Here is a 144179-nt window from a genome sequence, read left to right on the forward strand (position 1 = left end):
CTCGTGTTTTAACGCAGAAATCTGAAAAAAATCTGTTAAATGCTACTCGGTGGACTGAATTTTTATGCACAATTCCAATTTTCCAGGTGCAAAAGTAAGCCCGCCAAAAAAAAAAAATACCGAGAATGTCCCATATTCCCGTATACAGAGGGAAATTTTTAAACATTCCCTGAGACATCCTTAATTACCCTAGGGTCATGTTTCGCCCATCATTCTCTTCAGAATAGAACTGCCTTTCAGGCGGTACCATTCACTTGTCCCCATTATCTATCTAAGACGGGAAAATCCCGTGAAAGGGATTTTTTGGTAAAAATTTCCCTTTTTCATCGTTTAGTCTCCCTGTGCCCCCTGTTTTAACGCAGAAATCTCAAAAAAATCTGGTAAATACTACTCGGTGGACTGAATGTTTGTGCACAATCTCAATCTTCTAGGTGCAAAAATAAGCCAGCACAAAAATAGTACCGAAAATGTCCAAAATTCCCCTATACAGAAGTATATTTTGATAAAAACTCCCTGACACATCCACAATTACCCTAGGGCCATGTGTTGCACATCATTCTCTTCAGAATAGAACTGCCTTTCAGGCGGTACCATTCACTTGTCTCCATCATGTATCTAAGGTGGGAAAATGAGGGAAAACGGGATTTTTGGGTAAAAATATCCCTTTTTTCAACTTTTTGACCCTGTGGATCCCCCCTTGTTTTAACGCAGAAATCTGAAAAAAAATCTGGTAAATACTACTCGGTGGACTGCATGTTTGTGCAAAATTTCAATCTTCTACGTGCAAAAATAAGCCCGCCAAAAAACATTACATAAACCCGAAAAATCTATCATAGCTCGGGCAGATGTGAGGAAATTACATTCTAAGTGACACTCGGTATTTAGCTCAGATACAACCAAGACTTGTGTCAAACTTCAAATGCTGTATTTCCACACGAACATTTATTTCGCCCTTTACCTGCTTTTTTCGTTTACCTGAATAATCTACCAGGAAAATATGGGGTGGAGTTTTTAGTTGCGGATGGGAAATTAATGAAGAAATATATTTCCACTTCTCAAAACTAAGAAGAGACACAGAAGCACTTGTATCACACAACGCCCTTAATTGTGTATTCAATAGTTTACAATGAATTTCTTCAGTTCGAGTATCATTATAATTTTTCATACCTTCTGTTATTAGGGTTTCATTTTCAGAAATTTCTACATTCCCGTTAATGACGTTATTGATTTTTTACTTAATTTCACATATTCTATAGGAAAAGTTGGGGTGACTGCGTTTTCATTACGAAAATTTTGTACATTACCAACATTTTCGTTAGCTCTAACAGAAGCACTCTCTTGGCAGAGCATTTCTAGTTAACAGTGTATGTCTGTTAAGATTACTTGATGGTGATGAAGGACGAAAGGTATGAGGGTGATTAATGTTTGGGACAAATGCTAATTGGTTACTAAAATGAGGTATTCAATATTGTTGGGGCGTATGCCCGCTATCACCTACGCGTCCTTCGTTAGTATAGTTCATAGGCTACTTTCCTGACCTCCATATTGATTCTGAGAAACTTAATTTTCAGAATATTGTTGAGAATAAATATTTTTAGGTTTACTGTTATGTTTAGAATTTTGATTTTTACCTTTACCTTGAAAATGCTAATTATTTTTTTAGTCTGATCTTGCGGTTGGTTTACCTATTATTCATTGCATTGATTGTCACACTCATTAACTTGATTTACACGTATAGGATTCTTGTGAAATGAGTGATTTCTTTTAGAATTTTCATTATTCTTTGACAATGTTTCGAGGTTTTGAACAACATTGAACATAGTCTGTAAATCCAGAGATGGCAACAAAACTAACTGTTTGTGGAAATAATTCGGCAACAAGAGTTTTATTGTGTTCAATATAAATGCCTCACTAACGTTTTTATTCAATTCCGTAATTCTGTGGTAACGATCGGCTACAAATTGGTAAACTGTACCGTCAACTTTCGAATCATCCCTTTTTGATTGCAATACAGACATTTTCCCTGCTACGATGAGATTCAAACTTTTGTTTAAAGGCAAGTAAAAGATCCTTACATTACAAAATCTAAAATTTCTAAATACTGTGTTTCTGCGATTTGCATTAATTAGACATTTTTTAAAAAAATAATTCCAGAAATTTGATGCAGTAATTTCACTTTTATGACCTAAGAATTTTTCAAAAGACTCAATGTCACTGCGCTTGATGGGCCTAGCATTCTTAGTCTGCACCGATTCCCTATGATGGGGACGACTGCGACTTTTGCTTTTAGATTTTAGTTTAACACTAATTTTATAGCTACTGTTAGTGCTCTAACTACTACTATTACGACTAGTAGAAATACGAGTTTGAGGAATACTAGCTACACAATCATATAGTGAATTAGTAACGCTACTAGTGTTACTGACGCAACTAGGTCTGCATTCAACACGCATTTTAAAATTTGGTTCTTTGTTAATGAGAGCTTAGTTTGTAACATTTGTAATGCTTTTCTGAGGTTGCTAACTTCCTTTTTAACGTCTAAAACAGTACTCTGAATTTGAACATAGTGTTTTGATTGCTTTTCTCTGTCTCTAGTTAGTTGTACTATACCACTGCTATAACGATCTACTATGTTTTTGAGACAAATTAACGATTGATTAATGCAGTCAAGTCATGCTTTATTTGTGTTAGAGAACTTAGAGCCATGTGCATAGTCGACCACGTAGGGATCCCTTAGACGAACCGTACCTGTGGGCTTCCTCAACCTTCCCCTTGACTGTGCAATGCATGAAGCTTCCAAAGTGATCCCTCAGGTACAGTTAACACTGAGGGCTGATTGGTCTAGTCACACCTCGAGTGAGGCTAAAATTTTGTCATAAAAAGTTGAAGGTAGAACTCCGAAGCAGTAACTGTATGGATACAACGTATGCTATATACATACATACATATATATATATATATATATATATATATATATATATATATATATATATATATATATATATATATATATATATATATATATATATATAAATCTGAACTTTGTTCTTGCAAAGGCGGAAAATTAACGGTGTAGATTAGCAATACATTTCTTTTTTTAATGTTCAGGTGAAGCCAGTTAACTCGCAAAAAGAAATAAGGATATGTAGCTAGCAAACGTGTGAGGCTGTAGCTTTACAATAGAGATCCCACTAGAAATAAATTACATATACACTGTACTTTTATTTTTTATTTTTTTTAAATTTTTTTTTAGAAAATCAGCTCAGTATTTTTGAGAATGTATTTTCTAAACAATTTGCCAGTAAAAGTTAACCTTAGGAGGGCATAAAATTTTGTCTATAAATACAGTATTTTTGGGGGAGGGGAATTCCATGCAAATAGCGTAAAACTTCTTATCTACTTATTCCTCGAGTGTTATCATCTAATTGCGTACAATTGAATAAGACATACATACATATATTGAAAGCCAGACGTCACAAAACCACGCACCAAACTTTGCCAGCTGCTTATTACAAGCAATTTATGCATCTATTACGGTTTATGCCAAGGTGAAGCTGGAGGTCTATAGTCGAGGTACGTCCGTAGGGAACATGCGAGTTTCCGATGGTGGTTATACGTGTAAACGAATTGGGAGTTCACTCGAGCACTCACTTCTACGAAATAGACAATTTATAGGTAAAATACGATGTGATGCCCTACATTCGTGAAGGAATGAGAGAGTAAATATAAGTAATTAACATCAATGACAGCATATTGAAATGAATTTTAAGTGATAATGAAAGTACTGTATGTGTAAGTGTGCCTTCCACTATCCTCGTATATACGTATACCCCATCGCAGACGCGCCTGCTTCCTATGGACGCACCCGCTCACTATCACTCGGGGCCTCCTGATGCGCTCCTACCATAACTCAGTTAGGTAGGATTCGTGCATTTTGCCACATAGCACAAATTGATTCGTATCTTATGTAATGTAGTTTTTATGTTATACGCCGACACTATATTTATACTGAGCCCCCCTGAAGTTAATCTGCAAGTAATGGAGCTCTTCTTATAGGCATACTTTGCTAAAAGAAATACAAAGCTCTAACCTAACCTGAAAATGTAAGAAATGTGTTAAAATTTGGTAGAACTGTTTGCTCGAATAATGATCAAATTAGTATAAAAAATACGCATCAATCTGTAGTAGATGGTCGGGACGCAGACAAGGTTGGACGACGACAAGCCTGGACACTTAATTTTGATCGCTCCCGACAAGGTTGGACAACGACAAGCTTGGACACTTCTCAATTTATCCTCTTGCACCATACACGAACGAATTCCTGAGGTGTCCAAGCTTGTCGTGGTCGATCCCGACAAGCCTCGACACATCTCATTTTGAGTCGCTGACGACAAGGTTGGTCGACGACAAGCCTGGACACATCTAATTTTGGGTCGCTGACGACAAGGTTGGCCAACGACAAGCCTGGACACATTCCTGAGGTGTGCAGGCTTGTCGGGATCGATTTTGGACCGCTGACGACAAGGTTGGCCAACGACAAGCCTGGACACTTAATAAATAAATGGATATATAGTTGTGTTCGTCATATCCTTCAATATTGGACAACTAACCATCACTTGTGGTCACTTGGTGGGTGAATACGAAAGGTCTCGAAGAACCTTGGTATTAATTCACAAAGCAACCAGATGTTCGTTTTCTAAATTAAATGATCTGACAAATACAACTGTTTATTCACTTGTACGGGTGTACAAGGGCAGTTAGTGTTATCAATGTACAAGGGCAATTGTTCTTTCTGATTATACTGCAGTGTTATTTTTATACTCTGTGATATTCATAAAAATCGTAAGAAGTACCACAGACATGATTATTCAATTACAATATCATATATCAATACTGAAAAATAAAATCTCGGTTTAAAATTAAAAAAAAAAACGAGGATTAAATCCCAAAAATGCCTAGGGTTCAAATCTATTCAAGCCATCAGGCTTTGGGCCCGCTACGTTGGGACGACACCGTTTCAGCGCCAGCTCAGTTCGGCGAAAATTTTATGTACAAGGGCACACATCCCATTTGATTAACATAAACGCCGATCTGAAACGGTGGCGCCGAACTGAGCGGGTCCGTCAGGCTTTTACGCAGCACCTAGTCACAATTAACCACACATGCATTTAATACATAAGAGAACGCTAAAACTGCAACTGTTCGCCGTGAAAAGCAATCGCAGAAACTTTAAACGTGTTCACCTCTAGTGTTTGTGATTGTATTACGTGGTGACCTTTCTGGAGTCAGCGGTGCATGAAAACGTGGCTTTCACGGCAGAGTCGCATGGTCCGTACTTACCACGATTTTTTTGCGAAAATATTGCAACAATTCCTAAATAGTGATGGAATTTTTTAAGTAAAACGAAAATTTTGTAAATAATAATAATCTGTTTTAATAAAAGATAAATAAATTTAAAACAATTCGAAAATCCTCTAGTAGATGGCAGTAGCTAACTGGCGAGATTTAGCCAATAGCGATATAGATACGAGCCATGCAACTCTATATTGAAGGGCATGTATGTATGAACTGGAAACGCCTTAACTGGTAGAGTTTGTTGGAACAGACATTTCAAATTGGGTCGTTGACGACAAGCCTGGACACATTCCTGGGGTGTCCAAGCTTGTCGCGGTCGATCACGACAAGCCTGGACACATCTCATTTTGAGTCGTTGACGACAAGGTTGGACGTCGACAAGCCTGGACACATTCCTGGGGTGTCAAAGCTTGTTGTGGTCGATCCAGGGAAGCCTGGACACATCTCATTTTGGGTCGCTGACGACAAGGTTGGCCAACGACAAGCCTGGACACATTCCTGAAGGTGTCCAGGCTTGTCGGGATCGACCCCGAGATGCTTTGACATATCTCATTTTGGATCGCTGACGACAAGGTTGGCCAACGACAACCTTGGACACAAATGTGTCCAGGCTTGTCGTCGTCCAACCTAGGCACTGTCCCAGATGATCACTAGAACCTAGTTTCGCATTATAATTGCATAATTATGAGGCATACTTCTTACAACTGTTTCCATAATCACAGATACATGTGAACCGATTCATACTTTGAGCAACTACAGCGCTAAACAGGAGGTCGATGATTTCCACTTGTCTTTCCTTATACGCATACCACAATCGCTAATGTGCCTGCTTCCGCGGACAAAATCACGCGTGATCCCTCAAATTGTGCACAGCTTGGAATAGGAATAAATGCAAACTTAGCTTGTGTTGGGCATGGTTTTTCGCACTTATTTATTTATAAGTTTGCAAGCATATTATTAATGTGTACGCAGCTGGTGGTCAGGTAAGAAACCAAGAAAAATGAAATCTTTGAGTTTTACGTCCCACGGTTATGCCGGTTAGGCTAAAGGAGACGGTGATGATGAGTAATGAATGAAATGGTGGAATGAAGAAAGTGGGAGGAAACGGGAGAACCCCGAGAAAACCCACGCACACGGTGTTTGTCCACCACAAAGTTCACTTGACGGGGGCTGGGATCGAACCCAGGACCACAAGCACCAGAGGTGAACGCTCTATCACTGAGCCACCGCGGCCTGTAAGAAACCAAGAATGCAGAAGACGTTAGATCATAAGTGAAGAAAAGGGATGTTAGCGCTCCTCAACTTTACCTATGCTAATTGAGAAATGCAGGCAAACACTAACAGGGAGAAGGATGTAAAGCACATTAGAATAACGTTTTCACGATGAAATATGTATAACTTGAATGAATTTTTCCCATCAGTAATGATTACTTTTTTTTTTTTAAATTGTTGTTGTGGTGGCGGTTTCAATATACTGCGGATGAAATGTATTAGTAAAGAAAATACTGAGAATTCACATTGAGCACGATAGGTTATGTGGTCCTGAGGGAATGTCATGGTTCTCGGGGAGAAATTCCCTCCCCCCGGCCGATCTTTGAAATCACCACTGGTTCCCTAAAATCAACTCTTAAGCTAATCTAAAATCTACTTTGGTACTAATATTGTAACAACAAGTATCTCTCGCTTATTTTATTTCAGGTAGAAATTTTTAGTCCACTCTTTGATCTTGTATTCAATATTTGTACGAGCGGAAGCAAAATATCCTGCAATCTTCTTTCCGGAATTGGTATATATTTTTTAAAATGGTTGCCATCAAAGTATGCCACTTATTATCGCTTAAGCAGCTCAATGAATTCGGTAAACTCATTAACATACTCCAATATTTTGTCAGCACAGAGCATATGCATTTTATACAACAACAGAAACTGCTACGGGCTAGCAAAGGGTACGTTGAAGCATCCCCTTGATTTACGGGAAGGTTGCGGGCTCGTTTGACCGTGTGGGAGAACTCTGCAACGCAAATTATGACGTGTCCCGTACGTAGCCCCTAAGTAACCCGCGGAATAATTATGCATACGGCCCTTAGAGTTACTTGGTTTTCATCTTGTTGGATCGCTAGTGACAACTCATCCCGCGTTTCAATCCACGTATCGCAGGTTTGGGATTTAGTTACACTAAATCGATGGTCTACTTGTATTTTGAATTCCCTAAGTTCTGATCTCAAACTTTCAAATTCGGTTCTAACTTCCCAAATAGCACACTACGTCTCTGGGATGCCCCATTTTAATCCCAATCATCCCATTCGGTTCCCGGGATTATCGGGACAATAAGAAGACATCCCATGGACGTCCTGGATGGGACGTCCTAAAGGATCTCCATGCATGAAGTCCATGGGACGTCCCAGATGGGAGGTCCGAGGGAAATCCCACGCCGTACATTAGCAGGACCACACATACGACTTTTACAGCGACAAAATTTCCACAGCATTATGTGGCAATAGCGTTACAAAACTTGTCCCCCATATGTGTAACATTAAGAATAACGTTATTTTCATTAAGAATTGGGATTTGCAAAGTTCATTTTATTATTTATGTATCGGATGAAGAATTATCACATGTAACATCTACATATATATTTAAAATCGGCGTTAGCCGTTTCCTCAATTTTCCGTAACGCATTCACTAGGTGACGTGCATGGCAACTAGTTCGTGCATACGTCACATTTCAGGTGGCATTTGCTTCCGGATAGAACATAATGTGCTGTGGTTACTAGATTTTTGTGTGTCCCTATAGAATATGATAAGTCGTAAGAAACGTTTTTTAGTGTGAGCTAAGTGTTTTTGCTATCTTAACCTCTTCGGTCCCAGGAATTTTTTTAAAAAAAGTTAACTCATTTAGTCCCAATGTCTTCTCGAGGCGACATGAGATTTTGAAGTCCTTCAGTCCCAAGGAAAAAGAAATTGAAAAAACTACTTCCTCCATTAAAATTTACATAACTACATTTGTCTTAGTAAGAAAATTGGTCTTTTTACTTTTTAGATCACGTGGTTTGCGGAGAACTTAATGTATCCTGGAGGAGACATTGGGACTCTAAAGTACGAAAGTACACTTAAAATCAATACTAAAGTATTTTTCGATTTTTCATATAGAACTAATGCTGTTTCCTTGTACAACATTTTATTGGTGTTAAAAACAATTTGCTTTTAGTATAAACATGTTACAGTATATGTTATGCACCATTTGTGCTAGAATTTTGCAGTCTGTGTTTAGTGCACTAAGTAAACCCACAATTTTTTATACTTGTTTAGAGGAGATGATAGAGTTGGAAACAATTTCTTGATTCCTGCAAACAAAGAAATACTTTACAAGAAAATCGGAATAATACTGGTTCATGATTGAAGTCGTAAACTCCAAAACAATGTTCCGAACATTATTAGTAGTGAATGTAGATAAAATAAATAAGAAATATGAATTTATTGTTGCCTGAAGTTCCCTAAATGCAAGTGCAAGAATTGAAAGTATAATGTCCTCTTCATTTCCGTGTTTCAAGCTTGGGTTCCAATGTCGCCTATAGAAGACACGAAAACTTGCAACATGATTCTGGATACTTTTAGTAATATTTTTGATCTTTTGATTCTTTGTAAATATACTATGAACATTTAACTACAATGTCGTGAGAAGATCATGCAATTGCATAATTAATTAAATCTCGAAATAATAGCTTACCCATGTCTGCGTGAGGCAAAACTTCTGTCTTCACCAGGAGTCAACTTCTCACTATGTTTTCTGAGGTACAAACAAATGCGACGTTGCCAAATCTTTTTTCTACATAATTCCAACCATGATCTAAAAATAGAAACAGCCAACAACAATAAGTTTCGTTACAAATTTATAAACTAATTGTTGGAAAATGTAGTGTTTCATGTCGTCGTGAGGAGACGCTGGGACTAAAGGCTTCTTTTTTTTTATTTTATTTCTGGGACTGAAGGACTACTAAATTTCATGTCGCCTGGAGGCGACGCAGGGACCGAGGAGGATAAGGTTAACGAACTATGAAGAAGCTTGTGTTATTTTGCAACTTGGATGAAAAATTTGCCTCATAATCATGATCAAACTATGCACTTTACGTGGCAGATGTGAAAATGTTTGAAGGAAGCACTAGAGTACGTTAGCGCTGTGCATCATGAGTGCAGTAGGCCTAAGTGAATCTGTTATTTGTGTCCTTTTTTGTACTAGATCTGTATAAGTATTTTAAAAATAGACATTACTAGATCAGATGGTTCTACCAAATTTTGATATTCCTACATATTCAGGTCAGGTTAGAGCTTTGTATTTGTTTTAGCAGAAGAAGTACTAAATGAAGAGCTTTATAACTACTTGCAGATTGACCTTAGAAGGGCTAAGTATAAATATAGTGTAGACGTATGGCAATACAATATAGTGTATAAAACACAAACTAACTTGTACTAGATAGCTACTGAAAAGCACGAATGTTATCTAACCGAGTCCGTGCAGGAGCGCAGTATGGAGGCCCGAGCGGTCAATGAGGGAGTGCGTCCGTACAGATCAAGCGCGTAAACGAGCAAAGAGGAAGAGCACACTTACAAATATACTTTCACTATCACTCAAAACTCATTTCAATGTGGTGTGCACTAACAGTGATAACGTTTATTTACATTCTAATTCTTTACGGAAAGTATTTCACATCGTATGCTACCTGGATTAACTGCCGCAGGTGGCGGCCCCGAATTACAGGATGTACGGAAAAATGAACAGTCAGACTAATGTGATAATGAGAGTAACAAACATGAGAAAGGTCATCACTGTAGGATGATTAATAAGGGAGAAAACGTAAGTTGAATTGTTGATTGTATGTGTTCGTGCATTGATGTGCTATGAGGTGAGGTGGCAGTAGAGCATAATCTGACAGTGATTAAAACATACTGTGTTAAGTAACTTTGGATATGCATGCCGCTGTATTAGCATATGGGAATCAAGGTGGAACAAAAGCAGCTCCCTGTGAGGCAGCTTACCCTACTGCTCTCTCATCTACTTCGTAACGTAATTGTGGAATAACGGAATAGACTATATGAACTCAACTAAGTTCTTAGGAATTTGGATAGATATAAATCTGTCCTGATATGTACAAATAACTAAGCTTAGTGAAAAATTAATCAAATTTATTTCGCAATTAAAGTTCTTAAAAATGTTCTAAAAGAGTAACTTTAAAAACAATTGACTTTGGATTATTACAGTCAAATTTAACATATAGCGTTATATTTTGAAGAAATACACACAAAGCCAAGATAATTTTCACAATACAGAAACGAATAATAAGAATGATGGCGGCCGCTAAATCAAAAGATCACTGCAAGCCAATATTTAAAAAATTTCGTATACTCCCACTACCTTGTTTGTACATTTTAAATCTACTGATATTTGTAAAGAGACACCTAGAGGGTATCCTTACGCGGGTGGAAGAAAAACATGATCATGATACAAGAAACAAACAAAACTTTTATATTGTAGAACACAGAACCGTATTATATGGAAAAGGGTGTAAATACGCGGGTATAATGCTATGCAATAAACTTCCCAAAGACATAAAGAGTCAGAACTCTGTTGCTAAATTTAAAAAAAACTTCAGAAATATTTATTACAACACTGCTTTTTCACGATAGAGCAATACACGAAATGCTAACAGAAAAAAACAAACTAAATGATCTACAGTAACCAGTATAATTTCTTGTTTTTAGCATTTGATATATGTTCAAGGACTTCTACATACACTGCGAATAACAATTACTCTTACTTTCTTTTTAATAATATCATGGAAAATGTAATGTATAATAAGATGTAAGATGGAAGGCTTAATTATTAACCTGGTGTGTGTAATTTTCATTATTATTGTTCTTTTTACTTTTGTGTTTATATATAAATGACGTGTCAACTTCAAATGCATTGCAATAAAGTGCTAAATGTATGAAAAAGGACGAAATAAAAACAATAAAATACCTAGTTTTTTTCACGATAAAGCATACTTTCCAACGGTATAACTTGCTTGTCCGCATTATGTACCAGAAAGGGGAAATATTCCCCCAAAAAATTGGAATTTCTGAGCCCCTCTGGCCCGGGCAGGGGTTCACGTAGGCATCTGTTTTTTTTTTTAAATACAGTGTGACATAGAGAAGACCTCTTTTGGTGTGTGTAAATCACAAAAAAGAACCGCTATTACCGACGAGGCCATAATCTTTTTTGGTCGCCGAGATGAATAGCGGCAATTTTACTGCCGTCTTTCCACTTTTGTTCGGAGCCTTCAGAGATGGGATCCGTACACAATTTATATAGAATCGGCGGTGAATGCGACTCAAAACCTTAAATCATTGAATGTAATTTTTCTAGAGCCCCATGAACGTATTCGGAACATGCAATTGGCCGGTGGCTATTGTACTACTTATTGTATACATCTATAAAGACTGTAACTTGTTACCACTTTTATCACGTAAACAGTGATTGCCCTTCTTAACAAAAATGTATTTGTGATATAAATAAACAAGAAACAGAAAATTACAATTTCTGGTATGCTTTCACGCAGTATTTTTTATTTTTCGTATGAATCTTACCCAACGGAATCCAATAGATGGTATAGTACTATAAACTAACACACTCCATTCATAATTCTGTGGGTGGATGAGGGTTGAATTATGCGCGATATCGGAAGTGAAATACGGTAATTGGACTAAAGGCAATATAGGAAACGAGATGATGTGAAAGATTTGTTAGAACTGAATGAATGGATTTTTCAAAGCGAAATTTAACCTCCCCTTTACGTCAGTATGGGCTTTGCTGCAGACTATAGAACATCTTCTCACTTCTACAACGATCTTTTGTGCCCATTCTTGTAGATGATCCACCTTTTTTCACTTGTCAACATCAACTTCAGAAATCATTCGAGTTCGATGTTTCAGTAGATTCTCATAGATAGAAATTTGATCTACTAAATGTGTTTCAGGCAGAACTTGTGGTATCCAAACCTCGAGTTTCTGTCATGTACCTAGCTTTTCTAACCTTCGAATTTCCAAGGGGATACAAAGGTACCCCATGCATATACTTTTCTGTATGCTTTATGTCACAAACACCCGATGGTAACTAACGTTCTTTACATTGTGGACCGGGCTGTACGGGAACTTATTCCCTCAATAACAATTATATAGTAAGGTGATCTGCTTACGTATGTGGCTCAAACTGCCCTAGGGTACATTTGTACCCCCCTTGAGTACCTACTGATGGGTCAATTCCCGAGAAGATATTTTTCGGGAATATTCCCGGGAAAGTTTCCAAAATCGGATTTTTCCGGCAATAGATGTACAATCACAAAGAAAATTGCATTCTATTTCTATATTATGATTTGAAAGTTAATTTTTTTTTATCACAGTGTATTATTACAGTTGTTTCCAGAGGATTCTTTAAAATGTATATACTGAACGGCATTATGTTATGAATATTTTATTATATTTAGAGAATACGCATAAATGTATATTTACTTACAAAATGTTCTATAAATGTAAATATGTGGAAAAATGATACTTTAAGTCCACACATTTTTACACTGCTAAACAGTTTAAATTTATAAATAAGAGAATTTTGTAAAATTTACTCCACTAGTGATATTATAAACATACCGCCTTATGCTGAGTCGTTTCGACGTATGATTAGCGTCATACTAAAGGCCTGACTACTGCAGAAAACATGTTAATTGAACTCTATTGTGGGTAATCACGCGTCAGAGCGATTCCGCATAAGGCCCATTAAATTTTTAAAAGTTATAAACAAATTAGATTGGGTAGCTGCCAGAAGATACATGTCTTACCAATTTATCAACATTTGCGCATACATAATTATGTTTACAAAATTTGCAAGATACTGACCTATTTTTTATATTTTAACCGATAACATTGCCACACACGACCTTTCTTCCTACCTATTTCTCGAAATTTCATGCGTTAATTCACATATAAGAGATGTCCGAGCAGCTCTTCAGAAATTCGAGTCAGAGACAGACCGACGTCTATTACTAACAGTGATTCGGGGTGTATTAATTCTACTTTATCTCTATTTCCACATTACTTTATAAACTGGTTCCTTTTCATTTGTAAATTAGTATTTTCCTACTTTTTAGTGCAAATGCAAATGGAACTAATAAATCATATGATTAGTTATATAAAGTACAGTCAACGAATTTCATTTTTTTAACTTCCAATTTATTTAAAACCTAGAAGTAAATCATAATAAATGAAAATAAAGTAATTAGTCATGCGGGCCTGATAATTTGCAAGATAAAATAAAGAAATGGAAGTAAATTCCTTCCCGGCAATCTATATGCTAGGGAAAAAACCCAGGAATATTCGAATTTTTTATTTTCATTTCCAGCGGGAATATTCCCACTGCCCGTCACTATGGGCACCTATGTTACCATATTTGTTTTAAGTATTTTTTCTTTTATATTTGTTCAACGAAATATAGAATAAAGAACAGAATATATTAGAACCTATTCCAATATATCACTGCAATATCGCATTCATATTCCAATATTGCAACCTTTACTCCCGCAGAGATATTACGAAATTAACGTAATACTATAGCGTACAAAGAAATTTCTGTTTCGCTTACGTAACCTATCTAAAGTTATCCTACACTAACAAAACCAGAACCCAACATATACTAACATACCAATATAATCGATGCCACAAGTATGAATGTTTCTACTTTGAAAAATTTTTGTTCGGTACACTTGTATCCTTGTTGGGAATCCGAGTTGTAAAATAAAATGGGTTTACGAGGATGAAAATAGTTACCACATATTGACGATGGATATTTAAGTTATCGGCGATGTCATGATTTTCTACACACGCCTTGCTCATTATTTGTGAGTGTCACATACTTTTGTGAGATCTTTCCTGCTGCCAGTAGCATTCTAGACATTGAAATTTTCAGAATGAAAACTACAGAAATGTGTTTTCATTCTATTTTTCTGATAAACGATTTGCTTTCTGGTAAACAATCTTCCTCATAAACAGTATACATTTCTTAATGACTCTTCAGTTCCAAATTTAAAATCTCGGAAATGCATGAGGCCGTTTTCATATACAAATTATCATCTCCATTGGATTAGCACTGTTATAATGTTTCCCAGTTTAACAAATACTAATTGAATGTTGTAGTAGAAACGTGCCCAGTTGCATTTCAGAGAATTAAATCAGCGACATTATATCAGCGATTCCTCTTAAATTGGCGCATTACTTCTTCTTTTCGGTCATTTATTTTCCTGCTGAGCTCTCACTGCTGAAATATTCCAAAGTCCAATGCGAATTTTTGTGAAAATAGCAAGGAATGTCTAGCTCCAGAATTTGTAAACAGCGAAAGAAGGGCATCAAATTAAGCTAGCAATAAACTATTCGAACAATTTTTGTAGATGTTTAATTTCATATGTCTTTAATGTTAATTTTCAATTTCATGCAAAGCTTTGAATTTCCAATTTAAGATTGATTTGGGTGGCAGAACAATTGGAAGCCAATATATTTTGTGTAGCATTCATGGGAAACCATAGTACTCTTACAACACCAGTTCCATTTAATGTCATATCTCGTTCCCGTTTCTTTGTGAAAATGGTTTACTTTGCTCTGGTTACGAAAGCCCACTACTGTGTCATACATTGGCTAAATGGGCATAACCGTTCCATACTCCGAAATTTATGTAGGCAAAATATTCGTGTGGCACCTTTACTTCCGTAAATTGTCGAAAATATTGCCGCAGACTGAGTCTCACAGCCACAATGAAACGAATACGGAATCACAGAAAATTACCACGTGTTGCAGAATCTGAACTCGAGTTGCTCAATTGGTAGGGAAACGCTTTACTGACTACGCTATTGCACAGCTTTCCACAAAGCTAACCGTGTGTTATCTTAGACTTACACTATTGCTACTATTTGTTGGAATGACTACTGGAAAACCGTAAATCGACGCAAACATAAAATTGTAAATACCATTGTAGTTAATTGTTAATAAAACCACATTTATGAAGCGGTGTTTCATTCTCGATTTCCACCTGTCCTTATTCTAAATACGAAATAGCACTGGACATTGAGGAAAGATCCATGTATTCAGTATCTGTATTCAGTGGCGTAGCCAGAACCTCATTGTGAAAGTTTATCTATACGTACAGTGCTTGAAAAATGGAAACTGGAAATACGACTCTGGCGTCTAGATAAATTAAGCCGAAAATATGTACTACTATCCAACGAATTGGTCACAAATCAGAAGATTTCAATCGTCAGGTCACCGATGGATACCTAAAATTTTAGTATGAGGGAAAGCTTTTGCGTAAATTAAAATCAGTTAGCTAAAGTGAGGATGAAGGTCTCTGAGCTGGCAACTCCTACAATATATAGCAAAGCATTTTATAGACCTTTACATATATTGCCTGAAAAAAATCAGAAGCATGATGCTTGACGCCAAAAGCTGATTACATATACAATGAAATCAACATACTCTGGCGCGCAAAGCTATACTTTAGGACTCTCCTATCCCTAAGAAAATGTAAATTTCTAAAATCAATTGTGATCGACATTCCATTTATGCAATCGCAGCAACACAAAATCTCACTATCAACTGCACGTTTATAAGCACGATCAATAACAAAGAGAAAAGTGTTATTGGAATATTGAAAAGGCCATATGGAAATTTCGAGCACACGATATTAATTTATTCTGTAATATTCAAATAGCTTAATGAAATATGTGGCCATAGGTTGCAAGTCAGCAAGTAGCATCATTTCAGGTTTTGTAAGTCAGCAAGATTGCCAACCGACATGTTCCTCATTTTAGTTAGTATATGTGCACAAAATTTGATAGAAGCCCGTTTCAAAAATCTAGGAAGAAATTATTTCCTATTTCTCCCCAGACGTTCCAGTTCTTGTCTAATCAGAATGGAGAAATTTTCTAACAAAGAGAGGGCAGTACTAAATGCTCTCTCGCAGTTCATGCAGATCTATGATGTTCAGTTGGGTGATGTGTGGTCAGTCCATCATCAATATGTCTGGCTCTCTGGATTGTACCGCATTACATCTTAATTGAAATTGCTCCACAATTAACTCATGATGGAGAATCAGCACGAAATCAATGTTTGATTTCAACGGAGGTAAGGAACGCTACATGCGGAGGTTGTGCACATAAACAATTCTGTTAAAAAAGAATTAATATTGTATATTTAGGTATCCTTTTACGAACTTACGATATATTTGCAAATACAACTAGTAATTTTAGATAAAGTTAAAAGAAAGAAATCGAAAAAATTGAAGAACGCTGTGAATAGTTAAACGTAGAGTTTCAAGAGTTCTTCTTTTAGCATTACTATACATTTTCTTGTGCGTGAATGTAATAAATTATAACAGGAACACAGCCAGTAACTCGAACTCAAAAGCTTTCAGTGTAGAAAGCTGAGGTAAACAGCCTCTGTTTGCGAACGAAGCCTGACTATGGCTCGGCAACCAAATATACTGTTCTTTATTGCTTAGAAAGTGTGCTTCTTGGTTGTTGATTTTCGTTGGGATGCGGCCACTAGTTACCCAAAGATAAAGAAGCAGAGGTGAGCCACACGTTGCCAGACAACTAACAAATATACCGATCTTTATTTCCCACACAATGGGCTATAAGGCCACCAAATTTCATTCAAATCTAACAAGTAATTACCAAGAAATAGAATAGACATATAAATAGAGACGACCTAAGGTAAGTCTGTTTCTGTTCGAGTTCAGCCATCAAAACTAAAATTTATTTCCTAAACGATGTGATATTTGCTTATCAAAGTTAGTTCAGAACTGGCCGATAATTATCCTACTACACACACAGGCATACACATCTGTCTATTTTTCTACCTATCTATATTCAGGGGTGAATTCCTTATGGGCAGACAAGCAAAAAAGCTCATATGACCATATGCCAGGAAATGCATCGTTATAGAGTTACGGCCATTGACCCGTCTGATGCTGTGAAATAGTCAATTTCTGGTCGCCCCTTAATGTACCTCAATTTAAATCTTAATAGCTCACCCGTAATTAAGCTAGCAAAATAGTTTTGGTATCAATGTGTTCTGAAGGATGAAGCTTTCGACTGATGTATATGTGGAGGGTACCATGGCAGGAGAGAGTAAATACGTGATGCAAAAAAAAAAAAAAATATCAATAATAATAAATAAATAAATAAAAATAAAATAAAAGAGAGAGAGAGAGAAAAAAAACATTTTACTTGCCTCGTTCGCCGTTCTACCCCAAAATACATCAAACACATATCAGTGGAAACCTTCTTCCTTCACGAACACACTGATACAAAAAAATGTTCACCTAGCTTTATTAGGGGGTGAAGTATTGAAATATAAATTGAATCACATTTGGCGACGACCAGAAATTGACTATTTCACAGCATTAGGAGTTTCAATGCCGTAACTCTTTAAAGATGCAATTCCTGACACATGGTCATATGAGCTTTTTCGCTTGTCTACCCATAAGAAATAAAATGGTATTATATTTTTTAAAAAAAACTATGTTAGATTAATACATATTTCAGAACATGTGAAACGAAAATTTAAAATACACATTTATAAAGAAAACCAAGAAAATTCTGTCACATTTTGTGGAGTTTGTGTTCAATTTGCCCTCACACCGTCAGTTGAATGCGAATGGAGATAAATTGCTGGTAGTATACCCTACATATCTGATTGTGGCCGTTCATTTACACCGTGAACATAAGGACTGAGTCTACATGGGACTTTTAGAGAGCGTCATAAGTGTATGTACGTTGTACGAGTTCAAACTGTGACCAAACCCTGCTGCAGCATGACGGAAGATATGTTAGGCCTTTGGTGAGGCTGTCGTGACTATGTGGAAAATGGAGCGCAAGTTTATCAAGTTTAAGGACAGTGACGAAACTGTTGAAGACGCACCACGTGCGTGAAGACCAACGCATATACAACATGAAGGTTTTGGCACAGCAATTGAGGCGAACAGTGGGCAGGCATGTGAGGAACTGGGACTACAATTCAGGGCAAGTGGAAAAAGCATTCGGAGCACTTCCATGAACTTGGGAAACAAACATTTGGATAGATTTTTCCCACATGATTTGAATCGGAGCCAGGTCACATTTGCATACACCAATGTTTCTTCGCTTTTTTGTCTGAGGAAAGAGACATAACTGGACAGCGTTGACATGCTATGAGAAGTGAGTTCTGTTCGAAGCTCCGCGGTGCGATCATTGTTTAGCATAACAAGAACCAGCTAGAAAACAGCCGAAACCTGCACTGTATCAGTCCTTTGTGTTTACTGGACAGTTTACGGCATCGTGCATCAAGAACTGCTACAAGAAGGGTAGAGCATTAAGGCAATTTTGTGCTGTCAGCACTTGAGCTTAAGACATATTCAAAACTCTGGAGTCACCACATTTAAATCGCGAAAGTGTTCTTTTATTAAAGCACAACGCTAAATTCCACGCAGGTAGAATTAGCCTGAAGGCACTCTATGAATTGCATGGGAAACACTACTGCATATGCGTTACTTCCCGGACATTGCACCGTCCGATTATCACGTTTCATTCCTTGGACTATTACCTTCGACGACGGCAGTTGAAATCTCTAGTAGATTTGGAAAATGCGCTTGACACTTACTTTCCTTCACGGCCTACCAATTTCTACCACGATGAAATTCATGGCATTCCAGAATGTTGCCAGGAAGTCGTCAATGCTGATGGGGACTACCTTTCATCTTCTAGGAGCGTCCAAGGCGACATATCAAGGTCCGAAAGTGATGAGCGAAACAGCGGCAGAACTTTGTTGATAACCTTGCTAGTTCGTGCTGCTAAGAATGTTATAGTATAATAAACGTCAAGAATATTCCTTTTTCCGCCCTCTGGCAGAATATGTATTAAGAAGTGTTGCCAAACTTGATTTTCAACTAATTTCTGAGGTAACACTCTTGGCACATACGTTGGCTACTTTTATATAAATAAACATTTTGCTACTAAAAAATCTTTGCCTAAATGTTGTTGCATTTGTTCCATACCTGACATTGTACATCTGTATAGGTGAACAAGTGGTTTGTCAGAAGTTGAACTTCAAGCTGATGTTTTTCCACAGCTTTGGCACATACGAGGGTTCTACATGTGTGGTAGCGTGTTGTCAAATGTAAATTTTGAATGTCTTTCTTTATATTAAGCATATATTCATCCAAGTTTTAAGATGTTACCAAATCGATTTCCCAATAAATACCTTTTAAAAAATTTAGCACGTAGAATCCTTTCTTCTTCTTTGTATTAATATCTTGCCAAAACTCAATTTTGTTAAATCTTCTGACTATTGACACGTGTTGTTTTACCAGTTCACATTAGAGCTGTGTTGCAAAAACTGAAGTCTGCGTAAATCCATTCAGAAAGTTTTGATATTTATTTTTCCCATCTGTATGTGCTAACATGTTTCTTGCAAAAATTGAACAATGGTTAGATAGTCTTTCACACTTTCTTCACGTGTGCGGTTTCTAATTGCATGACTTCACAAACATGAACTTCAAACAAATAACTGTCCACTCTCGGCAAATCTCAACTTTTTCAAAAGTATGTACAAAGAAACGCATTCAGATTCAAACTTCATGTTCAACATTTAACAAGCTTTCGCATATGTAATGGTTTTCATGAGGCAATATAAAAATCTGACTTCCCGAAAGTAAACGTTGACAAATCTCTTCGCACATTTCTGGCAATCAGAATGTGTATTTACCTCTGTGACTTTACACTTCTATAGTATATTTGAAATTCGGCTAAATCTTTCACACCACTCTTGGTACATGCTTTCCACCTGTGTGCTCTAACATGTCTTCTCAAACATAATCTAGATTTTTTTACCACATTCCAGCACGTATAACGTTTTAACTTGTATGTATTAACATGTGTTGCCACATTTGAAATTCACTTAAGTCCCTGCCCATATCTATGGCACGTATCAGAGGGTCAGCTGAATGTATTAGGACATTCGTTGCCAAAGTTGGAAGGGGTGTAATATCAAATTTGAACATTGCCTGAATACTTTTCCATACCAGGCAAATATGAAGTTTTTTACCTGTATTTATTACCACGTGTTCTGCCAAATCCGACCTTCGAATAAATGCTTTCTTTTACTCTCTACACGTATGAGACTTTTCACCTTTATGTTTTAACATGTGTGTTTGCAATTGTGAACGGAGCCCAAATACTTTTCACACTCTAGACATGTATGACGTTTTCCACCTGTATGTGTTAACATGTGTTTTGCCAAATCTGACCTTCGACTAAATGCTTTACCACACTCTTCACATGTATGAGGCTTTTCACCTGTATGTATTAACTTGTGTTGTGCCAAATCCGACCTTCGACTAAACGCTTTACCACAATCTAGGCAAGTGTGACGTTTTTCACCGGTATGTATTAACATGTGTGTTTCCATACCCGACCTTCGACTAAATGCTTTACTACACTTTTTGCACGTATGAGCCTTTTCACCTGTATGTATTAACATGTGCCTTGCCAAATCTGAACGCAGCCTAAAACCTCTTCCACACTCTAGGCAAGTATGAGGTTTTTCACCTGTATGTATTAACATGTGTTTTGACAAATCCGACCTTAAACGAAATGCTTTACCACACTCTTCACATGTATGAGGCTTTTCACCTGTATGTATTAACATGTGGTGTGCCAAATTCGACTTTTGCAGAAATGCTTTTTGACAATGTTCACACGTGAGAGCCTTTTCACCTTTATGTGTTAACATGTGTCTTTGCAAAAGTGAACGTAACCTAAATACTTTTCCACACTCTAGGCAAGTACAGTGTTTCCCACCTGTATGTATTAACATGTGATATGCCACTTCCGACCGTCGACTAAATGCTTGACCACACTCTTTACACGCGTAAGCCTTTTCTCCTGTATGTATTAACATGTGTGTTGCAACTTCTGACTTTCGACTAAATGCCCGACCACAATCTAGGCAAATATGACTTTTTTCACCTCTATGTATTAACATGTGTGTTGTCATATACGACCTTCGACTAAATGCCCTTGCACACTCTTCGCAAGTATGAGCCTTTTCTCCTGTATGTATTAACGTGTGTTTTGCCAAATGTGAACGCAGCCTAAAAACTTTTCCACACTCTACGCAAGTATGAGCCTTTTCTCCTGTATGTATTAACATGTGTGTTGCAACATCTGACTTTCGACTAAATGCCCGACCACACACTAGGCAAGTATGAGGTTTTTCACCTGTATGTATTATCATGTGTTTAGACAAATCAGACCTTCCACTAAATGCTTTACCACACTGTTTACAGTTATGAGACTTTTCACCTGTATGTATTAACATGTGGTTTGCCAAATACGACTTTCGAAGAAATGCTTTTTGACAATGATCACACGTATGAGCCTTTTCACCTTTATGTATTAACATGTGCCTTGCCAAATCTGAACGCAGCCTAAAACCTCTTCCACACTCTAGGCAAGTATGAGGTTTTTCACCTGTATGTATTAACATGTGTTTTGACAAATCCGACCTTCGAAGAAATGCTTTACCACACTCTTCGCAAGTATGAGTCTTTTCACCAGTATGTATTAATATGTGTTTTGCCAAATCTGAACGTAGCCTAAATATTTTTCCACACTCTAGGCAAGTGTGATGTTTTCCACCTGTATGTATTAACTTGTGTTTTTCCAAATCCGACCGTCGACTAAATGCTTTACCACACTCTCCAGACGTATGAGGCCTTGCACTTGTATGTATTAACATGTGTGTTCCCAAACACGAATTTCGACTAAATCCCTGCCCACAGTCATGGCATGTACGAAGTTTTTCACCTGTAACTGTCAACATGTGCCTTGCCGAAGTGAAAACTTCCCTACATTCCTCCCCAGACTCTTCGCATGAATGAGATTTCGCACCTTTATAGGTTAAGGTGTGCGTTGAAAAATGTGATCGTGTATATTCTTTGTAGAACTCGTTCGAAGTGTGAGGTTTCTCAACTGAATGAAGAATTAAATCCTTTCGTACATTAAGCGTTTTCGTTTTTGTAGAAAGAGTATGTCTATGGAATCTGTAACAAATTTAATAAACAAGAAAATGGAGATAAATAATAGATAACGGCAAAACATGCCTAGAGCTTGCACGTAAAATAGAGTAGGAATGGAAAAATACTAGTTTTTTTTATTATACTTCTTATTAGATCTTAAATGTGAGGCTATTAGGCCGACATGTGTTATATTTCGTGATAAACTGAAGTTCAAAACTATTGTGCTGTTATAGAAATACGGTACCGAGGACAATCGAGGCATTGTCATATTTCTTTTCTTAAAACAGAACGTTGTTTGTTTCTTCTATGTCAAATCGTATATACATTTAAACGTATGATATCAGGCTTAAGTTTAGTACATACCGAGTTCCATCGTGTACACTCATGTCCAAAATGATTATGAACACTAGGGAAAGTAGAGTGTAAAATCTAACAGAAAAAGACAAGTCAGAGTCAGACAGTTGGAATGCAATGAAAATGAAATCTTTGAGTTTAACGTCCCACGGTAATGCCGGTTAGGCTAAAGGAGACGGTGATGATGAGGTATGAATGAAATGGTGGAATGAAGAAAGTGGGAGGAAACGGCAGAGCCCGAGAAAATCCATGTACATGGTGTTTGTCCACCACAAAGTTGACTTGGTGGGGGCTGAGATCGAACCCGGGACAAGCACCCGAGTTAAATGCTCTACCACTGAGCCTGGAAAGCAATGAGAAACGATAAATGAACATAGAAGAGATATGGCTAATGGCATTACTGACGTAGCTGCTAAGAAGGGAAAGAAATAAGCAGAGTGTAACTAGTGCTGCAAGCAAAGATGCTGCTGATGAGGGCAATAATAGCAATGAGAAAATATATTTACAGAATGTAACAAATGTTGTGCTCAAAGATAGTGCCGGTAAAGGTTTTTAAAAGGAACGCTAGAATGTCAAAAAGGGCCAAAACATAAGAGGATATTGGTACGAAATATTAGACAAAAAGTGATAAAGTTATTTCTTAGCGCACTCGGCAACCTCTTTCAGTCTGGTCTGTAGAGGTAATCTAACAGAAGGGCAGAAACAATCTCCGGTTTGAAGATAATACGCAAAAAACAATAGAATTTTGAACCATACTATAATCACAAGTAAAAGTCCACAAGAGATCAAATTCACAAACGCGATACATGTCCTGCATATTTTTTGTAACATTTCCTGAAGTCTAAGTGCAAATTTGGAAAGGTTGCTTTTCAACAGTATGTGGTATTGATGTAAAATATTAAAATAAAAATATTGAACATAAAAGACTATCATGCCACACAGGAACAGCAATGTGATAAAAGAGGTTTTAAAACGCCAAAATAAAATATAGCAAGGAATGAAGGTAAACAAGATAGTTGTGTCGCTTTTTTTAGCCACCAACTTCGAACACTGACGTCACCTAAGACATACCTGGAAGATCAAATGTAGTACTCGTCAGCATGGACGACCTTCTGCCAACGTTCTCGAAGACCATGGACCCCATCGGAGTAGAAATTAGTACCCAGTGAGGCGAAGAAAATAACAAGTGCATTTTGCACCTCTACTAGGATTCCACCTGGCGTTCTCTAAGGTGATTGTCCAAGGAATGGAAAAGGTGATAATGAGATCGGTTCAATAACCGTGAGGATGGAGAATGCAATAGCGTTTTCCATCCAACACGCAGAATGGTGTCCCGAGTCATCCTAGGCATGTGGGGCTTAGCGTTCTCCTGTAAGAACGGGACCCTTTTGCGACTCAGAATTGCTCCCTCCAGACTCTATTTTACTTGATCACGGCTAAACTACTGCATTAATCATCTGAACTCCTGGCACGATACAGCGAGTAGTAAACTAAACACACAAGAGGACCTTCTGTTTCATTGCTGTTTTCGGTTGGTTTGGAACCGGTTCATGGGATACTAACCAATGAAGCTCCAACTGCGCCGTGGAGCTTCGTACAAGACCCACTTCTCATCTGATGACATCATCCTGTAAAGAAATGACTTCTTATTCAGACGGAAAAGCAAAGAAACAAAAGTATCTGGCCCAGAGTTAAACCATGAGGGAGCCATCGACCCAACTTCTTGTACTTCCCAAGTTGATAGAGGTGCTGCGAATGATTTCTTCACTCACACTGGAATGTAGTTCCAATTCTTCACGTGTTTGGCCATTGCTCGCCTCAATTGCTGCCTGAAGAGCATCATTTTGTAAACGTTTTGCCCTCCCGGCACGTGGTGCGTCTTTGAGTGCTTCGTCACCGCCCTTATTTTTGTTAAATCACCACAGCATGTCTGCGTAGTCATAATACCCTCCGCAAAAGCCTGTAGCATCTTAAGCGCCGGTTCACTCCACTTAGAACTCCGACACCATATGGTCCGCATGACAATCTGAGAAGTTTTTACGTTCAGTCTGTCCTTACGCAAGCTCACGGTGTAACTGATTTGTCACAACCAGGTAGTATGTTAGATATACCCATAAAAGCAACCAACCTTCGCCCTATCTCCATTCGCATTCAAGTCACGTGATGAGGACCAATTGAACACAGACCTCCTAAAAAGCGACAAACCTTTCTTGGTTACTTTTATATCATTTTTACGTTCGAATTTCCAAAAAAATACCACATGCGAATCATAATACGGTGGACGCAACAGCAACAAGTTTTTGCCAACTTATCTAAACAAGCATACGTTGTATGAAACGTACAAACAAAACTATACATTAAATGGGGAAATAACAGTTAGTTATACTTATTACGGAGAGTTTATGAAGAATGAATTCGGGCGGAAAGGTATCAAACCTCGCAAAGTTGGGACACGCAATACATGTGATACATTTCACATGAAAAAGAAGTGTAGTGAAGAGGCTTTTCGTGTTCAAAGAAATATTAGAACATCAACTGAAAGCAGAAAGCACTTTTGATATTAAAACAAGAAATAAGGAAACGTGTACATCTGAAAATGCTGAAGGCTGGAAATTTGACTTTCAAAAGTGTCTGCCAACACCAAACCTTCTTACGAGTGTTGCATTCTACGAACAACTTCTGTGGACTTACAGCTTGACAGTACGTAAATTTATAATCATAATATATTGCACCCGTTCATCGTCATACAACGAAATTGGACATGTCATTTTTATATATATACCAGTATACATAAACATACATACTTTTATTACATATAGATTCATATGATTTCACTAATTTATTTATTATACATTTAATTTTACGTATACCAAATGTTTTCTACTTATTCTTCAACCGAGTAAAAGCAATGTTCTATCAAGTACCTTTTAAGTTTGGATCTAAAGCTTATGACAGAGACCTGATTATTTATACATGATGGAAGTAGATTGTATAATAGAGTACCTTTGTGCGTAATTGACTTATTGTATATATTTGTCCTATGTGCATGCAAGTGAATGTCGTCTTTACTTCTTGTGTTATATCTGTGAATGTCTTTGTTAACAAAAAATTCACTACTATGTTTTTTCAAAAACATTAATGTTTCGAACAAATACATTGAGGGAAGAGTCATCATTCCAAGTTCCTTAAAAAATATTTCAGCAAGAAGAGTTCCATTTTACACCTGCAAGTATTCTTAATACTTTCTTCTGTAGCCCAAAGATAGCAATACTTTTAGGTGCATTTTCCCAGACAACAAGCCATATTTTATTGTAGAATGAAAATTTGAGTAATATATACACTTAGCTGTTTTCACATTAATCTTATCTCTTACAACTCTAATTGCATAGCATAGTTTGCTTAGCTTACTTATTACATATTCTATATGTGGTTCCCAGTTGAAATTTTTACAACATATTTAACTGTTTTATTATTTATTTTTATTATTGGATTGGCTTGATTACTTTTACCATTGTTAAAATTTAAGGCACATGTTTTATTTACATTAATGATTAGGTCACTTTTATTCATCCAACTTGAAAGTTGGTTCATTGCCATTTGGCAGTTTGAAGCTAATTCGCATTCAACTTTCCCACTAACTATTATGTTTGTACCATCTGCATATAAAGTCACATATGAACTATAATACTTTCAGAAAGATCATTTGTATAAAGAAAGAGAAGTGGTCCTACAATTTAGCCTTGTGGTACTCCACGATTAATAATTTCCTCACTTGACGCACATTTTTAAATTTTATTTTTAACTATTCCTGTTATTTCAGTTACTTGTTTCCGATCTTCAAGGTATGATTCAAACCATTGAATAGCTAAGCCAACCATACCAACCAACTAAGTTTTTCTAGCAATATATGATGATTTACTAAATCGAAGGGTTTTGTTAGATCTAAAAATATTCCTATACATAATTTTTTCTCATCCAGTAACTTTCTGCAGTTTTCTAGAAAATGAAAAATTGCTGTCTCATTAGATTTACGATACCTTTCAAGAAACCATGTTGTGTTGGATATAATAGAATATTTATTAATGAAATCCATAACCCGATTCAACATTATTTTTTCCAGAATTTTACCTATAATGGGTAGCAATGATATCGGTCTATAGTTTCCTATTTCATTGAGTTTAACTTTTTTATGCAAAGGTTTAACTTTAGCAATCTTTAGTTTATCAGGAAAGCTTCCTTTGGCGACTGAAATATTTGAGCGATAACATAATGGTGTAACTAAGTATTTGTAACGCCTTTTTACTAAATTGTTACATAATTCGTCCGACCCAGCCGAATTCGAATTTTTCATTTGTTTCATTATGATGATTATTTCACTCTCTGTTACTGGTTTGAAGAATATATATTTATCACATTTTTTAATTTAAGTTCCGATAAGTTAGTTTTACTAGTTCCTTTGTTTTTAATAAGTTTGCCCTACATTTGTGAAATATTTATTAAAAGACGTTGCTATGTCCTTTGGATTTTTCATGTTGACGCCCTCATAAATTATGCTATGTATATGGACACTACGTGTTTACATGTTGAGCTCTTCTTTAATTATTTTCCACATTGCTTTTATTTTATTGTGAGACTGAAGAATTTTCCTACTGCTATAATTTTGTTTCGCTATTTTCAACAATTTTTTATAACTAGTTTTGTGTTGTTTGTAAATTAATTTATTCATCCCGGTAGGTTAACGCTTCCTGGTTTCATTTAGTTGTATGTTTACCAAGTTTGATTTTAAGATTTTAGGTGTAATCCATTTTATATTTTTCATCCTTATTTTACTAAAAATATTTTTAATGGAAATGCTACTTCAAAACTATGTTTTACAGTATCATATATTTCCTCACGTACGTCATTCACGTCGGTTAGTTCATAAATATCACCCCACGTCCCCAACCTAAGCATATTTGAACTAAAACATCTCGTTATTATAGGTGTTTCATTGGGTTTCTCTATAGTTACAGGTGTTTCTTTTAAAATGTTTACTTTTCCAATTTGTGCTTCATGATCTGAAAAACCTGTATTTATAACTTCTGAATCATAATTCATGACTAATAGATTTACTAAGATCTGGTCAGTGTTAGATACGGAGTTTTTTTCTCATTCTTGTAGGTAATTTAATTGTGGGATTTAAGTTGTATGTTTGAAGTGAAGATTCGAAGGTTTTATTGAGTTTTTCACTTAGAAAATTTACATTCAAATCATCTACAACAATTGGAAAGTATTTTTTAAGATGAAAATACGCCAAAATTTTATCCATCTTATTGATAAATATTTCAATGTTACTGTCGGGTGTTCTATACACACAAATAATACATATTTTTTTGTAAAGGTAACTTTATTATACAACATTCAAACTGTTTTTCTTCATTAAGTTTTTCAAACATAATACACTTTTTTACTTTCATTTCATTCTTAACAAAAATACATGATCCACCTTTTGATAAATTAGTTCTACAATATCTTGCTGCACAGGTAAAGTTTGGAATTGCAATATAGTCAATCTCATCATCTCTATGCCAATGTTCTGTTATACATACAATATCAACATCTGTGTGCAAATCATGTAACTGTACTGTTAATTGGAGTTTTTTTTTATCTGTATTAAAACCTTGTGTATTTTGACCGGGTTATGGCATATGCTGATGATGTAAATTTAATAGGAGATGATAGGAGAACAGTAGAAATAAATGCAGAGATCTTATTAAACGCTTGCAGGGACATGGGTTTAGAAGTAAATGCAGAGAAAACTAAATACATGGAAGTGTGTCGGGACTGTAATACGGCAAATTGTGGAGGCGTTAAAATATTAAATAACACTTTTGATAAAGTGGATACTTCCAAATATTTAGGATCAATATTAACAGACGAAAATCATATTCACGAAGAAATTAAATGTCGACTAAAAGCAGGGAATTCAGGTTACTATTCGGTTCAAAATCTCTTGTCGTCGCGAATTCTGTCGAGGAATTTGAAGCTTAAAATATATAAAACGATAATCATGCCTGTTGTTCTTTATGGTTGCGAAACATGGTCGCTTACTCTGAGGGAAGAACATAGACTGAAAGTATTTGAGAACAGGATCCTGAGAAGAATATTCGGACCCAAGAGGAACGAGAATGGGGAATGGCGGAAGCTCCATAACGAGGAACTACATAGTTTATACGGTTTACCCAATATTGTTAGGGTCGTCAAGTCTAGGAGGCTTAGGTGGGCAGGTCATGTAGCTAGAATGGAAGAAAGTAGAAATGCTTTCAAAGTCTTGACTGGTAGACCCATAGGAAAACGACCATTAGGAAGACCTAGGCGCAGATGGGAGGACAATATTAAGATGGATCTCGCAGAGATAGGAATACAAAGTAGAAACTGGATGCAATTAGCTAAGGATAGAAGTCAGTGGAGAGCTTTTGTGAACGCGGCACTGAACCTCCGGGTTCCATAGGCCATAGAGTTAGTTAGTATTTTGATGGAAGAGTGTAAGTGGGTTATTTTTATTAGTAGGAATTTTATTATCGTATTTCTTTGGAGGTTGATCCATATTTTCACATATTGACATGTTTTGTTGATTTTTAGTGTTCAAATTAAGTATTAATTTGTTCGAAATCGTACCTTGATTCTGATACTTACCATATATTTGTGCAATGTTACACATAAAAAATCATTATTACTGAGTTTAGAAGGAGGATTTCTAGTTCTGTTTGATTGTCGTATTGGACATGCTATTTTGCTACTATTTACAGTACGTTTCTTATATGTATCAACCTTCGTTTTTTCAGCTAGTTCTATTACCGGATAATACATATTACTAACATTACTGCTAATCTGCCCTTGCACTAAAACGTCATTATTAGAATCTTCACTTTTGTGATCTACCTTATGATCTGTCTTCTGCATTAAACAAATTCTGTCCACATAGTTGAGTCTTCCATCATAACGGTTTACATTACCTTCGGCACCTATGTACACTACATTGTCTACATTACTTTGCACATTGGTTAGATCATCTATTTTATATCAAAGCGGAATTGCATTGAAATTTATACTATAAGTTACATTTGCAGTTATTTCCTTTAACTTACTACACAAATACTCTTTCCCTGTACCATCTAAATGTAGCCCATGTTTTGTATGATAACTTCTAGGAATATTCTGAATATCCAAAACTTGTACGTTATGGAAATGTTTACATAAGATAAATATCTTACTATTAGTATCGCTTACTGCTAAATTTACACAAGACAGATTGTTCAGATCATGGCGAAAGGGTATTGTGACTACAATAACATTTGTATGTAATAACATCGGAAGATTTCACGCAATGTTCTAGTTACATCTTCCGCTTCATTTCTTGCCACATCATTAGTACCACCAATCACTACCATTGTATCCTTGTACGTCATTTTTTTGCTACTTTCAATACAGGAGGCTGCTACCTTATTCAGCTTGGCATTTGGCTTCACAAACCCTGTTACATTGGTTATCTCTTCTTTTAAATATGAAGCTACACCACGACCATGACTGTCAGCTACAATAATAGTTTTACCAGGCGTACAGGAATTTAACCTAAAGTTCTTTTTAGTTTCCTTGTACCTACCTAAACTGTTCCTCTGCACCTTGCATTGAGATTTGGTTAATATAGTATCTGAATACTTAACTGATGCATTCAACTCATCAGAATTCAATACACTAAATCTGTTTTGGGTATTTACTTGATACTGTTGATAAGCAATATTCTGTTCAGTTATTAAGAGGTTGTGTCCGTGCATTTTCTGACAACGTCACTCCAAGTAGTTTGATGTTGGTTTTCATACACTGTTGATTTCAGGCTCTTCTGATCTTTGTTCATTAGTGAACATATATATTCCCTTAATAGCATCACAATTTCACGGAATGTTTCAATTTCTTCATGTAGTTTAGAAATCACCAAACACATCGAATCAACAATTCCTGTGTTACGCCGATTTGTTTCATTTATACACAAAACGCAACTCCAAATTTCAATGCTCGTGTAGAAAAAAAGCGAAGAAAATTTCGAATATTGAAATACGGATTTCTCAAGATTAATACTAAATAAGATTGGCTCGTTGAAGACCATTTCATGTTGAAAAGAACAGAAAATTTTCGATTATTTCTCAAGTTAAAACATCACATGTTAAGCGTTATTATCACACTGTTGCACAGTGCGCCTAAATTAGGAATTCTGTTCGCATAATTAATGTAGGTATTGTCCAATGATTTTAATTCATTTTACATGGTCAAAAATGAAAAAAAAAATGAAAAAATATAGTGAATTAGATTGATTTATTGAAAATGTGGCACTTTAGTGTGCAGAAAATCGAACGAGATGGGGATGAAATATGTGATAATGACGATGTGTGAAATGATATATTTGAATCTGTACTACATGGCAAAAAGATCAGTGCATCATAGGGGTACAAAAAATTTATTACGAAAATATAAATTGAAAAATGTTTAAAATCTATGCTGTATGTACTCAGAAATCACACAATACCTTCACATAAACACAAGTGTTATGCAGGAGAAATGTGGATATGCAATTCTACACTATAATTGTACGTAATTAAACTGTACGTACCATATTGAATTATCAAAAGTTAATCATACGTATCAGCATGTTCTCACTATCAGTAGGTGTTATTTCAGTTAGTACTGTCTTCACTGTCACTGACAGAGCTGTTGCTGTCTTATGCTTCTTTTGCTGTAATGTGAGGTTTCCCCAGAAGAGCTCGCATTGCTATTGATTTTTTTCTATTGCTTTGCAGATGTTGATTAAGGAAATAACAGGGAAAAGCAGGTCTTCGTTGGTAGCATATCATGAGAATTTTTTGCAATGATGCTGCCTGAATCTACGCATGTCTTTATATCGTACTTCCTGAGCTTCTTCGCTCAATACTCCAATGGGAAGTAATGCGGCTAAAATTATAGGACCATGAAGCAAAAATCTATGCACAGACGCAGGTATATTGAATCACGGATACTTCTCGACGAACATCTTGGTAGTCTGAAGAGCATACTGATCGAGTGCAGGAACATTTATGTGAAATCCGCGTGAAATAGCACAGCACAACCTCTCAATAAGTACCTCGTCAATCCCAGTATTTGTTGCTGATAGACTTGGATCTTGGAAAAACATTCGTGCTACATTGCCATCATTAGATGTTTCACTTAGTCAGGTGTGGGTTGATCAACCAAAAGACCCATTTCAGTTTTGAATTTTGCAAGTATCATTTCCTTTCTTATTGTGTTTTTTTGTTTATCTGCTTCAATAACTTTCCATTATTTGATATCAAGCCGATACTACAAATGAAAAGATATTCAAAAAAGTGAATCCATGCGTGGAGAGTCGATAATCCAAACTTAAAAGTGTCAATAGTAATGGGTGTTCAGGAAATGTCATCGTTCTCTCTAGCCACTGTTGCTCACCCTGTTGCTCGCTTTCCATTTCTGAAACACCTTTTGCGAAAACAACCTTATAATAAGTAAACTACTGTCCTTAATTTCTTAATCTGCATCTCCTATGCCTAGTACTTCCATCACACGACTTTCAAGGTACTATGTCTCAGTACACTGAAAATGACTGCTTTCTCAGAGTATGTTGAACAGGGTTGCATATGTTGGCTTATGTTCCATACACTTGTAAAGATAAGAAACAAAATTAATTCCAAAGTTACAAGTCATATTATCTTTACACAATGCATTACCATCATGTTATTTATGTAAGACTGGTCTTTACTACTGTTGCTGATTTCTTGCAAAAACAGCCATTTTAGCATCCAACACCTCATGATACATTTTTCGTTGCCATTTGTATACGGGTACACATGGGCAGCTATATTTTACACATGTTATTCCTTACACATTGCAGACTTGAACAATTCTTGTATTTCAGGTGTACATCATAGTACATATATTGAAAGGCAAACATTGTAACTACTGATCTTGATTACAAGAACTTGCACAGGTTCATTTACATCACCTAGTTCTGCACATTTGCAAGGTACATGATTAATGTATGTAATAATAATTGCAACAATCAATAACAACCCATACTGATACTATATCCAAAGCTCGACTGAACCCCTTTTGTCATTTTTTTTGTTAGCTATTGAATACGACCTACGATTTCACTTATGTGAATTACATTCTTCATGTCATACAAACACTAAGAAAAGATTCACTTGAAATGCATATAGACAGGGCATCTGCAAACCTACTGGGAAAATTCATACTGCATTTTAAGCCTTTGGGTTTTGTCAAACTATGCCATTGTTACTTATTACAAAACATTCACTTTGAAAAATTACGTTATGCGAGACCTTTTAGGTTTTCTGACCCACTGTGTGTTGGACAGAAATAAAGTGGCAAGATATCCAATGGCTGAGGTATGAAAAATTCTTCGGTCTAATTCAGTATAAATTTCCCATAGATCGAAACGACGTCTTTCACACGCTGCACTTACGTCGCCGTCGAAATATTTTAGAACGAGGTATAGAAATACCGTCCATATACAGTGATCCGAATCAGACGAAGCATTAGAAATTCAGAGACCTGCTTCTATTGCTCCGTCCGATTGATCATATTTATCACGGAATTTTTATCAAAATTTGACCCCACTGCAAAACGCTCATTTTACAGAACTTCATATTTCGAGTCCAGTTCAACACGGTTGTAGAGTGTTGTAAAACTGTTCAATCAATGGTATTGGAACGTTTTTTGAATGTTCTAATGTTAAAATGAAGGCCTTAAGACGCAATTTTCTTTAAATTACAACTAAATTATTTATTCCTTTTGATATGAAATTTCTGATTATTAAAATGTTGCGTTGTTGGGTAAATGTCATACTTTCCACCTATGCTAGAAAATCAACGCATAGCATCAAAGTATCGATCTGACATCACTAATATGTCAATCACGTTACGTAGAATTTTTAACGTTACATTCGAATTACTTTAAGAATCATTAATCGCTAAAATTCTTTAGAAAATTGAAATCCTTATACAGTAAAGTAGGATTTTTGACTTATTTTCTCTGACGTTGCAATGCCAGAATTCTAATCTGTATTACGATCTTTACGTGTATTCAAATATATCTATATGGTTAGATTGATAAATATTCACGCACTTTTCAGAATTAGAGTCTTCTAGAAATGTCGAGCTTTCCATACCTTGTAGTTTTCTACTGTTTATAAGAGATACCTAATATTATGATTGTCGAAATCGACTTAGGATACTGATGATTGCATTGACACATTCGACCAACGCGTTATTACTATTAGAGGCTTGCAGAAATCCAAAGGTTCCAATGCTGTAACGTCCTTATGGAATTTTCAGAATTAAATAGAGTATTACACGCTTTTGCTTGTACAATTTAAATTCGTAACAACCTGATGGAATGGTATGCGAAGAAAAACAAAATCGTTAACTGGATTTCTAACACTATAATTATAAGGTAAGTCAAAGAATATCTCCCGGATATTATTTGCATCATGAAAACTTGTGCCTATTCTTAATTATTTTAAAAATAAAAAAGATGTGTGAAGGAAATGCTCCTCTGTATATGAAAAAATGAAACAAACCAACATTATATTATAAAAGTAAGACACGGGAACTGTTAGAAATACAGCTGATTCAAGAAAATGGGAAATTTTGAAAATAAAATAATTTCATGAAAACACTTATAATTATATCTCATACTCTAATTATATTATTTAATAGAAAATATATTGTCATTTTCGAATACACAAAGAGAAATCAGGGGAGCTAGGAGGTCATTAAATGTCACAATTTTTCGAAATTACACATTCCAGAACAATTAACGTATAGCAGTCAACGATATTCGTGCTGTGTGGGACGTTAGTCTATCTTGGTAAAACAAGGCAATGTCAATGTGTGAAATCTCTGTAGTTGTTGCATAACAAAGGTTTCAAGCATGGCGAGGTAACGTATCAATGTGACTATAATCGCATGACTATCCTTGTTCTCAAAAAATAAGAAATGGGTTTTTGTTCTAGACCCATCACACCGAAAACACGTTGAGGACCACTCCAATCATCCATGATAACTAAATAGCAGGGAGTCGTTGATAGGCTTGCGTACGTTATTCAATGTTACAAAACAACCACTGTTGCTAACAAACAAAAAATAATATTTCCCGTTTCTTGGAATTACCTGTATATTTTCTAAAATGTTCAGTGCATACCTTCAACTGGGTTTCTATCATATTACATGTACTAAGGAGAATAGGAGGTTTAAAAATGTACGACAAAATCTCCTTACGAATTTGTTTTATTACAGAGAAAAAAAATTATCACAGAAGAATATCATTTAAAATAAACTCTTGCATGCATCAATGTTTTGGGAAATACAGTATTTAAGAGGAAAAATTTGCCTACTATTTCTCCACACGTAAGCTTGTCATACAGCTTGTCTATCAGTAGCTCAGAAAAGGGTAAATCACTTCATATTAAATTTTGCACTGCATTTAGCACTCTCTCGCGCCTAAACTTTTTTCTACGTTATTTCGGTAGAATGAGGGTGCTATTAGTAAAAGAACGAGTTTAAATCGACGCTAAAAATGGAGTATCGGCGACTGAATTACGTAAGGGGGTGAAATTTGGTACATAAAATCTTTACTAAAACCATGGGCAAGTATCTACGCTTTAAGGGATGAGAAAAATTTGTGTACTTTTCTTACTAGATAAGTTTACCGTATAGTATAAAATAAATATATTATAGATTTATCATACATCATGTGATGCAGTTTAGTGATTACTGTTTTGCTAGCACAAATTAGATTTTCATGCAAATGTCATGAAATGTTATTCTGCAGTGAACATATGCATCTTAAACACAATATATAGACAAGTTTCGATATTCCAAAATGTGTAACGTCTAAAACCGGCAGGACTTGTCACATAAGACTTTAGAAATATTTTCAGGCAAATAAAGTACTTTCACAATTTTTCTTCTAATTAAAACCATTTTACGGTTCTTCAGGTGACCTTTACTTATGTGAAGTATTTCACTTCTTGGGAAAAATACGCCACGGAATCACACTTTCTTCGTTCGTAATTCATATTAATGTTAAATATTACGTTTCCGAGCTACAACACTACAAAATTCGCGAGACAAAACTTTGTGGATACTCTTCGTTAAGTATACCTACATTTCAAGGGCTTCAAGTAATTTCAAAAGCTTCATACATTACATATTATTCTTTCAAATGCATGCTTAAAGGAGTAAAAATTACAAGGTAATATATGCCTTAAATTGTGACGAACACTCATCATTTAAAAACTGTTATACCGAAGAAACTAGAAAAGGACTTCAGATTTAAAATAAAACTTTGGGAAACATATTTTTTCTCCACCTTTACGAACGCATTTTGAAAAAAGAAGACATTTCATTTATATTATCTCTGTTAACTTCGTCTTCCTGTGAAAAATACTTCCTGGAACGGGTGAACACTTGACTACAGTAATTAAAGATCAGGAACCTGCACAGATCCTGATCCGAAAACAATACTGATTAACTTACGCCGGTTGTATTTACTTTACGATCTATGAAATTTGAATTTTGAATATATGCATGGGTTTATTGGGCATTCTATTGCAGAGATCGCACTTCGGTTATCAGGTGTGTGTTTTGCTGGCTACAAGCAAATAAAGAATTTATTGTGCATATGTGCGCAAAGTATGAATGTGTACTGATAAGTGTTAAATTTTGCAACAGCCCTGATTTTATTTGAAGTTTTGATAGTAATTTACACAGTGTAAGTTTAGCAGCAAATGTTCAACACTGAAGAGAATAGAATATATCCTTCACCGTCAAACATTAGTATACATTAGGTAATATACATAATTCATTTTATCCTGCGATCAAAGGAACCCAAAGGCTTATAGACTTAGAAATAAAACTACCACTTGATGTCATTCTGGAATATAAAAGCCACTCTGGATTTCTATCACCCACTTTCATAGAATTCTGTTGTATAATATTCCCTTATCGTAATTACGTCTACCAAAACGCTATATAGCGTTATATTGAAGAAGAATTTTAGGATTCCCATGCGTATTGCTCACGCACGTGACGTGGCCCACCTTTTCCAGACATCTCGGTTACAGTATTTGTTTATTAATATTTGGTCTCTTCTCATTGTATATACCATCTATACTTACACCAACGTACATTTTCTTTCATTTCACTTCACGCTAAGCAAGTTATTCAAAACATTCTTTTCTCAATTCGTCGGTTCTTTCATGTGTTAATAACCAAGTGTACACTACGATAACCTGGACTTTTGAATATTCCATGTAATCCGTCTGAATTGAAGGTGAGATAAGTAGGAAAACAATCTTGTGAACCTGGTCAAGACACAGTATCTCCTTCCATCTCGATACCAAGTAGTGTTGACAGTTCATATGTTAAAAGATACAACAATAACTGCGTCATAGGCCTATACAAATATCTACATTAATGGGTATGATTACAGCTAGAAAACCTATCACTCATTTAAGTATTTATACGTTTTAGGTTAATTTCTCTTACAACGTGGCATCATTCGTAAAAAGATTCAGAATTTCAAGAACTAGTGAACTTTGGCAATAGGTATATAAATAAAAGTTTACTAAACGGGCTGCAAGGATCATTGGCATATGTGAAATTGTTTCCTGGTTTCCAGATGCCTTTCTCTGAAGGAGGAAAAATCTTCAACGCCACCATACTCAGCTATAAGGGAGAGTGTCCTACTCCGGAAAAAATCCACGAAACCTGTTTACTTACTTTATATTTTATTTATTTATTTATGTTCCAGATAAAGCGAAGTTTCAATAATCAACGGACAGTTAACAAAAAAATTAAGGGAAAAAGTTCCTTAATAATGGCAACGACCTCACGAAGGTCGGTAAATGAAACTGACCTCTCGGAAGAGTATAACGAACGAACATGCTTGCCGCTGTAAGACGTATATTTAATAGAAATCGGTAAGCATAAATTCCTCTGAGTCTAGGCACACCATATCAAAATTATCGAATGCCAAGACAATCTTTCAATTAAAACACAAATTATCAATTAAAAAAGAAAACCAAACTTCATTTAACTTCTGAAAATTTTTTTCTTCTATTATAAAATTGTGTCGACGATGCTGAAGCTGTCATATTTCAAACGGCAAGATTCTTTCTTCAGTCTATGTCAAAACTGTATTCTATTCTAAAAGAGAGTAGCGCCAATTATCAGTTTTCATACACTGAGTTCTTATATGAGATTGCCACTATTCATGTCACATTGTTCTTTCTGATCAGTTGTATCGTTTTAAAAACATAAATAAAATTGAATTGAGTTTTACTAACAAGGGAAGTAAGTGTGGTGATAAGCGGAGATCTGCATGTCTTACAAAAGTGTTTCGAAACAAAGCTGACAACATTTCGGAGATGATTCTTGACAGCAAGATAATACAGAAAGTATAGTTAAACCTTGGCGAACAAACGTTTTCTTTCTGAGTTAAAGGCTGCAGAAAACATGAAAAAATAAAATTTAAAAAACCTATTCCGTTTTCGGGCCAAGATTTTACTTAGGAACTAGTATGTGCCTTATCCAAATATCCATGTTTCATAATCCTGCGGTACTTCCGCAACAATTTTTATTGAGGTAGTTGGTGAGTCCTTTTCATTTTATGCCCGTAGCGAAAATCCCTCTACGAAAATTGTTTCGTGAGTACCTGAGGTTTTTGAAACATGAATTTTTGGATAGGGCGCATATTAGGTTTTAAGTGTCTTCTTGACCGGACTACGCTAGATCCTATAGTTTTAGAGCTATAGACTTTAAAAGTCACATTTTCATGTTTTCGGCAGCTTATAACTCAGAAAAGAATCATTTGTGCACCCCGGTTGGTCTGTTCCTTCTCTGTTATCTTCGTGTCAGAATTCACTGCCCAAATTTTGAAGGTGTTGTTTTGAAACAACCTGTACATATATTTATTTATTTATTTATTTCATTTTCCGCCGTAAGAACTTAGCGTTCATGGCTTCGTCAAGAGATACAGTTACTATTATAAGTTATAATAATAATAATTGCAAGAGATATGCTACAATTAGTAATACAATTATTAAAAAATAATATATAATAATACAATATATGAAGTAATAATACAAAATATATACGTAACAATAAAACAAACTAAGTGTACTTTTAGAGAAAATATAAATTTACCTTGTTTTATATATTTTAAAATTCAAATAAATCTAAATATTTACATTATAAAGAAAGATCACAGTGAAGATATTCATCTAAACCATAGAAAAGATGTTTGAGTAACAGTAACTTGAGGTGTCTTTTAAACTGCAAGTTTGGTATTCGTTTGACACGATCTGGTAATTTATTATAAAGTTTTATTCCTATGTGGTGTAACGAATTTTGAGTTCTTGTTAGACGGAAATTTTGGATATGAATATGATTGGTTGTTCTTGTGTTGTATTCGTGTAGGTCCGAGTTGAGTTGAAAGTTTCTTTTATTCATATGTATAAATGATGTTGTTTCTAGAATGTATATACACGACAATGGTAATATTTTAAGTTTCTGAAACAGTGGTCTACTTGGTGTATGAAACGGGACTGATAACATTATTCGTAACATTTTCTTCTGCATAGTAAACACTTTCTTTGCATAACAGGTATTACCCCAGAAAATGATTCCATTCGATAGAATTGACTGAATCAATCCGAAATAAATTGTTTTCAATGTTTCTGTAGTTAGAATCTTACTAACTTTACGTATAAGATATATTTTCGCGCTTACTTTCCTCAACAAATAATTCACGTGATCGTCCCATGTTAACTTAGAGTCTAATTTTATCCCTAAAAATTTACAAGTGTCAGATACCTGTATGAGTTCCCCGTCTATACGTATTTGATGTATATTTAGAGAGTTCAGTTTTCCTTCATTGAAACTCATTATAGTTGTTTTCGCTGCATTTAAGTTAAGTTGGTTTGCTTTTATCCATTCTGTAATTTTATCTGTCGTGTTCTTAAATATGATTTCCTCGGAGCAAATGTTATTTGGAATTTCAATTAAAATATTTGTATCATCCGCAAAAAGTACGCTTTTGTTTGGAACTATATAATCAGGAAGATCGTTAATGTATATAAGGAAAAGTATAGGACCTAATATTAATCCTTGTGGAACTCCGTGCCTAATGCGTCTTACCTCTGACTTGGTTGGACCTATTTCTACATATTGCATGCGGTTAGTCAAATAGGAGTGGAACCATAAATTAGCATGACCTCTAATACCATAACTACGCAATTTATTCAATAAAATTTTATGATTAACAAGGTCAAAGGCTTTTGTGAGATCCAGAAAAATTCCATATATTTTATTTCTTCTCTCTCTCGCTTTATATATATCACTTAGAAAAGCAACTACAGCATTGATAATTGATTTGCACTTCCTAAACCCAAATTGGCTCTTCGTGAAGATATTATTCTTTTCCAAAAAGGGCACCAATCTGTTATACATAACTTTTTCTAAAATTTTGGAGAAAACAGATAGAATAGAGATAGGACGATAATTTCCTGGGTCAGTAGTTGATCCTTTTTTGTGTATAGGTCTTATTTTTGCAAGTTTAAGATCTTCTGGAAATGTTCCCGTTTTAAGAGAGGAATTGCATATATCAGTCAACGGTATAAGAAAATATTCGGCACACATTTTAAGCAAGTAATAAGGAATATCGTCGGGCCCGGAAGATTTTTTCGTCTTCATTTTTTTAATAATCGATCTTATTTCTAACTCTGTGGTAGGTATTAAGTATATAGATACAGAATTACTAGATAATTTTATGTTGTTAGTCTTTTCAGACTCAGAATTTGAGTATGTTTTCGCAACGTTGGCAAAAAAATCATTAAGTAGGTTTGCAATATGTTGTTTATTTATTTCTCGGCCATGCTGTATTATTTTTTTAATTTCTATTTTTTGCGCTTTTGATGCGGTTGATTGTTCATTTACTACTTGCCATAGTGTTTTGTTCTTGTTATCAGATTTAGATATCCTATTTGATGTGTGCATTTTCTTTGCTTCTTTTATTACTCCTTTAAGAATACTTCCATATTTATTAAAATATTCTTTTAGTTTCCTATTATTCGTCCTTTTCACAATTGTATGTAGTTGTTTCTTTCTCATGCAGGAATTAATTATGCCTCGTGTTATCCAGTTGCATCTAGTTTTGTGAGAATATACCTTTATCTTTTTAAGTGGAAAGGCTATTTCGAAATAGTGCCTAACTGTATTAATGAACTGTCTGTATTTATTTTTACGTCGTTTTCTAGTAGTGTGTCCGTCCAGTCTTCCTTGCTAAGAAGATATTGAAAGTACTCCACGTTCGTTTCATGAAAGTTTCTTGCCCACTTACATTCTTTTCTATCAATTTTCCGATCTTGGGGTTGAAGTGTTATGTTTATTTGAACTGCATTATGGTCGGAGAGTGATGTGTTAAGATTATTTGCTTTAAAGGAAGTAGTTTCATTATCTATTATAATTTGATCTATACAAGATTCTGAGTTTTCTGTAATGCGGGTTGGAGTGTTTATAGTGTGTTGTAGGCCGAAGGATTGCAAAGTGTTTGATAATAATGTTAGGTGATTTGATGGTGTCAGGAAATCAATGTTTAGGTCGCTACATAATACGATTGGTTTACTTTCTTTCTTAAATAGAGTTAACAGTTGTTCTAATTTTTCAATAAAACGGGGAAAGGAGCTGTCAGGTGTTCTATACATGACTATTATAATGAACCTATGTCCTGATTTTTCGATTTCTATTACTGCATGCTCAAATGTCTGTTCCTCATTCAGATACATGCTGTTGTTTTTTACCTTATACTTTAATATTTTTCTCACAAACATTAAAGCACCACCGCACCTACTGAATGTCCGGCAAAATCCACCAACACATATATAATTTGGTAGGACTGTATACTCTATTTCATCTTCCCTCAACCTGTGTTCGGTAATACAAATTACATCTGGGTTCATCAGCTCAGTGTCGTTTCTGATTAGTATGTCTAGTTCATCTATTTTATTTCTAATGGATTGTATATTCTGATGTAGTACCTTTAGTTCAACTGTATTATATTGGTTTGATTGATAGCATACTGACCTAGAAGAGGTACCTATGTCGATGAGTGGAGCATTTGTTATCTCTTTGATGCTTAGATTTTCATCAAACTTAGATACATGTTCCCCATTAACTACTTTAGAAGTGATATTATTGTCTCGTCGCATAAAAAATCATTATTCCTGAGTTTTTCGGGTAATCGCCTTTGTCGATTGGTCACACGCGTACTACTACTTGGGGCGCCTATTGTTGAATGTGTATGTTTCTTTTGTGGTGTCATGCATTGAAAAATTGGGAGGATAACTTTTGCGTTTCTTTTGTTGTGTTCCGAAACGTTTTCATTGCCTTCTGCGTTACCATTAAAGAAAGCCATGGATTGCGAACTCTCAGTAGATGTATCTGTACTCCTTCTTTTTTAAAGTTACATGTTTGGTTATGTACTGTCTTTTCACTATTAAGATTTACTAGTGTCACTGATATACGCCCCAAATTGTGAAGCATCTCTTTTGCTACAAACAACATTTGGCTATCCTCACTGTGCATTTCAAGCAATCCATTCCCCATAGCTAAACTAAAACTTACGTTGGAGAACTGAAATGTGTTCAAAGCTCTAGAGGCATCTTTTACAACTGTATATTTAGACGTTACCTTTGTATTATTAGTAACCTGTTTGCAGGCTAAAGATTTTGTTTGCCCATTTCTGTACTGTACTATACTATATGATTTTGCACTGGACTTATTACTTATTAATTGATTTACCTTGTCTACAATGAAAAGCTTACCTCTGCGGTTTAAATGTAGACCATGCTGAGTATGGTGCGTTCGGTCGAGAGACGCAAGATCGACAATATGTACATTAGTATACTTGTTACATAATTTCATGATTTCCTGATTAGTTTTCCTCACATTTAAATTGACACAAGATTTATCAATTAAGTCGTACCGGTGAGGGACTGTACAAGCTAGAACATTGGTATTACCTAATTTACCTAATACACTTTCATAAGCAGCTATTACACTATTTGCTTCGTTTTTAGATACATCATTAGTTCCAGTGATTATTAACACATAATCCTCTTTTGTGAGTTTTTCTGTTTCTTGTACGCAGTCCTTCAACACTTGCTCAGATCGAGCTCCTGGCTTAACAAAGTTAACTGTTCTTACCTTGTTTAGTTTGTTGCTCATAAGTGTACCTAACCCACGACCTTGGCTATCTGATAATATAACTAGTTTCTTCAGGTCACTTTCCTGTCCATTACTCCCTTCAGCATTCCTATTTCTTCTGTTGTTTTGTCGAGTCACATTTACGTCTAATTTTGTTCTCAGCTTGATATGGGTTTCACCATCTTCAAAGAATTTCGGAACACTTTTCCTGTCCTGCGACGTACTACTTTTAAAATGTTCTTTGACCATTTCACCTTCAAGCACTACAAATATATTCTGAGTTCTAATGCCTTCTGGTGAACCTACCTGTTGATATTGTGTGGTTTTTACATTACGCATAGTTTGCGACTTCAGATTATATCGCGGTTTACTTTTATTTGTCTCGACCTTTTCTTTGTCCTCCAATAATTGCGTTTCGTATTTGCTGTTGTATATTACATTTACATTGTTTTTCTTCTGCCGAACATTTCCAACAAATTTCGATGAGTTTTGAGCTATTGGTTGGTTGACACTATTATACATTGAATGAGGGACATTGTTTCTTTTCACCTGTTCAAGGGTGTTGCTTTCTTGCGAGTTGGGGTGTACATTAATATTGCGTTTTACAATTTCACTCCAGGATGCACTTGTATTTTCGTTTTGAGAGATCTATCCATTATTTTGCAGAATGTCTTTAGATAATATGTCTATTATTAATTGTTTCGATAGAATTTCTTCTAGTTTTGCATTCAGTTCTCTTTGCAGTTTTTCACAATTAATACAAAATGAACCCTCCATTGTATAACATAAACAAAATTCTAACACAAAGAAGCTATAATTTTCAATATCAATGCGATTTTTCTGAAGCCATGATTTCAGCGTAAACCGTAAAGTTAAAACAGGGTAAGCTGGCAACGCTGACTTTCATAGAGATTGCAGCTTTGAGATTGCAAATGGCCGCCAATTTATTGTAATATATTTTTCAAAATTCTGAGAATCCACTACGAACTAATAAAATGAAATCTACACAGCTATCATTGTTTTGGCACAGCTTTACACTTTTATCCATTGGAGACTGGATTCAACATTTCTTTTACCAACAGAGGGCTAACTCGCATTTAAAATACTAAATTAATACTTCTAGTGGAAACACAAATACAAGTTTTGTTTACGTTTCACAAATTATTCATATCTCAGTTTCTATCACTACGAAAGTACATTTTCGATGTTCTTGTTACCACTGCTTAATTCACAGATAAAATAGTGTAGAGTAAGTTCTTCTTAGAATAATATTACCACTAAAATTCTCGCAATAAAGCGGGAGCATGTCTCGACGCGTTTACCTCCCAACTGGAGGTACCTCTGTAAGTAGGTATAGAAAGTAATAGCATGCCAGGCCGTAAGCGCAACTGAGTCAGCAAAATATTTGTGACGTATTATGTCAAAGATAAATGCCCTTGGCGCGACGTCAATGACCAAGGGGTACATATGACCACCGCTCAAAATTTCGCAGGGGTATCTTGGCATATCCCCTAAATTTTGGCAGCGGTACATAGCACAATCACCTTACATTTTAAAAATTGCTAAATCTGAAAATTTGGTATGGTAGCTTAGGAGCCTGGTATGTACCCTTATAAGTTAAAGGGGTTTATCTCTTTCTCTTTCGTGGCTACAAAATTGCGAAAAATTGAAATTTAGGGGGTATTTGACTTTATTGAATTTGATGAAGTCTTATTCTTTCATATGATTATATGGGCGTGTACAGGGTCTATGCTATTTTATAAGACATAGGTACATTTCTTCAAAATTTTGGGAGGGGTACATTGACCCACCCCATTCATTTCCATCTCGTTCCCATTTACGGTTAAAATTTTGCCAAAATTAGTACCGATACGTGTTCGGTTAATGACCCAATTTATTCTCTTTGATGAAAGTCTTCTTACCTTATATGGTAATATTGGCGTGTACAGGGTCCAATCTTTTTCATAAGACATAGGTACATTAATGCACCACTTTGAATATTTAGAAGGGGTACATTGAACCACTCCTTAAATTTTAGAAATTGCTTAATTTAAAAATTTGTTGTAATACTATAGGGCACGAGTAAATATCACTATAAATTATTGTGGTTTTACTTGTTCCTTTTCATAGGTAAAAAAAAAAACAATTAAAAATGGAAATTTCGGAAGTTTTTGATCCAATTTATTCTTTTGATAAGGATTTAGCGCAGTATATGCATATGTAGAGGGATTCATTTTCTTTTATTTACAAGTATATTTCGAAACTCCCTTTTCAAATGTTGTTGGGGTACATAGGACAATTTCTTAAATTTGGGAACTACCAAATAAAAAATTTCGGTAAACGTTCTCTAGGACCCGTTCTAAATTTTGGTGCCTACTTTGTTCCCCTTTCTGTATACAAAAGTAGGTAAATATTCAAATTTCGTTGGATATTGACCTATTTTATCTTCTTTGATACGGTTTTGTTATCTTATATCATTATATGAATGAGTACAAGGTTTATTACTTTTCGTACTCACAATCCTGTTCCAATTTACTTTGGAGTTTACTAGCTGTCTACAAGCACGTTGATTTCGCCCTCTATGTTTCGCTTCGCTCACGCCACAATAGTTTCTTTTCTTATTACGTAGTTTATGTTTCCTGTTTATTCGTTGATCACACTACTCCCGTTTATCTGTGGATGAATCGTTACTTCCTTCCAAAATGTGAACAGTATCTTATTCAAACTCATTTTGTTCCACAAGAAATTTATTTTCTCTGCACTGATATTCTTGGTCTATATTCGGTATCTCGATTTCTTTCGATTGACACAAATTTCCTAAGAGTTGACATTCCTGTGTTTCTTCCTTCACAGTACTGCATATCCTTTCATTTGATTTATCAATTTCGATTTTATTATATTTTTTGATGTCTATTTCTGGCTTTCCTGGACATTCTTTAGGAATTTCTTCCTCTAACCTCACAATTGATTGGTTGGTATTTTTTCTAAATTCTTTTAGAGTCTCAGCATGTTGTTCCCTCACATCTGGTGCAGATACTGTTAAATTCTTAATGTCACTTTTTAGTTAGAACAGTTCCCTCAAAATTAAATTCAATTTATCTTCTATTCTTAAATTCGATTTAACACCTCGTCATTTACGTTCCTCCTTCTTCCTCATTTAAATTTCTCGCATTTGGATTGTTTACCCATTCACATTGTTCATCACTATCATTGACAGAGTCCTTTCTCTTATTCACTATACGTGACATTCTTTTCATTCATTAAATAACCCATTTTGGTTCCCCCTAACATTAGGATCCGATGTCTACTAAATTTCAAATCGTATTTATTTCCTAAAAGATCACTAAATTTCTTTTCGCAACTTTAGACACATCATTTCCCTAGGTCCAAGACTGCGAATATTCCGCAGTCGAATCTATCTCACTTTCATTTGCTATAAATATGACATAAAGATGACTTACTACCTCCGATGATTCCCTTTGGAAGAGTTTATCTCTGGCGACTACTGGTAAATAACTGCCAAGTTCATCCTCCACAAATTAGTATAACGACCTTATGCAGAAGCAGGAGAGTCCCAACTTTATAGATCCTGATGCTGGATGTCGCCAAATTTGACCTGCCCTTCCTGGATGTTAACGCGAAACGGAAATAGATTTAATGCAGTAATGCATCCAAGTTCTGAATGTAGACAGCCCGTACCCCAGGTAATCGAACGTATGAAGTGAAATTACTATTAGATATAACAGAAAATCAAAAATATCAAAAGTGTGATTAAGATTTATTGTATTATTGAATTAATAGAAACTAGGTAACATAATACATGCATATACATATAGATATACAAACATAAATCAGTGAATATGAATCGATGACGTTGCTAAATCACCTTATCTGTACATGACATTAATAGCAATTGTAGTCCTTTAGATACCAGCAGAATTCCACAATTCGTCTAAAGATATTGGAGATTAGGACGTCGGTATCATATGTAAGTATCATTTATTTTATTTAACTATTAGTAGTTTTAGAGTAGTTGTAGGATGTTCAATAAATTTTAGATTCTTTTCTTTTACGAGTATATATACTTGGGATATGCTAGTATCACTTAAATTGCTGTTAGTAATATATGATTATTTTTATTACAGTCTGCTGTACTGGTCCTACATTTGTTTAAGATGAATATAACAGGTGACGTATGTTGTTTTGGTAAACAAGGATGTATGTATATATTATTATTATTATCTTCTAAATATTATTATTTATATTCATAAAATTATTCATTACGACATTCCACATTTTGTACCATTATCATTAATAAAATTAATAAATTATTTTTCTATAATCTTGTTGCTACTTTATATATATATATATATATATATATATATATATATATATATATATATATATATATAATTAAACATACCTAAACACCCTTGTACCAAACAATTAATAATCTCTGGCTCCAGTATGCGATAGTCTGAATGGAAGTTGTAATTATAATTAAAATACCTCTACAGCATATCCTAGTAAACTTCAGATACTTCCATCAACACCAATGATATTTCAGTAGGCATACTTCATTGGTTTTCATCGAAAATTATATGTGGAACTTCCAAAACCATTTGCTGATCCGTGTACAGATAATGGGTTATAATTACTAAAATTAAGATAAAGTCCCGAACAGAATTTAGATAATATGAAAAGACATCTGATTTTATTAATGAGAACCCGGAGTGGGTTCAGCTATTAGCACATCATTTCTTCAATTTGCATCTGGCTGAGATAATATTATAAATAAATTTTAGGTATAGTTAGATATAATTCTAAATTTCATCTTGCAGTTTTTCCCGTTCTACAATTTATAATTTGAAACAGTCAGTAATTAAACTTAATATTTTTTAAAACAAATTCTATCACTTTTTTAGTTTGTTTATTATTTAACAAAAGAATAATTTATTAGATCTTAGTTACTTTATTCTTTTTTTGTATCTTAGAATTTTATGGTGCAGTATTGTACAATTTTTGGCCAATACTTGGAATGATTGTAGCTTTGCCAACATTACGTTAAAACTTCAGAATAAAATTAAAAGCATAATTTAGTAATGGTTATTGTAAACAAATGAAAACATGTTCAATAATTATACTGCCATCTAGGAGTTTGTAATGCCATCACAAAATGTGGGGCATTACACTAAGTTGATAACAACACCTTTTGGATACACCCCAGATATTAAACTATTATCCCTGTTGCTTAGTCAGCTCATGTTGAAGATCCTTGATTTCATTCATGATAAAGGCCTATGAGGAGGAATACTAAGAATGTGAGTCTGACGAGGGATCATGATAGTGTACTGGCGGTGTTAATAGTGATTGTTATTGGTAAAAGAAGGGCAATTTCTACATCAAAGGTGAGGAAGATTACTGCAATGAGGAAGAATCGTAAAGAGAAGGGGATTCATGCAGATGATTTAGGGTCAAACCCAAACTCAAAGGGAGAACTCTTTTTTCTCGTTCATTAATAGTTCTTTTTGAAAGGAGGGTTGAAATAGCTATTATAACTAGAGAATGGTAGTAGTTAATAGAGCAGTTGTTAGAATTGTGTTGATTACAAATTTCATATAGATGATCATTTTGATTGGAAGTCAAATATACGTTATATATTAAATAGGCTAACCGCCTCAATAAATAGAAATATAAAGGAATAATCATACTACGTCTAAAAAGTGTCAATATTAGGCAGAGTTTTGAAATCCAAAGTGATGTGTAAGGGAGAAATGTGAAAGTAGATGACGTAAGATGCAACTGGCTAGGAATGTAGAGCCAATGATAATATGTAGGCCGTGAAAGCCTTTTGCTATAAAGAATGTTGACCCATTTACTGCATCTGCAATGGTTAATGGGGCTTCAAAGTATTTATATGCTTGTAGGGCCGTAAAATACAATCCCAGGAGGATTGTAAATAGTAGACATTGTGTGGCTTGAGTGTGATTAGCTTCTATTAATCTCTGATGAGCTCATGTTACAGCGACTCCTGAGGCTAGGAGAATTGCGGTATTAGGATTAAATGGAACAATTCTTGCAGGTGGCCAGAATGAACCAATTTCTACCGTTGGTGCCAGTCTACTATGAAAAAAGGCTCAGAAAAATGAAGAATACTTCAGAGACAATGATTAAGATTATGCCTCATCGAAGACCTAATGTTACTATAATAGTGTGTAGTCCTTGATATTTTCCTTCTCGGGTAACATCTCGTCATCATTCAATTATAGTTAGTATTGTGATTAGTATACCAAGGAAAATTAAAGAGGGGTCATATTAATGGAATCACTTAGTGAGGCCTGTAGTTGTAATTAAGCCACCTAAAGCTGCAGTAAGTGATCAGGGTCTTTAGTCAATTACGTGGTAAGGTTGATTTTGTGGTGCTGACATAAGTAAATTCTCTTAAATATAGTGTTACTAAAACTGAGAATACGTAGGATTAGATTACTGCGACGGAGGATTGTAGTATTAGTAAGGTAATTTGACCAATTATTAATCAGAGTATGGATAGTGATAAGGAAGGTCCAGTGTTACCTAGGAGTGTTAGAAGATGTCCTGCAATTATATTTGCTATTAGTCGTACGTCTAAGGTTAATGGCCAAATAAAGTTACTAATTATTTCGATACATACTATGAATGACATGAGAGGGGCCGGAGTTACGGAAGGAACGCGGTGAGCAAATATGTGTTGAGTGTGATTAATTCAACCATAAATTATAAAGCTTCATCATAAGGGGAGTGCTAGGTTAGTGTAAAGGTTAAGTGACTAGAAATAGTAAATACATAGGGGAATAGACCTATAAAGTTGTTAAATAAGATAAAAGAAAATAAAGAAATGAATAAGAAGGTTCTTCCTTTATGGCGGGTAGGGCCAAGAATGGTTTTAAATTACTTGTGAATGGTTAAGGTAACTTTATTTCATAAAATATTTGAGCGCCCTGGAAGGAACCAGAATGGTATGGGAGTAATTAATAAACCAATTACTGTTCTAAGTAAAAAAAATGAAATCTTTGAGTTTTACGTCCCACGGTTATGCCGATTAGGCTAAAGGAGACGGTGATGATGAATAATGAATGAAATGGTGGAATGAAGAAAGTGGGAGGAAACGGGAGAACCCCGAGAAAACCCACGCACGCGGTGTTTGTCCACCACAAACTTCACTTGGCCTGTTCTAAATCAATTGAATGATATATTTATAATTGAAGTAGAGGGATAGAAAGTTGAAAAAAGGTTTGCTATCATTTTCAGTTTATGGTTGTTGTTTTAATATTAGTTATGTCTAGTGTAGGACAGGGAGTACTTGAATTAAAATATATAATGGAAGCAAATATCAACTAACACAAGTAAAATAGAATGAATAATTTGAGTCATTTTATGGGTAAAATTTGAGGAACAGAAAACTGCTATTGCACAGTGGCTTAATCTTGACACGCTTATGTCATAGATTAACTGATTTTTCCCATTGGAAGTGATTGTTATTTTACTATCTTTTGGTTTAACAGACCATTGCTTTCTTTCAGCCATCCAATGAAATTTTTTGTATTATTTTTGCTATTCAGTTAATGAATACTGAATGAGGACAGGCTTCAACAACAATTGGTATAAAGCTGTGATTAGCTTCACAGATCTCTGAACATTGACCAAAGAATAAGCCTGTGCGTCTAATATTAGCTGCTACTTGGTTTAGGCATCCTGGTGTAGCGTCTGCTTTAATTCCAAACGCTGGCATACTTCATGAAGAACGTCGGCAGCGGTAATTAGGATACGAATATCAATGTTAATAGGTAACACAATGCGATTATCTACATCTAATAGACGAAATGAATTAGGATTTATTTCATTAACAAGGATCATATGAGTCAAATTCTGTTAAGGAGAAGTCGGAATATTCATAGCTTCAGTATCATTGGTGTCCAATTGTTTTAAGAGTAAAAGCTGGTTGATGGATTTGAACGAATAATTATAGTAAGCGCAGAGAGGGTAAAACAATATAAGATTAGTGTGATGGCGGGGAGGATTGTTGAAATAGTTACTTGGGTTTGTCCTTCTAGTAAGTTGCGGTTAATATATGTGTTTGGTAAGAGAGAGGCTAATAAATATCCTACAAGTACTGTAATTATAGTTACGATAAGCATTGTGTGGTTATAATAAAATACTATGTGTTCTATTACTGGGGATGCAGCGTCTTGAAGACCTAGTTGATTTCAAATGGCCATTTCTAAGAAAGATAGGTATTATCTTATATTTGGGGCTTAGGCCCAATGCACTTATGTGCCATCTTAGAAATTTGTTAGTAAAGGAAGCTCTGCATAACTATGTTTTGCGGAGGGTAAGTTTTGAAATCATTCTAGGGATGTTTGTTGATCTGAAAAAAGTACTGGTCGAGCACTAGCAAAGGCTTCTCATATAATAAATACAAGGACTAAAACAGCGACGAAGGAAAGGAACGAGCCGATACATGAAACTATATTTCATGTAGTATAAGCATCAGGATAGTCCGAGTATCGATGTGGTATTCCTATTAGACCTAAGAAATGTTGAGGAAACAATGTGATATTTACCCCTAAGAATATTACTAGAAATTGAATTTTCAATCATGTTGGGTTTATTGTTGTTCCTCTGAAAAGGGAAATCAGTAAATAATTCCTGCTATGATAGCAAATGCGGCCGCTATAGATAGTACATAATGAAAATGTGCTACTTCATAATAAGTATCGTGTAGAACAATATCTAATGATGAATTTGCTAAGACCACCCACTATGAATAAAAAGATGAATTCTAAAGTTCATAAAATTGAGGGGGAGTAAGTGATTTGAGCACCGTGGAGTGTGCCAATGCATCTAAATACTTTGATTTCTATTGGGACGCCAATAATTATTGAGGCTGCGGTAAAATAGGCACGAGTATTAACGTCTATACCAACAGTGAATATATGATGAGCTCATACGATAAACCCTGGGAATCCAATAGTCAGTATTGCATAAATAATTCCCAATACACCAAAAATTTTCTTTTTACCACTTTTTTGGGTTACAATATGTGAAATTATACCAAATCCTGGAAGAATTAAAATATATACCCCAGGGTGACCAAAGAATCAGAATAAGTGTTGATATAAAATGGGGTCACCTCCTCCGAAGGATCGAAGAAGGAAGTATTGAGATTTCGGTCACTTAGTAATATTGTAATACCTCCTGCTAATACAGGCGGAGATAACAGAAGTAACACGACAGTAATTACTACGGACCATACAAATAGAGGCATTCGTTCTAGAGTTATTCCAAGGGTTCGTATATTAATTACGAAATTAAAATAAATTAACCAATTTACCCGGTAAATTTCCAAAATTGGTCCGGCAATACAGCATTTAACCCTTAATTTGGAACACAAATATACAAGGAATAAAAAATCGGGATAACACCTATAACGTTTTTAGTAACGTACAAATACATTATTCAACATGTAAGGTAATTTGATGCCGTATATAGTGTTTGCACTATCATAGTTTATAATGATACCCACCTTCGCTGACGCACACCTTCTCTGCAGATCGGGTCACTCCTCTGCGCTCCTCTCGTAACTTGCGTAGCTAGCATTCATGCTTTTAGTGACCATCTAGCAAGAGTTGGTTAGTGTCTTTTGCGCAATAGTTCTTATCGTATGCATACACTGAAGTTCCCCTAAAATGAATCTGTCCTCAACCCAAGAATGATTATTTAACATACAAAAAGTCGATTTACTGAAAAAGAAGTATATATGCAAGGAATTTGTGCTGGATCTGTACGCAGATCTGCACCGCATCGCCAATTGGTAACATTATGCAAACCCGACAGTCAACTATTAAAATAAACTTTACTTAATTAACATGACCATATTTACGTACATCAGTGCTACCTTCTGGAATGAAGGATGACCAACTGGCGACGCAAATGTAAACTTAAACCATTGCTATTTTTCTCCAGCGGAACTGGGACGGCGATGTAAATGTAACTCTATGCCAAAATTTGGGTTCTAAAAATGTTGTCCGAACAGATTCGTGAAGGGGGGAGGGGCGAAGAGAACATATAACGTCGTTGTTGACGTCTCCATTATTCCCCCACTCATGCTCATATAACTGTTAAATACAGTGTGATGGTGAGACACTGCAATATGATGAGTAAACCTAACCTAACCTTTCCTACTCTGCCCTACACTTCAAAATAATGGCCTAAATAAAGATTGTAATGTAACCTAATTTACTCTACCCTACATTTGGAGCGCTCACCTCTGGTGCGTGGGGTCCCTTGTTCGACTGCAGGCCAAGTAAATTTGTTTTTGACAAGATCATATCCATGGGTTTTCTCAAGGTCTTCCCGTTTCCTGCAACATTCTCATACGCCCAATTCTTCTATCATTCACTTCTCTCCCTTAGCATAAATGGCAGGTTAGATGACGTTAAACTTAAAAAATTCATTTCATTTTGATACCTTACATTTGAAAATAATGGTTAAACATTAAGCAAACGTAACCTAACCTACTCTACCCCCCTACCTTTGAAAATAAGGCAAAGCATTGAGCTAACGTAATCTAACTTAACCTACACTACTCTACCCTACGTTACCGTTTTCTACCCTAATATTCCCTAAATATCCCTATCCTACCCTATACTTCAGTGCAAAAACCGAACGTTGGATTTTAGACAAGACGATATTTGTGTGAAGTTTAGCGTAGTTTGTAATCAAATATTATTTAAGAAAAACGGACTACCCACTCTTAGTTGAAAATGTCGCCTAACAGGCGGATAAAGGAGTTTGATCAGCTAGAACAGAGCTATTCTTCTAATTTTTTTGCAATTTAATATTTGGACTCTACATATCTATATTTGATTTGGTTTAGAGTTTACCACCCCTTTCAGTAGCGAGGCTATATAAGATACAGTCCTACAGCTTAATATAAGATCCGAACTACATGAGCTCTCGCCGGCGGATCTTCCACGCAATCCCGCTTTCAAAAAAAAAAAAAAAAAAAGCGCTCCGATATCTATTATAAAATATCAGAAACAGCTTCTTTTTTAGTATTTGATATGATTTTTTAATTCTTTTCTGTTAAAGGATATGTTTGTCCAAAAGTATTAAAACATATTTGCCTTCAACTTCACCCGATTTCTTCCCATATCTAGTACAAAAGTTACCACATGCTACGCGAATCAGTTTTCAGTTCTTACTGCACTGTTTTAGTCAATCAAATGCATGATATTGCATGACGTCATGTCATAAACGTTATAGTTTTATACAGCTTCCGATTACTCCTGGAAAAATTAATCCTTTTTCACAAACTGTTCGTGCAACGATGTAAGATTCTTATCCAAAGATAAAAGTAATCAATGGATTATCTTATCCGATCTTAATCTTCTGTTGGTGCAACCGGGCATAAGTGGTAGATATCTACTTCAACTTCTGGTTTCAATTTTATCTAAAAAAAAGAAATGGGTGGTCCTGTAAACTGTCTTTAAAAGATTTTATTTTAAATGAGAAGTAGTTAAGCCAAGTTTCATGATACTAACTTAAAGAGATTCAGAGATACCGACATGTTATATGAGTAATAATTGCTATTCTCACCTTTTTCCTTCCCTTTTATTACTAAGATATAAAAAGAATGCTGAAAAACCTGTTAAATTATATTAAATTGGAAATCCAAATACCAAATTTCAAGTTCCCGGTTCTACATATTACGGAGATAAGGATATCCTATTAAAATAACTCCTACACTACTTTCTCCTCTAATCATGAAATTTCAAAAAAATTTTCTTAGTGGTACCTCACGTCACAAATCCTAGAATGGCCTTATCCTGGCCCAAATAGATATCCTCCAGAAATCTTCGAACACATGATGCAACTGTTTAATTTTAACCATCTACCGGTAACAGATCTTATGAAAAAAAAAATGGCACAAAAAACAAAGAGGCAGAGACGCAACTTTACTGAACTATTTGATGGAGACCTAGGCTTACCATTAAACCCAAGAGTAACGCCTCATGTCATAGGAAGACGCAGCCCTCTCTTCAGGGTGCACAGGTGAAAACCAAGCTTTTAGAGGAAACTAAGCAAATAATTTAAATGAAGATAGCTCTGAAGTAATAAATGGACTGAAGCAAGTAATGCTTGGCAAGAGAACTGTACTGAGGCAAGTCCTTCATGCTTTACACAAAAGAAGTACAGCAAAATTCAACGAGCTGTATCATACTTTAGATCAAACTTTTCAGGGCTTGTTTCACGAACCTGAAAATTGGAATGGACTTGATTCACAAGAAAGCGAAGAACTCTAGAAGTTAGAACCTGTGATTTCGACCAGTGATAGAAATTTTTTTTACAGGGCAATTTCACTGTGTATTTTTGGTATCGAAGATTGTTGGCCATGTGTTCGCCTTGCTGCCTTCGAGGAATTTCTCAATGTGTTCGGCGAAAATACTTTTCTCGATGATGGTGGGCCGTCATCACCGGATCTCCTTCAGCAGCTTCGAGACGTTATAACTGATACAGTATGGGCTCATCATGGCAACACTATTGCAGTAGAGCGTGTAATAAGAAGGGATATTGTTAGTTATGTGTATGACGAGCTACTACATTTCAATAACCTACGTAGATACGCAGCAGCAGAAATACGCATGGGAAATCGTAGTGCTAACAGCAACAATTTACCGGTGGTGAGAGGTAATGTATATATTTCATTAAGAAATAGGAATCATTTCGTTGCGTTGTTGCCTAAAGAACATACGAACAACGAAACTTGAAATATTTGTGGTGTGAAATAAATATATTTTCACCTGTGTAAGTTTCGTGATTAGGGCGTGGTTTGCTGCCGAATGAGTGCAAAATTTTGAAAATCGGCAAAGGTCCCCATAACCCTTGAAGGTTATTTTATGTCGGTTTTGGAGGGGAAGTGAAAAGTTCCGACAAGAAATCGTTATAATTTCATGCTTTCAAATAAGGGTAAAATTTTGAAATTCGGTAGAGGTCCCCATAGTCGAAGTTGTCCCAAAACATGGTTACAGGCGGAAGAGTGTTCCCACAGTTAGAGCTCGGACACCAGCAGATAATATAGTCTTAGGTATTCCTGGCAACAAAGGAGCAGCAAAAGGCATTCAGATTCCCCTTGATGCTGGAAATTATTGTTTTCCGACAATGTCACACGTATTGTGCATCACACAAATGACTAAATTGTGCGACAAAGAATAAAATACTTTGAAGGCACGTATTATGTAGGTGATATAAATACCAACGAAATCTATGCCTTAATTGGACTACTTTACACAGCTGGCACTCTGAAATGCGGATATTTGAAGGTGAATGACATGTGGTCAACCACTTTTAAGAATCCGATATTCCGCTGCATTATGCCTGGAACCCGATTTTGTTTCCTCATAAACTGTTTACGGTTTGATAGTAAAATGACGAGAGATACAGGAGATAACTTTGCGCCTATCAGAGTCTTGTGGGAAGAAGTTATAGTGAATGACAAAACGTACTATACACCGCATGAATATTGCGCCATTGACGAGCAACTTCTTGGTTCTCGAGGACAGTGTTCCTTCCGCGTGTATATTTCTTCTAAACTGACAAAGATGGTATAAAAATCAATTGTCTGTGTAATTCGCGAACATTTTATATGGTGAACGCAACACCGTACACTGGAAAGGTTGAAAACAGCGCATGTGAACCTGTACCTCTGAAATTAGTGAAAGAACAGTCAGAGACTATTCGTGGAAATGACAGAAATCTAACCATGGATAATTGGTTCATGTCGGTGGAGTTAGCTAATACGATGTTGAAGGAGTAAAATATTTCACAATACAATGGAGATTTCTCAAGATTCTCTTCCTGGCAGAAAGAAAAAGTAGATACTACAGAGCTTGCATTTGATGGACCTGAAACATTTGTTTCCCATTTTTCACGAAAGGTGAAAAGTGTTATTCTTCTCTCTACTATGCATAGTGCCAGATCTGTGAATGCAAAAATTACGAAAATTGAAATAATTCATTTCTATAATGAGACAAACTGTGGAGTGCACGTTTTGCATGAGCTAATGAATAATTATACAGTTGTAAAACAAGGGGTTGGCCGTTTCGTTTATTCTACGGAATGCTGGACCAGGCTAGTGTAAATAGCATAGTACTTTTTAGAAATGGTGCAGCTAGTGACTCCTCATATGCAAAATAGGCCTAAGACCCCTCTTTCAATCCATCTTTCAACTATGATCAGAGAAGTTCATGGTGTAGAAGATGACATAGAAGAGGGTCAAGCACCTACACCAAAGCAAGGCTGATGTTATTTGTCCCCGAGAACTGCAGATAGGAAAACAAAATCATTCTGTCCCAATTCCCGGAAGCCAATTTGCACTTAACAAAAAAAGTTTGTTTGTACCAACTATGTCTAATCAAAACTGATGTGTATTTCTAGTAATTAACCATTAAATGCTTCTTAAGGAATGTGATAATGTCTTTCTTTCAGAAATTCAGAAAATACTTACAAGATATCCACATATATTTTAGGGGTGCTGAAGCACCCCACTATGTAAGCACGTGTGTTAAATTTGACTGTGTTCCCGGGTTTTGTGCTCAACCTCGGAGAATCGGAGTAAAAACCAGGTAATGTAAATGAAGTGCTAGAACTGAATGAATGGACTTTAGAAAGAAATTTGGACATAATTACGACTACAATAATGCACAGAATCACTGTTTGGCCAGAACGTAAATTATACCTGAAGACTGAAGGCAAAACTGAAGGAAAGAATTACAAAAATTCATCGGTTTCAAACATCCAATACATATCAGCTTAATACATATCGCATTCATTTAAAGTACAGTTATAATGAATTAGTTCATCTGGTTATTCTCGTTTGGCTCCCACGTAGATGACGTACGGCCATTGCTGTGAGAGATTTGAGACCTATTGCCTGTCGTATATTATATGGTTCTGATAATAGGTTAATTTATATGTACACGTGTCAGACACCCTCGCTGCTCAACCGGACGCTAGACTAGAATCTAATCCAATACAGTCTTCCTTGGACTCATTCATTGCGTTTAAAGGACAGTTTCTCTCACTTAATCACATAGTTGGTACATTGTCTCATTACGCGCATGCGCAACAGATATTCAAACCAGTTTTACTAATATTATCAGATTTGTTTTGCGCCTGTATTAAACATACTAATACCGGAAAAGTATTTTTGACTTAATCAGAAACAGACGAAGAATTCTTTAAACATGCAAATGCTTCTGAAATGTATGTGTCCTTAGTAGTAGTTTAAAATGATGTACTTTTGCCTTTTGTGTGAAAGATGCTGTATAATTACCAGGGTTGGCAAAAAACCGTGCTTTTTATTGAAAAACAAAAAACCTGTTTTTTGCTTTAAACCCGTTTTTTTTAACCAGTTTTTTTTTTTTTTTTTTTTTTTTTGTTCTAAATAATTTGCTCTATGCACTTATATCACATATGGAAAGAAAGAAGTTTGTGCCACCTTGTTGTTACTATACAACAACCGGGTAATGCTGGAAGGAGTCACAAATTTGAAGCAGAATCCAAACTGGTTTTCAGCTTACATCTGAGAGAAATTGACCTCCGTTTAAACTCGAAACCGGGAATATTTGGCCACAAATGCGATATGTCTGGCGACTCACTCACAAAGGACTCCTGATAAAAATACGTTGTACTGATCTTAACCTCCTTGTCAATATAGATGTCAAGAGTCATTTCACAAGTACAAAAAGATAAACAATTACACAAGGGAAACCATTATACAGAATTACATATTGACAATTTCAAAGTACTGCAGAGTACTGAACGACTAATTTAGTCAGAGTTAGTACACTACCACTTTTATTAGTCAAAGTTAACGAAATACGACTTAATTTCCATATCAGTAAGAAAAGTGAATAAAGATACGAATTATTTGAGTCCCCTTTGGATCTGAGCCATTTAGACATAAATAGATAACAAAACTACTTGCTATTTCAAAAAATGTCTCTCATGGGGTTTGCATGATCACCTTCCCCAAAAGTAAAGCATTTCGATGTATTTTATCAATAGCAAATATTATTAAAACGAAACAATATTTAGAAATTTCCTTTGATTGCAGTTGCATAACAGAAATAACAAACTACAAAAAATCACAAAAGGAACATTCTTAAACCCATAAAAAAAAAGTGTTTTTGTATTACAATCTCTTTGACTAATGAATGGGGAATTTAGGTCTGAATATACGAATAATATACGGGAATGAAACGTGATAACCCACAAATGTGTATTCATCAAGACTTTACAAACACTTAAACTTTTACGAAAATTTTCCTTTGTTGGTTTAAACCACTTGGTTTTTTGAAAAAAAAGCTGGTTTAAACCAAGGTTTAAAAAAATCTTGCTTTAAACCAACCAATCCTGGTAATTACTATCAGTAAAAGTGGAGAATCAAGTTGGAGAATTACAAATGAAACAGCAACGAAGATAAATTTGCAAGACATCTATTAGCTCATGTTCCGCCATACATTCACACTTTAGCTTTATTACTGAAGAAGTATGCAAACTTACTGATGAACTATAATGCACTTTCCTTATGGTTTGGTTTGTATGTGTGACGTAAATGTTGGTCAAATAACGGGGAACGCGGTGAGTTTCTTACACGGGGAGATGTTTCCAATCATTTTGTCTTACTTGTTACTGTAGATATCAACAATATTCTCGAACCCAGTTCCACAAACTCAATCATATATCTTATGGCTTTTTTTTTTTTTTCTTCAGAATTCGGGATCAAAATCACCACATTTTTGCCTCTAACTTCCTATCTAACAAGACAAAACTATTTCCTTACTTTCGTTTGACCGCTTAGTGCTGAGTAACTAAGAATTGTGATACTTACGAAGTGAGAAGTTTCGTGCTTCAGCTCAAATATTTGACTCAAGAAATTTCAAACATTTTTCAGGCGGGATGAAAAGTAATTGATCTAATAACAAACATATACAGTAAGTACATAGTAACGAGTCCAGTCTAGTAACATTAGAAATATCGGTGTAAAAGTATCACTGCTACTAAAAGCGGTGCAAACTCATACGATGAGACCCGCTATTATATGGTGCCCAACCTCCTATTGCACTTAGTATTTCAGAGTACTTTTATTAAGTAGTCTTTGGACTTGACAGCTGTTTATATCTTGTTTAAATTAATGCTGAGCGATCGTTTAACGTTTAAGCACCTGCTTATAAGAAGAATCGCTCTTGATATTAATCAAAAGCTTGTGAGTATAATCCGAACCCTCAAGGTTGGAGCAAGGAGAAGGTTGATATTAATTTACCGCTACGTTAGAATACTTACTTCATGGCTACTCATTAGGTTGTTTTTTTTTATGTGTTCAAATATTTGCAGTTCCAATAACTCAGTTTAAGGTAAAAGATAAACATCTATTTACCCTATTATTGCAGCTGTTGAAAAAAATATTTATACAAGGTATTTTTGAAAAAAAAATATACGTACCTCAAGGTCTGAGCATTGCTACCTGCTTCTTGGTTGTTTCCTTGAACGTCCTTTTCGTTATCCTTTTTAACTCCAATGGTGGCAGACTCTTCCGTATTGTGTGTACGATCGGTGGATATTGGCTTGATATTATTATGAAAACGTTTGGCATTTATATCAGCTGTTGAGTAACGCTTGACCAAACATATTGCTTTCGAAGTTAGTTTCCAATCTGATACTGTTTCATCCTCATTAGTTTCTGATGCGATGTTTTCTCCTTCCGTCGCACTCTCTTCTTCCTTACAATCTGAACGTATTTTTAGGAGATCTTTAAGATCATTAGTATTACTAGTACACAGTTTATAATTACATTCTTCAGATGGCTCGTTTTCTGCTTTCATTTCAACTTTAACAGAAACATTTTCTGTCTTGGTTTCAACTTTATTACAAGCAAGGTCGAAATAATGTAAAGCCATTTTGCTAACAGAAAAATTGTTCAAATTACAGATTTTAAACCTTCAGCATTTCACTTTCAAGCAAAAACAAACAAATCTGAAAACAATAAGAAAAATATATTTCGTTTTAACTAAATTTTTAAGCTGACCTGGGGAAGAAAATGTTATGTGCAATTTCTTGTGAAATTGAGTTAGTGGCTGAAATGGTTTGGCATTAGACAAAGAATGTAAACTGTAAAAGATATTGAAACCAGTATTTTAAATATCGAAATTTTGCTACTTGTGATACTAAAATACTGATATAAATGAGTCCCAAAAATACAGAACCATACCGAAATATCGAAATATTCATACTGTAAACACATCCATGCAATATATTACAAAATTGCCATTTTGATATACCTAAGTACATTTTATTCTTCCTTTTTTGTTCTTAAATAAAGTTACAAGTTCACAACGTACGATCAGTGTTGCATAAGGAGAGAAAGGGCAAAACTAAGATTTCGTCTGCTATATACTAATTTTAATTTCATAAATATAATGTAATAAGTAATGTTATACCAATTTTCCACTTAAATAGGAATAACATTTCCAAGGTGGAGTGCAATATTTTAAAGAAAGATTTGCTCGTTCTTCCCAGCTTTTCGTCTTTACTTAAATACACGTAGCGCTACCAATTTCTAGTTAAATTTATTTTCTGTTCGTTGCTGCGTATTTCAATTTGCTGGCCTTTCTTTTATGTTTTGTTGTATTGAGGTTTAGCGTCCATTTTAGTTCCAATGTTATATGCAACAAGGACCTACTGGCTAACGTTGGAGATGAACCGATCTTTCAGACACAAGGCGCACAGGCTAACCAGAGCAGCTAGAGAGTTATATAAGGGAGTAATGGGGAATATACCTACTTAATGTTTGATAGAGCAGCGCATATCTACCTTAAACTTTCGAAAGATCAAACGTATCACCAGCAACATATGGTATATTTGACTGAAATATTTTATAATAAGATATCCGCTCTCATGGTATTTTTGTTTTGCGGTATAATGATGCTTTTCGATATTTAAAAGATCAAAATCAATATCACAAAATTTTAACTTTGAACAGTTCTATCGGCATATATGTTAACGACAAACTACACTTCTTTTGTAAATTAAAGTAAAATAAAAGGGTGAGAGAACTAATTTGCCTTTCTATTTAACCATTTTTAAAATTAAACGCCTTCTCATATTATGCCGCTTTTTCTGGACTTAAATGGTTATTTTTTTACTTAATAGCAGAAAATATATATATTTTTTTTTTACTTTACAAATAAACAATAGTGTATAATTTTCCCCTTCTTTTATAAATATTGGCTTGAGTAAACGTGACTATAGGTATTTATATCATAGTTGCCAAACAACCTCCTCCTAAACTGTCAAAGGATTTTCTTCTACGACACTGAATCTCCTCTCCTGGGATTCCGCCTTGGAGAATTACGAAATTCTCTCGGAGTATTTTACCGATAGGACTCAACTAGGTTAACCAGTGCTTTCGTAGTAATACTTTCACTCTCCGAAATGAAATCATCTGAACTCACCTCTGCTACAGTTAGTTAAACGAACCGTATATTGTGGGTGCTAATCACATTTACATAAAGAGTAACCAACTTACGTAGACTGTGATAATCTATAAAGACGTGTTTCAAATCAAAATTTATATTGTTTTACTTCATACTTGTACGAAGTTAGGAATCTTGGATTATACCGTGGGATACATAAACCAAATTTAGTTACTAGGCGATGTGCAAATGTATTTGTGTTCGTTATTTTTCATACATTAAATGTGTGTTGCGATTTATCTAAAAGGCACAAGTCATTAAATTATAAACACAAAAGTAAAAGAAACAACAATAATGTAAATTACATACTCTAGATTAACAATGATGCTTTACATTCTCCATCATTATACCTTATTTTTTGCATGATATCATTGTTAAAAATAAAGATTCAGTACGTAGTTATTATTTGCAGTGTATGCAGAAATCTTAGCATATATACCTAACGCTAAAAACAAGTGACTATATTATTTTTGTATACATAAGTGAAATTTTATGCAGTTAGCAATTCATGTATCCCTCTACCGAGTAAAAGAATGGATGCTATATATACATTTACCAACAGGGTAGTGAGTATTTATATATTTGGAAAGTTTATTCTCTTGCATAGTACCCTCGTATTTACACCCTTTTACATATAATATAGTTGTTTGTTCTAAAACAGAATTTTTTGTTTGTTTCTTGTATCATGATTAGGTTGTTCTTCAATCCGATGTCAGGACACCCTCTAAGTGTCTCTTTACAAGTATCAGTAAATTTAAGATATACAAACAGGGTAGTGGAAATATAGGAAGTTTTTTTTTTTTTTAATTTAAATATTGGCTTGCAGCGATCTTTTGGTTTAGTAGTTGCCATAATTCTTATTATTTTTTCTATATTGCAAAAAATATTTTGGCTTTGTGCGCATTTCCTTGAAATATAATGCTATATGTTTAACTCGATTTGAATAACCTAAAGTAAATTGTTTTTAAAGCAGAATGTTTTAATACGGTCTTAACTACTTTCATTGAGAAATAAATCTGGTTTAATGTTTTACTAACCTTATTTATATGCACATCCCAGGAGAGATTTTACCTATCCACGTTACTAAGATCCCAGTTGAATTAACATAGTGCCATGAATAGTCGACCGCGTATGAGTCCTCTAGACGAATTGTACTTGTGAGATACATCAAACTTCTCCTTGAAAGTGCAATATATAAAGCTTCCAGGTGATCCCTTAGGTACGGTTAACACTGAGGGCTGGTTAGTCTAGCCACATATTGCGAGAGGCTAAAATTTTCTCATGAAAAACACGAAAGTAAAATTACAAAGCTAAATTTTACTATGATAATGCATTAACATCGAAAGTAGCAACTGCATAGATAAAATGTATGCCGTATCTAGAAAACGGAATAATTATTTGGAAATTTGTTTTTGAAATATAAAAACTTGGGGGAGAAATAAACGGTGTAGATTAGGAATACAGTTCTTTTTTCTTTTAATTTTCAGGTAAATTCGGTTAAATCGTACAAAGTAATAAGAAAGATATGTAAGTACTAAACCTGTGAAGCTGTAGTTTTTCAATAGAAATCCCACCAGAAATAAATTTTATGTACTGTGCCCTTTTTTTTCCAAAATCAGCTCTAGTATTTTGAGAACGTATTTTCTAAACAATTTCCCAATAAGATTAATCTTAAGACGGCATAAAAGTTATGTCTCTAAATAATTATATTCTGTTGGGTAAATGCCTGCAAACAGCGTGAACCTTCAAATCTACTTATTCCTAGAACGTCATCAACCAAGTGCGTACAATTTTATAAGATTCATGCATAATTAGCTACATATAGTGAAAGCCACACTTCTCAAAAATACGCATCAAACATTGCAAGCTGCTCACTGTTAGTTATTTTTGCATCTATTACGGTATATGCCAATTTGAAGCTTAGGGTTATAGTCGAGGTGAGTCCGCAGGGAACACGCGAATTTACGATGGTGTGCATACGTGTAAGAGAATTAGTACGAAAAATACGCATTATGTCTAGCAGGTGTTCACTGCAAAGTAGCTTTGCATAATATTATAATAAGTATGATCACACCTTTCAACGCCACTTTTATAATCAGATTACTTACATGAATAACGAATGTACTTTGAGCAATTGCAGTGCAAAGGAGGAGGTTAATGTTTACCACACTTGTCATTCTTTATACACACATCTGTAACCAGGCAGCTTAAGCGGACATAACCCCGCGCGATCCCTCGAATTGTGCCCTGCCAGGAATCGGAATAAAAACCAACTAAGATTTCATTGGTCACTAAGCAGATTCCGGCGCGGTTTTCGCACTGTTTGTATTTAAAACATATAAGTTTGCAAACATATCACAAATGTATACGAAGCTGGTGAGCAGGTAAGAAACTAAGAGTGCACAAGACGTTAGAAAGTGGATATTAAAATAACATTTTTACGATGATATATGTACAACTGTGTAATAAATTTTCTCCATCAGTGAGGATTAGAGATAGTTATTTTCTGGTGGTTGAAAATTTAATATCCTGGAGATGAAATGTATTAGTAACGAAAATACTGGAGATCCACATTGAGCACAATAGCATATATGATCTCAAGGGAATTTGCGGAAAAATTCCGCCCGGCCGCCATGGCTCTTGGGGAGAACCCCACTTCGCCGACCCTTGATATAACCATTGGCCCTCGTAATTCTTAAGCTAATCTACAATTTAATCTAAGATATACTACCAGTATTGTAACACCAAGTATCACTCGCTTATCTATTTTTTTAGATAGGATATATTAGTCTAGTTTTCAATTTAGTACTCAATATTTCTACTAGTGGAAGCAAAATATACTACAATCTTCTTTCAAGGAATGGTATATAATTTTAAATTGACTGCCATCAAAATATGTCGATTAAATAAACTCAATAACATATTGAAATATTTTGTTTGCACGAAGCATATGCATTTATGCAACAGGAGCTGCTGGCAAAGGATACTTTGAAACATGCAAAGTCATCTGGTGAACTTACGGGGAAGTTGTGGGCTTGTTTAACAATGCGTGAAACTTCTGTAAAACAAATTATCAAGTGTCCCATACGTAGCCCTTAGGTAGTTCGCAAAATAACAATGCATACGGGCTATAGTCCATTTCGTTATTTTCAATCAAAATATTCACAGGCTGTGCACAATTGTTCTGCACGCAAGTGGGGAAAATTTATTTTGTCTTCTCAATGTTTATTTTAGGCTTATTTTCTTGAATCCAATCAGATATGTTAGAAAGGATTTCATTTGTACTACCTTCAACATCCTCATTTGTTCTCTCTTATTATAGCATTAGCATCATCTACATACAGGAATAGCTCTGCTGGAGCAATATTACTTGGTAGGTCGTTAATATTTATCAAAAATACCTGCCATAATACGGATTTTTGTGGCACTCTACATGATATTCCTTGTTTCTCCTACATTTGGTCTGTAGTTTCGTTTATATCCCTCTGTTACTGTATGTAATTTCTACTACTTGCTACCTGCTTTCGAACTACGATTTAGGGTCATATGCATAGCTATTCTGCGGGCTACTTACGGCCACGTACGGCATGTATCATAATATGCGTTGCAGAGTCCGTAACTTCTTCGTAAGTCAAGCGGATGGCAGCGAGAGCTTCAAAGTACTTCTTGCTAGCATCTAGCAGTGTGTTTTCCTATAGAAGATGGATGTGCTTAGAACAAAAGGTATATTTTATAATAATTTTGAAGATTTTATTGACTTCTCTAAACAAGCGAACGAAATGTCAAAAAGATATGTTACGTCGAGAATGTTATATTTCCACTAGTACATCGATTGAGTACAAGACATGAAATGCAACTGCTATATACTCCAATTCCAGAGGACTGATAAATACCAGGTGAGTGTTATGATCATTTTCTAAAAATATTCACAATATTGTGCAGCAATCATGCAGAAACTTACGATCATTGTTAGACCAATATTACTGTTTATCAATGAAAATAAGTTTTCAATACCTTTACATTGTACTATATCATTTCTGGTTAGCAGTTAAGTATTTGTAAACTTTAAAGGAAAGATATATTTGCGAAGTGATTACAATAACATGTCGAATATAAAATATATAAATTAAAAGGAAAATGGATGTCAATGGAAAATATCAGAAATAAAAGGAAAATATCACTTTTAAAATCTGTAACCAAACTGAATAAATTTAGGTAGAAATGGGAGTGGAGAATAAGAATATGGAGCCAATTTTGAAAAAGAAGAGTAAAATGTGTTAATTCACAAAGGAAGAGTGACGTTAAGCGTAAAGAGGGAACATGTCAGTTATCTGCAGAGACAAAAGTAGAATTAAATATGTCGTTCAGTACTATGGAATTATAATATAAAACTAGCTATATTGATCACTTAACAAAAGTTAATCCCTGGTTTTCACATTTGTTTACCTTTATGCGCATATCCATCTTCACTGACGTTTGCGTTCCCTAAGGTTGCAGCGCTAGTAGAAGAAATATTAGCTTCTACTGGGCACCTAGCACACGTTGGTGTGTGCTTTTGCACTTTTCTTTTTTTATATAACAAGTTTGCAAGTATACAATAAATCCGTGTGCACTTAGTGGGTAGTCGCGAAGAAAATAAAAGAGTAGAAAATATTAGGAAATAAGTAGTAAACGACTTACAAACAGTGGCAGCACTTGAGAGAAGGTACAACAGTAAAAATAAAATTCTTATCGGTTTAGATTAAGAGAATAAAATTTACCCAATTTACTAACCATTGTATAGTATACATAATCAGAACATTAGGCAAGTTTGTTAAGTTGAGCTCAAAGGATGAAACTGTAATTTTAACCGATGTGGCTTTCAAGTGTAATTTTAAGTGTCAGCAAACAGTGCCACTCTGTACTCCTGAGGCCCAAAGAAACAGTGACTACATTCTTATCATCATCTATCCAGTAGATTAGGTAATATCTCATCATTCAGGCAGAGGTAGTAAAGTAAAAATGTGTACTAATATAATAAGGCATTAAAATGCAAACTGTTGATAATGTACACTGCCGATGTTCGGACCGTTTTTCTAATAAAAAAACAACTGACATTTGGCTGCTTGTTCGTTTTTGAAACTGGCAAAGAAGTTTGTCACTTGTAAATCGTATGTGAGAACAAGGTATTCAGAATGTTTGAAGTAATGCCCTTTTATTAAATTTAATACGTATTCAGGCATATATTTCTACACACGTAAGGAGCTACTTTAAAAGCTAAGGAAAACTGCCCAAACCTAAGGGCAACTAACGTAATTCAATTGGTATGCATTACTGAGCAAAATGTGTAGGCAGTAGCTGTAGACATCGAAATTAAAAATGTTAGTAAGCACACAGACAAAGGAAGTTGTTTGCAACCATCAGGTTCTCTAAAAATATCGAGGCTTTGTAGGTTAGATTTGAGAGTACATCAATTGTGATTAGAAAACATGAAACCACATTTGCACCAGTTTAGTCGACGCCTTTTTGTCATTTCTCCCGTTACACCGTGATCTTGTTGCTACAGAGCTTCTGTAATTCCTGGTAAAAATTGTGACTCATAGTTTCAACAGGCTTCTTTTATAATCTAACTTAACACCGTCCAAGGGGTTCGTCAGATACCGAAACTAACAATAGTCTGAAAGTGACATGTCCGTGATATGCGGTAGATAAATCCGCATGTAGCAAGAAAGTTTTCGGCCAGTTAACACGTGTTTGCCTTTTGGCTTTCTACGCTTGCTCTCTTAAAGCGTGACTTCAGACGATCTGTCTTTTGCTGTACTTGCGATCAATACTTAGGAAAAAATTCACAGAGCGTCATAACATCAATGGTCGTTCATAGACTATTGTCTTCAAAATAGCATAAAATGCTTGAGTCAAGGTTAAATAGTTCTGAATACAAGGTTGCCCTCACGTAACTTCATTACAGTAATCCAGTTTACAGCATGCTTGCACGCATTCCAGTCAAGCCAGATGGAAGCTTGCCGACTTCGAATGCAAGTTTACAGCAAGCATATTCCAACTTGTCTCTGCTATTAGGGTCATATCTCCTGAACCGAATTCTCTCAGTTTCTGACAGGTCGTCAAGTATGTATCTGGTCTGATGCTGTTAGCGTTATATATCACAGTTTTTCTGTTTATAATGTAAGCCTGGCAACAGCAGTTTGTGGAGCAAGACGCTCCTTCAATTCCACCAAAGGCACAATTTCATCTAATGGGGCGCAGTGTAGGCTTTGCGAAGTGTAGATTATAGAACTTCTGCTCGATTCTGCTTCAATCATTCCCGTGCATTGGTGTATTTTATGTACTTTTCATCGCTCAAGATCAACCGCTTCAGAAATGGCTACAATTTGTTAAACTTCAGTAAGATTCTCAGACGGAGAATTAATCGTGAGTATCTCTTTGAGTCAGATCATATGCCACTGAAGTATCGAGCTCCTTTTCTACCCAGATTTTTCTAAATGGTTTAATACTGTTTGTGAATGGATGTTAGGTCATTGGCGATGCCATTACTGGTTACATGCCGATCTTGTCCCGAGACATTCAGAGAATATCATTCCCTTTCTCTGATAGGTCGTTCACCGCTAGTAGCATTGGGGACATCAAAATTTCTAGAACGAAAATCGACTGAACTGTGTTATGGCTGTTATTTTTTTATAGCATATCTTGTTAATAAACAACAACAATTTCTTCCCAGGCCTTGCGCAGTATTTACATCTTAATAGCAATAAAATCTAAAGATGTAGTGCAGATTTGCGGCTAGCTCAGTCATTTTCACGGCATAATCGTATGTCTGAGTGCCAGAATTTCAATATGTCTTACATCTACTACCTTCAGCTGTCGGCTAACGAACGATTGTAAGCTTTACCTACTGAGACTTATAAAATCTGAGATTTGGAATATTCACGCCATCTGTTATGCAAAAGGCTCACTACTTTTGATAGTGAGGAAATGCTACTATTGTGTCCTAGCACTTGAGATTGCTAATATCAAACTGGTTGAGGTCTTCCCTTAATCTTTTTTCAATGCATTTTCTACTACTATACCGCTCACTAAAACTTCTCTATGAGCTTCGTCAAACTATAAAAATCTCTGGTTTAATATCAGGCTTTTGTAGAGAGACATTAGATCAATTCACTTTTTATTAAAATTATTTTGGTACTAGGTCACATGGAAAGTTGTTATAAAGCAGAGATGTTCTTCACACTTGAAGTATTTATTCATTCAGGTAGCCACATTGATTATAAAATGTAAAAATAAAAAAAAATAATTATGTACTTACAAATATATACATAAACCTTGAATTTCTGTTAGAGATAAACTCTCACTTAAGGGTAAGAAATTAAACTTTGATTTTCCATGTACAGAAATCGATTTTGAGGCCACAGGTATAGGTATTAATTGTTTTAAGTTGGTTTTCGTATCACAATACAGATCCCCAAATGGTAATTCAATATTCTTTCTAGTTCGACTCGATTAAGTGCTAAACTTTTTGGGTAGCCTTAGTTTCCGCAATTGGTTAAAGGTGGTGATCCTAATTCTGATTTTGACGAAACAACAAAAAAAAAAAGTATAGACGAATTAAAAGATAATAAGGTAAATTATCATAAGGTAATTTAATTATACTATTACAAATATGAAACCAAGAAGGGGTCTAGCTTGTCTTGATAATATATTTATAACTTTCAATTTATGTCAAACTTCCTGTGATGTATCCACATTTTCATTTTCTGATCAAGACTGTTTATAGATAAAATTGGATAACGCACTATTAAGAAAGGTGGTTGATGCCTTGTCCAAAATGTAAAACATCAATCTCTAGGCCAATCACTAATGGTAAAATATCTGAGTTTAAGAATTCACTCTGCATCACGAATTGGTTTTAACTGCTTTCGAATTACATTACCTCTAAAGAACTTTTTGAACGCTTCTTCAACCTATCTTTTTATAACTTTGACATGTTAATTCCACAGCGAATTTGTAGTCAATTTTAGCCTACTTAGAAAGCCACATAAAGAAAATAATTCCCGCTGTTATACCACTCACCTATACTCAATGACGAGTGAGGTAATGTTACATTGAAACATATATAACACGGACAAAAATGAAGTGACTACGTCAGCCTATCTGAAAGCTAGGAAAACATACAAGCAAGCTGTTAGTGAAGCGACAAAGCAGTATACTTCGGCAAAAATTTAATCGTCTGTTAATAAGTGTGAACAAGCTCAAAATTCAATTAGAACTATACATAAGTTATCGGGACTACTTTTACCCCCATCCATAAGATTTTAGTAATAATTTCGTGAACTCTGGAGACGAGGTGCACGATAATATTGTCAAACCTCATGTAACGGCAGTCAATCTATTGGGGCAATCTGTAAATCTTGTGAGGGACAATTTTGTGTTCAGAAATATATCTCCCCAAGTAGTTCTCAACATTGTAAATAGCTTTAAGTCTTCAAATAGTATTGATGTTTAAGGTCTATCGACTAATGTAATTAAAAACTTATTGACTGTATTGTTCTGCCGCTTACCCATTGCATTAACCTATGTCTAAGAAGGGAATCCTCCCCGTAGTTTTAAAATTATCACGAGTGCTGTCTGCCTATAAAAATGGGCCTGAAAAACGACTTATTTCTCAGGTAGCACTCCTCTGAAAATTTCTTTAAACTGATATATATATACAGCTGCGTTATTATCTTGATAAGCATAACGTAATTTTTGATTCACAGTTTGGTTTTGTAAAGTGTAGATCTACTGTTCGAGCGATCGATTCGTTAGTAAAAATATTATTGGAGGCTTTGAAATCAAGAATTTTGTTGAGGCAACATTTGTGATAGAAACAAAGCCTTTGATTGTGTTGAACACACAATTCTCCTTTAAAAAAATTAGCGTACTGTGCTATCATGGTATCAAAATTAACTACCCTCCTGCTATTCAGCAGGAGTGAAAAGATTGATCGAGGGTATAGGGACTAAAAAAGAAAGGATTGTCATGTTTAGTGTGCACGTAAAAAGTATGTTCCGCAACCTTAAGAGAGAAGAAATTCTCAGATTAGTGAACAGTGTGACGAACGACAGGAAAATTCAAAACTGGGATAAGGAAAGAATGAAGAAAGCTTTAAGGTTTTTTTTTTGTTTTTTTTTTATGGGACAATAGCTTCTGCAAGATAAGCGACAGGATAGTGAAAATGAAAGATGGGTTAAGCATTGGTTCATGTATAAGCCAAGAAATAGCGGATCTACTAATGAATGAATGGGAGAAAACCGTGACGGAAAAGGGTGCTGATAAATTACTAGTGTTTTGTAGGTACATGGATGATTGTTTTGCAGTGTGGAAAGGCACTAGAAGGCAATTCGAGAGGTTTATTAGAGAATTGATTGATGAAAAAAAAGGGTATTATTTTGGAGAGGGAATAGAAGAAAATGGTGTTATAATTTTCTTAGATATGAAAGTAACCAGAACAAGGGAAGGCAATTTTGTAACGTAGTGGTTCCAAAAACACTGTGCAGCAGGCGTATACTGCAATAAGAGAAGTGATGAGGGAACAAAGCTGAATTTCATTAGGAATATGGATGAGAGGATTAGGATGATAAATATGGAGGAAGATCAAAAGAAGAAGGATAATGAAACGCTACGGGAACAGCTGAAAGGGAACGGTTACGGTGACGAGGACAGGAAAAAGAGTAGGAAGAGAAGAAAAGCGAGAGAAGAGGACAAGAAAAAACGATGGCACGCCACTGAAAGTGCAGGGGTGATCACAGAGATCAGAAGAATTCTTAGAAGGGAAGATATTAAGACTTACAGGAAGGGCTGAATGGAGATACTGGATATCATTAGAAAAAAGATCAGAGTGTCAGCGGATTCGTGTAAAAGCGGGGTCATATATGAAGTGCCGTGTGGGGTGTGCAATCTGGTGTATGCAGGGAAAACCAAGAAGAGGACGCAAGAACATTTAAATCAACATAAAAATGATGTCAGATTGAAGAGACACTAATGCTATTTTCAAGCACTTCAGTGATCCGGCCATGAAGTGAACTGGGAAGGAGCAACGGTAGTGGAGTATGAGTGGGGACAACTGGTTAGGAAGTGGAAAGAAACGAAAAGCTGTGAACTGGAACACTGGTTATAGTATTAATGAAGTGTGGGAGGACACTTTGAAAAAGGTAGAACACAGAAAGAAGAGGGGTACAATATAAAGACACTATAAGGTTTAATTGATCTATGTATTTATTTTTATTTAGTTAGTTAGTTAGTTACTTATTTTTTATCTTTTCATTATTTACTTATGGTCTTCTGCATTTTGTTAATGTTTTTAAAATGGTCCCAAGGTTTATAACTTTTGGAATCATAGAAAGTTGTTGCCGGCTATTATCAGTTCATAGTTCTTTGCTATGTTGTTACTCATCAATTTTGCCAGATGAAAGGCAGTTACGCTTGCACCCGGAGAGGAGGTAGTGTTTTTTTTAAGTAAACTTTTAATGAGGAGTGATTCCTGATTGGTGGAAGAATCTAAATATCTCCTTTTTTTTGTATATAATTTTATTTCTGATTTCAGTTGTAGTGTGTAGTCTGAGGAAGGAAGTGTTATACTTACGAAACCTCTAGTTACTTTTCTAGTTCATTTTTTATAATAAATATACTAGCCTCCCTTGTAAGAAAGGGTTGTTTTTCTTTTAAAAAACATTGCAGAATAGTTCATCCACTGAGGTGACAGCAGAAAGGTAATACTGAAGAATTCACACAGCAAACACGAACACTATGTACAGCGTAACATTCACAGAAGAAGCAATTGTGAACTGTCAAGAATTTAGGTGCTTTCCATTGTTTTCGGATGTTCTGTTCCTACCTTCAGGCTTTAACCTAAAACGTGCCAATTTAGGAAGGAACAGCAATATTAAGAGAAATTATGTTGTTCACCTGTAAAGATAGAAACGGTTCATTGGTTCCAATTGTAGTTAAAACTAGATTGTAGTGTCCACCTTTAACAAATTAGTAATATCTTATATATCTTTGAGTTTTCGTCCCACGCCTTGCCGGCAAGGCTAAAGGAGAGGGAAACAAATTAATAAGCCTTTACCGACAACGTCTTCATGGAGCTGCATACTCACCACCGCTAACGCGCCTCTTCTCTATGGACACACATGTGCTGGTTGATAAGGCCTAGTATAAGTCATATAACAGTTTTAAGGTATTTGAATCAAAATTTTTACAGAAACTTCTGTGTTTATAGGTATGGTTTAACAGCTGTATCGCCGGATCAATTTTACATGGTTTAAAAGATGCATTGCAGAATGTAGTTTGATTTCTGAAGAAGAGTAAATGGAAGTCAGACAAACGGAACAGTTGAATTTAAGGAAATACTTGTTGCTTTTAGATGTTTTTGATGTTGCATGCGGCATTATACGTAGAGGCGGAAGGGACTTCTGTGGAAATGTTGCCTAAATGACAAGATTGTCACATATAATGAATAAGTATTCTCGAGTTGTACAAAAATAAGGAATGTCTGTTATTGAAATTGTGTGAAATCCATGCTCTACTAAACACGCGAACGGTTTGTCGTAAATATGGAAACGAAATTACAGAAAAGAAGAGAAACATGTGCTTTATGTACTAGGCGAGCTTTTATCTCATACGTCCTTACTTTACTTCAATCATCACTATCAAGTGAGCCAAGGTCACAACCTAGTATCTTGGGTAGTAATGGGCAGTGGGAATATTCCCGGTGGGAAGGAATTTAAAAAACGGGAATATTCCCGAGTTTTTTCCCTGGACTATTAATTCCCAGGAAGGAATTTATTTCTATTTCTTTACTTTATCTAACAAATTATAAGAACCATATGACTAATTACCTTATTTTAATATATTATGATTTACTTCTAGGGTTTAAAGAATTTGGAGGTTAAAAAATTTAAAATTCTTTGACAGCACTTTATAACCAATAATATGATTTTTTAAGTTCCATTTCCATTTTCCCTGAAACATATGGTAAATGTTTAGAATTGTGGGCCAAAGCTAGCATAAAGTTGGATGATTTATGGAAGAAATGAGTTGATAGTGATGTCTAAGTTGTCAAAAAAGTATCGAGCACATCTTTTTAGGGTAGTACCGGATTTATACAAAACGGGAATGTAAGTGGAAAAGATTTATGTGAGAAAAGAATGTGAATTGTTGCAACGAAGATAGAAAACAAAGTGCCATGCGGGGCTCTAACCCGCCTTCACTCGCTAACGCTCGCTCTGCAACGTGGTCTGAATATAATGTTTGTAACGTAATTTAGCGCATGAAACCATAAAACAAACGCATCGGAATAGAATATCGCAAAAACGTAGGTGCAAAAGCTGGCCAACAATGCAAAAAACAGCCAAAATTAGCAAGGTACCAATTTACAAATGATAAAAAAACAATTTTGTAAAGTAATTTAGATTTATGTAGAAATAAAGATGAAGTACTATTAATAAACCCTGAACCACCACTAGTAATAGACGTCGGCCTGTCTCCTCTCTCTAACTCGAATTTCTGAAGAATTACCGGACTTCTTTTACATGTGAACTAACGTATGGAATTTCCAGAAATAGGTAGAATGAAAGGTCGTGTATGGCAATGTTCGTGCCAAAATATAAAAATTAGTAAGTATGATGCAAATTTTGTGAACATAAATATGTATGCGCAAATGTTGATAAATTGGTGAGACATGTATCATCTAGCATTTACCCAATCTAATTAGTTTAAACATTCATAAATTTAATGTGTTTACAATATCAGTAATATAGTCAAGTTGAGCAAATCCACTTACATATAAATTTTAACTGTTACTATATAATTTACTATATAATTTTTTCACACATATTTAATTGATAGAACATATTGCAAATAAATATACATTCATGCATACTTTCTAAATATATTAAAGTGCTAATAAAGTAACAGAGTACCGTTCAGATTATACATTTTGAAGAATCCTCTGTGTACAGTTATAATATGCTGTGATATAAAAATTAATTCAACTTCGAAATCATAATATAGTAATAGAATGCAATTTTCTTTCTGATTGAACATAAATTCCCATTTTGGGAATCTTCCCGGGAATTTACCCATCACTAATCTTGGGTGAGAAACTATAAAATATCCTTTTTTTTTTTTTTTTTTTTAAACTTTCGTGCGGTTCAGTGATACAGATCTAATGCCATAGCTATTGAACTTGTACTCTCCTAAAGTTAACCTGTAACTTAAATTGAAATTTATTTTATAAAATATGACCCTCGGAATGATTAGCAGACGATTCGTAACAAAACATTACTGCATATATGATTTGATTCTATGGGTGCTCTTATTGTAAATCTATATACGTGCTCCTCTTGTAACTTCACTACTTTTTTTTTATTAAGATCTTATTTCAAAAAAAAAAAAAAAAAAAAACTAAAAAATAGAATGTATTACTTTTCTTATTTCTTGGTACATTTTTTTCTTAATAATTTCATGAAAATTTCTTTCCTTTGTTGTATGTGGCATGCATTTTATCATTGTGATTGCTGCGTGTGATGTTTACACATTATCAGAGGACAACTGAGCTCAGGATCATACATTTTTTTCTTTTCATTGTTGTCAAAATATTAGGGTCGCCCGACGTGTAGCTACATAACAAGCTTTCAGTGTTAACCGGTCAAGAGTTTACTTTGCGCAAAACAGTCTTCAATTTGCCTATTTTATGTCGAGAACAGAACCCAACTAACTCCTGCGGGGCTTCTAACCCGTTCCTGCTGCTACCCCTACTCCCACTATTACTTATACTATGAGGTACTGGTACCAAACACTGTTCGGCACAAAGTAATGTCTTACCGATAACCGTACCTGAGGGATCACATTGGAATGTTTGTGCAATGCATAGTCAAGGGAAAGTTTGGGGTAACCCACACGTAGAGTTGGTCTAGGGAACCCCTACGGGATTCACTGCCTTAAACCATTTGGAAGTAATGCTTCATATTCCATAAGTTTAGAGTTTTGAAAAGATCAAGAAAAACACCTACGTATTGCTCGTTACTATGTAAACTTTAATGCACAATTTCTAAAAAAAATATATATATATATATATATATATATATTGCATTTTTCTTAATGCAGAGGCATTTCACGTGTTTCAATAGTTTGTGTCAGTTTTTGCATAATGTACAACAAAACTACAAGCAAAAAACAGTTCTTGAATTTAAGGAAATTAACTGCAAGCGAATGATTGTACTGAAAGAGGCCGATGCAGGAAAATTTCTAAGCTATACAATTACTAGACTGACTTTAGGATAACATTTTTATGCACAAACTTGCACCACAGCAGATGTATTTTGTAAAGAAAATTGCTTCTAATTCTAGCATTTTCTAAAAAACTCATTTCTACATGTATTGCCATTCCAATCATGAATCACACACATAAATGAACTGCAATACCCTTAATACAATTCATTGTTTCTGTAAACTTGTATTATTTACGTAGGGGTACATCTCGACAGCTCCACTTAAACCACAGACAAAGGATATATTCTTTGTCTGTGATTTAAACATTCACCCTAGTTCTTCTGACCTAATTGTGTTAATATAGGAAAAGTATTCCGCTTAGATGAAGGCGGACAGAAATTAATGAAATTGCACTCTTCTTTTTCGAGTCTGAAAGGATGGTCTCCATCAACTAACATTAGGCTAGGAAGAAAGCTGAGCACTAGAGTCACTGGTGTCGCTACTTCTACGGAAGAATACTCGATCTGCAACTCTGTCCCAGGATATTTGTCCTGCCTGACTCAGTAACATAGCCTTCGTGTAAATCTGTTGTGAGTTTAAGTTAGGTTCCCTTGTCTGTTTTGCATTCATTGCTGTCTTTTTTTCTTTGACGGGACCAATAAAATTTACATATATAAATTCCTTCTGGTGGACACCGCGAACTTGATCTATGCCAAGGATATTGTATAGATAGGCAGGATATTGTCGTGTGACGCAGGGAAAATATTCTGGAGAACAATGAGAACGACCGGAAGGTGAAAAAAAAATCTGAAACATTAACCTCATTTATATATACATAGACATCTCCTTAGGACTTTCTGAATATATAATTCATATAAACTCACGATTCAAATTAACGATGGCACAAATTCTTTTCCTCTTCTCCTCCAAAAAGAAAAACATACAGCCTATAGGCTATAAATATAAAATTGTATTATGTATCCGAAGGAAGGTTTTTGAAATTAAATATTAATCTTTGGCGTGTTAATCGTTACTGTCACTACAATTACGTCTTGCCTTGTCTTGTCGTAGACCATTACCGGTCACATAGGTCGATGCACCCGCTCGCTTGTCGTATGTGCTAAATTTGAAAAACTGTCAAAAATGACGCGGAGGCTTTATGATTCAGAAACAAAATTGTATAAAATACAGGACACAATTGGGAAGAAAGGACAAAATCGTAAAAAAGATCAAATTCGGGAAAAGGTTAAAATCACGAAACAAGTGCAGACAGTGTAAGAGTGCTGGAAGCCAAGTTGAACAGGGGAAATAGTTAGGGGAAAGTGTAAAATGGAAATTGAACGAAGTGTACAAAGAAGAAGGGGTTGTACGTACGTGTAAATGTGAAAAAAATGTAAGTGTAGCGTAGGTGTATAGTAGATCCCTCCCAAATCTCTTCCACACAAAGCACCACCATATACGAGGCTCTCACCGTAACGGACACTGTCGAACTCCTAAACACAGTTCTCAATAACGTCACATATAATAACATTTTTACAGTGTTGCCACACACGGTACGCAAAATTGCACACACCTTCCGTCCAAATTCCGCAATTTTACACACAATACTAGGTTTTCTAATTTTTAATGCTGATTCAAAGGCTTCAGTAACATTCTTACACCACTCTTATCTTTAACAGGAAGATCATACACATATATCGAGAATACATCAATAATCGTTAGCAAATACTTATAGCCTTAGTTTAATTTGGAAACACCTTTTAGTACCCTGCTATCCCTTTTTGCAAGATCAGCTTGCCATAAATCATCAATCCCTTTTATAACAACACTTAGCCTAGGATAGTTTTTTTCTTGCAGGTTTGTGAATTTCTATAATATTTTCTGTAAAACCTTTACTTTCTTCTAGTCAATCTTTCTTTTTAAGGAATTGAGTTTTATTAATACCACATACAATACAAATACCTTTCTTAATGTATCTTCCATTCTTTGTTCGTTCTATTCTGATGGTATCTTTCTATATGTTAATTTCTTACACTTAACACAATATATCCAATTTGTTATATAGAAAATCATTTAAGTTCCCTTTCTATATACATACAACAAATAGTAATTGTCCTTTTTCCATAGCAGCGTCCTCTTTTGGTTTAATCGTAATTATATTATCCTTGCTAAAGCTGAAAGGTACATTTCCAATCAGATTGTCATCACCTAAGTATACATTTAGATGGGATTAATCAGGGTATGATTCTATATGCATTAGTTTACCATTATAGAGAAATCTGTTATATTAGACAGATTGAATATTCTGAAAATTTCATCTTTAACACCTTTAATACTCGATCAAAACAATAAATGTATAGTTTCCTTCTTCTTAATAAACATATTTGCTTCTTTGTTAGATATTTTGAAATTTTTCTAAAAAAATATCTAACATTGACTTAAGCTGACGTAATGTTATAGCATCAAACTCTCGAATTGCATTACGTAAATAACTTAGAACTCTACTTCTGATGTATATAGCATCATCTCTTATAAAAAAAATAACTTTAGTTGATATTTCTTATTTTCTATCTAATACATCTATCTTTATATATGTTTCTTGAAATGTTTTAATGCACTTTCAAATTTGTTTCTACCACTTTCTAATTGATTACTTATAGCCTCAAGTTGTCCCAAAGTTACTACATCTTTTTGATCAATACCATCAGCTACGATAACGAGACTTTTATTTTTGAATTCAATAATTAATTCATTATTTGTTGTAAAGATTTTTTGAGGTCATTCTTAAAAGCTTTATAACTTACATGGTACTGATTACGAATGTTTTCTGTTATATGTTTATCATATTCTTTCCTTTTAATATAATACTGTAATAGCTCTTTATTAATGTTAACGTCACCTTTCTTACTCATGACATTACCAATGATATGCATTATTTACTATATAGAAAACGGTAATTCCCAACATTACTTCTCATTACTTCTTTCAATACAATGTCAGCTTTTTTACATTTTTAAAACTCAATATCAATATCTATACCATGTTTTCTTAATAGGCAATACAAAACATACTTCAAATTTATAAAGGCGCTACGTATACCAAAACAAAGTTCACAAATAACGTAATATAATTCTTCAAATTCGTACTCAAGTCTATCTCTCACATAGTGTAAATTTATTGGTGCTTGATCTGTGAAGTCAAATTGTATTAAATAAATATTGAGTATTTATGTTTCTTTAGTATTTTAATATATCTTGCACTGATATCTGATCTTTCTGTACATTTTTAAATTCTTCGCCTAACATCGTAATGGCCTCTTTCTGTATAACACTGTCTTGGAAACCTGGTATACGAGATAATTGTAACTTAAATCTTTTTATGTTATTATCCCATGGTTTTCTCATATCATCATTTGTTCTTTCATCTATATAGTTGGGCGATCATGATTAGATGTGAATTCTCTTTTCAAATCTTTTAAGGCAATTATGGGATATAACTTCTCCAGCTCTTGATCTGGATATGGAAACTTTGGAACCAACATTTTCCATAGATCATGAACGTAACATATATTAGCTTTATCATGCAAATCTACTTCCCTAACATACTCACAATAATTAAAATACTTATACATATCATACCAATTAAGTTCATGTTCATGTTTCTTAAAATAATCTTTAATTCTGTTATGTACAACTTCCATATTTATTTTAAACAAAACTTTTATGACCATTACTCATAAAAGAAATTAAAACATATTTCTTTATTCATTTTTATTATATACAGTACATCACTAAAAAAATATCAATCACTCAATAATTTTAAAATTTTAGCACATCAATGTCCCCAAATAACAGAATTAAAATCTTGCATTCGATCGTCATTATGAAACAGATTTTGATTTCCAAGATTTTATATTTACGGTTTAGGTGGTACTCCTCCAGAAGAATCAAACATGTACTTAACATTTTTAACTTTTCAATAACATATCCAATGTATGACAATCTTTTTTCATTTATCTAAATTGACTACACCACATTCGTTTCCTTTATGTTCTCTAGGCAATTCATCAGTCATAAACACTCCACGAAAGTGCTCTATCCTTATTTCTTTCACCAACGTCTCTATGTCGAAGTTGGTTAATGATTTAGATTCTTGACTTTCTACTACCATCTTGTTTGGCTTCCATTGCTAAATTATGTCGTTTTTGTTCTTCTAATTCTTACTTATTCTTTATCGCATCAATAACAGTTTTAGTTAGTTACTGATTCTTCTGCTAAAAAAAATAAACTTCCAACTGCCGCGACAATAGCTGCTATCGTAAATGTAAATCCACCAATGTGTTCTTTAGGTAAACTCTTGATCTTTTCATTTGCGTAGTGCTTAGAGTTATATACATACTTTTTCTTTCATCACTTACTTTTTTTTGTTAATGTATGATCAATCTTTAAATTCTCAAGTTCATTTGAGGAATAAAAAACGTCCAACCTTTAATAGAACACATACTTCCTATTTATTTAATAGAAAATCTTTGGTTGTAATAGTATGGTTGATCTTTCTCCACCAAAATGAATTAAAGTATCACTCTCATCTGTTATTATTATTTCGAATTCATCGATCTTCTTTCTTGTTAAAGGTAAAATAAAGAATAAGCAGGTTCATTTATAATACTATGTTTAAACTCAGCATTCGTTTTAAATGCTGTTATTTCTTCTCTTTCTCTATGAGTATGATCACCACCTTTAACGATCATACTTTCAACTACATTGCAGTAAACATTAATTATATCAAAAGGATGTAACGTTGGTAATTTCCTTCCAATATATGTTTCGTTCTTTGGTAATACTGGTAAATGTTCAAATTGGAGAAAAGTTATTAAATTTCCAGGGGCGGATCCAGGATGAATGTTTGGGAGGGGCGGTCGTTCGAAGTCAAATCAAGGTAAGAGCGGATTGCAAAAAAAAGAAAGTAAAGTAAAGAAAAAAACAAATTTAGATAAGGAGAAGTAGCTCTTCTGCAGAATTAACTTTCTTAAGAAAGTAAGGCCTATCTACTTTAGGTTTTAATTTAAGTTTATTATACAAAGATGAAAATACTTAGGATATGTTTTATTTTTAAAATAAAAAGTATAAAAAGTTCCCCATTCTGGGGGATGTGATCGCCCGAACGCACTCTCATCATCTCTAAAATTAGATATAATTTACAAAAAAAGGAGTGATTTCGTGGGGGCAAAAGCTCTTGATTGCAAAGGCCTGCATCCTGTGTATGTCCCTGCTGCTCTGGATTGTCAAAAGCTCCTCTTCAAAGGTAAGACATAAAATATAAATAATAAACGTGTAACATAGAATACAATATAAATAGAAAATATGTTATAATTAAGAAATAGAAAATAATTATAAAATAAAGTTGAAGGACAATTAAAAAACATTAAAACTTGAAGGTAAAATATACTTTTAAAACAATTTTGCATTTATGCAGGGCTACACACAGTGAGGAGTGCCATGTAAATTTAGTAACAAATATAATATTGGAAAATTATTTCGAATTAAACTAGCTGTGACTACATTACTTCAAAATTGAACTTGTGGAATATACAGTATGAGCGTAGCTCAAATAAAAAAATCAATAAGAATGGTCTTGATTGGAAGCTCGAACCATCCATGTAGGAGTAACTTACATTAACCATTCACCTAACAGACAATGACGCACAGGGCTTATCAGATGGTTCTATCAAATTTAACTTAATTAAAACAATAGTAACAAATTTTAAAGCTTTAAAAAGTGTCCTGAAGAAGAGGAAGTTCATTTTGCACATTGTAACTAAGTTACAAGAGTTTTACGCCCTATCTGAACGGCGCATCAACTGAGTCAACTTTTGGAATATCCCCTTAAGGTAGCTGTCAACGCAGCTAAGGGAAACGTATGTGAACCAGTAATAGAATTCTCCGTAGCAGAATGGATAAAGTCATGGTTCGATATCCACAAGGTTCGTGGTTCGAAACCCGTCGCCGAAATCAGATTTTTTAAAATCTTAATTTCTCAGTTCTAAGATCTTTCTCTCCTTTCGTAATCATATGATGCTCTAAAAAGAGTTCTCCACATTAATTCGACAACTGCCTAATGTGATCCTCGCAGTTCGAAAACTTCCCTTCTTATCTTTCGCAAAATCAGAATTTTCGTCATAATACGAATGCTGTCCGATCATTTTTCCCCAATTCTAAATATGTGTATACAAATCGTCCCTCTCTGTCTCCATACTTGAATCCCTCTCTCTATCTCTATCTCTCTCTCTCTCTCTCTTTCAATGTCACCCAGGAAGTCATATGGCTTGAGATCAAATCTTCGACTCTTGAAACCAAATGTAAGCTCTTTAGCAATGTGCTATCGTAGCTCTATAGGTTTGTTGGTAAAACCAGTGTCTTTTAGATTTTATTCGGGGGGGGGGGGAAGAGATTCCCCGGCGACATTAGATTTTCACTTTTTATTAGTGTATTACTATACATTTGATCAAAAAATACGTATTTATGAAGCTCAAGAGAGGGGGAATTACACCCTACTGTCCTGCCCAAATGACGCCCCTGAAACATTTGCTTGCACTCACTGAAAAGAAATTCAATGAATCATTGAATAAAACTCGTTTCTGTCCGTAGATATTTTACAGCTCTTGGCAATTTCCATAGATTTCTTAGGGAGCATCTTACTAGCTTGCACTCTTTAAAGAAAGAAAAGAATGAAACTAAAGATATTTGTGAAGCTCTGGGAAGATTGTGTGACTTTCCTTTAATTTAGGCTCTTAAAAATATTTCAGAACAAACGAATGGAAAAGACTGTTTTAGAGCTATAACGTTGTAAACTTGATTCCTGTTTCTTTTTCAGCTGAATGGAAAGAGTGTACTACGTCACACACACTGCTTTAGACAATGAGAGGTGGAGGACGGGGAGGAGTTCGAATAATTACTAGTAGCAACTAATCGATTGATACATGTATTGCGGGAATGCATAAGAAAACTGGGCAAGAGTTTGTTATTCATTTGGACTTAGAATTTTTGTAACAAATTTTATGCCGCGGACTGTACAATCAATTGAAGCAGTACAATGGATAGCTTGGAAAGAATAAACAAGAAACATCGAAATTACCAATGCTGTGCGTAGGAAAAAACGAGTTGCATTAATTAAAGTAGATGGTGAATGGACAGATACCAATACAGGAAGAATGCACGTGTAGGAGTACGAAAGATATTGGACACATGGCTGTATTTTCTGTTACCCTAAGGACATACATAAACCCAGATATAACAATGCTACACATACTATGGAATTTCGATATGAATTAACAAGGTAGATTCAAAAATTAATAGATTTTGGCTGCGAAGTGTTCGAAAGATGGGTCTGTGAATTTAAAAAACAATTAGCTGGAAATGAAGAGATGAAGAAGTATGTTAGTAGTCATCCATACATAAAGAAAACACCGTTGATCCCTCGTGACGCTTTTTGTGGAGAACGTGTGAATGCCGTACATTTGTATCCCAAATCACAAGATTCTGAAGAATAAACTACCTGTTACAAGGATGTTATTGATGAAGTAGAAGAATTAGTTAAGCTAAGTATTCTACCTCCAAAAATTCTCTTCCATCATGTTTTATCTTAGAAATTAAATGATAGATTGATGATTCCATTTTGTCGTACATGTTGTGATGAATTAAACCAGACACCTTGAAATGTCAACGATGAAGACCGATTTCCACATGGTACTTTGGGAAGCAGAGGAAGTAATGAAAGCAATAGAAAAGGACACAAAATAATAGATGTTCATGAACTTTGGGCATATGATCAATATGATGAAGAAACAGGAAGTGGTTGTTTTTTGCAGAGTACAAAAACACCTTCCTGAAAGCAAAAACGGAAGCTAGTGGTTGGCCATTATGGTGTGAAACAGATGGGTTAAAGGAGAAAACACTCAGCAATTTTATGAAAAGGGAGAAATACTTCAAGATGTAAAGAAACTAAACATAATCCAGCACTTAGGAGTTTAGCTAAATTAATGCTAAATCATTTTGAGGAAAATTTTGTCAACGTCAGAACAACTACAATTTAAAAAGCAATTCCAACTGGTGACTTCTTAGGTGATTTAACAAATGAATTACTCGAATATGGTAAAGAGTTCTATATTTCAGAAAATATGTTGGCTGGACCCACGAACTATGGGTTACGTATTTTTGAACCCAGTACAAAGGAGAAGTTTCACGTATCCAAGATACGGGGCTTTTCATTAAACTATGAATATTTTTAACGCCTAAAATTTGATGCAATGAAGAAAATCATAGTAGATAATGCAGAGAAGGCAGAAGAAGAAGAATGCCGTCCCACTGAAATCAAAATTACATATAAGAAAAAAAGTTGCTGCAGGAAAGATCATACTATCGTCAGCATACCCGAAACAAAAGTCTATAAGGTAAATTATATGAAATGACGTAGAATTCCAAATTCAAATTATACTCTTCCATATGGATACACTTATTTCAACAAAAGAGGAAGAGAAATGTAACACGGCCCTTAAAAATATACGCATGGAGAAATTAGGAGAAATTATTATCATACTTTTTAACATAGATACGACGTGGAAACATCCCATTTCATGTACTTTTGCCGGACCAAGTGAATGTGGGAAACTTATTTTGTAATACGATTCCTGTCTAATTTATCTTGTATGGTTAATACATCGTTTCGTCATATTTATTGGTACTATGCAGAATGGCAGTATGCATACAGAGAAATTTCGACGAAAGTACAATTTATTGAAGGATTACCTCGAACAAGAGATTTTTTTTTACCTGAAACTTGACCTTAAATTATTATTATTGATGATCTGTGTGTGAACTGAACAGCAATGTAGATGATTTCTTTACAAAGGGTTCTCATAGTAGCAATCTTAGTGTACTATTTATTACACAAAACATATTTCATCAGGAGAAATAAAGCAGAGATATGGGCTTGAATTGTTCTTATCTTGCATTATTTAAAAATCCAAGAGATAGATCACAAATTAAACATATGAGTTATCAACTAACTCCTGAAAATCCTAAATTTCTTCAAGAAAGTTTGAACAACGTGACAAAGTTACCATATGGGTATTTATTTATTGATTTAAAACAGGATACTCAAGATGAACTTCGTTTTCAAACAAATATCTTTACTGATGATATTTATCATTGTGTTCATATTCCAACCAAATAGAAGAAGAAGAAGATATGTTTATAATGCTAGTTTTAAACTGTGATTGTTTATTCTGTTAACATGCAGACGACGGCTTCTGGCCCCTCCCACGGAGCAGAAGACGACATTGGAGCAGCAATGCCACCGCCACCCAAAGGACCCTATAAATTGGATGGACGAACGCAACTCGACACCAGTTTTCTGGTGACCCTCCTTTAGTCTGCTACGGGACTCTTGGAGTAACCTAACCCCAGGCCTCCTGTCTGCTACGGGACTACGCCTATCCTATCTCCTGGCTTAGCCTGCTACGGGGCTCTGTCTGGGAATCCTAACCTCAGCCGCTTAGCCTGCTACGGGGCTCTGTTGGCCACTTAACCCGCCTCTGCTTGCTACGGAGCATTGGTTCCTTATATCCACTCTTCTTAGCCTGCTACGGGGCTCTGTTGGAGATCCTGTCTGCGACCTTAGGTCAAAGACCACCTATAACTCACCTTGATTCTATTGTCAATTTGTATATTTTTTGTGAAAAAACTTTTATAGAGGAAGTTTTATAATAAAAACTGGTAGTGGGAGTCGATTCCGGACGCTCTTTTTTTAAGTGCTCTACCCACGAAACCTATATGATACAAAGTTTTACATGGTAGAGACTTTGACCAGCTCTGTATCAATCTGAATACTCCCCTACCGGACAGTATTTTTATTAACCTGAAAGTGAACTATTTTTCTAAGGTATGTGATTTTCTTTAGTGTACAATTAGTGAATCAGACTTGACTTTATTTTAGTGCATGCCTCAAACTAGAACTGGAAAGAACACTTTCCCGGAGGACGGTACAAATATGGAGCAGAATTCGCGCCCTTCCTTTAATATACCACACCTCACTAAGTATTCGGGACACGTTACGGAGGACCCCGATAGATTTTGTATGCTTTTCGACCATCTGGCATTGTTGCATTCGTGGAGTGAACAGAAAAAGAAAGAACTATGACCTATGTACTTACAAGACGTAGCACTTGACTTAGTCCTATAGTTAAAGGCCCAGAATCAGTTAGACGCGCTTAATTATGAACAATTAAAAAATAAATTAGTTGAACTGAGTAGACCAAGATTACCGGCATATATGGCGGAATTGGAAATTTCTCAAGTCCAACAAGGTGAAAACCAGCCTATAGATGCATATTTTCTCAGAAAATTAAGGGTCATTAGACAAGTTCTGCCTCAGGCCACCGAGGAGCAGAAAATAAATTATTTATCTTTAGGTTTAAAGAAAACTTTTTGCAAAAGATAGCGTTAGAAACATTTACAACTGTTCACGCTTTACAAACGCATTTACAAATCTTGAAAAAGCCAATGACCTAATGAAGAAACGTGATTACGTGGAAATACAACAGGCAATTTATTCACTCTGCGATCAGAGTACACCAGTCAGCAGTTTACACTCATCAGCAATCGCTGACGCTTCCTTCCTTGTGCATCAACAACAACTGACCTATCCATTATGTAACCCAACATCTAGTTGGAATGAATACCAGCAACCAGCCCCAATCTTTCCTACACCTTCAGCACCGCAGCTACAGGATGCATCACAAAATCAGATAACTCCAAACTCTTCCCCCCAAGTTGCTAATCCAAATCCCCCTCTCGACCCTCCGTGCCTAGCACATCTAGTAATTCCAGTGCAAATAATTCATTAGATTTCACTAAAATATCAAATCAAATGGCTGAACTATCTCTTCTTGTAGCTCAAAATGCTATAAAGAACTCACAATTTAGGAGAGGTCGCCATGACAATCAGAACAGAAATGGTAAGAAAAACAATTCCAAAAATAATAATAAAAATAATAATAGTAATTCTAGGCCGAAAACAGTTACTGTATGCGGTGCTTGCTATAAAAAGGTTATTCTTCCAGTACATGTTATAAAAACAATCAGCAGGGAAATGAATAGAGGGGCCCCAGGACACACTCTCTCAAGAACATTTTCTGAGGGCCGAAAATCAGGAAAGGAGTGAACAACAAAAATTGGGAACTACGTCACTTTATGCAGTGGCTCCGTTATCAGATAGAAGGGGAACATTAAAATGTTAAATCAGGAACATAAATTATTAATAAATGTGACAATTAATAAAGAAAAATATCCTGTAATCATAGACACTGGCACTTCATTGAGTCTTTGGCCTAAAAATTGGCTTCCACCAAATACAAAATTGATTCCTTTTAGCACTAATCTACGAGGAATTGAGAATTCTGTCGTAAATTTACGCTATATAGCCTTGATTAAATTCAGAATTGGCTCAACGATATTTTCTCATTATTTCAGAATTGTAGAGCATGGAGGTTTCTTTCCTTTTAGTCGGTGAAGACATTCTAAATCGATTACAGACCAAAATTGACTTATAGAATAACATGTTGTCAGTATACAAGAAACCACGGCCTCCGCAGTATCCAATTGAAATTGATACCCAGGAAAAATTGTGCGCTAAAGCTATGCATACAATAAAACAGCACAAGTCGGCCGATGTTTTTACAACTCGAAAGGTTACCATACCAGCCAGGTCACATTTCTTTTTACCAATTAATGTCAAGAATCAGCAAAAGGATCATGAATATTTTTATCTCTCCATTAGAAAATTTGCTGGACTAATACGGACTACAAACGTTGCCTACTAAAGTACCAAAGAATAATTTGACTTTATTAATATCAAATCCTACTAGTAGACCGGTAACGTTAGTAAAGAACACCCCAATTGCGTATGTTGAAGAGAATGTTCAAGAAGTAGATTAAGAGGGTGATTACCAAAAATATGAACAAAATGACGAAACATTTTATAGAACGGAACAAGAAATTCAGAATAGGCTAGAAGAAACCAAGTCACTTCTTGATGTTATTTGACATCAATCCAAATTTAACTAGTCAACAGAAAAAAGCTGTGCATGATCTACTTTTTAGATACAGGGATGTCTTTTCTTATACACCAATTGACATTGGCTACTTTCTTGGTTATGTACATAAAATAAGGATAGATAAAGGAGCCTCTTTTCATCAGAGATCACCTCCCATTCCATTGGCAGTAAGACCACAAATTGATTTACAAATTAAATACCTTTTAGACGTTAATATTATTAAAGAGACTAGTGACAGTTCTTATTCTTCGCCACTTCTCATAGTGAAGAAGCCAAATACTTCAGAGTTCCGCTTAGTTCTGAATCTCCAGGCTTGTAATAAATTTACACAATATCTAAGTATTCCGTTTCAGAACACAGAAGACATTTTACATGTGCTTCGAGGCAAACCTAGTATTTCAACTATCGACATAAAACCCAGTTATTTCCAGTTATTATTGCATCCCAAAAGTCAAAAATATATGACTTTTGAGCTCAATCATACTAGGAAGACCTATAAGTTTCAACGCTGCGTAATGGGACACACTTAGTCCGCCGCTGTCCTAAGTATAGCTGTACGCATGCTTTTAGAGGGTCTACCACCGCGCGTAACAGCCTTTGCGGATGACCTCGTTATACGGAGGAAAAATTGGAAATAACAATTGTCAGACTTGAAATTACTCTTTGAAAGGTTAAGAAAACACGATTTTAGAGCAAACCCGAACAAGACCCATCTATTATACTCGGAATTAAACGTTTTAGGATTCACAGTTAATGGAAAGGAGATTAAAATATCACCTAAAATTGCCAACAAAATACGCAGTTTTAAGAAACCAACCTCTAAACGGAACTTGAAGAGTTTCCTCGGACTATGCTCTTATTTGAGGGCACATATTAAAGATTTCACGGAAAAGGTAGAACCATTTCAAATTCTTTTAGACAAAAATTCAAAATTTAAATGGACAACACAGCATGATGAGCTATTTGAAAAACTTAAAACGGATATTATACAAGCTCCATCTTTATTTCATTTTGATCCATCATTGGAAATCCGAGCATATTCAGATGCATCATCAACTTCCGTAGGCGGCATATTGGCTTCTTATTATAATAAAACCAATCAGGAACATGTTGTTTCCTAGTTGACGTTTTACCAAAACTGAGAGAAAAGCCTCAACATGGCAAAAAGAACTATATGCACTGATATGTGTTCTTCGAAAATTTCGAAATTTCTTACTGAATAGGAAATTTAAATTATATATAGAGGCTAAATGTTTGACTTCACTCACTACCCAGCCGGACAAGGTCGGAAAAGTTAGTCGCTATAAAATATTCTTGGCAGATTACTATTTTGAAATTCAACACATTAAAAGTCAGCAGCATCCGGCAGACATTTTTAGCCGCTTAGAAAACAACCAAGATATACAACAGGAGGAGAAACAAGAAGTTGATAACTTCTCCTACAGAGAAGACACTATAGTTTTTGCTTCATACTCTTTAGAGCACACCTTTCAAATTGACCAGTCCATTATATTACCTAATTTAGCAGATGAACAAAGGAAAGACCCTTCACTTTCGGATATCATTACTGTATTGGAAAATAAAGAACCTAACAAATTAACTACACTCCTTGCGGCGAAATACTTCTCTCTTAAAATGGATTATTATATAGGCCTCAGAAACACCCTCAATTAGGACTGCTGTATTTACTTTGCGTACCAAAATGTTTACTAGACAAATGGTTCGAGGCTATTCATAACAACCCAATGACACCACACTTTGGTTACACCAAGACATACCAGTCGGCGCTTAGGAAATACTATTTTCGTAACATGAAAGCTTACATAGCCAATAGAATAAAGACATGCAATCTTTGCCAAAAACTCAAGAAGTTACCAGCTAAACCATCGGGCGAATTGTTTCATCACCCATCTAATCCGATTGCCACTGCCTGGCAGTACGATTCAATTGGGCGAGTGCCGGTCGGAGATGGAAAATTCAAACACATACTTGTTGCTATAGAAATGTCCACGCGATATTGTGTAACCAGAGTTGTAGACAACATCACAGCAGAAGAAATTGAACAATTCCTTATATATGACATTATTCTTAATTACGGAGCTTTTTCATACCTGTATTTGGACAGACACCCTGTACATAACGCTAAGAGGCTGCAGAACTTAGCAAAATTCTACAATTTTGAATTAAAATTCTGTACATCATATGACCACAAAAATCTGGGTGTAGTGGAAACATTACACAGAATAATACAGAACGCTCTTAAATTTTTTGTACAGGAGAATCAAAATCAATGGCCAAAACTAATTCCATACATAACATTCGCAATTAATACATTTGTGCAAGCCGGAACTAAATATTCCGCTTTTTTCCTCATGTATGGATATGAACCTAAGACCATCTTTGATGTTGCATTAGTGTCAACTCCAACATTATGCGTCAACAAAGAATATTTGAATAAGACACGTGGGATCGTCTAGGATAATTTAATCGCGTTATAATAAACAGAAAAAATATTTTGACCGCAGATATCAAAAAAACTAATTTCGATAAGGGTCAGAAAGTACTAGTATTTTTTCCCAATCGTCAAGTTGGGATATCAGAATCATTTTCATCCAAATATGTAGGACCTCTAGAAATTATCGAAAGAGTTAATCCTAATCTTTATAAAGGAATGCAACCCTAGTAAAGGAATGCAACCAAGTCCATACGGCGATCCACTTGAGGGGACACGGGTGCGTGTGCCCCTCGTTCCCATTTCTCGTTAATGGCATTAATTGAATATCCATCGTTAAAAAAAATACTCCCCACGCGAAAATGCGCTTATGGATTTGACGCATTCCCTTACAAATGTTTAAACTTCTATGCACTTCTGTCCTGTCAATTAATACATTCTCCCAGGTGTCCTATTTAAATGAAATGCCTTCAGCATCAATTTCTTTTTATTGGTAATTCAATTAATGCCTTCAGCATCGAATTGTTTATCTTGGAATTCTTATGTTGTATTCAACTAATTTTCTTTATTGATTGTTTTGTTCAAACAATGGAATATGTAAAGGGCATTACTTTTGTATTAGTTTGTTAACAGAGACACATTGACATTTAGTTGTTAACTGGTCCATTACATGCTATTAAACGGTAATGGTAAATGTGATCAACTACTGTTAATCAGCATCACTTCCGAACGAAATGTATCTCAGAATAACAGTGGAAGCAGTAGATATATTCTCTCATATTTCCACCTACAATTCTATAATAAGGCTCGACTCGCTGGAATACCCAACGAACGTGGAGAGCCTAGAAAGGTTCGAACCCGAGCCACATAGAAACCGCGACTTTACTTTAGTTCCTGTTTGTACGATTGGGTTTTGAACCAATATCATCCTCCCTTGGGTATTGTAGAGAGCTCGAATCCTAGGGTCTCGGACATAGTACGTCTAATTATTGTCCACTTGCTAGTATGCCAGTTTTGTTTAATTATTTTCTCTGGTCTTACTTGGTTCTTGGTATGACCTAGGGTTAAATATGAAAACATAGCCAAGGAAACATATTGACTATAAAATCAATCTGAGCTCACTAGAGGAGCACTAATGTATGTTGTTATAAGAAATGACTTCTCGCTTTAACTGTAATATCCTTGAGTAAGGATCCTTTAGGCTGCTCTACCGCTTTGTAAAATTACCTACTTATCAAACCTATACCATTTGCTTAAGTAATTGTACCCAGTTACCAATTTGTTATTAATTACTGATAGCATTACCAAAGAAGTACTTTGCTGTAAATAGGAAACCCATTGCTATTATCTTAGTATTGCATAAGAAGTATTGCACACTAGTCAACCTAGTCTCTCATTAAGTAGATATTTTTGTAATTTAGTTTACTTTTCTTTCTATGTTAGAAATAAGCTTCATTATTTATGATCAGAGTTCTTAGTAATGTCGTTAAAGCTTTAGATGGGTAACAATATCTTGTTATAAAATAGTCATTGTATTGTAAGCGGGCATACTCCTGTCATTACGAGAGAGGTTGACTGGAATACAGGACATCCTATACTCAAATGTTATATTTCACTGTTGTATAGTTTGCTGTTAGCTGATCTTGTCCCTCACTGTTGTTGTAAAGAAATGTATTGTGATGAAAGGTCGTCTTTTAATAATAATGTTTATTACTAATTGTTATGTTCTACTCGATACTTCTTTTGTTTTTTTAGTTGAATCTTGTTAGAGATGTGCATTTTTAGCCAATGTATGTTAATCCGTTCCACAGTAGAACTTCTGCAATGCAATTCTTTGGGTCCTGCTGTAATGATTGCAAAAGCATATGTATTAAAAAGGGAACGTAACCTTCCTATATGTTTTAACCTGTTAATGATCAGGTTGAATATTGTTGTTAGTGATCAACTTGTTTAATTAACTCATTACTATAGTACATGCATGAGCATAGGTAAGAAAGACCAAATGGTTGTACGACCTTTCATCCAAAGAGGCTATTCCAAACGACCACGTCAATCCATCCGGGATTGACCAACTTTTTAACTCTGTCGATCTTCACGATCGATCTTTTACACGTCTTAGAGAATAACAAAGCCAGCGATTCATTTCCGTTCTTTGTTTCCCTTTGCTTTCCTCTCCGAGCATCTACGGGAATCACTATTTAAACATGACCTTGAAGGATAGACCGCTTCGAAACGGAATGCATTTTTTGTTTCTCTTCCTTGATTCGGTGTTTCCTTTACGAGTCTGCTAACAAGGGAACCTTCCGAAAATGATAGTTGCAGCGAAAGATATGGCCTATGCCAATTGAAAGAGCTGTAACAGATATGAGCATTCCCAAAAAATTAGCTGCCCATAGCAATAGGTTCAAGAAATATAAGAGGTGGAAGTTCGGGAAGCAGCAAGGTTGGGCAAAGGGGAAAAGTGCAAATTCCGCAAAAGAGGGGGAGACAGCAAAATACAATGCTGACAAGTGATGTACAGAAAGAGACTTGCCACAATAGGGAACAAATGGAGGCCACCACTGGGGTTAACAGTGTTGCCAACTGCAATGAAAAGTACATGTTTTGCAAAGAGGACTATATGTAGTGAGTGTCACGTAGAACAATATTCAGTGTCATGTAGAACATAAGATATGACGTGTATAATCAATGGTACAATCTAACAAAAGAGAATAGAAAAAACAGAAGTACGAAAAATACGGAAAAGACGAAGTTGGCCATAATGCGCCACATTTAATCACGAGCTGTGCATATTAGAATGAACTAAACAAGAAGCACCAACTATGCAGGAAACTTTTGTTTTTTCTATTGTCTTTTGTTAGATTGTACCACTGATTATACACGCCATATCTTATGTTCTACATGACACTGAATATTGCACTCAACTCATATAGTGCTCTTTGCAAAACATGTACTTTTATTACAGTTGGCAACACTGTTAACCCTACTGGTGGCCTCCATTTATTCCCTATTGTGGCAAGCCTCTTTCTGTACATCACTTGCCAGCATTGTATTTTGCCGTGACCCCCCATTTTGCGGAATTTGCACTTTTCCCCCTTGTCCAACCTTGCTGTTTCCCGAACTTTCGCCCCTTATATTTCTTGAACCTATAGCTATGGGCAGCTATTTTTTGGGAATGTTCATCTCTGTTACAGCTCTTTCAATTGGCATAGGCCATATCTTTCACTGCAACTATCATTTTCGGAAGGTTCCCTTGTAAGCTATGCCTATTTATGTGCAAGGTTGATGCATAAGTATGTCGCCTCTTTGGTATCGAGAGATAACTTTTGACTTTTTTCTTTTCTTGTTTTATTTTCTTTAAATGAGTCGTGGCAAATTTGTTACATAAGGCGCGTAATCCTGAAGGCCGGCTTTCGACTCTTGGATTGTGAATTCCGCGCTCCTTGTGGGGAACGTGGAGGCATTGAACGGACGGAGGAGGTTCGAGATGGCTGCATCGGGAAACGCGTTATTTACTTTTATTAACCTGGTTGCATAGGCCTCCAGCCGGCTGAAGCCGGCAGAAGGGTCTTCAGGGCTGAGGAAATTATGCATAAATAATGAACATAAATCGTAGTATACCTTGTGTAACACAGCGGTTACAAACAAGGAAGTAAAAAAAATAATTAACAAAATAAAATAAAATAAAATAAATGTATAATATCCAAAGAATCGTTGGCGAAGCATTTCTGTAGCAAATACAGCCGGTTGGATTAGCCATTTCTCCACCAGGTTGAAACATGGCGCTAGTGTAGCTCTCTCTCGAAGCATACCCCCTCCCTCCTTCACCTCTCTTCTGTAGCTCCCCAATCCACCTCCTCCCACCGTTTTCTATCCAAGGTCGACCTTGAGCAGGTATTATATAAGGAGGCGAAAACGGCCTTGATCAGTTCCGGGCCTTCATTTCTGCTCCAGCTGCCAAGACGATCAGACGTGCCCCGGTTAGTCTACAATAACAATAAGGTACGTGTGGACTTAGCCGCTGCGCTGAGTTTTTCTGAAAAATGTAGTTTTCGGACTTTGAATTTGGCGACCGGCCTCGCCCTGCACATAGCCTGGATCAAGCAGACTTCTATGTCTCTTCGGATTAACTTGAGTCACTTTAGCGTGACTTTACTCGTTCCTTCGTTTTCTTTTCCTTTTTACGATTTCTAATCTTTTTCGCGACTTCAACATAACTTAGGAGAATTATGGAATCATAGACGTAGTCGTTTGGGATACCCAATATAACGACTTATCAAAAGATAGTCGTAAACCTGGTTCGTTTGCTTGGATAAAAATCCGAAGTGGTAGTAATTCTTTGTCATAAAAATATTAGTTGCGATATTTAAATACCATTAATCTCACCTTGTTGATAAAACTGACAACGTCTATAAACGATGTTAAACTGGTTTATTATTTGATATAACTTATAATATCCTTTTCTTAAAACTGTTAAGTACACAAACTCACTGACTAGGTAACCATAAAACATGTCCATATCATCAACTATCCCATAATAATCACTTACATATATTAAAAACATTCTTCTTTTGTTAATATGAAATGAACATTCTACTAAGCATAGTGCATATGTATGAGTACTTTTTGCCCAAGGTACAGGTAAATATTACACAAACCAAAGTATTTTGTTGTATAAAAATGTCGCTCGACAAAGGGACTGAATATAAAAGTCATGAGTAGGCTTGGCTTTTTCTTCAAGAACCACTGGTCCGTTTACATTAGTGTTCTTATATTAGATATGTCCATCATATTTTGATCGCACCTTGTATATCTATTCATTATATTTCACATATACATATATATATATATATATATAAATACATTCATAACAATTCTTTCATTTTATCAATATTTATCTTTAATTACATTAATTATATTTATTTTATTATTATCCACTATATTATTAATATATTTCCTTCTTAAAATATCGTCGCTTATTTAATTATTCGTCGACGAGTGCGATTTCGAAAAATGTAAAGGACAAACGTGGGTTACAAATAATATTAATCTTTACGGGCGCATTAAATAACAAATAAGTCGGATGTTATATTTAAAGGTATACATAGTAGCACTAAGATGTTATAATAAAGAAGAATTTCTTTCAAGGTAGTCGTTGGATAATTGCTTTTATAGAATAGAGCTTCTTTTTAACATAATCTTTGATAATTAAGTTTTCAACACAAATCAATCTAATGTAAATAATCTTTGCTTTTAATTAATTATAAATTGAATTATAATTCCTCATATTAACAAGAAAGAATAAAAATAATTTGAAAATTAATTTTCCAGTCTACCTAACACTCTATTTAAGCATTTCAAGTATTTTTAAGAATCGTTTTCATTATTGATATTAACACAAACTTAAAATGAAAATTTACAAGAATCTACAACTAACATGAATTTAACCTAATTTCAGTATCGGTAATCAGGTTACATTCGAACTTGCATACGGTTCTAATAAAGTACACTGTACTGCGCTATCCTGATTAGGTTCTACATTGTGTTGTACATGTCTTTCATCGTGATTCTGACTTTGGTATGAAGTCCCATCTCTTGATCTCCAATTACGTCTATCCGCGTAGTTCGCTGTATTTCTGGAATTTAGCCATACATTACGTCGATTTTTAAATCTATTTTGACTATATGGTCTAACATACGAATTGCTACTATTAATTAGGTTAGGCGGATTCTCTACATAACCTTGCCTATTGTGCGCATTTTGATTGCTAGAGTATACTCGGCTTAGGTTAGGTCCGGTATTAATCACACTCCGAATATTTAAATTTCGAACAGGCACCAAATGATCTGAATTATTCTTATTTTTACCCATTCCTGATTGTGGGTTCATGGCATGGTATTGAGTTTCGTAGCATTGGACAAGCACAAATAAATGGCTGAAACTCATACACTGTGTGGAAAATAAGATTTGTTGCAGTTTAAATGGAAGCAAATTTCGAATCGATGCTATTATCCTCGATTCCGATTGCAAAGGATTAACGACCTTTAAGTCGTTGTAGACATTTACAACAAACTCTACAAGAGATTTGTGCAATCGAGGATTGAAGTGTTGATTTCTAAGGGTGGCATCTCTATTTGCCAGCAAAAAGTCATTTTCATAATTTGCGATCAATGCCGCTTTGAATTCCTCATAGGTACTAATGTGATCACGTATTGCTTTAAACCATAAGGAACAAGGTGGGAGTAATACATGGGGTATTAATTTCATATATTGTGATCGATCGATAGACATTATATTACATTCGTCTTGGAATTTCTCTAAGAAAGAAGTAGCATTCTCATTACACTTACCACTGAATTTGCTCATGGCTCTAATTTCACTCATTTTAACACTTAATTTTACCTTCTTTTTCTCATTCCTTGTTCTTGTTGAGTGATTGCTCCTATCCGTGACGTGCTGTGTCATGACACCATCTATATTTCGCTCATCAGTGCTCTTCGGACAACTTTCTTCTAGTATAATATCCTCATCAGATCCGGGCGAAGGCGAGTTCATCTCTGGTGAGTGGGGCAACTCAAAGCAATCGCTACCCAAGTTATTACGGAAAATGTTGTCTTTAGCCTGTAACGTTCTAATCTCTTCCTGAATAGTAGCTAACAACTGTGTATTTACACGTATGTTATTAGAGTTGTTGCTGACCTGGATCTTTTGCTGTTTAATGGATGATTCTATTACTTCTAAATCTTTTTTTACAGCACTAATTTCTTGGTTTTGTTGATTGTGCTTTTCTTGACAATCATCGGATATCCTTTTTAACATTTCCTCGAACTGTGAGGAAATGTCATTCACCACCTGGATAATTGTCTGTTTCGTTTCGTCGGATTTCTGTTCTATCCGTCTACTTAATTCTTCATATTGCTTGCTAGCTTCGTCAAACTTCAGTTCTATCTTATGTTCCATGGTCTTATTAGATTCATTGAATTTCTGTTCCATGGTCTGCTTTAATTCTTCATTTTGTTTGTTAGCTTCGTTGAACTTCTGTTCCATGGTCTTGTTAGATTCGTTGAATTTCTGTTCCATGGTCTTGTTAGATTCGTTGAATTTCTGTTCCATGGTCTGCTTTAATTCTTCATTTTGTTTGTTAGCTTCGTTGAACTTCTGTTCCATGGTCTTGTTAGATTCGTTGAATTTCTGTTCCATGGTCTTGTTAGATTCGTTGAATTTCTGTTCCATGGTCTGCTTTATCTCGGTAGACATCTGCATTATTTGTCGCTGTAAAGCTAACAAGATATCTTCCGATGCCAATCCTGGTGTTACACTAGTCTCATCGCTGTCACTAGTATTTGATTCCTGCTGCCTTGTTTCGTTGTCCATTTTTCTTATGATTACTTTACCACTTCGCAATATTGTTAAGTTCGTATTCATTAACTGTAATATGAAAGTAAATTCAGCCTTACTCTTCTTCGGGAATTGAATTTACAAAATCTCCCGGGTGAGGTAAACCAAATTTTTATAACGACTTATCAAAAGATAGTCGTAAACCTGGTTCGTTTGCTTGGATAAAAATCCGAAGTGGTAGTAATTCTTTGTCATAAAAATATTAGTTGCGATATTTAAATACCATTAATCTCACCTTGTTGATAAAACTGACAACGTCTATAAACGATGTTAAACTGGTTTATTATTTGATATAACTTATAATATCCTTTTCTTAAAACTGTTAAGTACACAAACTCACTGACTAGGTAACCATAAAACATGTCCATATCATCAACTATCCCATAATAATCACTTACATATATTAAAAACATTCTTCTTTTGTTAATATGAAATGAACATTCTACTAAGCATAGTGCATATGTATGAGTACTTTTTGCCCAAGGTACAGGTAAATATTACACAAACCAAAGTATTTTGTTGTACCAACAAACAACATTAACTTAAATATGGTTCAAACAAGTGATTGTGAACTTAGTATTTACTGAGAATTTAGTATAAACCGAGAACTTAATACTTATTTCATTCGGTTTTCTCACTTATACTCGTTTTGTATATTATCCTATCATTGTAATAAACTCTACTTCTCTGAAATTTCTCTCTTCATTGAACTTCTCCTAGAGTAGAATAGAACCTGGGTAGATCCAGGTACCGACAATGAATTAACTGAGCTACGACTTCGATGCGTTCTCTCTTTCAGCCTTACTTCATACCAGCGAATCTATGAGGATAGGATTATCTGAGATTAAATACGGGATGTTAATTGGTCACAGCCCCGTCTGGCTGGGCGAAGAGAGAGAGAAGCGACTCTTAACTCCGTATAAGGCATGGTTCCTGATTATACTTGTCTTAAGCGGAATAGTGTGTGGTCACGCTCGCCACGAACACACACTCTGTGGTTTCTATCACACGTCTTAATTATGGTGGAGCCCCCGAAATGTTAATATTTGACCACCGGTTCCAAATCGGAGGCCCGCGCCAACCACTCACCCAGTAAGGATGAAAATGTAAAATCGGAATGCGAGTTGTTAAGATATAGTTCAGCTTTAGTCTCGTGTACTTGGAATCCCTAAACCTGCTTATGCTTTTGATAGCCCCAGAGGAATCACAGTCAGTTTATCTCTGGACAGCAGAACCTCCCGATACAAGAGATGAAAGTTCGTCACGTTCTGTCCGGCGATAAGTGGCTAAAATCCCTACCGTTTACTTGGACGGAGGATCACAGGCAGTTTATCTCTGGACAATAGAACCGCCCGTTATACGGGATGAAAGATCGACTCGTTTGTCTGGCGACAAGTGTTTAAAATTCTTTTCCATTCAAGCTTGGGGGTCACAGGCATATAATCCTGGTTTAGCAGGCAGCTTACGTACCAAAATGTTTACTAGACAACTGGCTCGAGGCTATTAATAACAACCCAATGGCACCACACTTTGGTTACACCAAGACATACCAGTCGGCGCTTAGAAAATACTATTTTCGTAACATGAAAGCTTACATAGCCAATAGAATAAAGACATGCAATCTTTGCCAAAAACTCAAGAAGTTACCAGCTAAACCATCGGGCGAATTGTTTCATATCCCATCTACTCCCATTGCCACTGCCTGGCAGTACGATTCAATTGGGCGAGTGCCGGTCGGAGATGGAAAATTCAAACACATACTTGTTGCTATAGAAATGTCCACGCGATATTGTGTAACCAGAGTTGTAGACAACATCACAGCAGAAAAAATTGAACAATTTCTTATATATGGCATTATTCTTAATTACGGAGCTTTTTCATACCTGTATTTGGACAGACACCCTGTACATAACGCTAAGAGGCTGCAGAACTTAGCAAAATTCTACAATTTTGAATTTAAATTCTGTACATCATATGACCACAAAAATCTGGGTGTAGTGGAAACATTACACAGAATAATACAGAACGCTCTTAAATTTTTTGTACAGGAGAATCAACATCAATGGCCAAAACTAATTCCATACATAACATTCGCAATTAATACATTTGTGCAAGCCGGAACTAAATATTCCGCTTTTTTCCTCATGTATGGATATGAACCTAAGACCATCTCTGATGTTCCATTAACGTCAACTCCAACATTATGCGTCAACAAAGAATATTTGAATAAGATACGTGGGATCGTTCAGGATAATTTAATCGCCAGTTATAATAAACAGAAAAAATATATTGGGGAAAGGGAGTTCAGACCCTTTGTTCAAATTGAAGCAACTTGTAAAATTCGGTTAAAGCAAATAATCATTTAGCTTTGTCATTTAAATAACTACAGTAGGTAACTGTTATACTATCATAAATTTAACTTTAAACAGTAGTAATTTTGTTTAGAATTGATAAAATTGTGTTGAATTATTGTAGTAATACCCAATTTAATGCAGGATATAAAACTTACAATTTGAAGAATTAATTGAACTTGATAAAATGGTTTAAATTAATACCTATATTTAAAGTGTATAATATTCTATTGCAGTAAAATTCAGTAATTAAAATCCGGAAGTTTGAAGTAAATTATAAAGGGAGAGCTCTGAACTGTAGCTATAATATCATGCTTAAAGTTTCAAAATGTTTTTTAAATGCAATTAACTTCCTGACTCTAGAATGAACTTGTAATTAAATCGTGACTTTTTGCAATAATATTCTGTTGAGGAAATTGGGACTCATTCAATTTTGTATGGGTATTGTTATTTAAGTAGAGAAAGTCAAATTCCAATCCATGGTGGTGATGAGGAGTCTATGGATAAAAGGGTAAGAATGTTACTATAGTAGATACTTCAATCTGGTGACTATTACAGAGTATTTAATATTACTGTTGAGTAGAGTAGTGGTAGAATTTCATTTCACTCATCACCCAATTGCGTAAAATTAAAGGTAATAGTTTGCTGTTTGGTTTAAACAAGTAAAAATAAATTAAAATAAAATAAAAACCGGTTAAAGTCAAATTATCAACCTTATTTTCCGGGTGATTCAGAAAGAATTAAAAATTAGACTAAAAATATACTTTATTCCTTCCAGAGTAGTCTGTATTGTATCTTAAGGAGTTATTATTAAGGAACTATTATAATTGGAGATTTGGTGAGATTAAGTTTACTTTTATTCAGCGTTACGACCATTTTTCATTTTTTAAATGTGTGATCATTACCTTAAATTATTAAATTCAAGAGATATATTTAGTTAATTTTCAACGAAAAGTTTTGATTGGAATTTTTGTAAATAGAAGTCTCAATAATTATTAAAAGTCTTGAATTGAAAATTAAATTTTATTTCTACCTGAATAATTCAATCAGTGTTTGAAAGAAACGGGTAATGTTAAATGGAAGAGGCGGAAGAGTTCATTTTTGTGGGGGTTTACAGGTGCAGCTGAGAGATACTGCTTCGGTTGGAGTCTCTCGCACTTTAAATAATCCAACCAAAGAAATTCTTTTTTTGCTTTATTGCGAATTATGGTTGTAGTAAAGTGTGATAGCGATGATTGTGACAAAAAGTTTATCCAAGCGTAATCACTCCCTTAATATTTTTGTTGAAGGAATCGTTAATTGGATGGGGAGCTTCGAGAATTAAATTCTCTTTGAATTTGGTAGATTTGTTTTCAAGAATTTAGATAATTTAAATTTTTCAAGTAACGTAAATAAAATAATTAATTTTTGTTGGTTCCGTAATATTGGATGTTGTTTTAAAAACATCATGTTTGGATTCGACTGGTATAAATGATGATTGACATCGTTTGTAGGTTGCATTTAAAATACACGTTCATGTCAATTTTATTCGAACTTGAGTATGAGGTGTTGTTATTGAAGCTATTTCTATGCAACTTGATTTTTTGAATATTCTAATAGGCTAATAGTAATTCTAGGCAATTACAAAGTACAGCTGTAGTAAAGTGAGTTGTAAGTTTGAAATTCATTGAAATCCTGAAATTGAAGAAATTAGATCTAATTTGTGGAAAACTTTAATGAATGGTTTTGGAGTATTAGCGTACGATACTTTGTGAGCGCGTTTAGTCTTGCAGTAGAAAAAAGCGCCCTCATTCAGATTTCATAATATCCTAATTGTATTAAGATACAATTGGATTATTTAAAGGTTGTTGTTGAGAGACACCATTCAGCTAATGTTATCCAACATCGAATGAATAAATTGTGTTTAATAAAGAATTTCACAAACCTTTCGGAAACTTATGATTTGTAATTTATGTGTATTTATTCATTTATTATATGAATTATAAGAATTTGGATGTGTAGTGGGTTGTTTTCTTTTGAGAGTAGATCATATAGTAGTGGTTCTGGTGTAGATTTCTTAAATTTGTCATATTACAATGAAATTTATTTTGTATAATTTCTATATTTGGTTGTTATATTTGCGTTTTGTGATCAACATCGGAAGGTACGTCATATATGAGTCTAGAGGATATTCCTGAATATTCGGTAGTTGAAATAAGCAACATCAATGATCCGCGTTTAATTCAATTGCATGACGATGAAGTGATAGCACGAATTAATGGTTATAGGGTAGAATCATCATCAAGTTCTAGTAGTAGCACATTAAATCCTTTAGAATTTAATGAAAGCGAAGGATTTTTGCGAAATATGGTGGAAACTTCGTATGAATTGGTATATCCGGGTACTGTACGAGGTCAAACGAGCTGATCGACTTCTGGCGTAACTAGTAATAGACCAAATGATGTAAGTGTATTCAGAAGCATGAAATTTTCGGAGTTAAGGATTCATGAGGATAATAATGACGCTATTTTAGGAAAATTAAATACAATTCGTCACGGTACGCCTGAGGATCGGAAATATATAGTTCAACCTAACTTTGTAGAAAAACTTAAACAAAGACCAAATAAATTTGAACCTAGAGATTTTCAAGAAATATCGTTGCTTTATTTGATTCCAAAATTAGCGATACACAATTTAGATCTAGAGTAGACTTGAACGAGCCTAGTAGAGAGGTAATTGCTGCGAAGTCAGGTAATAGGATGCCAGATTCTTTTGTGTGTGATAAGGTAAAACTTGAGAAAACAGAAGCTAGTAAGCTGGAACAACGTAATAGTCCTTGGGAATTTTTGAATCAAATGTCAAATATGAATAATATGGGGTCAGTTAATCCTTACTTAGAATTTTGGTCCGGAAATTTGAATGAAACTGAAACTGAAAATAAAAGGGGAAAACCCGAAACTTGTCCTTGTTTGGCATGTAATAAAGAAGGTTTTCGAAAGATAGGAGGTAGCTCTTTAACATATTCTAATCTTTTGGGTCATCAGAACGAAATTGATTCATGGATGGAAAAATTATTTGAAGAAAAAATATGACATTAAAGGTAAATATGGAAATTTAGGTGAAACTAAGAAAACATCTCAGTTAAGATGTTTAAATTGTAATCAAGTAAATGATTTCCAAATTATGTTAGGGTTTGAAACTTCTGAATCAATGAATATGTATATAGATAAGTACATTTTTAATCAAATAAGTAAAATTGTTGATAAAAGACTGGCTCGTTTTAGCGTCATTGACGGCTCAAATGGTTTTCAAGTTTTCGAAATTTTATTAACGATTAATGATCTAATTTTTCATTATAATTTTCCGTTGAGAATGCTGTTATATGCTGTTTCAGTTAAAAATACTGGTCGCTTATATACAGAAATTATGCATGGCATTGGTAGTCAACTGTTTTGGATTAAATTAAGACATCGTCTGGTTTTCAAGTTTATTTCTATAATATTACGTAGTCATTTGGTTAATACCAGAGTTTATAAGATAATGCCAGCAAATGAAGGCATGTTGGATTATATTGATAGAATGTTTAATGCTGCTAAGGTTTTAGAAGTAGGACATTCTGAAACGGAAATTATTCAAATTTTATGTTGTGGTATGAACTCGGAGTATAGCTTCAAGTGTTTTGGATACATGATGCCGAGATCAATTGAAGAAATGAGACATTTAGTTGATAATTTTGATCAGTATAAGGCATCTAAAAAGGAATTTGCTGAGCTTAGTGCTATTAAAAATAAAAATGCTAGACCTTTTGCTGCTATTAATTTTCAACCCACTATGTCCAGAAATTCTAAGGCTACATATAAGGGTAGGTCTCAATATAATTACAGAAATTGTCATAATATTAATGCGGTTAAGCATGAGGGAAAGAATAATCTGTGTTTTAGCAATGATGGTAAGAATTTTGGAAATCAAGAGAGTTGGAAAAATATTTTTCTGAAAGGGGAAATAAAGAATTCAAGTATGTGAATAATACTTTTGATAAACATAATAATGGTAACGAAAAGCGTGATAGTAATGTTGGAAATAACTGTCGATCTTCGAAAGATCCGGTCAGTGGTTCAATCGGTGATCGGACTTTGAAAATTCCTTCAAGTGACTCGAATGCCTCAGTAGCTTTTATATTGGGTGATATTAGACGTAATTTAGTTGCTGTTTGTGTCGACAGTGGAGCTAGTTTGTGTTTGGTGTCCTCAGACTTGGTTAATAAATTAGGAAAATTTATAATTAAGCGAAAGGATATTGAACCAGTCAAATTTAATTCTATGATGGATCAAAGTGTATCCCAACCTATGGAAGTTACTCTGCTGTTACGAATGGGAGGTCTTAAATTCGGAATTGATCTTGTGGTGGTTAGTGGTCTACCATGTGACACTATTTTAGGCACTCAATTTTTACAACGTTCGAAGGCTGTCTTGGATACTAGTAACCATATGCTGAGATTTCTTGAATTGAAGAGGTATGTTCCCTTGCGGAGTAATGAGGTGGTCAGTGAATTTATTAATAATAAATCTAAGATTGAGTTGTCATGAGGCAATGAACAGGTTGTTAATCCGGTGTGGATTTATTTGATTGATAATCACAATACATCGTCATCAAATAAAATTACTGGGTGTGGAGTGATATCTGGGACATCGCCGCTAGTGTTAGACTTTAAAAACTCACCATCTAAACAGGTAGTTTATGTTCACCACAGTTCTGAACTGATTGATGCAGCAGTACAGTGTAATTTGCTAGCTGAAACTAGGGAGGTAGGTTTGCAGTGCGATATTTTTTGGGAAGAGGAAGAACAATACTCATCGGGAATTAATGACTATATTTTAACAGAACTACCTTATAATTCTATTAATCAGTGTGGCGGACTTAATTCAAATTTAAATTCCAATGATATTTCGGAAGTTTGTGGTAGGACTGCGGAACGTAATAGCCAAGATGAGTTCAAGTGTGAAGATTCGTGTAACGAAACTAATAATAATTGGACTGAGTCATTTGAAGAAGAGTTTGGACAAAGCTTTCAGAATTTGAAAAGACAGATAGGGATGGATAGTTCGAGTGATATAGTCATACAAGGTGAAGAAATTCAATCTGAAGGTATGGAAAACAAGGAAATGAAGTAAAAGGAAGAAAAATTGGAAGTTATAGAAAATGATTATTGGTTGGATCCTGACTCGGAGTCTTTTTTCTGATCGATAAAGGAGGAGTATAAAGATGTGATTAATAATCGGGTTGGATGCTTAAAGAATTATAAATGTCACTTGTGTCTTAGAGAACAGAAATACTTTAATGATAAGCCGTTTCCAATTCCTAGAGAAAAGAGAAAAATTTTTGAAGAAGTTATTAAGGATTTAGTTGAACAAGATATTTTAGTTGAATGTGATCATTCTAGTTATGGGAGTTCTTGTTTTATAGCTAAGAACAAGGATGGTTCATATAGACTTGTAGCGAATTACATAAAGTTAAATAGTTTATTGGCTGACTATGTTTTTCCGACTCCCCATATGGAAGAGTGCATAGATAATTTATCTTATGCCCTTCTATAAGCTCCTTTGATTTAAAGAAAGCTTATTTCCAGTTGCAGGTGGACGAAAAAAGTAGAGAATTAACCACAATAGTGACCCCTATAGGTATTTATCAATATAAAAATTACCAGCTGGTATTAAGATAGGTTCAAGCATTTTAGCTAAATGCATGAAGGAAGTGCTGGAGATGTTGAACAGTACGGGTATTTTGTTATTTTGATGACATATTAATCGCAAATAAAACGCGTAAGGATCATGATAGAGCAATAAGAATGGTGTTGGAGAGACTTAGGGAAAATGGTCTTACTATTTCTCCAGATAAATTTTTCTTTTTTAAAAAGAGAATTAAGTATCTGGGGTTTATAGTTGATAAGGATAATGTCTGTATGGATCCTAAAAGAGTTAAGACTATTAAAACCTTCCACCTCTTCAACGAGGAAGGCCGTTCAAAAAAATTGCGGAATGTTAAATTTTCATGCTCGTTTCATACTAGGTTTTCAAGAATTAATTGGTCCGATTTCTGAACTGAGATCTACAACGAAAAAATTTGAATGGGGTGAGGAGCAAAATAAGGCCCTTGAGGAAATTAACAAAATGTTTAGTGAACATGTGATATTAAAAACACCAGACTTAAATAAGCGGTTCTTAGTCCATGTAGATGGGTCTAGTGTCGGTCTTGGAGGGGTAGTGTCACAAGTTGATGAGAAAGGAGAGATCAGACCTGTTGGGTTTTATTCCCAGAAATTAAGTGAAGCAGATCATCACAGATCTATTTATGACATCGAGTTCTTGAGCTTAGTCAAAACCATTGTTAGGTTTAAACATTATTTGTTTAAGGAATTTGATATATATACTGAAAATAGAGCGCTTACTTGGCTTATTAATATTTCTAGAAGGCTTCTTAAATATGGCTTATTGATAGAACAGTTATATCAGTTTAGCTCTAAAATCCATCATATTAGAACCACTGATAATAAGATAGCTGATTTCCTTTTTAGGACCTATGATGTTATGAATTATGAAATTAAATGCGATCTTAGTGATAGGGAAAATAAGGAACATCTTGTTAGTAGTAATCGCCCCACTTGGCCTAATTCTTAATAATCCAATTTGGGTCCCCCATGGACCATAGTGAATGAATCAGGGATGCTTTGGCCCGGGATTACGTCACCTATTGAAATTTTACTTATGCTTATTCAGGGGCCATGCACGATGGTACGAATGAATCAGAGGTACCTTGGCCATGTTATGACGTCATTGAATTGGGAATATTGGATCAGAGGTCATGATGATTCTTTAAAATTACTAAAAATATGGTCTTGATGATTCATTACGTTATGAAATAGTACAGGTTTACGAATGCTTTCGTTCCCTTTTATGGTATAAATTTGGAGATTGTTATGCATGGACTAACACTTGTGCAAATGAAATCTTTAGTTTTACGTCCCACGATTATGCCGGTTGGCTAAAGGCCCATACAGCAGAGGTGAACGCTCTACCACTGAGCCACCGCACCTCTACTGGTATGAATAAATTAGAGGTAGTTGGTTCGATCTAATATATTCGTGTGACGTCACTGAACTGGGATTTTTAGCTTGGAGCTTATGATGGCTTGTTTCATTCCCTTTTATGGGTATAAAATTAGCAGAACAAGGTTTGATCTCTTTCTTGATGACCTATTACATTATGAATTAGTAGACCCCAGTAATAGTATAAATTAGTATTAATACGAAACTCGAAAACTTTGGAGTTCCTCCGTGGCTAACCGGTTAGCGTATGCGTCTTTAACGTGGGAGACCAGGGTTCGATTCCCGACCGGAGCTCATGCGGTTCGGATTGTTATCCCTTTGATGAGATGGACTAACACTGGTGCAAATGAAATCTTTAGTTTTACGTCCCACGATTAGGCTAAAGGTGACGATGAGAAAGGAATGAAAGTGTGGGAGGAAACTGGAGCATAATGTTACCCACCACAAAACTACTTTTTGCGGTGTTTGAACCAGGGACCCCATACAGCAGAGGTGAACGCTCTACCATTGAGCCACCACCTCCCTTACTGGTGCGAATGAAGTTGAGGTATTTGGTTTGAGGTAATGTGATTGTTTGACGTCGGGGTGACCCTATTTCACTTTTGGGACCCCCCACACATGGACCATAGCGAATGAATTAGAGATGTTTTGGCCCGGGATTGCATTACCTATTGAAATATTTTTGCTTATGTTTACTCAGGGGCAGGGATCACTCAGGACACATAAGATCACATTGATTTACATCAGGAGTTGGGGGAGGGAGGGGAGTATCGCACCTCGTACTCTTTGATGGGTATAAAAATATTAAAATTTGGACGTTTTTTTAACTTATCCTATTATCTTTCACGAGACATTTTCGTTGTATAATAGAGTACAATGATTTATTTTGGGAGTATCGTTCCCTTTGGAGCATTATTACGTTATAAGGAGGCATATTTAAAATGATTTCCTTAAATTTGATAAGCACTTTGTGATCAATTTTTTTCCGCTTCAGGTGTGAACATGGATACCTTGCAATTGTCCCGAGTTCGATTCTTGGAAATGTTTAAGTTAATTTAATGTTTCCGCGAAAACGATGGTGATAGACCGAAAGAGGGAAAACATGAACTTACTTGACTGAGGATTGAAGCAGGGACATCACATAGTAGAGACAAGCGCTAAGCGACCGTACACGTGTGTTGAATACTATGCAATGGTCCCGAGTTTGATTCTTGGTGCTAGTGTTAGGAAATTTTCACACCCTTCGAAGCTAATTGAAAGGATGACGATAAGAAATGATGAAATGAGAAAACATCATAAACTTATTTCTTGCGGATTGAAGCAGAGGCCTCACACATCAGAAAAAAAAAACGCTGAGCCACCATGCCAACTTCAGTGCGAGCAGTTTTGCGTATGAAAAAGAACATGATCAGATTATGTTACATTACACATTTCTGCTCGTTGTTAAGCATAGAAGTTTGTTATTGTGAAATTGCAGCATGTGCTTTTACGAAGAGTACTACATCAGCATTTTTCTCAGCTGACGGACTTTTAAAACTCAACTTTACATTTATGTCAAAGACACTTTCATAACATATCGATGAGTGTTACATTTTTTCAATCAAGTTTAAGGAAAATGAATCACATTTTAGATGTGGTAATTTGAATGTCGTATTAAACTAACGAGTCAACGTTATGATGTCATGATCAAAATTGCGATACTAGATGTCGTAACGATTGATGTGTAAGGAGAAAAGACGTTACGATCGAATGTTACATCATGTTTCGGATCATGATACATGATGAAAGCTGTGTTTTCTTTGGTTCTCCGTGATGTCATTGATTCATTTTCCTCGTTTCTGATTGGCTGATAGTGATGTCACTTTATAGTTGAACCGTTTCAGACCTAAATAAAATTCTTAATTTCATTTTCAAATCCTACTTTCACGAAGATCTTGAATGAACGAAGGTGTACCTCCAGTGACAGCGTGACTTTACTCCGTTCCTTGAATTTGAGGTAAGTATCAACCGTGTTTTCTTAATATCAATGGAGTGCTTTTGCATGAGGATAACATTGTTATCACTGTTTTTTATTTTAGCATGAAATATTTAGCAAATGAAAGAATAACCCTCACTTACTTGACCGGGGATCGAATTAGGAATCCCACACATTAGAAGTAAGCACGAGAAATTTGTTGATTTTGGTTTAGCGTCCCTTCAGTAGTGGGGTGCTAGGAATACAGCTTAATGTTCAATTTGAGCGCATACTGGGTGTTGAACCCGGGCCACATCCCACACATTAGAAGTAAGCACGAGAAATTTGTTGATTTTGGTTTAGCGTCCTTTCAGTAGTGGGGGGCTAGGAGTACAGCTTAATGTTGAATCTGAGCGCATACTGGGTGTTGAACCCGGGCCAGATGTGCGTAACGCTAACCACTTAGCTCAGTTTCTGAAAGTTACCATTAACGTAAACAAAGAAACTACGCACGAATTTGTTCCCTACAACGTGAGACGTGGACCTACAGTTTAATGTGGGATCTGATCTCCCGCCGAGAAACGAATTCGAGTCTTCCTTGTCTTAGCTCGAGAAAAGCAAGCGCATGAGATTTTGTTTTCGTTTCATGTTCGTCATACGTTTTAAAGTTCAGTGTCAGAGGAAAAATGCTTACTACAATGATTCTCTCAACACAGTTAGAAAAACAATTTCATTCATTCTTTTTATCACTACAGAAACTTAGGTCATTTACATGTTGATGTTGGTCCCAGGTTTGATTTCCAGTATGACGACAATAAAAATTTTAACAGTAGAACTATTTGAGATATGATAATTCTTTTAGGATTGATCGTGTAGTCATTTTGATACAGTTAAACGTGTTAGCGATTTTCTGAATTCATTTTTAATTCGTGCTTTTTTTTCTCTCTCGTTTTAGATATTTGTTTTCTTTGCCTATTCCTTTTTGCTTACCTTATCTTTTTTCCTATTTGAATATGGCTACCTCTGGCTTTACTGTCTTGCGAGAAATCAATAGACATTATCGGCGTTTTAATCTTGAAGGACGAATGCTGGAAATTCAAATTAATGCTCCGACCAGTGGCACCGATATTGTTGAATGGGTTCAGGCCTCCTTTCAACAGATGCTGGATTACTTATTGGAAAATGTCGACGAATTATCGATGGTTGGATTATCGATTTTATCTCATGATGAGAAGAACAAACCGTTTTATTTATCTTTTCGGCGTGCAAGTAATTTGACACTGGAGACTTTATGGGCTTCCTTTGATCGCATCCTTCAAAGTAACGATAGTTTTCTCATGAACGAACCGTTCATTGTACATTTTCATCATGTGGATGTGCCCCGTGGATTTGGATTAGTGCGTCGAGGTCTTTTATTAAACGACGAGTTACTAAAGTGCAAGAAAGGCATTTTACGAGTAAAAACACCGACAAGAAATGTTTGGCTTATGCAATTGTGATTGCTATTGGCTTGAAGAAATATAAGGATACGAACAAGAAACTGTACAGACAATATCACAACCAGAGCAAGTGTGTTGTTCTCCCTGACGTACATGAACTTTTATCCAGATCATCAGTGAATTTAGATCATGGGGGATCCGTGGAAGAATTGCGACAATTGCAACGCTACTTGACAAATTATAAACTTATCGTATACACCAGCTTTTCCGGAGAAGATATTCTGTATGAAGGACCGGGTGGCGAAGACAAGATTCCAATCAATTTAATGTGCATCAATTCTCATTATGACATCATCACGTCATTAACGTCTGTTTTTTCTACTAAATACTATTGTGCTGCATGCCACAAAAAATATGATCATCGTATTGCACACGTCAAGAACTGTTCGGCCATGTGTGAGAAATGTTTGCAGAAACCGCCATGCAGTAAGATCAATACGGAGAAACAGTGTCCAGAATGCAATCGTGAATTTTATGGTGAAACATGCTATATAAATAATCTGACTGTACCATATCATAAGGGCCAACCAATATGCAAGATGGTGAAACAGTGTTCCAAATGTCTACGCATTTATTCGTTTGTCCATACAGGGGAAAGAAAACATGATTGTACAAATTATTTTTGTAATGTGTGCCATAAACACGTTACGTCTACTCACCAATGATACATGAAGCCTGATACGACTCAATTAAAACCTGGAGTTCCATCAGTGTTACATGCCAAGAAGGCTATGATTGTTTTCTATGATATCGAAGCCACACAGGATACTTTCTTCGATTAAGACACGTTCATTCATAAGCCCAATTTACTGGTGGCCCAACAAGTATGTTACAACTGTGTTCAAGATGAAGATATACATAATCCGTGTGAAGTTTGTGGACAGCGGGAACATATTTTTCAAGATGATCCGATCAATGCTTTTCTTGCGTATTTACGTCAACCACGACCCAACATCAAACTTATTGTATCTTTGGCACATAATTCGAAGGGATATGATGGTCATTTTATTCTTAAATCTTTAGTGGAAGAACATGAATTGAAACCTACCTTGATCTTGAACGGAGCAAAAATTTTAAGCATGAAAGTGAATCACTTATCGTTTATTGACTCTTTAAATTTCATGCCAATGGCTTTAAGTAAATTATCCAAGGCATTTCATTTCCCAGCGACCAAAGGATATTTTCCACACTTTTTTAATACTGCTGCAAATCAAGCGTATGTGGGAAAATTACCGGACATCCATTATTATGGTGCAGATGAAATGAAAGTGGATGAACGAGAAAAATTCATGACATGGTACAACGATCACCAGAACGATACGTTTATTTTCCAAGAAGAATTGGTGAACTATTGTGTCCAGGACGTCAACGTACTTCGAATGGCTTGTATATCTTTCATGACCACTTTTGAACAAGAAACTCACGTCAATCCTTTCCTGGAGGCTATCACTTTGGCGAGTGCGTGCAATTTAGTATTTCGACGAAATTTCTTAAAACCCAATACTATTAGCATTCTTCCTGCACGAGGATACCGTCACAGAAACAATCAGTCACGGATTGCTTTGCAGTGGCTTGCCTACATGGAAGAAAAAGAGGGCCATCCAATTCTACATGCGGCCAAAGGGAAAGAAGTTTATGTTGCTGGTTTTCATCTGGACGGTTATTACAAAGATCCCGACACTAAAGAGGAACACGTGTATGAATTTGAAGGCTGTAGATTCCATGGCTGTCCTCTATGTGTCCCTACAGGCCGTGATCAGCCCATTTATGAGAACTCCGAAGAAACGATGAACTATCGCTACGAGAGAACACAACGTAAAATCATATTATTACGATCCATGGGATATAAAGTACATGAAATGTGGGAATGTGAATTTCATCAAGTGTTAAAATCCAATCCAGCATTGGCCTCTTCTTTAAGCACACATCTTTATACTAATAAGACACCATTAAATCCAAGAGACAGCTTCTATGGTGGCCGTGTTAATGCCATTAAATTGTATCACGTCGCAAATGAAAACGAAGGCGAAGAAATAAAATTCTTGGATATCGTTTCCCTGTATCCTTATGTGAATAAATGTGGACGGTATCCAATAGGGCATCCACGAATATATCTACAGGGAGATCCAGAAATGCCCGACATTCAAGATGTCAACGGATTGGTCAAGTTGAAGATTTTGCCTAGCAGAAATGTGTTTCATCCAGTGCTGCCATTTCACTCAAATAAGAAGTTGTTTCCACTTTGTGCTGCCTGTTCCACAGCATTAAATCAAGATTCTGAATGTACACATTCGGACACTGAACGAAGTCTAACAGGAACGTGGGTGTCCTATGAAATTCAAAAGCCATTGAACTTGGGTATCAAGTCATTGAAATTTACGAAATTTGGGATTACGACATCACCGTATATGATCCAGAAACCAAGACTGGCGGATTATTCAGCGAATACATTAACACATTTTTGAAATCTAAGCTGGAAGCTTCTGGTTGGCCTGCCAATTGCGTCACCGGAGAAGAAAGCAGCAGTATATTCAAGTGGTACAACAACGTGAAGGCATAACTTTGGATGCAGCAAATATAATGACAAATTCAGCACGTCGTAGTCTTGCAAAACTCTGTTTGAATGCCTTCTGGGGACGACTCGCTATAAGAGACAATTTCAGCCAAACGACCATCATTAATGATCCCAAAGAACTGTATCAGAAATTAACTGCTCCAGACATAAAAGTCAACCAAATTTTACCTGTTAATGATTCGTTGTTATACCTTTATTGGCAGTATGAAGATGATGTTCCAGTACAAAATCACAATGCTAATGTTGTCCTTGGAGCATTTACAACGTGTCAAGCTCGTCTGGAACTCTACAAATATTTAGAATTGCTGCAAGAAAGAGTACTATATTTCGATACAGATTCCGTGATATTCACGCAGCGACCATCACAGCCCACAATAGAACCAAAAGTATTTCTTGGTTCAATGTCAAATAAACTGGAATCAATTGGACCAAAAGCATACATTAAAAAATTCGTGTCTGGTGGCCCAAAACAATACGCCTTGGAAATCTACAACCCCGACACGAAATCAACCAGTTATGTATGCAAAATTCGTGGGTTTACACTCAATTATACTGCAAGTCAAAAGTTAAATTTCAATAGTCTGGAGCAAATGATCATAAGTCAATCGAGTGAAAAAATCTCCATTAGCACGCTGCACAAAATTTACAGAACCCATGATCATCATCTTGTCACAAAACCTGAAGAAAAGAAGTACAGTTTCAACTATAAAAAACGCCGATTAGTACCAGACACATACGAGACATTGCCCTATGGGTATAAAAAAGCCAGAACAGAATAACAGCCATATTTTTTCCTAATACCACCAACATCACTTCCCAAAGACGGGGCAAAGAATCAACCGCAACACGGGACATGCTTCAACGATGCACGAACGGAGACAAACTCAGATGACATCACCTTGCAGAAACCAGTGGAGAAAAAAAAATCAGGTACGTCACATTTGCTTTTCTTTTTCTCACATTACTATCTTGATCAGTTAGTTTATGTTAATAATCTGTTTTTCTTCTTTCACAGGAAACAAAATAAATATTACCATGTATATTCATATGTTTTTATTTTCTCTTTACAGCATTTGTACCCGTCACGGACACGTCTTCCTTTGAAGAAAAAGAAATTCTGTATTCTATTTCACATGCTAAAATAAATGTACAAAAACATGATTCTGTGTTTTATTTCACATCCTAAAATCAAATTCTTTTCCTGTCCTGCAATTTCAATTTCTTTTTTCTGAATCAGTTTACCGGTAAAATAAATCAATGTTTTACGAAAAAAAAATCAAACTAAATTTTTGTTTCAGAACTTTTTTTTCATGTACGAAATAAAAAAAATTATGTACAAAATAAAATTCTGTTTCAGAAAATTTTTAGTGTACGAAACAAAAAACTGATTCAGAAAATTTTTGTGTATTTTACGAAAAAAAAATGTTTACAGAAAAAAATTTTGTGTACGAAAACAAAATTCTGTTTCAGAAATTTTTTGTGTACAAAACAAAAACTGTTTCAGAAAAAATTTTATGTACAATCAAAATTCTGTTTCAGAAAAAAAATTTTATGTACAAACAAAATTCTGTTTCAGAAAAAATTTTCTGTGCAAAACAAAAATCAGTTTTCGTCACGAAACTGCTCCGACTAAATGAATCGATTCATTCTGATAGTGTTGGCAACACTGGAAAATTTCGGTAAGTATCGCTCAGGCACTGAGTTACAGCGAACACAACTAGATTCGAACCAACATCCTTAAATGTCTGATTCATCTCTAAATACAACCAACTAAACAATAAGATTATGTGTATACGCCAATGCTTAGCACTGAGTCAGCAAGGTTTTTCTTCAAGGTCAAAGTCGCACATGAAGTAAAAAGATGACAACACAGATCTTCCATCTTTCTATATGAAACATAAACCTAGTGTAAACTGCTCGCACTGAAATGTGTAATGTAACATAACCTGTACATGTTCTTTTCATACGCGAAACTGTTCGCACTGAATGGAGTACGGCGGCTCAGCGCTTGTCTCTAACGAGTGAGGTTCCTGCTTCAATCCACAACGAAGTAAGTTCATGTTTCCTCCTATCATTTTTCATCATCGTTTCAAGGGGACCTTAAACTCAACATTTCCTGAAACTAACACAAAAAATCGAACTCGGGACCATGACATAGTAATCAACAAACTGAACTTCTCAATGGAGTATGGTGGCTCAGATGTGTGAGTTCTCTGCTTCAATCCGCAAGTAAGTAAGTTTATGATGTTTTCTCATTTCTCATCATCGTTTCATGGGGGACGTTAACATTTCCTGAAACTAACACCAAGAATCAAACTCGGGACCATTGCATAGTAATCAACACACGTGTACGGTCGCTTAGCGCTTGTCTCTACTGTGTGATGTCCCTGCCTCAATCCTCAGTCAAGGAAGTACATGTTTTTCCTGTTTCGGTCTATCACCATCGTTTTCGCGGAAACATTAAATTAACTTCAACATTTCCAAGAATCGAACTCGGGACAATTGCAAGGTATCCATGTTCACACCTGAAGCGGAACAAAATGGATCACAAAGTGCTTATCAAATTTAAGGAAATCATTTTAAATATGCCTCCATATAACGTAATAATGCTCCAAAGGGAACGATAACTCCCAAAATAAATCATTGTACTCTATTATACAACGAAAATGTCTCGTGAAAGATAATAGGATAAGTTAAAAAAACGTCCAAATTTTAATATTTTTATACTCATCAAAGAGTACGAGGTGCTATACTCCCCTCCCTCCCCCAACTCCTGATGTAAATCAATGTGATCTTATGTGTCCTGAGTGATCCCTGCCCCTGAGTAAACATAAGCAAAAATATTTCAATAGGTAATGCAATCCCGGGCCAAAACATCTCTAATTCATTCGCTATGGTCCATGTGTGGGGGGTCCCAAAAGTGAAGTAGGGTCACCCCGACGTCAATCAATCACATTACCTCAACTTCATTCGCACCAGAAAGGGAGGTGGTGGCTCAATGGTAGAGCGTTCACTTCTGCAGTATGGGGTCCCTGGTTCAAACACCGCAAAAAGTAGTTTTGTGGTGGGTAACATTATGCTCCAGTTTCCTCCCACACTTTCATTCCTTTCTCATCGTCACCTTTAGCCTAATCGTGGGACGTAAAACTAAAGATTTCATTTGCACCAGTGTTAGTCCATCTCATCAAAGGGATAACAATCCGAACCGCATGAGCTCCGGTCGGGAATCGAACCCTGGTCTCCCACGTTAGAGGCGCATACGCTAACCGGTTAGCCACGGAGGAACTCCAAAGTTTTCGAGTTTCGTATTAATACTAATTTATACTATTACTGGGGTCTACTAATTCATAATGTAATAGGTCATCAAGAAAGAGATCAAACCTTGTTTTGCTAATTTTATACCCATAAAAGGGAATGAAACAAGCCATCATAAGCTCCAAGCTAAAAATCCCAGTTCAGTGACGTCACAAGAACATCTTAGATCGAACCAACTACCTCTAATTCATTCATACCAGTAGAGGTGCGGTGGCTCAGTGGTAGAGCGTTCACCTCTGCTGTATGGGCCTTTAGCCAACCGGCATAATCGTGGGACGTAAAACTAAAGATTTCATTTGCACAAGTGTTAGTCCATGCATAACAATCTCCAAATTTATACCATAAAAGGGAACGAAAGCATTTGTAAACCTGTACTATTTCATAACGTAATGAATCATCAAGACCATATTTTTAGTAATTTTAAAGAATCATCATGACCTCTGATCCAATATTCCCAATTCAATGACGTCATAACATGGCCAAGGTACCTCTGATTCATTCGTACCATCGTGCATGGCCCCTGAATAAGCATAAGCAAAATTTCAATAGGTGACGTAATCCCGGGCCAAAGCATCCCTGATTCATTCACTATGGTCCATGGGGGACCCAAATTGGATTATTAAGAGTTAGGCCAAGTGGGGCGATTACTACTGGATAAGTTAAAAAAACGTCCAAATTTTAATATTTTTATACTCATCAAAGAGTACGAGGTGCGATACTCCCCTCCCTCCCCCAACTCCTGATGTAAATCAATGTGATCTTATGTGTCCTGAGTGATCCCTGCCCCTGAGTAAACATAAGCAAAAATATTTCAATAGGTAATGCAATCCCGGGCCAAAACATCTCTAATTCATTCGCTATGGTCCATGTGTGGGGGGTCCCAAAAGTGAAATAGGGTCACCCCGACGTCAAACAATCACATTACCTCAAACCAAATACCTCAACTTCATTCGCACCAGTAAGGGAGGTGGTGGCTCAATGGTAGAGCGTTCACCTCTGCTGTATGGGGTCCCTGGTTCAAACACCGCAAAAAGTAGTTTTGTGGTGGGTAACATTATGCTCCAGTTTCCTCCCACACTTTCATTCCTTTCTCATCGTCACCTTTAGCCTAATCGTGGGACGTAAACTAAAGATTTCATTTGCACCAGTGTTAGTCCATCTCATCAAAGGGATAACAATCCGAACCGCATGAGCTTCTTCCGGGAATCGAACCCTGGTCTCCCACGTTAAAGACGCATACGCTAACCGATTAGCCACAAAGAAACTCCAAAGTTTTCGAGTTTCATATTAATACTATTACTAATTTATACTATTACTGGGGTCTACTAATTCATAATGTAATAGGTCATCAAGAAAGAGATCAAACCTTGTTTTGGTAATTTTATACCCATAAAAGGGAACGAAACAAGCCACCATAAGCTCCAAGCTAAAAACTCCCAGTTCAGTGACGTCAAACGAACATATTAGATCAAACCAACTACCTCTAATTCATTCATACCAGTAGAGGTGCGGTGACTCAGTGGTAGAGCGTTCACCTCTGCTGTATGGGCCTTTAGCCTAACCGGCATAATCGTGGGACGTAAAACTAAAGATTTCATTTGCACAAGTGTTAGTCCATGGATAACAATCTCCAAATTTTATACCATAAAAGGGAACGAAAGCATTCGTAAACCTGTACTATTTCATAACGTAATGAATCATCAAGACCATATTTTTAGTAATTTTAAAGAATCATCATGACCTCTGATCCAATACTCCCAATTCAATGACGTCATAGCATGGCCAAGGTACCTCTGACTCATTCGTACCATCGTGCATGGCCCCTGAATAAGCATAAGCAAAATTTCAATAGGTGACGTAATCCCGGGCCAAAACATCCCTGATTCATTCACTATGGTTCATGGGGACCCAAATTGAATAACCAAAAGTGAGACAGAGTAACGCAATTACTACTTTGTTATGGTAAATTTGTGGAAATTATTTTTTATTAGTGAACCATTGGTAGAATTGCAAAGAAAAGATTCTGCACTTAAGAGTATAATAGATCAAATTGAAGAAGGAAGAGACATTCAAAATTTTGAATTAAAAAAGTGATTTTTGTTAAAAAGAACTAAGGCCAGGGTAAATGAATTGAAAATTTTGGAAAGGGAGTTCAGAAGTTATGGAAAAGAGCCATGCTTAACATAAAAACTTATTGGAAAAAAAGAAAAAAATATTTGAAAATCAAAGAAGGGAAGTAAATTTACAATTAGGAGATAAAGTTTTGGTAAAAAAATATGAAAAATCATCACTAAAGGATAAAATAACTAAAAGTTTGTTATTCGTGGATTGGTCCTTTCACTATAATAAAGTTCTTAATTTATAATTCAGTGTTATTAGAAGAAGTAGGAAATGAGCAAAATGTGAAATGAGCACATGTAACAGATATTAAAAAATATTGGGAGCCTAGGAATGTATAAGTTGCTTAAAATTAATGTGAATTGTAATATGAAACTGAATTTGGACACTTAAAGCCATATCATTAAAGGATAGTTGAATTAGCAATAATTAGTGGTAAGGTAGTATTAGAATTAGTTTAGGGATAGTTTAAGTTAGGTTAAATATTAGGTTAAGTTGCGTTATCATGTTCATTTTTCATTGTCATTGTAACATTATCGTTTCTAATGTAAGGACTCTTGCAATTCAATTATGTAAATGAACAATCTAAATTGAACTCTTCATTTCAGAAGAATTGCTGTTTTATATAAGATGTGATAGCTTTTGTATATTTCAGGTTTCACTAGAGGGTTTATCACTGTAAAGCTGTCCAAATCGGTAAAATGTTAGAAGTTGGTATTGAGGCATGATCCATGTTTGTTATGGCGAAAATTTCCAGGACAATAAAGCTGAAGCGAATTACATCTGTGATGTGGAAATCTCTCCTGAAAAGGACTTAAAAAATGGAACATAGAATATAAAAATTTATGTGAATTTTTATATTAATTTTCTGAGGCTTGGAGATTGTAACGTGTGCACGTTCCAAGTTAAAAAAAAAGAAAGAAAATGAAATGCAATAAATCATGGACTTAAAATAATAAAAGAAACAGAAATGGAAAATAATGGAAAATCTAAGTACTTTCGTCTTTCATTGTAATGGTCGTTTAAATGAAAATTCAAAAATATTCTTTTTTTACCTTTAGGTTGTGAAAATAGCTTCTTTTGCTGATTTGTTTGTACCAAGTAAAGTGTGTTGTAAACAACTGCTCCGGAGGCAATGAGGTGTATGCGAGATGACATAGTTGTCGGTGGCGCTGATCTGGCCTTGGTGGGTGGGCGGAGTCTTCCTGCTCTACCAGGCTTCGTTTAAGCGAGCGAGCGACGGCTGAGTCATTACGCTTGGATAAACGTAGCTGTGAAGCTGTTCTCGGCTGGATTTGTGCCTCTGGTGTGAATTGTGTGATAAGGAGTTTAAAGGGATTTGACTTTACGAGTTAAAAGTTTAAATTACGGAATCTATAATATTAATTTTGAGACTAAATCGGAGGTTAATTGTTTTTCTTTAACATGTTTAAATTAGATGGGTTAGTTTACTAGGTTAAATAATTTGTGACTTAAAGTAATAAAAAAGGCTGTGATTCAATGTTCTTACGTCGTTAGTCAGGTTTAAAAATATATATATAAGGATAGGAATTAAATGTAGTAGTGAATATCAGTTTAATATGTGAGTTAAATACACTAAAAGTAACTGGGTATGTTAATTTTGTAGGAGAATTGTGCCTAATTGGAGTACTCTCGGAAGGGGAGTTCAGACCCTTTGTTCAAATTAAAGCAACTTGTAAAATTCGGTTAAAGCAAATAATCACTTAGCTTTGTCATTTAAATAACTAGAGTAGGTAACTGTTATACTATCATAAATTTAACTTTAAACAGTAGTAATTTTGTTTAGAATTGATAAAATTGTGTTGAATTATTGTAGTAATACCCAATTTAATGCAGGATATAAAACTTACAATTTGAAGAATTAATTGATCATGATAAAATGGTTTAAATTAATGCCTATATTTAAAGTGTATAATATTCTATTGCAGTAAACTTCAGTAATTAAAGTCCGGAAGTTTGAAGTAAATTATAAAGGGAGAGCTTTGAACTGTAGCTATAATTCCTTGCTTAAAGTTTCAAAATATTTTTTAAATGCAATTAACTTCCTGACTCTAGAATGATCTTGTAATTAAATCGTGACATTTTGCAATTAATATTCTGTTGCGGAAATTGGGTCTCATTCAATTTTGTATGGGTATTGGTATTTAAGTAAACAAAGTCAAATTCCAATCCATGGTGGTGATGTGGAGTCTATGGATAAAAGCGTAAGAATGTTACTATAGTAGATACTTCAATCTGGTAAGTATTATAGAATACTTAATATTACTGGTTACGGTTGAGTAGAGTAGTGGTAGAGTAAGTACTGGTAGAATTTCATTTCACTCATCACCCAATTGCGTAAAATTAAATGTAATATTTTGCTGTTTGGTTTAAACAAGTAAAAATAAATTAAAATAAAAAAACGATTAAAGTCAAATTATCAACCTTATTTTCCTGGTGATTCCGGAAGTTTAATTTATTCAGGCTTATGACCATTTTTCATTTTTTTAATGTGTGATCATTTCCTTAAATTATTAAATTCAAGAGATATATTTAGTTAATTTTCAACGAAAAGTTTTGATTGGAATTTTTGTAAATAGAAGTCTCAATAATTATTAAAAGTCTTGAATTGAAAATTAAATTTTATTTCTACCTGAATAATTCAATCAGTGTTTGAAAGAAACGGGTAATGTTAAATGGAAGAGGCGGAAGCGTTTATTTTTGTGGGGGTTTACAAGTGCAGCTGAGAGATACTGCTTCGGTTGGAGTCACTCGCACTTTAAATAATCCAACCAAAGAAATTCCTTTTTGCTTTATTGCGAATTATGGTTGTAGTAAAGTGTGATAGCGATGATTGTGACAAAATCTAGTCATTCACCTCAAGCAAGGACAGCAATGAAGAAAAGTTCAGCCATTTACTGTTTCAAGTGAGTGCAGTACAGACGATCTTATTTGTGATTCAGGTGCTAGTTAGCTTATGACGAATAATAAACATTATTTTGTCACATACACTCCTTTTGAAAACCCTATACCAGTTACCGTTGCAGGCAATAAGAAAATATCAGCATTAGGGTCCAGTCACATTAACATCAAAGCGTATGTGAATGGAAAATGGACAGATGCTCATATGAATAATGTATGGTATGTACCAGCATTGGCAAAAAACTTGTTCTCAGTGCACAGCGCAGTAAAACATAAAAATAGTGTCTGTATTAAATATGACAGTGTTATCATTCGTAAGAACAATGAAATCGTAGCAGCGGGTAAGTTGAAATCCGAAGCTTACGTAATGAACTTTCGTGTCGTGAAGCCAGCAATCCCAGCAGTTGTAAATGTTGAAACTTCCGAAAATAGCTTGCAATTATGGCATGAGAGACTAGAACATCAACATAAACGTCATGTCAAGGAAATACTCCAAAGTATGAATATACCTGTAAAGTGGTCAGAGAAAGAAGACTGTTGTTATGGTTGCACGTTAGGAAAATCACATAGAAAGACATATACATCTAGGGTCGACAGACCAAACGTAGTCGGCGAAGTGATAAACGCTGATGTAAATGGACCTATGTCTCAGTTGTCGTGCAATGGTTAAAGGTACCTTGTGTGTTTTAAAGACGATTTCAGTAAATTTAGAAGAATTTTCTACATTAAACACAAAAGTGAGGTCAGCAAATGCCTTAAAATATTTCTGAACGAAGCAGAAAACGAAGGTCACAAAGTTAAATTCTTGCGTTGTGATGGCTGAACAGAATTTAATAACAGTGAAGTGAGAAATACAGTTCAAGATAAAGGTATTTCGCTTGTCATATCTGCATGTATTCACCCGAGCAGAACGGCAGTGCAAAGAGAGAAAATCGGTCTATTGTTGAATTTGCCAGATCAATGTTATCGTGTAGCGGATTGAATAAAATGCTGTGGCCCCAAACTTGTGATACGGCTGTTTCCTTGTTGAATTACACAGGTTCAACACCTATCGCAGGTAAATCACCAAGTGAGTTATGGAATAATACTAAGTTATATAGCTTGAAACATCTAAAAGTGTTCGGAACAAAATGTTTGTTCACATTCCGAAACAATTTCGTAAGAAATTTGACAATAAAAGAGTCTTTGGTTATATGGTCGGATACTTGAACCGGTACGATGGATATCAAGTGTCTGTGCCTTCGTTAAATAAAGTGATTAAATTCCATGACGTGTTGTTTAAAGCAGAGCAGCTGAGTGATGTAGAACGCGTGGGGAAAGAAACACAACACGCTAACTTCCCAGAAGTACAGATGCCACTTAAGGAAGAAGACGAAGAGAAGCCAATCTCCAGTGCGAGTGACCTCGAAAGCGAAGTTGTACGTGACAGCAACGTGTGTACACAAAGTGAAGGCCAGGCAAATGAATCAACAGACAATACGTCATATCAGCGAATTCAAAGAGAAAAGAAACAGCCCAGCTGGATGACAAGTGGTGATTTTTTCATTGGTGTTGCATATTCTGTATTAAGTACCGCTGATGATCCTGTTACTTATGAGCAAGCGATTAATTTGGAAAATTAAATCTGAATGGATTTCAGCTATGTAAGAAGAGATAGATGCCCTTAATGAAACTAAAACGTGGGATTTAGTTGAACGTCCTAACAATGTGAAAATAATTGATAATCGGTGGGTTTTTCGCACAAAGCTAAATAATGATGGGACGGTAGCTCGTTTTCGTGCAAGACTTGTTGCAAGGGGTAATGTTCAAGAAAAAGGTATTGATTTAGATGAAACATTTAGTCCAGTGGTGCGTTATGAAACTGTAAGAACTCTCTTCGTGATTGCAGCTAAAGAAAATTTGCTTGTTTACAATTTTGATGTAAAGACTGCGTTTTTATATGGTGACATTGAAGACAAGGTTTACATGTCGCAGCCAAAAGGTTTTGAAGACGGTACTGACAAAGTGTGTAAACTAAATCGTAGCTTGTACGGTTTAAAGCAGGCCCCAAGATGCTGGAATAAGAAATTTACGGATTTTTTTTAAAGAAACAAGGATTATTGGTGAGCATATCTGACCCGTGTTTGTTTATTCGAAACAAAAGTGGTCGAAAGTTGTTTGTTACTTTGTTCGTAGATGATGGACTAATTGTAGGTTCAGATAAAGAAGAAATTCAAACATTTCTAAACGAATTACAGAAGAATTTTAAAATCAGAGCCGGTATTCCAAACTCCTATTTAGCAATTCAATACGAAAGAAGAGATGAAGGAATGTTTATTCACCAATCAGCGTACATAAGAAGAATTCTCCAACGTTTCAAGATGGAAGAAGCAAATCCCGTTGGTATACCGTGTGATCGCAATTAAGCTAGTGATAGTAAACTTTTGGAAAACCCAACCAAATATAGAGAAGTCTTAGGTTCTCTAGTGTATTTGATGGTGACTACCCGACCTGATATAGCATTTTCAGTTTCAAAAGCTGCTAGAGTGATGCAAAAACCCAGTGAAGCGGATTGGAAAGCAATAAAGAAGATTTTACGATATCTAAATAGAATATTGAAGTATGGCATTTTATACAAAAGAAGCAATGAGGAAGATACAACTCTGTATGGATACAGTGACGCTGATTACGCAGGTGATGTTAAAAGCAGAAGATCTACCAGTGGCGTACTGATTATTTTTGCTGGTGCAGCAACTTCGTGGAAAAGCAAGCTTCAATCAACTGTAGCACTATCAACAACTGAAGCTGAATTTGTAGCTTCATCAGAGACAGCGAAAGAAATTTTGTGGTTATCAAGATTAAGTGAGTTACGAGCAATCAGAAAAGATGATATACCTGTAATTAGAGTGGATAACGTTAGTGCCACAAAACTCGCAAAAAATTCTGAATTTCATAAGCGAAGCAAGCACATTGAAATCAAACAGTGTTTTGTGCGTCAGTGTTGTGAACAAAAGAAAGTGAAAGTGTTGTATATTGAATCTGAAAAGCAAATTGCTGATATATTAACAAAGCCGCTTGAAAAGTCCAGATTTATCATACTCCGTCAGAGTATGGGTGTTTATATGTAAAAAAAATCAATTTATTCTTTTAGGGGAAGTGTTGAAGTGAAAAGAATAAATTGATGGTTGGTCTGGCAACACTTGTTCACAGAGGACAGATAGCGGAGTTGCAAGAGAGACATAGTTTGTGTTGCTGTTAATGCTTCTTGTGTTCCATATAAGTTTTTTTAGAGGTTTTCTTTATAGCATATATTACGTTAAATATAATAAACTTCATCCACTGCTATTTTTCACTGCATCAAACACGCTCTGCGATTTTAAATGGTATAAAAAATCTACATAGATTACTCCATAAAATAGCGCAAGTAAGTAACTAAATGCGCAATAACAAATCTAGTAATTAACATTACGCTAAAACTTAGCACAATGATGTACCAAGGGATACATTACCGTACGTTCCTAGGGACACAAAAAGTATTTGTACCCAGGTACAACGAGTGTACTTTTGCATCGTGAATGTAAATTTTCTTTTAATGCAGAAGAAAATTATTTACTAAATATTCTTTCTTGTCTCGTTACAGATTGTGCAATGCCTCGCAGTAAGTGTGAGAAGGAAAGAAATGCATCCAGAAAAGAGAACGTCGAAGCAGCTGTACGTGAAGTTTTGTCGCAAAAGTCTTCAATCAGAAGTGGGGCAAAGAAATATTCTGTTTCAAAATCTGATCTTAGTCGTCACGTTACAGGATTCAAAGCATCTCGGATGGATAGATTTGAGTACACTTCAAAATACGATTTCAAGAGAGTTTTTTCTCATGAACAAGAAACCGAACTTGTGAAGTATGTTATAGATGCTGCAACGTTTCATCATGGCTTAACAAAAGAAGAGTTTTAAAAATTAGCATATGAGTTAGCTATCAGAAATAAAATACCTGTGCCTCAATGGGTATGAAAAGAAAAGTGCAGGGGAGGGGTGGTTACGAATGTTTAGAAAATTACATCCAAAATTGTCTTTGAAGAAGCCCGAGGGTACAAGTTTGGCGAGTGCGGAATCAACAAAGGAAACGTTGCTGTTTTCTTTACGAATTACGAAAGTATGTTACAAAAACACAAGATCCAGTGTCATTGTGTGTGGAACATCGACGAAACGGATTTTCAACAGTTCATGTTCCGCCCAAAATTCTGGCACCAAAAGGCACGAAACAAATTGGCAGTTTAACATCTGGAGAGAGGGGAAGCAATGTAACTTTGATAGCTTGTGTAAATGCTGTTGGTAACACAGTTCCTCTATTGTTTGTGTTTCCGAGGGCACATCTAAAACAGAAAATGTTAAAAGAAGAGCCGAACGGTTCAATAGGAGCAGCTAATCAGAGCAGGTAGTCGAATGAGGAGATATTTGTAAAATATTTTCAGCATTTTGTTGATGATGTAAAACCTACTTCTGAAAACCTACATACTCTTAATGGACAATCACAGAAGTCATATTTCTCTGGAAGTCATCGATTTAGCGAAAAAGACAGGCGTGATAATGTTGACATTTCCTCCACATACGTCTGATAAATTACAGCCCCTCGATCGTCCAGGTTTCGGTCTACTGAAAACTTACTTCTATAAGGCTATGAACGATTTGATGAATTCACCTGAAAACACCGGGAATCCAGTTAGAATTTATCAGGTCGCCGAATTAGTTGGTAAAGCATACGAATTGGCATTTACTTTAAGAAATATTACTAGTGGGTTCAGAGTTATTGGGATAATTCCACTAAATTCAAACATTTTTGAAGACCATGAATATGTGAGCCCAAGTGGCTACAGTCAATTTCCAGGTTATTCTCAAAGCAATCAGATACAGGAATTGTCCATCAATTGCTCTGACGAATTATGCCATTATTAAATAATTCTTGTCATCAGAAGACATCTGCTGTTATCTCAGAAGAAGGAAGCTCCGGAGTAACTCAATTGATGCTAAGACCCCTTCTGTCATGTGACAGGAGAAAAAACGCCAAACGTTCGGATAAAGGTAATTTCTAGAATAATTACAAACACGCTAGAAAAGCAAAAATTAGAGCAAGAACGCAAGAAGGTGACCAAAGTAGTTCGTTCAAGAGCTTATGGAGAAAGAAACTGAATTTAATTTTGAGGGCGATATTAATACAGGAGACTAGGCCTACATTTTAGTACAATGTTCAGGACAGAAAGAAACTAAACATTTCGTTGAAAAAGTTGTAAATAGAAATGAAAATGATGTAGGTTTTGCTCTGAAATACTTGGAAAATTAAGAAAAAGGACACATTTGTCGGTGAGGAGGATTAAGAAATTTTCTTTCTTTCACCTGAGGATATTATAACAAAATTACCTGAACCTCAACGAGTTGGCGGCACAAAAAGATCTATGAACCAGCTAAAGTTTTCGATCGATTTCTCAGGATTCCATCTTGGTTGAGGAAGTTGATTTGACATGAACGTAATCCTAAGGAACCCTGTCCCATCAGCTCGAGGCTAAAGAGAAAGTTATGCAGTTTTGTTAACTTTCATGGTGACTTCATATGTAAGTTCTTACAGTGAATTTGGAGCTCAAACTTCTGTTTTCATCTTACCAATTTGGTGTTATTATCCTCTACTTTTCAAATTAGTTGTTTTCGCCCTCCCGTATTCGAACATTGAAGAGTTAAGATAAAACATACGAAAAGGGGGAACAAAGGTAAAATATTGTTATTTTTGTTCTAGAAATGTAAAGAAAATTATTTTTTCACAGTTTAGGATGCAATAAAAGAAATCTACGATTAATCTATAGATTAAAGATAGCACATTATCTCAATTTTTAGAGCAAGCTATCTTAAACTTGTCATTGTAATCTTTGTAAGGTTTTATTCTAGTTTATAAGTATATATTGTTTATATCTTTTTAAAACAAATAAATCAACTGACAACATTTCTTCCTTATAAGCACATCTAAGAATATAGATTATCTGTAGCCATTATATTTATTCCAAAATAAACATCCGACAGCTAGACAACAATATCCTTCGGGTCTTTAACGATTTAGAGCAACAAAGTAAAATCTGTAGATAATGTTGCTACCACTCCCAAAGTTACCGATATTAGCCATGACTTCCAAGAATTTTTATATATCCAAACTGGATTCAAAACATTTTTCACGAACATAGTCAAAGTGGTTGTCAGCCTCCTAGGATGTCTCTAATTCCGTCTTATTGTGTGTTATAGAAGAGAAATCTCGTCAAGTTCTTTACCAGAAAGTAATGTGCCTAAGATCGATGACACATTTCGGCGCTGGATGGCGATGCTGATACGTTGGGAAAGGAATGCAGTAGTTCGGGGGTCACCAGTTTTGATTGCTATTTGATGACCAACTTCATTAATGAAATTAGATCCTTCGTCGCCCCAAGAACTACTAGTTCTAATGCTACTGTTACAAACCAATATTTGTCCAATAGGTTTGAGTATTTTAGTCTTTTGTCTGATTCTCTGTGAGCGGCGACAAGACCTGCCTGAATTGAAGAATGGGGTAAGTTCGAAGGAGCAAACGTATCAGAACATGTGAAATCCCAGACTAGTGCTTTTCCATTTTTCCACGGTACCAAGGTCATGCCATCAGGCCTTTTACCATCAGAGCGGCAACAACCATTTGGTTCTTTTATTGAAGGAATTCCCGCTGAAACGAGGGCTCTACAAATAATGTTATTTACAACACGATGTCGAGATTATCTTGATACCATTATGTACACCTTGTCTCAAAAAGGTTGAGCGCATTCTTTATTGCTGTTTCGAGGCAAAAATTTTCTAAGTCCAACTTCGGGTATCTTCGGGAAAAAGTAAACCAGGTTCGAACCTCGAAGCCAACCTTTGCAATCGGTAAAAATCTTGCAGATGTGTTTTTCTTCTTTTAAATATAAGACTTGTTTCCAATTATATATAAAAAAGCAACATTGATTGAAATACTTAATGATACAATATTTCGAAACTGTATTAATGAAAGCACATGCTTGTTTGTCATTTTGCTCTCCATACTTAATGGAATATTTAGATACGTAAACGAATCTTTCCATATGTAAAAGAATGGTGAAAGTTAAGACATAGAACATTATTCTCTCCTGAGTACTAAAATAAAAGTCAAAGTAGAACAAAAAGAGCGTTTGCAGTGGATGTGAATGTAATTATTATCTTAAATACCGTTATATATCGCTAGAAGTATTATTCGTGGAGCGCTTGTGTTAGCTCAGTGGTACGCCGTTGGATTTCAAATCGTAAGGTCGAGGGTTCGATTCCCATCCAAGTTAATGTTTTTTTTATGAAATCATATTTTGCGCAATTCATGAAAAATTATATAAAATAATTACATTAAAATACATCAGTTGTATATATATATAACACAATCATTCCAGAACAAAGTGATTAACTAACTAACTCTATGGCCTATGGAACCCGGAGGTTCAGTGCCGCGTTCACAAAAGCTCTCCACTGACTTCTATCCTTAGCTAATTGGATCCAGTTTCTACTTTGTATTCCTATCTCTGCGAGATCCATCTTAATATTATCCTCCCATCTGCGCCTAGGTCTTCCTAATGGTCGTTTTCCTATGGGTCTACCAGTCAAGACTTTGATAGCGTTTCTACTTGAAAGTGATTATTATGTTTAAAATATAACAGGTGTTCACAGTACGTTGGTATTCCGTGATATATGTGAATGTTAAATACAAATTAAGAAAATAATATCATCGCAATGAATAAATTATATAGTGTATTTATTTGGAGCTATTTCTCATCGGAAGTTACTTCTGAATTTTCTCATTACAGCAAGTGATTTACGCTTTCTGAAAGGTAAAGAGACTATTCGGGTATAAACAGAAATTATTATACAAACTCCAATCTTCGTTACAGACACAAAACTCCCGATCCCCAAAACTATGTAAACAGGAAATTTACGAACACGACGTCATGTCTAAGAGACTTATTTATGCTCGAGAAAGAAGGCAGAATAGGATTTCTTTCCAAAGGATTTCTGTTCAATAATCTGCAAGGCTTTTGTATATGGATGTGGTCCCTTTCTCTCCGCCAATATATATAAAGTAAAAGCGATCGATATTAGTGTCGAATCCATAGTTGTCGTTGTTGCAGAAATTACTAATTACAACTCCGAAAGCGTTAAAGTCCAAATTTGACCCTCATCGTAAAGCTCCTTTGTGGTTAAGCGTATAGCGTACACGCTTTCGGTGTGGGAGACCCAGATTCGGCCCCCAGCGAGAGCTCATGTAGTTTGCGTTAATTAGTAGGTCTACGTCTCATATAGCCTCACTGCTGACGGGACGTTAAACTCAAAATCAATTCAATTGATTCAAAAACCCATTATTATGGCGGGCGATAAAGGATGAAAAATAAAATGTCTCGAGTGACTGAGATTAGTGTCAAATCCATAGTTTTAGTTCGTGACTCTGTTACAAACACAATGTCATTTAATGCCACGTTTTGGTATGAGCGACTATGCCTCCTGGATTTTGAATTTACAGGAGCAACATCAAAAGCATTGCTCACACAGCTCTAAATGTTTTGATGTATGTATACGTGTATATTCCAGCGAAACTCCGGAATGTTTGGAGCGACTTTTACCTAACATGGGAGACATATTACTTTCAATCTAAGGAAAAAAATATTGTGGAATTCAGATTCCTCAAGGGATTGAAGTTGAGAAGAGTGGCATGTAAAAATAGTGTAAAATGACTGATTGTAGAGTGTTATCCATTGTTTTCTCGGTCGTTGAGATGAGTAGTGAGGCACTTAATGGCGTTATATCCAATTTCATCCCCATCTTTACAGGATGAGGGCTTGGAGATACGATTAATAAAATGTAAAAACTTACTTAATATTTGTCGAAGTAATAGTTTTCTGGGGTCGCGAAAGCGTTTCTAATAACTTTGGAATGTAGTTTGTAACCACTTCAAGATGGGCTCTTTAATCATATCAATTTCTCACCTTAAGAAGAAATTACCATCTCAACTAGTATATGTATCAAGCTAGTCTTCGCAATAAAGCAAAAATTGTGTAGATGTATGTTTCGTTTTTCAAATGATATACTAAATGTAAAATCAGAGATTGAGTTGGTCGGTGGGTCAAATGGGTCAAGATTTATGAGTGGGTCAGTGGATCGTAGGTCAGCAAGGCGTAACCCACTGCGAAACGCCATCACTGTGACTCACACTGACCCATTGACCCACCAACCTATTCTGGTCAGTGCCTTCTAGATAGCATTTTCTGAACACTGGCAACTTTGTCTACGTTTACTTTCAAGACCTCCATTTTTCTTCTTTTTTTCATTTGGTTGTAATGAAGAAAGAAGTTCAGGCTCTTTTGGATTTTGATATTTCCAGTTGTAACAATGGCAATAGGACTTACTGCTTGGCTTTTGAGATGCAGGCTATGAGTTTTTAGAGGAGCTAACTATTGTAAAAAAATGGCTTATTACAAATATAACCTCTTAAGTCAGTAGAGAGGATGGCGTGGATAATGGATCAAACTTAATGACGATGTATTTTAGTGGTTTAGAGTTGTTTATAGTTGGTGGTGGGTCAGAGTGGGTCATGGTGGGTGAATGGGTCACGTTGGGAGTTGAGTCGTTGTGAGTCACGATGTGTAGTGGGTCAGTATTTTGCGGATCAAGGTTTCATTGACCCACACCATCTCTTGTCAACATTGCACTAAAGAGGAGAGTTTCCGAAGGTGCACGCCGGCGGTTTTCTCAAATTTTGCACATAGATAGTACCCCACCAGAAAGCAATAAGTCTCGAAACGGTACACAGTACCATCTCACAGAACTTGAGATAGAGGAATTTGTTTGATTGGCTAAATTAATACCTCAATAATTTATCCTTCTACAAGCGAGATTTTCTTCATCGTTTCCGTGGCGAAGTCAGAAGAATATGCGGCAAGTAAACTTAAGGTTGAAGGTTCGCGCCCACCTTGGGATACTTGCTCTATTTTCCCCTAGTGTTTGTACACTCACCTGAATATAAACAAATCAGGCATATTGGCGATTTAACATATTTTGGGGGAGAAATTTTGTGGTTCGTTGGCGTTTCGTTGAGTCTCTGCCGCTGGTGGTATAATTTTCAAAACCGAAGTGGGGCCACCACGGATCATAGCTGCGGGATCACCAACTTTTGGCGAGATGTCGCCAGTTGCGCATCGGTGGTCCACTGACGCTTACGACACGGGGGCTTGTATCTGAAAACTAAGAGAATAAAGAAGCATGGTATCCATAAAGCCCGTAGTAGTAAGGGCGTGACTTGAGGACACTTTCGACTTTGACCCCGACCTTTATGACGTCATAGGTCAAAGGTCAATGACCTTGGCCCGGGGTCAATGACCTAGGGGTACCTAGAACCCCCCTCTAAATTTAGGCAGGGGTACCATGGCCCACCCCCTAAATTTTGGCAGGGGTACATAGGACCACCCCCCTTAAATTTTGGAAATTGCCAAATCTAAAAATTTGGTATGGTAGCCTAGGACCATAGTATGTACCTCTATCAGTATTGGGTGTCTATGTCGTTCCCTTTCATGGGTAAAAAATTGCCAAAAAGTCAAATTTCGGGTGGTTTTGACCTAATTTATCCCCTTGAATGAGGTGTTATTACCCTATATGGTTATATGGGCGTATACGGGGTCCATTCCCTTTCATAAGACATGGGTATATTAATGCACCCCTTGATTAATTTGGGAGGGGTACCTTGGCCCACTCCTTAAATTTTGGAAATTGCCCAATTTAAACATTGGGTATTATAGTATAGGACCCTAATACGTATTATGATAAATTTGGGTGGTCCACTTCGTTCCCTTCTAGGGGTATAAAATTGCCAAAATATAAACGTAAGCAATACGTAGTACCACGTGTTTGGTTTTTGGTCGATTTTATCCCCTTTGATGAGGTGTTATTATCCTATATAGTTATATGGTCATGTATAGGGGTTCATTACCTTTCATAAGATATGGGTATATTTGTGCACTCCTTTAAAAATTTGGGAGGTGTACTTTGGCCCACCCCTTAAATTTTGGAAATTGCTCATTTTATATATATTTGGTATTATAGTATTGGACCCTAACATGTATTATAATAAATTTGGGTGGTCCACCTCGTTCCCTTCTAGGGCTACAAAATTGCCAAAATATAAACGTAAGCAATACGTTGTACCACGTGTTTGTTCTTTTGGCCCAATTTATCCTCTTGGATGAGGTTCTATTACCTTATATGGTTATGTATAGGGGTCTATTCCCTATCGTAAGACATAGGTACATTTGTGCACTCCTTTAAAAATTTGGGGAGGGGTACTTTGGCCCACCCCTTAAATTTTAGAAATTGCTCATTTTATATATGTGGTATTATAGTACTGGACCCTAACATGTATTATGATAAATTTGGGTGGTCCACCTCGTTCCCTTTTAGGGGTACAAAATTGCCAAAATATAAACGTATAAACGTAAGCAATACGTTGTACCACGTGTTTGGTTTTGACCTAAGTTATCCCCTTGGATGAGGTCCTATTACCTTATATGGTTATATGGTTATGTATAGGGGTCTATTCCCTATCATAAGACATAGGTACATTTGTGCACTCCTTTAAAAATTTGTGAGGTGTACCTTGGCCCACCCTTTAAATTTTAGAAATTGCTCATTTTATATATTTGGTATTATAGTACTGGACCCTAACATCTATTATGATAAATTTGGGTGGTCCACCTCGTTCCCTTTTAGGGGTACAAAATTGTCAAAATATAAACGTAAGCAATACGTTGTACCACGTGTTTGTTTTGGCTCAATTTATCCCCTTGGATGAGGTCCTATTACCCTATATGATTATATGGTTATGTATATTGGTCCATTCCCTATTATAAGACATGGGTATATTGATGCACCCTTTAAAAATTTGGGAGGGGTACCTTGGCCCACCTCTTTATTTTGGAAATTGCCCAATTTAAGCATTTGGTATAATAGTATAAGACCCTAATATATATATATTGCTATAAATTTCGGTGGTCCATCTCGTTCCCTTTCATGGGTACGAAATTGCCAAATTTTAGTACAACCACGTGTTTCGTTTTTTACCTAATTTATTCACTTCGATGAGGTCCTATTACCTAATATGATTATATGGTCATGTATAGGGGTCCATTTTCTATCATAAGACATAGGTACATTGATGCACCCCGGGAGGGTACCATAGCCAATCTCTTAAATTTTGGAAATTTTTCAATTTAAGCATTCGCTATCATAGTACATGACTTCAATATGTATCATGATAAATTTGGGTGGTCCACCTTGTTCCCTTTCATGAGTAAAAAAAATGCCAAAATATAAACATAAGCAATATGTTGTATCACGTGTTTCGTTTTTGGCCCAATTTATCCCGTTTGATGCGGTCTTATTACCGTATATGGTCATATGGTCATGTATATAGGTTTATTCCCTATCATAAGACATGAGTACATTGATGCACCCTTTAAAAATTTGGGAGGGGTATCTTGACTCACCCACTCAGTTTTAGAAATTGTTTAATATAAGCATTTGGTATCTTCGTATAGGTCTTCAATATGTACCACTATAAATTTGGATGGTCCACATCGTTCCCTTTCGTGGGTAAAGAACTACCAAAAATCAAATTTCGTGGTTATTGACCCCTATTTAGCACGTTATATGGTTTATTACCTTTATATGTTTTTGTTCTCTTTTAAATTTGGGAATTATAAAATAACATAATTTGGTAAACGTTTTCTAGGACCCATTGGTGTTCCTCTTACGGCCAAATATTCAAAATTTAAAGGTTATTGACCGGCTTTATTATTGAATAACTACAGGATTTATTACTTTTTCATAAGACACAGGTGTATTTGTGTACCAATCTTAAATTTTTGGAGGGGTACATTTCATATTGTCATATCAATAATTGGTAATTGTTCTTAAAATTGGATAGTATCTCATTCATTGGGTAAATCATTATGATCACGTGATCAGTTATTGACCTATGATGGGATTAGGAGTCCAGGACATTGGTACATTTAAACTTTGTAGGATAATTTGAGAATGCGTCATTGGTATTGATTATTACAGCCAAATATAAACGTAAGCAATACGATGTACCACGTGATTGACCTTGATGAGGTAGTGTACAGGGATACATAGCTAACCTTATTGAATCTTATGACTCATAGTCTTAAGGGAATACATGCTACAACACTGGCAAAGTTATTGTTGATGCAATTTGATTGGTTGATCACTATCTTTCGTGCAATCTGATTGGCTGATCACTATCTTTCGTGCAATCTGATTGGTTGATGAGTTTCAAATCTTTGCTGCATTCAGTTTTGTTTTAACATTTAAAAATCTTGGTTTCGTTCAACATTTTGCACTCACTGATAAATATGATTAAAACCGTTTATTTGTTAATCGAATAGTTAAAAACCGGATAAAGTTTGACGGATAACCGTGAAATTTTTTGTTTGAAAATTTTTTGTTTGAAAGTTTTTGTTTGAAAACTCTTGTTTCAAATTTGTGTTTGAATTTTTTTCAGAATTTTGTTTGAAATTTGTTTCGGAATTTTTTGTTTGAAAATTTTTTTTGTTTGAAAATTTTTTGTTTGAAAATTTTTTGTTTAAAATTTTTTCGTTTAAATTTTTCGTTTCCAAATTTTGTTTTTTCAAAATTTTGTTTGAAAATTTTTTTTCGTTTTAAAATTTTGTTTGAATTTTTCGTTTCAAATATTTTGTTTCAAAGTTTGGTTTGACATTTCTAAAAGTTTGTGCACTCATTAGTAAAGAACCGGAACTGTTTAGAACTAAAACCTCTGGCAACATTGTGGTGCAATAGTACACGTCAGAATATGATAATGCAACGTCATCAGTTTTGCATCATATATAAGTATCGTTCGAGTTAGTATTCATGATAACATCATCATGGCTACTTGTCTGCAGTTTCTAAACACGCGTGATGTGATGAAATCATTTACCAAGATTACTGATTTACAACAGAATGTACCTTATAGAATCTTAGCTAGCCAAATGATCCCTACAAAGTTTGGATTAAGAATCGTTGTGAAGCTTGAAAATGATAAGAATATAATTTTACCAGCAAGATATTTTCCCATGGAAGCATCAAAACAAGAAGAACAGCTGCGTTTCTTAAATACTGGATCTGTATCTTTATGTTACAAAGGATTCTTGGGTCGAAGTCATCAATTTGAATTTAGTACACAGCCAGATTCGCCAGCAATTGTGATGAAATCATGAATTCAAACGTCAGCACATTAGACATAGTTGTATGAATTTGGTTGGTCAGCATGACGTCAGCAACTGTGATGAAACCATGAATTCAAACGTCAGCACAATCCTTACCAATGACGTCAGCCGTAGTTCTATAAATCAACCAATACAGTGTCATCCCACGAAATCATTTGAGCAAGTGCTTTTCAGGAGGAAAGATGTGTACTTCTAACGATAAAGAGTTCATCTTCGCAAGCTATTATCCAATAAATATATTTCAAACAAAACATGTGATGATTGGTATCAGTGCTAGATCATTTGAACCAGTGATTCGATTAGGCAAAGCAGAACAATTTGGTGTACAACTGACCTGTGAAGAATGGCAAATATTATGTTAACGAATCGACCAAATGAACGATTATTTTCATGATGAGCTAAATGTGACCATAGTCAAATCATTAGGCTGCGTACAGTCCTCGTAGAGAAGATGGTGCTGTTACGTAAAAAGAGTACATTTCATGTCCCTCGCAACATGGTGTATCTAACACAAACGGAAGGAACAAATTCATCAGCGTATTTCAGTGTGTTAAACATGCAGTGGAAGTGTGCAACAAAACAAGTATATTCCTGAAAAAGTACTATTTTGAAAAATGTGTTATGCATATTGTACAACATGTATCTAGATATTGTGATGGTTGTCAACATCGTTCGTGGGTGCATACATGTATTGATAAACAGTTTATTTGTGATCAAATGGACATTCAGTTTCCACCAATTGATATTGCATTAGACCTTAAAAGACTTCAATTGGAATTAAAATTATATGCTAAAGACAAACTAGTGGAAGAAGTTCAAAATACATTGTATCGACAATATCTAAAACCACTATCTGGTATGGATGTATGTGGAGTGTAATAAAATGATCCATTTCAATGAATTGTGTTTTTTTTCATTTCAAGTACAACCCCATGTTCTGACGTGTACTATTGCACCACAATGTTGCCAAAGGTTTTTGTTCTAAACAGTTCCGGTTCTTTACTAATGAGTGCACAAACTTTTAAAAATTTCAAACCAAACTTTGAAACAAAAATTTCAAACAAAAATCTTTGAAACAAAATTTTGAAACGAAAAAAAATTCAAAAAATTTCAAACGAAAAAAAATTCAAACAAAATTTTGAAACGAAAAATTTTTTCAAACAAAATTTTGAAACAAAAAATTTCAAACAAAAAATTTGGAAACGAAAAATTTCAAACAAAAATTTTAAACAAAACTTTGAAACGAAAAATTTTAAAAAATTTCAAACGAAAAATGTTTAAAAAAAATTTTTGAAACAAAATTTGTCCAAAAAAATTTCAAACAAAATTTCGAAACAAAAAGTTTCAAACAAAAAATTTCAAACTAAAAATTTTACGTTTCACGGTTAACCGTCAAACTTTATCCGGTTTTTAACTATTCGATTAACAAATAAATGTTTTTGATCATATTTATCAGTGAGTGCAAAATGTTGAACGAAACCAAGATTTTTAAATGTTAAACAAATCTTCAAACTCAATACAGCAAAGATTTGAAAATCATCAACCAATCAGATTGCACGAAAGATAGTGATCAGCCAATCAGATTGTACGAAAGATAGTGATCAGCCAATCAAATTGCATTAACAATAACTTTGCTAGTGTCAGATTACATCAACTTATGATTAAATTTTAACTGTTGTAGCATGTATTGCCTTTCGTCTATGAGTCATAAGATTCAATAAGGTTAGCTATCAGATTTCTAAAGCTCAAGGTCAAATCAATCACCACCAATGATCTTAGACTATGAGCTGTGACTAAAGTTCAATGTATTGTTTCAAATTTCGCACCTTATGTTAAAATTCTGTTTATCACCATTCCCAAATTTAAAGAATACTTCTCTTGATATACCTAAGTCTTAGAGTTAATCATATCATTATATGTTCAATATGGTCAATAATGTCCGTCAATTGTTTACCTGAGTAGAACCAACTGTCTTCTAGAAGTGTGTGTACTCAAACTTAAGAAGTACCACAACAAAGGAAATGAATCCCTGTACACTACCTCATCAAGGACAATCATGTGGTACAACGTCTTGCTTACGTTTATATTTGGCGGGAATAATCGAAACCAATGACGCATTCTCAAATTATCCTACAAAGTTTCAATGTACCATTGTTCTGGACTCCTAATCCCATCATAGGTTAATAACTGATCACGTGATCATACTCATATTTGACAATGATTTACCCAATGAATGAGATACTATCCAATTACCAATTATTGATATGACAATAAGAAATGTACCCCTCCCAAAATTTAAGATTGGTACACAAATACACCTGTGTCTTATGAAAAAGTAATAAATCCTGTAGTTATTCAATAATAAAGCCGGTCAATAACTTTTAATTTTGAATATTTGGTCATAAGAGGAACACCAATGGGTCCTAGAAAACGTTTACCGAATTTTGTTACTTGATAATTCCCAAATTCAAAAGGGAACATAAACATATAAAGGTAATAAATCTCTGTACATACCCATATAACGTGCTAAATAGGTGTCAATAACCTCCGAAATTTGATTTTTTGGTAGTTCTTTACCCATGAAAGGGAACGATGTGGACCATCCAAATTTATAGTGGTATATATTGAAGTCCTGTACTATGATACCAAATGCTTATATTAAACAATTTCTAAAACCGAGTGGATGAGCCAAGATACCCTTCCCAAATTTTTAAAGGGTGCGTCAATGTACCCATGTCTTATGATAGGAAATGAGCCCATATACATGACCATATAACCATATAAGGTAATAGAACCTCTTCAAAGGGGAGAAATTGGGCCAAAAACCTAACACATGGTACAACATATTGCTTATGTTTATATTTTAGCAATTTTTACCCATGAAAGGGAACAAGATGGACCACCCAAATTTATCATGATACATGTTGAGGCATGTACTATGATACCGAATGCTCAAATTGGAAAATTTCCAAAATTTAAGGGGGTTGGCCATGGTACCCCTTCCAAAAATTTAAAGGGTGCATCAATGTACCCATGTCTTATAATAGGAAATGGACCAATATATACATGACCATATAACCATATAAGGTAATAGGACCTCATCCAAGGGGATGAATTGAGCCAAAACCAAACACGTGGTTGTACTAAAATTTGGCAATTTCGTACCCATGAAACGAAACGAGGCGAACCACCAAAATTTATAGTAATTTATATTAGGGTCCTATACTATAATTCCAAACATATAAAAGGGACAATTTCCAAAATTAAAGGGGTGGGTCAAAGTACCCCTCCCGGGTGCACAAATGTACCTATGTCTTATGATAGGAAATGAATCCCCATACGTGACCATATAACGTATAAGGTAATAGGACCTCATCCAATGGAATAGATTAGGTAAAAAACGAAACACGTGGTACAACGTATTGCTTACGTTGATATTTTGGCAATTTTGCACCCCTAAAAGGGAACGAAGTTACAGTAATATATATTAGGGTCCTATACTATTATACCAAATGTTTAAATTGGGCAATTTCCAAAATTTAAGGGGTGGGCCAAGGTACCCCTCCCGGGGTGCATTAATATACCTATGTCTTATGAAAGGGAATGGACCCCTGTATACGCCCATATAACTATATAAGGTAATAGGACCTCATCCAAGGAGATAAATTAGGCCGAAAACCAAACACGTGGTATAACGTATTGCTTACGTTTATATTTTTGGCAATTTTGTACCCCTAAAAGGGAACGAGGTGGACCACCCAAATTTATCATAATACATGTTAGGGTCCAGTACTATAATACCAAATGTTGAAATTGAGCAATTTCCAAAATTTAAGGGTGGGCTAAGGTACCCCTCCCGGGGTGCACCAATATACCCATATCTTATGAAAGGGAATGGAACCCTGTATACGCCCATATAACTATATAAGGTAATAGGACCTCATCAAAGGGGGATAAATGGACCAAAAACCAAACACGTGGTATAACGTATTGCTTACGTTTATATTTTGGCAATGGAACGACATAGACCCCCAATACTGATAGAGGTACATACTGTGGTCCTAGGCTACCATACCAAATTTTTAGATTTGGCAATTTCCAAAATTTAAGGGGGGTGGTCCTATGTACCACTGCCAAAATTTAAGGGGTGGGCCATGGTACCCCTGCCAAAATTTAGAGGGGTGGTCCTATGTACCCCTAGGTCATTGACCCCGGCCAGGGACCATGGGTCCTGAGGCAGGGACCCAGGGGCCAAAAAGTGTCCTGAAGTGACGCCAATACTACTACTCCCGTTGACACTAATAAAAGTCTGAAACGATGAAACAGATGTCAACACCGGAAAACATTTATTTTATAATTTCAAAGGTACCCCGTGTCGAGGAAAAAGGATTTGCCCCAAGATTCCCCGGTGGGTCTCAGGAGGAGTTCAACTCAAAATTTGAAAATGGTAAGGGGAATCAAGTAATATGTCATTTAAAACTATTACTAAAATTTTAAAAAAATGGTAAGAGTCCCGAGTCTATATGCTAACTTGTGCAAAATAGCGAGCGTTCAAGATGGTAATAAATCCTTCATTGAAAACTCCTTGACCACCTCTACAAGTGTGAAACTGTGAAACTACCCAGAAGAGGTAAAGACTTGTCTTACCATTGCAAAAGTATAATGCACCAAGGTAAAACAAGAAGCGACCCATTATGGGTTTATTACATCACTAATATTAAATTCTACGTTCCACGATTGTGTCTTTAGGCTAAAGGACAAGGTGATTGCGAATTATGAAATTAATGGTAGAATACAGAATTGACCCACAACCAACTATGAACCACCCTGAACCATTGTGACCAACTCCGACCCACCAACGTAATCAACTCTGACCCATGATCCACGTCCTTCTCTCCATTGACTAAAGAGGTTACACTTGAAATAAAACAAGACTGTGAAATTTTCACTTATCGAAGTTTGAATTCCTACCGTCAATCGTTCAAGCACCGCTCTGTTACAATACCGGTGGATCTGACCTTTACGATATACAATGGTAAAGTGTTTCTCATCTTCCAAATTAAGATGAATTTAAATTTATCATATATAATTATTTCTTTCTTCGCTTACATATACATTTCAGTAGAAAACAGGATGAAATTTGAAAGTATCAAATCAAGATAAAATAAACCAACGTAAGAAGAAAAGAAAGAAAAACTAGTTTTCCATATAATTAAGCATGCCGTACTAGTTTAAAATGCTCATGAAATTAAGCTTGGAATACAAATGTTATGTATATTTTTCTCACAACTTTATGGTTTGATTGCCTTATGCTCTGAACGATCCATATATTAAACACCAGCTTCAGCAATTATTATATTAGAAAGCAGTGGGTATGAAATTAAAGGACTGTAGTTTTCATTCCTCAATTAGTTTCTCAACTAATATAAATCATTTTCGATAATTTTTACAAATCAACCCACTACCAATTTCCAATATATAGAAAATCCTCCCGCTCATAAAACACATTTTTAAAAATGCCAGGACACGTTCTGTTTATTTTTAGTAAAAAGTTATATACTGAATTTAAGCTCTCTAAGTTGAACGGCTTGTAAGATACTCAGTTTTTCGCAAAAATTCGGACACCTACTCCCCACTAAGGATATGTGTTATAATGAAAGTGATATGCGTATGATAATTTCCCAGTTGGGATTGGGGCCTGATTATATACCAAATGTCATTTCATTTGACTTTGCAATTTGACCGTGATAATCACGCAGACATAGTTACTTTCAGTTTTTTATACTAGGTATAATAATTCATATATGACAGGTTATTCAAAAATTTTTTCCAGCAGTTAGCTCCTCTAAAACTCACAAGCTGTATCTCAAAATTGAACTCCTATTGCTATTGCCACTCTTACAATTGCAAATATCAAAATCCGAAAATGCCTGAGCTTTTTTCATTAGAAATGGAGATTCAGAAGAAGAAAAATGGAGATATTGAAAGTAAAACGTAGACAAGCTCACCAGTGTTCAGAAGATGCTGTCTACAATGCGCAGAACAGAGTGGGACGGTGGGTAGTTGGGGGTCGTTTCGTCCAAAGATATTTCGTCCAAAGGATTTTCGTCCAGAGACATTTAGCCCAAAAACATTTGGTCCAAAGGGCAATTTCTCCAAAGAACATTTTGTCCAAAAGACAATTGGTCCAAAGAACATTTCGTCCAAAAGACATTTGGTCCAAAGGACATTTCGTCCAAAACACAATTGGTTAAAAGAATATTTCGTCCAAAGGACATTTCGTCCAAAAGCCAATTGGTCCAAAGAACATTTCGTCCAAAGGATTTTCGTCGAGAGACATTTAGTCCAAACACATTTGGTCCAGGGACACTTCGTCCAAAACACAATTGGTGCAAAAGACAATTGGTCCAAAGGACATTTCGCCCAAAACAGAATTTGTCCAAAAGATATTTGGTCCAAAGGGCATTTCGTCCAAAAGACAATTGGTCCGGTAACGCTTGGAGGTCAAGGGTTTGCTTCTATTAGAAGAGTAAAAGTGATGCATATAACATTATGACTCACAAGTAATACCTCCCAAGTGTAACACTCCGATTTTGAAAAAGAATACGCAGGTAGATACTACACACAAAATAAACGAATACGTGTTTTTCTGCGCAAAAGTGGTTTTAGGGGGGGCAAAAGCCCCTACTCAAAATTTTGAAAGTTGAGGAACGAATGGTCACAAGAAATGAACCAAAGTGAATGAAATTGTGCAAAGACATTGTAGACATAAAATGAGGGAATACTGGTTTCATATTTTCCTGAAAAAAAGAAAAAGGTTTGGGTGGGACACAGACCCCTACAAAACTTTGATCGTGAAACATCAAAAGTGCGAATAACAGTATGTCAGAAGTGCTTAAAGGACATGAAGAATTGAAACGACATATTGTGTAGGGACAATACGCAAAAAATAAACGAATGCAAGTTTATTTTCTGAGGAAAAACGGTTTTAGGGACAAAATCCCCCACCAAAAATTTTGAAATTTGGGGCCTAACAGGCAAAAAGAAGTGTACAGAATTGAACGAAACTGTGCACAGA

At 35.3% G+C, this 144179-nt stretch overlaps 3 protein-coding genes and 1 pseudogene across 3 annotated transcripts; 3 read left to right on the plus strand and 1 right to left on the minus strand.

Annotated features, from left to right (window-relative positions):
- Positions 1-9238: 9238 nt before the first annotated feature.
- Positions 9239-78058, minus strand: LOC145673569 (uncharacterized). The gene is made up of 3 exons (XM_081743406.1): positions 77878-78058; positions 60720-61250; positions 9239-22512 (listed from the first exon to the last, which is right to left on the minus strand). The coding sequence occupies exons 2-3, from the start codon at positions 61172-61174 to the stop codon at positions 20607-20609; spliced, it is 2361 nt and encodes a 786-aa protein (XP_081599532.1). The 5' UTR covers positions 61175-61250; positions 77878-78058; the 3' UTR covers positions 9239-20606.
- A 44768-nt stretch (positions 78059-122826) lies between these two features.
- Positions 122827-123441, plus strand: LOC145672724 (uncharacterized). The gene has a single exon (XM_081741900.1). It carries the CDS (start codon positions 122827-122829, stop codon positions 123439-123441), a length of 615 nt encoding a protein of 204 aa, XP_081598026.1.
- A 1804-nt stretch (positions 123442-125245) lies between these two features.
- Positions 125246-125878, plus strand: LOC145672725 (uncharacterized; annotated as a pseudogene).
- A 1390-nt stretch (positions 125879-127268) lies between these two features.
- LOC145672726 (uncharacterized) lies at positions 127269-127700 on the plus strand. Its single transcript, XM_081741902.1, has one exon. The coding sequence runs from the start codon at positions 127269-127271 to the stop codon at positions 127698-127700; it is 432 nt and encodes a 143-aa protein (XP_081598028.1).
- Positions 127701-144179: the final 16479 nt, after the last annotated feature.

The sequence above is a fragment of the Thermobia domestica genome, chromosome 16, assembly GCF_964235325.1.
Source record: "Thermobia domestica chromosome 16, izTheDome1.hap1.1, whole genome shotgun sequence".
In the NCBI taxonomy this organism is placed as follows: Eukaryota; Metazoa; Arthropoda; class Insecta; order Zygentoma; family Lepismatidae; genus Thermobia; species Thermobia domestica.

Bases quoted from the DNA above. Each gene is read 5' to 3' on its own strand.
- LOC145673569 (XM_081743406.1), bottom strand. From the start codon at position 61,174: ATGGCTTTACATTATTTCGACCTTGCTTGTAATAAAGTTGAAACCAAG. The intron at 22,513-60,719 runs GTACGTATATTT...AATTTGTTACAG, and splicing joins AGCAATGCTCAGACCTTGAG to ATTCCATAGACATACTCTTT.
- LOC145672724 (XM_081741900.1), top strand. From the start codon at position 122,827: ATGACGAATAATAAACATTATTTTGTCACATACACTCCTTTTGAAAAC.
- LOC145672726 (XM_081741902.1), top strand. From the start codon at position 127,269: ATGGACAATCACAGAAGTCATATTTCTCTGGAAGTCATCGATTTAGCG.